The 134,336-nt window shown below is 40.1% G+C and overlaps 2 protein-coding genes across 3 annotated transcripts in view; one reads left to right on the top strand and one right to left on the bottom strand.

Moving 5' to 3' along the window:
- Window positions 1–16,998: 16,998 nt before the first annotated feature.
- LOC118769289 (zinc finger protein ZFPM2-like) lies at window positions 16,999–95,831 on the bottom strand. 2 transcript variants are annotated; one of them, XM_036516338.1, is made up of 8 exons: window positions 95,297–95,831; window positions 73,820–73,969; window positions 66,011–66,112; window positions 54,012–54,139; window positions 43,266–43,377; window positions 20,387–20,596; window positions 19,854–20,078; window positions 16,999–19,515 (listed from the first exon to the last, which is right to left on the bottom strand). In XM_036516338.1, exons 1-8 carry the CDS (start codon window positions 95,334–95,336, stop codon window positions 17,078–17,080), a joined length of 3,405 nt encoding a protein of 1,134 aa, XP_036372231.1. In that variant the 5' UTR covers window positions 95,337–95,831; the 3' UTR covers window positions 16,999–17,077. The 2 variants fall into 2 exon arrangements, with proteins under 2 accessions (XP_036372231.1, XP_036372232.1); XM_036516339.1 differs by having other exon boundaries at window positions 66,074–66,112.
- A 30,879-nt stretch (window positions 95,832–126,710) lies between these two features.
- The window catches only part of LOC118796587 (low-density lipoprotein receptor-related protein 12-like), a 12,638-nt gene continuing 5,012 nt past the window's right edge, over window positions 126,711–134,336 (top strand). The window contains exons 1-4 of the mRNA XM_036555563.1: window positions 126,711–128,041; window positions 132,521–132,577; window positions 133,422–133,557; window positions 134,245–134,336. The exon at window positions 134,245–134,336 is cut by the window's right edge and continues 111 nt beyond it. Of these exons, the coding sequence (XP_036411456.1) occupies window positions 127,966–128,041; window positions 132,521–132,577; window positions 133,422–133,557; window positions 134,245–134,336 (361 nt within the window). The 5' untranslated portion in view covers window positions 126,711–127,965. The remainder of the gene's footprint in view (window positions 128,042–132,520; window positions 132,578–133,421; window positions 133,558–134,244) is intronic.

The following is a 134,336-nucleotide window of genomic DNA, read 5'->3' as shown; positions in this document are numbered from 1 at the left end:
CCCAGCACGACTGGACTGTACCATTGCTTCTGTGCAATTGAAATGAAATTCAACATACAAGTTCTGTAAAGATGCATGCAATTTAAATTATTTCTTCTCAACAATTAATTAATTCAGCCTTTAGCTACATTCAGAAAAAAAAAACATTAAAAAAGGTCAGGTATCTTTTATTAGTTCTGTCGGATCCATGTTGATTTACCATAATCAAAGCTGGTAGATAATGCAAGGAGAGAGTGCTCTGCCAATCAGATGCATTAACAGCACCTGATTCAGTGCCAACCCCCTGGAGGCAACATGACTGTTGGCACATAACATGACTGTTAAACACTGCATGTCTGTGTACATTTTTACTGTGTACTAAAGGAGAAGTTATACTGTGAAAGAAATTAAGTATTTGAAAAATAACATGATGGACTACATACTGTATACTTTTATGCCATTAATACACAGCTATGTAGTATTTCAGTCTATTTTAGGCTTCACTTTGTATTTTTTGGGGGGGGGGGGGGGGTGGTGGGGGGGGGTCAAGAATTGTGAGCTCAGCAGCCTCGATGTCCCATAAGATGGTGGTCAGTGTCTTGGCCACACTGTAATCCCAAAAAGCCTGCAAGCTTTATCCAGCCAGGGCAACCACATTAATAACAGGTTTGTGCTCTTTTCATGGAACACTTCTGAGAAACAATCAGAAGTGTAATTATGCCCCGATTCAGAGCAGATGTAAGAGGACAATTCAAAGGCTCACTATTCAGTTAGCATTAGTCTCAATGTACTCCCCCCAAGTCTTGGCTTCAGTGTTTAAAACTGAATCTGATGCGCAAATACCCTGAAGAAATAGTCAATAAGTGCCATTCATCACTGTTGCTTTATTAAGGGGAGCTAATTACTGAAATAATCTACTTGACTGCAGCTTCATGCTTATTTAAAGTTATTTTTGAAATGTTATTACATGAATAATACATAGTAATATATAATGAATGTGTACCATATGGCATTCTGCCACCCACTGTTCCACCATGTACTGTATATAAATATTGTACTAAACTACCTTTCGTGTAGTACTTCCTTCTTTATTGGATTGTAACCAAAGACAATTTTTCCCTCGAAACTGCATAGATATTCAGAGCTGTGCAATGTGCTGTCAGATTGATGGCTTGTATATTGTTTATGACAGGTTATGCTGTGACCGCATAAAAATGCACACTTTCTTGGCAACCTAACATTGTCTGCCATTTCTGTTCATGCAACTCTAATTCAGTTTGTCTCATTGAAATATTTGTGCCCACCTCAGGGGTATTTGACCATGTCAGCCTTTTAAGTCGTTCTGGATAAGAGTGTATGCAAAATGATTAAATAATATTTGTCTAACACACATGCAACAGTCAGCACTCTTATGTTGACCCCCTCAGCCTCTAAGGCTGATGGAATATTCACTTTGATGACTCACGGAAATGAAGCTGCAGTCATGAAACTTACACCACAGATGGATCTCTTGAAGACCTTGGTTGAGTTCCTCATTGATGACATTGACCTACAGTACCAGTCAAAAGTTCGGACACAACTTTTTTTCTTTATTTTTACTATCTTCCACATTTTAGAATAATAGTAAAGACATCAAAACTATGAAATAACACAAATCTCATCACAAAAAATTATGCAGTGACCAAAAAAGTGTCAAACAGTAGCCAAAAGTATCTTATATTTTATATTCTTCAAAGTAGCCAACAAATATTTTTTGAAAATATTTTTTGGAAAGAAACTTGTACATAGGCATCACCATCACTATTTATATTTGTCTATAAAACAAATTTAAGCATTTAAGCATAAGTCATTAGAAGGTTTAAGAAGGTCTCACACATTCTCTGTTTATCACTTATCTTCATCATACAAAGCCAACTGTGACTCAGTGGTGAGTGCAGCATTTTTCTCCTAGGTGTGATACAGGCCTGCTTAATATAACACCTCATATATAGTAAGAAGACCCTCTATGGGATTGAATACATTCTAATTATCATCAGTTATATAAAGATATATATCGTTTTACTTCCTTAGTTTTATGTGAAACCTTTTCACAAAAGGCTTTTACTTTTTTCCCAGATTTTCCAATTCCTCCTGGAATTCCCTTTTATGTTAAATTAGACGTGCTTCTCTGAAACACCTCTTCCCTCAAGTAGGTGTGGTGAGGTGTGACAAATACAATCCTGCCATCCACTCACCTGCAGCCAATGGCTATTTTCCACAGCACAAGTCCCGCAGTGCACCACAGTGGTGCCAACACCAATTGGAGGATAGGCGTACCTCCACTGACACCATCCAAGTGTCTCACAGGTGCATCTCAAACCATCATAGCGTTCATAGCAGTGGAACTCTGGCCATCAAAACCCACTCTACTGTCACAAAACGAAGCCAATTTAGTTGGACTCTGCCACTGTGGACCCCAGTCATTCTCAAATGGCGAATGAAACAATTCAGATTCAAGCGCCTTGTCAGAACGAGCCACTCAGGGGCTATAAAAGCAGGACAATTTTCCATGTTACAAACATCCAGATTTCAAGCAGCACCAGAGAGGTATAAGCCAACTCTGCTTCAAGAATGCATGGCTCGTCATTAATTCAATTTGTGTAAAACCAATTTGCATCACCAAAACCTTTTTGTCGATAAGCAACACGTAGGCGATGCATGTATAATGAACTCCTAACTGGGCTTTGAAGAATTGCCCTTATTCATCTTGCTAACATTACTCTCCCAAAGGGAATTCTTAGGACATCAGGGTTCTCAGCCATGTGGCTGCGAGATATGCCTGTGTTTGGTCTGTCCTGTATTCACAATGCCTGCAGTTTTACCCTTTACCTTCAAATATCAGTATTACTACTACCAGTATTATTAAGTGATTCTTTTGTTGCAACTATCCAAATAAATATGGAACATTTACTTCCATTAAGGTTGGTCAAATGGGAAATGTGGCACCCAATATTTGCCCTTCTCCTCTGTTATAGACAAGTATGTGCTTCATATAAATATGAGATTTTGTTAATTATGCACATATGTACAAAACTATAAATGTATGCATGACTTTGAATGCATTTATATGACTGTATTTTGAGTTCCTGTTGTGAGGGATTATTTTTAAAAAATTGGTTGTAAAAGCGTTATCTACGGTTATTTGTTATTTAGAGAATGCAGTTTTATAACAGGAACCCACAGTTAATTGGCCCAAAACTACAGTAGAATAAATTGGCCTGTCCTATAGAATGTATTGGGAAAAACTGCTTAAGGCTCTGTAGACTGGTACGGTAGAAAGATGAGATTAAATGTGACACATTTTTTCTCTAGGGTCTTCTACTCTGTTAGTGCATCATTAAAAATAATATCTGCTCAAGGTCAAAGGTGCCTTCTACACACAGGATGTTCTTAGATGTCCCAAACTGGAAAAAATTGTGCAAAAATATCCTTCTGTCTGAATGAGAGCCTTAATGTGCAACTGTGCAATTGTGTTTCTCTGAACCAACAGAAGGACATTGGATCAGTGTATGAGGAGCAAGAGTTGGGCCTTATGGTTGGAATTCTTAACTAAATACCAAAAAGCCTGCACTGAATGGAAAATATTAACAATATAACAGGAAATGTAAATCTAGAGCTAGAGATATTAGATGTTATTTTTGCCTGTTTCATTTATAAAATTCCTCATTAAGAGAAATTCATATCTTAACTCCATTTATGTGATAATCCCAACAGAATTTGCAGCACTGGTGTAGATGAGCCTTTGGGATGTTTTGGCAACTGAGTCAATTCCTCTTACGTGATGTTTTTTCAGTTTTATATTGGCCAATTTTAATAAGACGGGGAAGAACCTACACAGTGTAAACAGGGAACAGCATGTAAACAGTCAACTGTATGGTGAATGATGCAGATTGAATTTCTCTGAATATATAGTGTACATGCATACATACATTCCAAAACTACAGGAAACTTAAACTGAGTAAACAAGGTTCACAGTGGATGAATGAATCTTAATGCCACATATTAGGGAGGAAGTAACAACCCTATGAAGTGTATAAAAAATATGCTCTGAGACTGGCCTGTTATAATATGTACTCCTGAAATTAAAAAGGATTAAGGGCTGTGAAAAGGGTTTTGAAAAGCACATTTCCCAGAAGTAAACAGTTCAGAAATAACTAAATAATACATGAAGATTTGAGTAAGACCCAGAAACAGTCAGATACTTGCCAAATGAAATGGAATTTTGCCAAATGTTCTACATACACTATTGGCAATAAAAATGTAAGGCTTGCATATTTTATGGGGGCACATTCCAGACTCATACAGTTCAAAAACTGCAAACTCAGAGGGTGCATCAATTACACTCTCAGATCATGCACTTGTGGTTTTAAAGAACCATATTGTTTCTTTTATGCAAGGTAATTGACTCGAGTATTAAAATCTTACATAAGACAAATAAGGTGAACCACAGAAGCTCTTGATAATGGGGGATTGTAACTACTGTTACTGTTAAATTGAAAAAAATGTGGCAATGAAATGCATCCATGTATTTAAGATGCAGGGGTTGTCTGTTCTAGATGAGTTTGGAGTTGTGTTAGTTCAACAATTGTAATGTTGCTGTTCATTTTTATAAATTAGCACAAGTGAATGAAGTATGTGTTATATTTGTATTTGTTGTTGGTTTTGACCAGGGTGAAGACTGCATATAAGCAGGTGTAGAGCTATTCAGGGCACTCCACCTTATGTCCTGGCTGCTTGGTGTGCTCAATGACCGCAAGACCACTTTTACCCATGGACAAGCACAGAGCAAGGCAAACACGATGTTTCCATTTTCACTCGTCGCCTGGGGTTAAAAGCAGATCTTTGATGCAGTCTTCACAGTCTGTGTTCACCCACTTGATTGATTTTTTGAAGACCCTCTTGTTGTGATTGCATTAGAAATAACAGTTCTTTCACGGTTAAGTTTTTCTCCTTGATTATCCTGATGATTGACATTGAATGTCCTTGCTTGTTAAGGTGTATATGTGATGCCACTTACTTACAGAATTTAAGGCCAAACACCAGTATTTAGTATGATGCTTATATTTCCTATTGGTTCTCCACCTCAGCCTGATTCTATTCTATGTACACTGCAAGTCTAACGTGTACTACGCAAACACCTTTGGACCTAATGTGGCAGCAATTTAAGCTCACACGTCTTAGGCGCATCTAATTGTCAGTTCTGGGTTTTACACAGTGTTTGTGTGAATCGTGGCCTCGGCTTTTTTATGGATTCCTAGCAACGCTATCCACTCCTGATCCTGGCTATCCACAGTCCTGAGGGTTATAGACATGCTTTTCAAACATCAGCTAATTGAGTCTAGGAATGACGGGGGATTCAAATTTCCACTTTACCAATTGATCCAATAAAATAAGGCATGACTCCTACCTGAGATAGTATCCGGCCTATTGAAAAACAAGGCCACATGGAATTCAACATTTCCGATTATGTATCTGCATCTTGTGTGGCTGTGATGGGGGTGGGGGGGGGGCTTTTTGAAGAACGTTTCTCTGAACATGCTGCACAGACACTGAAATTCTCCCACAAGCCAGGATAAGTAAACAACACTCAGAATTATATCCAGTAATTAACTTCCTCTTTAAAGAGACGCTTGGAGAATGAATGAGGTTTTATTAACACGGTCACGTCAGTCGTTGTCAGTAGCAACTGAGGACGAGCTCTCTCAGAACGTCTATCACCGCCGATCAATAAACAGGAGCCTCGCATCAAGATTTAAGCTGACAGCTTTCCTCTGGCTACTGATCCAAATTGTGAAACTCCTTTTGTAAAAACTACAGTCTCACTGGCTATCTACTTACACAATGCCATCTCTGCTCACAGGAATGCATCCTAGATAACAGAAGTGCAAAAATAACTACTTGGTAAACTAACGCTGAAGTTTTAATATGAAATCTTATTGGGAGGGAGCACTTGAATGTATGCTTTTTATTACAAAACAGCAAGCAGCCTCTAGGCTGACTTGTTTAGCTCTAGGATTGCAGAGTGCATTAGAAAGTGAGAGATTGCTCACCCGGGCAAGTGCTGAAGGGAGCATGGAAAGGGCCAGTTTTCTGACGGCGTTTGCTGAGTGCTCTGGGCATGTGGGATCTCATGCTGGGATTCTGATTCCCTTCCTGCCTGCAGATGAAGGAGCAGGGAGCCTGACAAGGACCAGGACACAAGAGGAAATCAGTACTGCCACCATGTGATCACACTGCAGCTAACTTATTGGAAATTGGTATTGGAAAGTCATTTGCAACCGTGTAACAAGATCTCTGGCCAGTGTCCTGCGGTTAGCATTTGTAACATGAAAGCAAGGTACAATCTGTTCCGTGAGCTGAACAAAACCAGGATACATAAGCATCATTCTGCTGATGCAATATGTCATAACCTATACATATTACATAATTTATTTCCATTAATGATAAACATACATCATGCAATACAAATACCTTGATCATTACTAATGTTCCTACAACAACAACCATCACCTGTGATATTTCTTCTCTAGTTGATACTCCAGTCAAAGTATTTCATCAGACAATTCCTATTGAATGACATCAAATCCAAAAGTCGGTACTGTATAATGGTTCAGTGAAGAAGCTTCCTGATGTTTACTCTCAGGTAAAAGTTTTTTTTTTTAAAGAGTAATATCTGGAGCATATCGCAAGAGTTATTGATTCTAACAAATGAAAAAAAAAATAGCTGCATTTTACCTATACAGAAGGAATGCTAATCAATGCATCACAGAGTGCCCTAAAAGAGTGCCCTTTTGCAAACACGCCTGCTTTTATACTGTGGATGTCAGGAATGCAACTGCTGCTTCCCATGTTGGCCACCAGATGTCCACATAACTGAATGTATTACATCTGTGTTCTCTGTTATTTAAGACCTGCGCTTTGTTCACGTCTTTGCTCAGTCCTGAGTTGCCACGTCTTGTGCATGTGTGTGCAATCTTGCCCAAACCTGTTTTGTATCTCACAGATATCCAGTAAAGGTAAATTTATGTTCTTTGAAGCAAACCTCTTGGGTCTCGAGTTCTCTCTGCATTTGGGTTCACTCTACTCCTTGTCACAGTGGATAACTGAATTGAAGTCAGGTGTGTTACACTAAGGCCAATCACTGAGGTCCTTTGTGTCCTTTAGTTATGGCCTTGTAACATCAGTGTGACCTGTGAACGTGTATGGTGATGTAGTGTTCAATTGTGTTTCCAAGGTGGCTACTGAAAGATTTAAACTGATAAACTGATGGACACTTTATAAAACAATTGCTGTACAAAACAAACCATGTTTTTTAAGGGTCGGAGCACATTCTGGTTTTCAACTGGCAATAGAACCTGTAAATCACACTTCCATTACAACCCCCGCTCCTAAGGCAGGGAACAGAAGCCTCCTACCTGTCTGATTTGCATCATTATCATAATGGTTCATACCTAGTTCAGGGGAACTGAGATTGATTCCCAACATAAGAAAACGGATTTAAATTGTTTTATCTCGTAGCAGACTAAATGTACTGGCATTTCTGCTGCCAATAACTGAGGGCATAAACAAAATGGGTCACTTTTCATTTAATTTTGAATTTGGGGGCTAGATCACCCAGAATCCCCAAACAATGTCTTCCCTTCCAATAAATTCTTTCAAAGGACCGAACTGCCAAGCGGAAAAGGGAGTGGCGTGTGGATGCAAACAACCACTTAAGCTGAGTCGGAAGGGTAAACAGACACGCAAGGATAGAACAGGCAGGTTACAGGAAGGGGCATGAGCCCACTGGTGCAAGCATGGAAAGGCTCATGGGAGTCAAACACATTTTTCACCACGAATCGATGCCCATCGAAGACATCAATGTCATGTTCATATTATTTTTTTAAACTATTATTATTATTATTATTATTATTATTATTGCATTTGCATTCACATATAAACCAGCAATAAGATATGCGTTGAACTGTGATTGACCATTTAACTTGGATAATTTGTAACATTCTAACAGCGTTTCTTCAAGGCTGAAATATCACTTCAAGTTCAAGGAAACGCGTGAGTGATTACGCAATTAGCAACGTGCACCTATGTCTTGCCGTTCGTATCTCGTCTCCAGCTACCGCCTTGCCCGACTGCCTCACAAGCACCGTTATTTGTAATATTGATGCATTCTCTCCATTTGACAGTGCAATCCATTCCGCATCCGTCTGAGTGATGGGACGCGTTGTCCGTGTTGCTGCCTTATCAGCAGTCTAGTTTACTCTGCTGTTGATCCTAAACTGGAAACAGCAGCTGATTCGAATGCGCATGATGCATTTCTCAGAATTTTGTGATGCAGCGCGCTGCCGTTTTGAAAACTGTCTTCAGTGACATCTCTTTGCTGCAGTGAAATGTCTTCATTTAGGCCAGTTCTAAAAGTCAGCTCATGCTTGCTTGCATTCCCGATACTGTGGCACGCTGGGGGCTGGGGTGTTTTATATGCCGGTGTAAGTTTGGAAGCGTCCATTTTTGCTGTTGTCGTCCTCCTTAATAAAATGAACTACCTCTGTTCTTTTTTTACGGGCTTTGCTTCCATGGAACGCCTTCTTTAGAGGTTTCTAAAGTGATATCCTTCAGACTGTGTGTGTTTACTGACCCCATTCTTACCAATATTACGAAGAGTATGACATACAGCAATATTGTCTGTTATCTCAGTCATGTAACACTGAATTTCAAGTATTACTGGCTATAGTGGGCATGTGCAGTAAGTGTTGACACTAATCATAAACACTTCAGTAATATAAGTTGGTGACTCTAGCATACATTGAATGTTACTCTTTCATGTGTAAACAGGTCTAAACTGGAGTATGATGTATGACAGGGAGAATACTATCAGGATGAGCTGACTGTATTCACAAATGGGGTGAGTCTTCAGGTTTCCATATTGGCAGGGTGTCCATTCTGTGTGAAGCTACTGTATAAGTTTTTGCCTTTGAGAATTTTTGAACAGAGCGCATTAAAGTTACCTGTTTGGATAGGGAAAAGATGTAGCATGGTCTTCTGACATTACCTGAAGAACAGACATATTGCATTTTATGACTGACTTGGCTTTTCCCACACGGCAGATTATGCCTTTGGTGTCTGTTGGTACGTTTGTACGGTTCTGTGACGCTTTGAATATGATGATGCTGTGAAAGCAGTCAGAAGGCCCCAGCCTGACTTGGACACTCAGCAAATTGTGTGACATTAATTAAAGGATGAACATCCCCGGAGACCCCGCGATCGCTGCTGCCGTCGCCCCACCTCCCGGGGTGAGAGATGATGGAGTTCCATCACTCGCGATTGGGAGCGGATGAGATAATAGATCCGTCCGTGGCTGACGCTGGGAAAATGAAAGCCTCGCGTTGCGGTGCGGTGCCGCCGGCCTCATTCATCCATCTGTGGTCCGGGCAGGCAGCTGCGTGATGCATCTCGCTGTCATTATCGCCCGGGCGCTGCAGCAGACAGGCGCCAGCAGAGGGGAGTGACGGGTGACGGCAGCATTCCATCACGGGACGTTCGCTTCCCTCCCAGGAGAAGCCTGGGGGTCTAGAGGCAGTGATACTGGTGCGTACGGCAAGCTACACTTGCAGCATATGTGCATACGTGGTCACATGACCTAGAAACATACAATCTATGTGCATCAAAGACTTTTCAAAAACACGGTTTATGCCTTAGGAACATCCCAGGAATCATGTAGTGACATTTTTTCTCCACTGGATTACTCCCATTTAACTGCATCCTAAACTAGATCAAGATAAATAAAACATCACCTAGACAATAAGAAATGAATAGATGTAACTTGACTGAATATCAACCTAATGTCTACGTATATGTACTTAAATATTTCAATGTGTTCCCAACTGTTTTGACAGCTTTCACTGTGATTTGTATGAATAACACATTTCCATTTGTTCTGTTCTGCTGTTACCAACCCCAAGAATCATGATGTTAGAAGTTTGTTCTGACTTCTGTGAGGTGTTCTGTGGTAATTCCTTTGTCAATGGCACTCGAGTATGTTGAGAAAATCTAATTGGATGACTGCTCACTTCTGATTAACTTAATTGGAATGGAGACAGAAGGGTCTTTCAGGATGGTTAATAGCACATGGTACTGGCTGTTTGCATGACAGCAGTATGATAATGAAATGCAATACTCACAGGCATGCTGATATGGCATATCACAATTTCTTAATTTACTTGTTAAATCTACTGTAAGATGTAGTCTCATCATTAATTTCCTAAAGAATGGTATATCCTTGGAATTCTCATATGCTGTTTTTATTCAAGTACTCATTAACAAATTTGATGGTTACACTTGAATAATTTATTTGACATTTTTGTAACGGTTAAAAATACACTTGCCAGTTCCTGTTTTTCTGTGAATGTGTTTCCTGGCTCCATCACTTCCTCTCACCTAAATAATATGTGCTGTGGTTATGTAACGCAAATGAATTATGTGCGAATTGAGAAGTTAATACTTGAAAATAGATTGATGTGTACGTGACTCACAAAGGAGCTGTACTGCTCATCCTGGTTATGTATGTAATTAGCTCTTGATTAACAAGCATTCATAGCTCAGAGCACAGGAGAACAGCGTGTGCACAGAATTTAATGACTCATTAAAGAGAAATAGTTTCAAAAATGATTTGGAAACCTGTAACCCTTAGAGCGGCTTACAGCATTTATATTACATTTATTGTTAGCATCTATGTGTAAATATATCAGTCAAATCATATATATATATATATATATATATATATATATATATATATCAGTTAACAGCAGACATCCATTATACAGAATATAGTACATTCATGACTTTAATTAGGTACATTGTTAATAGTGCCTGTTTAGCATACTCACTAATCCAGGGCAACATTGTTGTTGAGTGGGAGAAACGTTAAGATCGCGCATTATTGCTGTATTTCTAGGGAAACAAGTTAGAGAAACAAATACAAGATAAAGAACATGAAAATTGATCTCAACTTTACTTACGGTACTCTTTCCAACATTCGTGTTTACAGGACACAGGATAATGAAGCCGAACTAAGAGAAAATACAGCTTGACCAGAACTTTAGTAATACCAGAGAATGTTTGGCCTGTACAAAGTCATTTACACTTCAAAGAGCTTCTCATTAAGAGAGGCTCCCAGAAATTAGTTCTGTTACTTTATATTGCACAAAATGAATCACTCACTTCCCCTGGGAACGTTCTGCTTGGACATGAAAGGGAGGGGGTTCGAGTAACTTTCCTGCAGGGACCTTCAATGCAAGAGTATCTCATACGTCACACATTCTGTAATGCACATTGCTGAAACCATGGTTTACAGTACACAGTCAGAGGGAAATAAGTCGGTGGCGTTGGGGAGTAAGTGAAAACCGCAACGGTCCATTTCAGTTCCATTGGAATCATGTGAAAACTCAGTTTAACCTGCGATCGGGGTTTACTATTTTTCTATCAAAACAGAATGTGACTTTGTTGCCTTTGAAAAACATGATGCTCACGACCTGTCATTTTCAATTGACTGTCTATAGTTTTAAAATCTGGAACAATTCAACAAAGCAAGTGAACACTGAACTTAAGATTGTAAATACCCAAATGCTGCAGCATTCAAAACTTGGAACCTTTTATTTTTGTAATTGCGAGCATGGTTGAGAACTGAACAGCTTGTGTTTAAATACTCAATGCCATGTCATCCAAGGACTGTGTTTTTTTTTTATTTCAAAGTAAAAATGCATTATTCTTGACTATTGATGATGGGATAGATGAAACGAGCGCTGCTGCTCTTTTCCTCTAGCTGTTCGGTTCCTGATGATAGCACTTGACTGACCCTCAGTGGTCACATGAAGTATTGTCAAATCTATGTCTAAACAATAATCCTTGCAACGCCTCTGTGTTTGTGGTTATCATTACTCAGGTACTATTTTTGTGGAAACACAGTATGTCTCAGCCTAGAGTGTGGCTTGTGTCCTTCATTCCTCGCCACTGGCCATGACTTTATTCTCTGAACTGATGGATAACAATTAGAGTTTATTATTTATATCTGAGCTTTAGAATCGTGGAGTTGTGTTTTTATTGATAATAAGGTTCTGTGTTGCCTTTTATGAAGTTGTAGGCTCCTTTTTTGCATTGCACTTGCATATTTACCATTTGAATTCTGCTCTGTATTTTTTAATCATTTGTTTGTAGCCAATAATAAAACAATAGAAAATAATGAAAATTTTCATTTTATATGTTGCAATCATAGCTATTCACAGCTTAGATATAAAAAAAATGAATATATCTGTCTGCCGCATTTTGCACTGAGTCCCCCGGCCATCTCTGATCATGGATATTTTTAACTGAATTTTAAGTTGGTGGTTATTGAAAAATGAATTGCACCAGTGTAACATCAGCAACAAAGAAGCTATTCTCTTACTGCTAATCCAGATGGAAAAGTCAAATAGTGGAAAGTTTTCATCGTGTCACTGATTTATTTGCCTGCTTTCCAAAGAGAAGGCTTATGAACAGCAGAGGCACATTCGTCTACTGCATTCCTCATTGGCATGCATGGAACCTGCTTAATTGTTTCATTTACAGTCTTTACCTACAGAATTTCCCATTGTCATACATGGCTTCTAATAAACTTGAATAACAGGCTCACAATTAGAGATGTGGGGAAATTAATAACAGAATTATTATTAAACTTTGGAATGATTTCCATGGCAGGAAAATAGTCAGACAAAAAAAAATCAAGGGATAAGGGAGAAGAGTATGAAATATGATGTGTCATTTGAATTTTTTTTTTTTCAAAATGTCAAAAGTGAAAAATGAAATTCTGCCACAATTAAATTAGCTTTTTTAGAGTTACTTTTCAAGTGCAACTTCAGCGTCTTAGTGTAACATCTGTCTTAACCCTTGCAAGAAATTTAATTCACCAAATTATTCCAATTAACAGTGGAATTAACCAATGTTAATTCACTAATGACTAAACATTTGTAACATTGGATAAGGGGATATGTAGGTCCACGATCTGATTTGATATCAGGACAGTTCTGTAATGGCAAAGCATATTCAGGAAAATGAATATAATGTCAAATTAATATACATATAATGTGAAATTAAACTAATGATTAGAAACAACCAATTAACTTAAACTCATACAAATAATACAAGTGTTGCTACTAATACCACCATTAATAATAACAACCACAAAAACAACACAATTCATGCATGCATGTGCTCAGCCTATAGGGGAGGGATCACCCAGCTGCACTCACCATCACATGCTGTGTAAAGCGGTTATGAGTCACCATTGATTGAACTCTGCAGGCTGAGACCAAACAATTCGGTGCACCAGTGAGCTGGTACCCATCGGAACTAAAACCCTGCAGTTATTTCCCCCACACTCCCAAATCTCCAATTCTTTTCCCATTAAGGGATTTGCCTTTTCCAGTCTCCAGTTATTTGATGCGGAAGCCTCGTGATTGGCTTCAGCTTCTAGTTGTTTTCATTATTATGGCAAAAATTCCTCATCAGATTTTTCATGCTTAGATGATATTTACAACACTAGTACTAGGAGTATCTACTATACATGTATAATCAATATATTAGCACCATTTAGTATCTTCACACAACATGATTCAGGAGATTCTGTGTGGGACTGAACGATTTTGTCTGTGCTGTTTTCAGTTAAATACTAAAATCAATATTGGCATCAATATTCAATCCTCAGTCCAGAAAAGCCAAACTGCAATTCAAACAATAATTACACATGGAACTTATTGTATTTATTTGTATTTATTTTTAACAAATATTGACAAAAAATTGGTTTGAAAACATCCACAAAGATGAGAATGCAAAAATCAATTATCTGTCAGTGACTCTGACAGTCTGATATTATATATCAATATGTAGCTGTACATAGATGTAATATACCGTGCATTACGTCTTCATAACTGCTTTATTACGACTTGAAAAGGGGGTGTTGTTTGCCATGTGAATAAAATGTCTGACAAAGCATTCAGGGTACAGTTATGTTTGTATACCTTACACAAACTGCACTGTCAGAAACATTCCATGTCCTTCCACACCAGCCACCCTTCACTAGAGTCTATAGGAGAAATGACTGACATTTATGCCACCATCTCTTGATCTGATGTGGGCCCTGTCTACAATACATAATATATTCTTCAGAAAAGTGTTGCTGCCTTTGAAAATACTACCTTCATTTCGCTTCTGAACATGAAAAGCTGAAGCCTATACAACATGCATATAATTGTACCCAATACCACCACTTGGTGGCGATAGCTCAGTGTCACAAATGTAACATTTCTATTTATTGAGAGGAATATTTGCTAATTAGGGAAGTTATGTGGTGCTCTTACAGGCATTTTATCTATACAATGGCAATCTGCTTAGCTGGAATGAAACCTCTATGTATAAGAATACGAGCTTTGTAAATATTGGTTCTCCATTTCTCTGGATTTAATAGCTATGAAATGTGATGGATGGGCTTGAAGAATATTAACTGGTTTTTATACGTTCTTCTATTCAATATTTATCCAATGTCTATCGAAGCTGAAGCTAACATTTTTACATCATGTGTCTATTAGCTAAAGAGAATCAGCATTTATCAATATTATAAATATTATAAATAACCCATTAACGTGCATTTTAAATGTTACCCCTGATAGAAATATCTGTTAATGGACGCACCTTCCGTTAACATCATACAATGAGTTTTTGTCAATGATGACACTTCAGCTTGACTGTGCACTGATCTTTTCTTTACAGATCATTCATCCTGACCATAACATTCACTAATGCCCCCATATTAACTGGCTGCTTCATTATGTAGCACATGCTTTCACTCATTTCAGTTGGTTAGATGGCTGGTGGATTTGATATATGGCCTGTGATCTATAAGGTCCCTGATTGCAGACAATGAAACAACAAGTAATTAGATGCATATATCACCATCTCCTGTCTGTAAACTGTCCTTGGATAATTGAGAGAACTGTGCAATTATTGTCCTTTTTTTGATATTGAGAGTTGGAAATGAGCTCTTGGTATGTAGTCTTCTTCCATTGCTGAACAAAACTGATGACTGTTCTGTGTTGAAGCCTGAACTTATCATTAAAATACCTCTTTATTTGGTATTGATGGAGATGAATGTTCTTCAGCTTTTGAGGCATTAGAGTTGTGTCCAGAGAGACAAGGCCATCAATGAAGATATTTTGCTTGAATTTTCAAGATAAAAATAAACACCTAGATGGACTTGGGCTCAAACAAGTCTTTTTTTTTAATCCCACACTCTACTGGCTCCTGTTCACAGGAATCATAATAAATGGAATGAATTTTTCAGTCATTACTGTAGGCATTAACATTTCTATTGCCAGATATCATTTAAATATCTCTTCATACTTAACCCTTTTCTTTAAAGGAAAACTCTTACTAGATGTTGAAATATTTTATGACATGTGTAAATGTGTATGTGTAAATCATATTAACGTGAAGACACCACATAAAAAACTGAAAGCAAACACCTTTTTAAATTAAAGAAGGTGGTCTTTGAGCAGAGTGGGGCTTACATCAGGATTAGATTAGGTTTAATGCATCAAGTTGCAGCTGGGGGAAAAGGATGCCTATTGATGTCTCTTGTCTTCAAATGATCAGGAGGTTTCTAAGATTAGAGGATGTGGTTTGGAATGTTCAATCATGCAGTAGTATATAATGGAACATATCAAATTATACATTTTTGAGCTTTCCTTTAAGTTTCAAACTGTGTGTTTTCAGCCTTTTTGGATAAGTTGCACCTCATTGAATATGTGTATTGTAGTGAATGAATGAGGATTAAAAAAGAATTTGGAATTAGCAAAATGCTGACTGAAAAGCCAAAATGTCTCTGTGTGATCTCTGTATGCCAAAATTACATTTTCCATGGCTTACCATTGGCTTCAAACATGAACTACATAAGCTACATTAGAGAACAGAGCATGCTACCTGCTTTTTGCTAATGCCAATGGTCTATAAAATTAATGATCAGAACCTACGATATATATTTTTTAACTCTATGAAAAAAATGCATAATCCAAACAAGCAAAGGAATCAAGCAAGACATATAGCTACAGTGTAATATTAATATAGTTTAAAAAGGGGAAACATACAGCATCACAACACAAAATCATCCTGAGGATTGCTGTTTAATATGACACCACACCAAAATAAAATGTCCAGCAGATCTGGATTTGTGTTCCACCAATATACATGCATAGCAACAATGTTTTAAGAAATATTTTTATGCCTATAATAAGGACAATAGAATGATCATGTTAACCACTATCTTCCCCAGACACCCCACCCCCCTGGCCCACACACAATTGTTCATCAACCACCAATAATAATATATTTTTACTGGGATACAAATCAAGTCCTCCATTTGTACACAACTGAACCTGCTTTTAGTAATGTTTCCTCTTTAGAAAAGAACTGTATTTTGGAACAAAGATTCAGCAAACATAAATAAGTACTGTACAAGAATGTCTTCATCCACATTGAAACAATTATTTTAGAGCTCAGGAAAAAAGACAGGAGCAAACACCTACATACATACTGTAAAAGCCAAAGCCCAGAAAGAAATGTATGCCGAAATAAAGAGTTTTACACAGGATTGAGACTGATTTTCAGAATAAAAATAAGTATGGACTATCAAGCTACAAATTGTATTTATGCATATACAAAAACATTACAGCGAATAAGAATATGCAAGTGCTTTTTTTAGCTTTTTTCAGGAAACACATCTGAATTGCATTTTGTGTCTGTGGTCAATTAATCAACATTACAATGTAAACAATGGGTGTTGAACAAGAACAATATGAACAATTGATATAAATTGAAATTTAATTTAACATCACTACTCCTATTAATACTGATTTAAAAATAAATAAATATGAAAGTGGCACAAATATTTAATTTTGGGCTGTCTTTAAATGAATGAAAATTGATTGTCCACAAGCAGCATATAAAACAGTGAGATGCACTGAGGCAGAGGGCAAAAACTTCATTTCACGTGTTCTGCCGCGTGAGACAAGCAGTAAAACTTCTTGTGAGTGATAAAGTTTGACAGGCTGCTAAACTGAATATCACACAAGCGGCAGTATTTGCTTCCGCTGACAGCTGGCGCCGGTCCGTTTGTGCCTATTGCTACAGCGGGCACTGCTTCCTCAGTCTGTGATTTTGGGGAGGGAGAAATGTTCTCGTTAGAGTCAGAGGGGTTCTCAGTCCCCCCTGCGGGTAATGGTCGACCGTCTGGTGACTGGGAGTTGCACTGTAGGCTCTCCTGCCGTGAAATAACTGGGCCCAAGGCCCTCTCCTCAGGCTTGTGGCCACCATTTATGCTTCCCATCATGCCTCTGTTATTGGGCAGCAGGGGTAGAAGCTCTTTCCCAGGATGAGGGCAGCCGTTGGGTGTTGGCTGGTCTTTTCCCTCTTCTGTGGCTTCACTTGGACTCTGTTTCTGCTCATCCTGTGCACCCTGCCCAACCAGACTCCCATTAACATAATCAGAGGGTTTAATACCATAATATGGCAAAATTTCCTCAGATCCTTTCAGCTTCTTTAGTACTTGGGGATAAAAGCAATGGGGTAAAGTCTTGTTCTCCTCTTTAAGAGGAAAAGGCTGAGTCTCGTCAGCGGGCTTGAGTCCAGACACGGTCCCTGAATGAGAGGGAAAAAGGCAACCATTTTTTACAATTGCCTTGGAACTTGCATTTTTGTCACACTTCACAGGACCATTATCGTAGGCATCATTAGGATTATTGCATTCAAATTTCATATCTGGAAACACCGTCTGTGCCAGGCCACCACCTTCAGGGTGGGGAGCAGTAACTGGACAAAAGTTCTGTTTGTGGGCAAGGTAGTCCTCCACTTTGTTAAAACCAATCTTGCAGACTGTGCATTCATGATAGTCCAAGAGCCTTGTGGGAGACTGACAGGTTTTGTCAGAATTTGGGGAACATTTTTTACTGAGATCAATGGGGGCATCTAGCTCTTGTTGATCAATTGTATTACACTTGGACATGAGGGCTGATTTCGAAACCGTGAGAGAAGGTTCCACATGTTTTGGAACCATGCCTGGGAAGATGGTGCATTGTGGGTGAAATCGGTTGCCTGGATTGTCAACTGCCTCTTGTGTGGTGCAGGGACTTCCCAAAGTGGGAACTCCAAGGAACCCCAATGGCCCAATCTGGGGTGGTCCCTGCTCTTGACTGGGGACGTACATCTCGTACAGCTTCCTGCGTTTGCGCGTTCGCATCATCCTCTGCATGGACACTTTATTTGCAGCTGTGCGCTTCATAGGGGGATCATGGCGAGTGGCACAGTAATACTGTTTGTGGACTATATAGTTGTCGTACCGACTGAAAGTTATCTTGCAAGCTTCACAGGTTGTTTTGCTTGGATAGCTATCGTTTTCCGTTTGGGAAGTGTTAGGACTGTTCGCGTTTACTTGCACACTGTTCGGCCTCTCCTCTGTGCCAGTGGGTGTGAAGGCTTTTTTGACCTGTCCTGAGAGTTCCTTATCAGGCACTTTGCCACTCCCATTGATCAGATTCAAACATGCAGACTGCATAAGGTGATTGTCACCCTCAGTGAGGTGGCCACCATTCAGGAAGGCTGCCGAACTGTGCCTGCTGTTTGGGCTTACGGTCTCCGTCACCTTGTCCAAACCACCAGAGCAGTCGGGAGACTTGGCCAAGTCCTGCCAACGGCTATTGCAGTAGTGCTTTTTGTGGACAAAGTAGTTGTCCAGGTTATTAAATGTGATATTGCATTCAAAACATGTCGCTCCCTTCGGCATGAGAGGGCTGTAGACCAGAGGAGGGTAGATGTTCATTCCATTTTGTAATCGGCGGTGCACCAGTTCGGACATTTTCGCTAATATTTCCGATGCTTGTGGGACTACAGGAAGGTCCTGTGGAAAAGGGAACTGGGACAGGAAGGGTCCTATAGGAAATGTAGGGCCCACATTGTGCTGGACCGGTGAGGAGGCAAGCCGTGGGCTGGACGGCTCAGACTTGATCCTGGGGTACGAGAAGCTGGCTTTGCCTCCCGGGTTGCCATCTCCCTTCAGGGCAGAGAGCTTGGTCATCTGCTCCGCCCTGTCCTCCTTGGTGGTGGAGTTGACCTCCTTGTTCTGCGCACTCTTGGGACTCTGGAGCACATCTTTGCCATGCGGTGGGTTTTCGTCACTTTGCCTGGGGGACTGCTTGCCGTCTCTGTCTCTGTGAAACGCGCCGCCACCCTGCTTGTGTAGATCCTGATGCTGCACGAGCTCCATCTGGCTCTGGAAGCTGAAATGGCAGTGGTTGCATCTGAAGGCCGTCCGTGACAGGTGAGACAGGATGTGGTGCTGGAATGCAATAATAGAATCTGCCGTGTACGTGCAGATTGTGCATTTCAACCTGGTCCCAGGGGGGAGAGTCTCTTCCATTTTGACACCTTTAAAAAAGATAAAAAGGACTTGTTTAGGGTCTCTGCTACAGTTTTCCCTTCATGTAGAGCACTGTAGCTATCAAAATCAATGGCTGTGACCAACCAATTCTATACCAACACACTGGTACCAAACAATACACAAATCGATGTACGATTGCAATAGCAGAATGTGTATCATGCAGTACATTAATTCATGCAGCCAATATTCTACCATTAATTATTACCCCACTGGGCTCTTTCTTCAGGTATTTTGAAATGACAAATAACAGACATACAAAACCACTCTCAGAATATCAAGGGCCACGCAGAAAAAGCAACACAGGGACTCTGGCCTCTCCACTCACCACTGTGTGTGTTCAAGTGCATTTCCAGAGCTTGTGGCCCTGAGAAGCTCTTGCTGCAATGGGGGAAGGGGCAGATGTTGGCTGTCTGTAGCTGGCTGGTGTCACTCTTTTCCACCGCGGTCTGTGGGTGCATCTGCCGTCCACTGCAGTAGTACATCAGGTGCGCCTGCAAGTTCCTCTCGCTCCGGTACCAGATCCCACATGTCTTGCAGGGGAAGATGTCCTCTGTGAAGTCAGCATAATAGCTACATGTCATGCATTCTAAAATCAAACAATTTTACTTTGATGCTATGAAGCAGGTTTGATTTTGTCATTAGCAAAATTAACAGGAATTTGTACTTAATTTTTACAGGACTTACAGGAATTTCTACAGGTTAAAACACTTAATAAGGCCTTTATTCATACATAACTGACATAACTGAATCATGTTTAGATAGCTAATACAAATGCCTCTACTGTACAGTTTCATAAAAGACTTCATATAGTCTGTCCTTACAGTGACTGTCTTCACAGCTGTAGAGATGTGCACTCACTATTGACAATAGCAGTGGGCAGTATGGACGCCATGGCAGCTTGCTGGGGGAGGAGTGGTATTGTGTCCAGTAGCCGTGCTGGATACATTCCTTCAGTCAAAGAAGACATGTGACCGCCTGCTTGGAGCCGTGCGTCAAAATCCACTGCAAAGGCCACCAACTCTTCACCCTCTGCTATGTTTTTTGTTGTGGTGCACCAAAGCTGCCCACCTGGAAAAAGGGAAAAAGAAGCAAATGCTTTTAAACTGTCAAACCTAACACAGATGCTTCAAATAAATCAGAAAAGGCAGAACGTTGAATTTCATTTAAAGTTTCTCAAAGACAAATCTCCATGGTACATTAAAAACATCTTTCGCTCTTTGACAGGACCTGATGATTTGTCAAACCTGTGTTGCATATACAGTCCAGTATCAAACATTTTGGTTTCTTGCAAGGGCATGTACATATTTGTGTGTGTCAGTTTGTCTGTAAGTGCAAAAATATTTTGAGTTTATGTGTCATTGCTTTATGTGTCATCAGACAATAAAAAATACCAAATGAAAGTTCAGTTATTTATTTAATGTGTATCTTTAAATGGACATCTTGGATGTCCATTTAAAATATATACATTAAATAAAGTACATGTGTTTAATTTAGGAAGATATACATTAAATAAAGTACTGCTATTAATTATAGTGTTCTTGATTAAACAGTCCACTGGAATCTTCACAACACATTCATTAAGCAGGAAAATGAGATATGGAAGGTTTTAAGCTTAGATAATAGTTATCTCACTAAATGACAGGCTTTTCAACTGCACTTCAGCTGCTGCTGAGGGGATTTAAGTTTTTAATATGAGTATTTACAAAATCTGGTGGGTGAGATAACACAAGAAACTATGATCTGCGCGTGCTGAATGGTAGAATTAGGACATTGTTTCAGAGAAAATCTGGACAATTAATTAAACCTAACCACTAGCTTTCACACATGTGCAAACACTTGGTGCAGTATGAATAAAAGGGGGACTTGTGATTCCAGAATAATTCTGTTCAGAAATAAAGGGACTGGTGAGGCAGGTGTAAAAAGGGCAGCATATTATAATATCTATAATAAATTCAACAATGAATGTGTGGAACCAGTGTGTGGCTTTCATGTATTGGCAATGATCATGTAAAGGTGTCCCTGACAACATAAATGCTGCCATTTTGGACAGGAGCAATGTCTCCCCATAACAAACGTTTCTTCTTGGGGGGGTGAGGGTTTCTCTGAGAAGTAGAACAGCATGGATTTGGTCATTTTAAGTTACAGATGCAGTCACCCAGTTTGAGATGTCACTATGACATGCCAGGATGAGTTATGAGATCTGTTAGACAGTAGAAAGAAGAGAAAAAGATGGGTATTTGTTAGTGTAATAATGACTAAATACCCATGAAAAGAAATAATGGAACCAACATATTCTGTGTAAAGGGAGAATGAGAAGGGACCAAGCACTGATCCCTGTAGGACTCCTGTCAACAAATGCAGAGCCCCTCCAGGTCAACTGATAGGAGTGCTCAGAGAGGTACAATGAGATCCAGTTGAGGGCAGTGCTCCAGATCCCCATCTCTGCCACAGTAGATAAGAGGATCTGGTGGTTAAAGCAGCAGACAGATTCAGGAGGATCGGACAGCTGCTTTTAGAGAATGGAATACCTCAGTGACAGTGCTTCCCATTGAGTAGCCAGCCTTAAAGCCAGTTATCAAGCAGATCATTTTGCAAAAGAAAGTAGAACAATTAGTTTAATATGCATGCCCATGACAGGGATTAGAGAAGGGAGACTGAATGGTCATTTTTAACCAAAGCTGCATTACCTGTGTGCTTCTAACCAGTCAAAAGACATCCAAATTCATTAAAACACACATTTGCATTATGATATTTGCTAAAAATGAAAGACAATCTAAAATAATGATACTAGGGGAATGTGGATGTAAGTGAAGGCAGAGAGCTGTTGAAAGGCTTCAAAAAACAATGACAATATATTTGAATTCTGTGATTTTTACTGTAAATTTTTTGTTAAAAAAGCAGAAACAAGCAATGCTTGTGGAAGACTGATGTTTTAGTACAATAATACTTGTTTAATAAACGAGCTGATGACAGGTGAAAAGACAATGTATGCATATGCGTGTATGGATAGTATTGTTCGATATCGATTGTTTGAGATTTGACATTAAATGCATAAGTCTGAATTTAGAAAGTCTGAAAAGTGCACCTTCTGATTTGCACTGTTTGTCTGCTGTGAGCTTCCTTTGTGCAGAGGCCAGAGAGTTTTAACACAGGCTATTGTCTGTATCCTCCTGCAGAGCACCTGATAAAACCACAAAGGACTATGACATATTCTAAAAACAATAGAGGAATTAAGGACACACAATAGGCGTTTCATTAAAGCCACCAAGACAGCATCCAGTCCATAGTCCAGATAGTTAGCCACCTCTGCTTTCGACATTTCCTCAATAAAAACAATACCCATCTCATACTAAGGCTAATAGGGCAAAATGCTCTTCTTCTTTGATTAATGACTCTTAAAGAGCGCACACAATTTACGACGCACACACGAAGGAGTTTAAGAAGCGAAAGTCGGCCGAACACAAAGTAAAATGTGGAAGAGCGCTTTTCCCCCTATCAAATCTTAATGAAAATCCAAACAAAATTCCTCTTGCCAGCACCAACAGAAGGGTGCGGGTAATGCAGCTGCCCTGGAGATATCATTCTGACGTTTGTGTGTTAACAGCAGAACTCTTTAATAGTTTGCTGTGGAACGCACAGTTAAGCATGTCAGCTCTCGCCTTTACCATCTGTCCACACAAATTTCCAGTCATAGAGGCTGCTGGGAGAGGAGACGCTGTTGATCCATCTGGTAAACAACAAATTACCAATCAGTTCCTGAGCAATGATATACACTACACTACATAAACTAACCTGGATTTGATACGAACATATAAGAAACAAATATGAAACAAAGCAGGAACATTATATTTTGCAATTGGCTCAGTCGCTAAAAATCCCTTACAAAACCTCACCACTTATGACCAAAGAGGTCTTGTGTCCATGTTATTCACGCCTTGGCTGTTTAACCAGAAGACACTGGCCCACTACCTACAACGAATGAAGAGCACCCACCCACACTTCCCTCCCTCCAATCTATGCAAATGTTTTGATCGTTTAATGAGGTTCTGACACATCCGAGTTAAAAGGGAAACACAACTCCAGGCATTTCAGTCTTACATGAAAGACAAAGAGAAAAAAGCAGGAGGCTAACTGCAACTCTTAAAACAAAGTGAGTGACAGCTTTGAAAAACACAATCTGGGAAAATAGCTGGCAGTATTTGGCCTGGAGTTTCCTTGTGACATCAAAGCGGTGGTCGACTAGCCCTCCAGTTCAAGTGCAAATCAAAATTCTCTGTCCCATATTTTTTACAGCTTGTGCACGGCCCCTAGGTGGCTCTCTTCTCATGCCTAAAAGAAGAAATGGATCCACAAGTTAAGGACAATGTGTTATTTCAATCTGCAAGCTTCTATTGCCACAAGTCTGACCTCACCAAATATTTAGAGGAGAATCAAAACGCAAGCACAGCTTCCAATACAGGAGGGTTGGGAGCAGGATTGGGAACTCTTGTCATCAGCCTGCCAGTTCTAATCTCAGATCCGACACAGGCATCATGCCCTTGAGCAAGGTACTTAACTTGGATTGCTTCAGCAAACATCCAGATTTATGTACATACGAAGTGTGAAAGGTAAACTATGGTTATGGGTATGGATAATACATATTTCTTTTCTATTTATTCCAGAAGTGTACTAAGAGCTGGCTCAATATTCAGAATGACATTCTGTGTAACTTTAATTTAAGGGTGAGTCACCCATACTCACATTTCATATGTATGCATAGATGAATATCACGCATATCAGAGTATATTACAAAGAAACATGAAATTAAAAAAAAAGCTTCACCAAGGTTTGCCAAGCGTGTTCCAAAACATCAAAATCCTGCAGGCTTTCTAGATCTCTGATTTATGAAACATTGAATCTGGCCACCTACATTCAGATAATAATTTAATAATAATAATCTAATAATTAACCCACTTAAGTAATTAAGGATTCGGACAGAACAAAAACCAGAGGCATTTCTGGCACTCTTAGGCTAGAGCTACTGGTCCAAAGCTCCACCCTCACATTAAATAACTGGGCAACTACAACATTATGAAATCAGCCCAAAATATGTTATCACCTATATACACAGAGAAGCCTTTTGGGAATTCTGCCTGTGCCAAGATTGGCCGTTTATAAAATGAAGGGTCCTGAAATATATATTTGTTCACTCACAGTACACACACACTAAAAGCTCCTGAAGACTGCCATATGCTGACTCCTTTCATCCAGTGGTGTTTTGCAGATGATATACGGAGCTGAAAGCTCATGGATTGCCCACAGCAAATGGCATGCGGGTCAGAAGGCACAAATTAAAGAGGCTTCCCCTGGAGAATTTCTCTCAGAATTCCCCCGCAATGCATCAGACCCAACAAAGCCGTGAAACTGCGAAACTGCCTCAGACAATCACTTCTTTCCCTGTGTCAGAGACGAAAATAAACACTGCTTGATTTTTTTTCTCATTAATCAAACTGCATATTTTTTTCTAAAAGCAAATGAAAATCATTTCACAGAAAGTTAAAAATGTTGCAGGGTTTGTTTTGGTGGTAACTCAGCAGAAGATAAATCTCAATATGGTTTGTTTTTACTGGCCTGAGCAGGCAATTGCTGGGGAAATGAAAGTGTCTTAAATGCTGAAAAGATGCTTAATGACTACATAATAAGAATGCATCTTGTACAAAAGAATCACACAATACCTGAATACGCAATCAATTTTAAAACAAATGTGTACCATGTTACACAGGATCTGTATGTCTACCCTTTATAAAGTACATTTACAAAGTTGAACAGGATCTGACTTTTAAGTTGTGCACAAATCACTTATTGCCAATAAAACACAAAACTCATCATAATATTCAAAGGGCAAAGCAAATATCCTGAACATTTCTTTCTGGAAATTCTGATTTGCAATTTTTCAATGCACAGCTGAAACCACCCCCAATAACTGTTTGTCCATCACCGTGTATGTTTGTCTTGAATTGCCTTTGTAAACAGCCTCAGTTACAGTGAAGCAGCAACAGTAGTGCTGTGCTAATGTAACAGGGGCACCCTTTGATTTACTCTTACAGGGTCAGTGGTCAGTTGCTGAAATGTACCCATCCTTCCTGAGAGCCCCAGAGGGGTTCTCTCACTGTTGAGGGATATTAATAGGACAGAGACTTCCTGCTTTCCATCGCACTGACTCAGTGATGCACTGAGCAGACCAGGGGAAGTGCTCAGGATGAGGGACCATGAGAATGAGAGCGCACTTAATGAGAGAGAGAGAACCATCGCCATGGCGCCAGCCCACACACCACATGTCCGTGCGCGTGAGCCGCCATCCAAAGCAGGGACGGACATCTTGGCAGATGCAGTTATCGAGCCTTGGAAAGTTTACGATTAAGTTGCCACACACAATATACTAATTTGGTGCTCCTTTTTCAAACGTTTGCCATATCTGTCATATGCGCACACTCACACAGCAGGCGCGCATCCCCGCAAACAGCAACATAACCCAGCCCAGAGCTGATCCACTCATACTGCTGATTACATTTGATGTCGGGCTGTTGGAAAACTCTGCTGATAAAGGGCAAATCGTATTTGTCATGTTGCCTTATTGCCTGCCACAACAGGGGGTGCGGCCACTGCCCTTGCTCAATGCCCTTCTGCCATGCTGGCAGGCCCCTGCCTTACCCCAGGTAGTGCCACACGGCCATCTGGTGTCGACATCTGTCTGCCTATTTATCACAGGGGTTTAGTGCTGGACCAAACACGCCAGGACAGGAAATGGCCTTTTTTCCTCCAGCAGAAAAGGACCATCACCTGCGTGCGGATAACAGAGTGGAACCGGGAAACTGCCACCAATGCAGAAGGGAGGGTACAGTAACAGGAGCAGCAGCACGATGTGGCTGTCTCTTGGCAGTGGTTTTCGGCCGGCCCTCTTTTGACACTGAGGTGAATGCCACCAAATGCAGGCTGTTTGCTTACTGAAGAAAGCAGCAGTGTCGTGGTAGAAAGCAAAACCAGGGAGATGGTTTGGTTTGTCTCTGTGGGGGAAGACAATGTTAGTGTACACAACTGGTGTGTCCAACTAATCTCCCACAAACACTGTCTGAGCACATCATTCTGGTGTTGCTCTGTGAGTTTGATTCTGAACACATCTCGCAGATGTTGACAGAGCTGGATGACTGTCAGGAGTTGAATATGCAGCTCTTAAATAGACCAGATGGCTACTGTTTCACTCATTTGGCTGAGGAAAACAAATGCTGAAGAAAACCGCAACTAATGAAAGTCATGGAAAAGCTTTTTATTACTAACTGAAGAACTGCTATTTGAAGTGTCATCCATCTTATTTTCTATGAGTTACCCAGTTCACTTATGACTGCCCCTTGCAAACACACACACGCGCGCGAACACACACACACACACACACACACACACACACACACAAACACAGCATTTACAACCTCTGGCAACACGCATAGGGTACTTTGTCCCTTTTGACATGTAAAAAAATGTTTAGTTCACAGAATAAAGAATCAAACAGAGGGGGGCTTGAGGATGTGCCACACATGATCAGCAAGTGTGTTTTTCCTGTTTGGTTTTTAATCTACATGTAATTAAAATCTTATCAGCTGTGTGCTTACGGCTGCCTTTGAATGAATGGGAGACTGCATTATGAATGGGACAACCGAACCAACATTGTGGGTAACTTAATTAAAACCCAGGACTTAATTCAAAGCATGTACAGACCCTGATATTCATCCTGAAAGAGGAAAGTTAACTAAGACTGGCCGTTAAGCTGCTGCCGTGCCAACAGGAAGGAACAATACTCCTCCTTGAAGAAAATCTTGATCGTTTATACCTACATAAAGAAAGTGAGTTACTCGATTTTCTGTCTCAGATGATGACGGCTTAATTTTACATGACTGCAGTAATTCAGAGGAAGAGATACGCTTTGAGATACGCCTTTGCTTTGCGAGGATGTCTATAGATGAATGGCTGGTATCACACGGGGTCAGGATCACGGAAGATAATCGATCCAACTACAGCTAAGGCCCTCTGGTATTCTCCTTAGAACAGCATCAGAAGTAATGAGTCAAATTTGCCCAAAGCTCATGCAGTTCTCACCTCAGCATTTCCTTCTCTAAATAATTGGTGAGGAAACTGGGATCTCCTCTCGGATTAATTCTACTGTAGTTAAGGATTTTGTTTAGGGACCTAGGGGCATATTGTGAGAATTTATTGTAACGCTCAGGGAAAGCGTTTGCTGCAACATTTGTATCAATTACAATTCCGCCAGGGCTATTGAGCTGGTGTGAGACTGATGCATTCAGCTACACATTTTCTTCATTTCCAAATACATGTTGACTTTTTCCACAAAAAAAGTAAATTAATTACAGTCTTCAATTACATGTTATATGATAACTGTTAGGTAAACAACTGATTATTTTTCAGGGAAAATTCCTAGGTGCCTTCTACTCAGTGATAGTGATATTCAGCAGAAGTATTCATTTCTCTTTCCATGTCAACTGCCTTTTGAATTTCTCCATTCTATAGCTATTGGCTGCATCGCTTGCTCCTTATCATTCACTCTCCTGTTAGTCGCCCTTGAAGTGATGCCAAGGCATCACGTCCCATTTCATATAAGGTCTCTGAACTTCTCATGGTCGATGATGAGGGCTGAAAATTATGCTAACAGCTAATTAACATCATAAAGACAGTTTCAATGGAATGGTGACAACTGCAACCTTAATTTGCACATGCTAAAACAGAATTATCTGTTTTTGTTTTTGAGATAATTATGCAGAAATATAGATTTTCCTAGTATCACATCGACTAGCTACTGTGCCTCTGAGAATGTCAGTTAAATGCAATTACTAATTATTAAACAAAACTGGAACACTGTCAGTAAAAATACCTTTAATGCATAAATGCATAGTTCACATTCCTAAACACTTTAGTCCCTTACAAATAAAATAGGCAAAGGATAATTGTATGTTAGTATTTTCCAGTTTCATGCCCTTAATAGGGAGCAATACAATGCCAAATCTTGCTTAAAAACAATGTCAACAACAACAACAAAAACTCAATGTTCTGTTAGGTCAACTTTTCACAGCAGTTGGTGCTATTAACCAACTTACTCTGTGCCCCTGTGCTAGCTGGCTGAACTAAGATGGTATTGAGTGACATTCCAAAACATTCTCTTGGAAGCCTTGCCACTATTCCTGCTGCAGTCTCACCTAGTTTCCCTGCTTCCCTCAGAGAACATGGCCTCGTCATCAGGCCTGCTCCAGGAGGAAATGAGTGGTCTGCCAACATTAAAAAGATGTTGAACTTACAGATTCCTTCAGGCCAACATGGTAGTCATTTCCCAGAGGGACTAAAATGCTAACTTAAACATACTCCATAACATACTCTTTGAAAATAGCTCAGAAACCCCCAGAACAGCTAAATGTGAGAAGGTTTGATACTGCCCACCCCTTCTGGCCCCTCTTCCCTCACAATTACCAGCTTCTCTTAATAAGAAGCAACAACTCTCATTTAACTCAAGGATCCAGCCTTTACTCACGACAGAGACTTCTGGCTGTTTATTCATAATGGATTTGGAATGTTCGTGTATGGAATGTTATCAGCTCACGCACAATCCAACCAACAATTCTGCCCTGAGCTGAGTTCCTCATTAACAGAGCATATTTAATCCAGAAGTTTCTTATCAAATGTCACACCTGCATCTGTAAATGGCATTTTCACATTCATTGGCATGTGTTTCAGCGACAAGGTGCCAAGGTGGTTTGCAGAGATTAAGAAGGAAGAGAGTGCAAGCTTATTTTATCATTTGGTGGGTCTGGACTGAATCCAAGGAGTTTTTGTCTCGTCGTTGTAATTAGAAAGCCTTTTAAGTGATAATGCCTTGCATGGGAATATGAATATGTTGTGTCCGAGCCAGTGCACCCCCCCCCCCTTTTTTTAATTGTAGAATGCTGATTTTTGTGAAGAACGGATTATCTCCAGGCTTCACAAGTTTAGTGAAAGATTTGAAAACAGGCAAACATTTGCTTCGGGAGCTCCAGCGCTTTTGTTTGCCCCTGTTCTCGATGGCATTTCCTCGGTAAACGGAACAAGAGCTGTGTCACTGTGAAGTACTCAAACTAAGATCCCTGCGGCCTCCTGTTTCTCCTTGAAAAGCAGGCACATACACCTGCTATGACACTTTAACACAGCTTTCGTCCATTTTGGGTGGTGGAGTAGGGGAGGTGGGAGTAGGTTGTTTCTGGTGCTGAGATCAAAATGATTAAAGCATTTGATCACTGTGGTGTCACTACAACACTATTGGTCCACCATTATTAATGCAAGGCAAAGACATAAACCCTCATTTTTAATGGATTCTTATGACATCAAGTGCACCTAAAGGAAGGTGAAATGTCCCAGTACAAAATATTGTGACTGCTTAAACAGTGTTAGAAATATCAATCAGACAAGTGGAAGCTAAATACATTGAAATTTTGTTTGCTGACATATAGGACAGTTAGACTTTGACAATACTCTATACAGTAACAGGAACACCAGTGCATTTCTATTATAATGTAAAGTTTGATGCTTCTTCTTCGGGGCTTTCCTTATTGGTGGCCCTCTTCTTGCTTCTACAAGCAATGAATCAGTGAATCGGATTTAGGTTATTAGTGAATGATTTTTGGAAGGTGCATTTTTGCCCTATCAAATTTCCACCCCATGATCCTGGTTACACAGGAATTCCCATCCATTCAAGTGCACCTTGGGCAGCTCTCTGAAATACAGCTAGAAAGTGTTTGTTATATCCAACCAAATACTTCCATTGAGTTTCGTTTTGAAATGTTTATTGATTTTTTCCAACGAGCTCATGTTTTCTTTGAAGCACAGATCATATAGGCTATGGGGTATGTGGCTGCAATAAGGTAACGTGCTGGAGAACAACAGAGAACAAAGCTTCAAAGCTAGCTGGCTATCTCTTCTAAGATGTCACCCCCCAGTAATGTGCATTGTAAAGCTCTTTTAATTCACTGCACTTTAATGATATTATTTATCTTTAAAAATTAAACTTGCTTTACAGTGCAGTTTAACATACTTTTTGCGTTTTTAATGTGAGAGCTTCTCGTGTAAGAATGCCTCCTGTCAGGGCTCCGCCCCCTTAAGCCGCGGTGTTTTTGTTTTCCCTGTCCTTGTGCTTTTGTTTTCCTTGTGTTCCTGCCCCGCCCTGCTCCCCGCCTGGTCCCCGCCCACCTGATTCCCTCATTGCCTGCACCTGCCTGCCTGCTCACCTGCTTCCCATCTCCTCGTTACCCCAGCCCTATATCTTCCCTGCGTGTCTCTGTCTTGTTGCTAGTTCGTTTCAGTGTGTTTCACCTGTCTCGTCCCTGTGCTTTGTTTTTTGTGATTTACTGCTACATTGCCGATCCTGCCCACGATTCCTGCCTGCCGTTTGGATCTGATCGCTGCCTCTCACCTGCCTGATTCCTGACCCTGTTCTGCCTGACTCCCAACTTTGGATTTGCCCCCGGACTGCTTCTCTGTGTTTCGAACCCTGCCTGTCCCTGGATTTACGAACTGCCTGTCCCTTTCTAATCGCCTGGAACTGGAACATCCTGCGGTCCGCGTTTGTGTCCCGATCACTGGCGCTAACAGCCTCCTTTAGTTGTAGGATGTATAATGCAGCAATCACTCTGTCAATTCAATGCAATCTCTACCTGTATTGTGTGACAAATACAGTTTATCAGGACTTTGCTTCTAGCGGTATGCCCTACACGGCCTTTGCTGAAGGATGATGCCAAACAACCTTATTCTATGCAAATGTGTGTTAATCATCCCCCAGACAGCATGGATACTACCTTGTTTCAGCAAAAACCAAGCAAGGCGTGCACACAAGGGCATCTAATGAGCTCTCAGGGGTTATGGTTAACGGCAGCATTTGGGAATGAAAAGACAAATGTGAAGAGTTCCCCATATTGCCCAGGAGGCCATTGAGATGGCTGTTTGAGATGGCTGTTGCTGTTTGCTTCTGTGAATTCCACTGCTCCCTCCTCAACCACTCTCTTATTTGCGGAGCAGCTAACAAGGTAAACTGAATTTAAATAGCTGCTCCAGCTGTGCTTAAAATAATTCATAATTCCCCTAAGGCGACATGATGGGATTTAAGTGGGTTTTTTTTTTTTTTTTTTTTTTTTTTTTTTTGAGGGAGGGGAGGGGGTTGAACATAAATTATTGTATGGCTGTGTGTGCATGTGTGAAGTCCCTTGCTTTTTTCCCCAGTGTATGGCAGTCATGCAGTGGGGAAAAAAAATTCATGCAATCATAGTCAGTATTCATGCAATCAAGCTAAAGACCTGTGTACTACATGATTCATAGCTTCTTTCTTCATAGCAACATATTATTGTACTAAGGTGTAGTACATATAATATCAACACTATAATTTGAAATGCATAGCCCAAACCAATTGTGCAACCAATATCCTGATTAATTTTTAAAGTATTACAGTTTAATCTTTACATATTTACACAGAACATATTCATATTGTTCACAAATAATACATTTTATTCAACATGACAACATGAGGGTCATTATTATGAAACCCTTTAAATAAATTCCAACAAAAACTAATCTACACCATCATTTTGCGTTTTGGAAAGTTGGAAAGCTTGTAAAACCACATTAGGCATGAATAAGCTCTCCGTTTCTCTAGGGAATGAAAGGAAGTAACACAGAGAAGAATTTCATTAGTAGGATGTATTAAGATTTAGGTCAGAGCTCTCCAAAAAGTACAAACCCCCCAGATGCACAGTGACCTCTGCAAATAGTGAAATTACTATTAAAACATCACAAAAAGCTAAAGCTTATACTTTCTACTGCAGTGTCCAATATTAACATATTTCCCTGCCAGGAAGAGAACACAAGTGTATGTTGCATTCACAAGCTATAAGACAAGAGGCAACCATAGATCCAATGGCACCAGTTGGAGATCTCCAAAAAAAACTTCTACAGGATCCCAAGTGTCAAAAAGTGGGCCTAACCGTTCAGGCTGCATGATTGTGGCATTCATGGTCAGGCTGCAAAAAAAGCTTTTTCTAAAGGCAAACCACAAGAAATGCCTTGAATTTCACAAACTACATCTGAGTCAAAATTCAAAGCATGTCATAGCATTACATGAAATTTAAATGTGACCAGCTTGTCAGTGTTATATTTGATGTAAAAAAGGTGAGGCTTATGTTGAGAAAATAAGCCATGTTCACTATAAAATATGGTGAGAGATCTATTGCTTTTTTTTCACATTTTTGGGATGTTTTGCATCTTTGGGTCCTGAAGCCTTTGTTAAGGTAGTGGGAGGGATGAACTCGTACTAAGAAATTTAGTCCAAAAACTTTGGCTGGTTCCCTCTGCCAAGAAACTCAGCCGTTGCCAAAAATGAACATTCCAGCCTGACAACACTCCAAAGCATCCATCCAAAACTACACAGAAATGGTTAAATGAGCACAAAATTAATGTTCATAACTGTCCATCTCAATTTACAGGCCTAAATCCAATCTATGATTTGCAGTTCAAACCAGAACCTCATAAAACTCAACAGGAAGGATCTTGTAAGTGTCACCCATACCAGTGGAGGAACACTGTGAGTGTATAGGAGTGTGAATAAAGGTGACCCTTGTGTTTTCTGTAGTATAAAATATATTAACTGGAAACAATATCACTTTGCCCCATGCAATGACACTATGATTAATGTATGCTGTTTTGTGTTCTTAAGCAGGAAAAATGATCCATTATGTACATTTTTTGCTTTACAGCATATTTATTATTCCTGTTTAATAAGAGACATGAATAAATATGAAGGGCACTGTAATCAAGTCTAAATGGCTGGCAGCTGACTTGTTCTAATATTCCAATTGCAATATTCAGTACAGATAAAGGTAAGCGTTACTTTTTAATTTTGATGATCACTGAATTTGCCAACCTGTTTATGTCAAGGGAAAAGGAAGATTTGCATTTAATTGTGAGCCAAATTGATGTGCAAACATTGATTTAGGCAATGTTTTTATGAGATCTACTTTTGACCTTAAAAGTGCATAATACATTTTTGAAAATAACTGACTCTTTAACAAGGCAATAAAATTTCTTTCAAGTCAGTGTTTCTTAAATGTTACCCTTCCCCTCTCTTAAGCTTGAAATGAATTAAATAGATATGGATCTCAAACAAGCCATTACTAACAAATGATGTGTTTAATGTAGAGAGATAAGGCTCGCATTCAACAGACTGATGGAGATATTCCTCCGGTTGTACAATGGCAAGAGGAATATGGAAATCAGCTCTAAATATCAGAAGGCAATCATATTATCAGATTTCCCTCGGGTTTTCACTTCCATTCATTCAAATAATCATGGGTCACAAATCACAGGGAAAATACCTATTGTCTAACATTCTTCTGCTTTCAACCTGTTTAAGATAATATCTTGACACTGCCTCAAACTTCCCTGTATATTTACTTTAATTCACAGGCCTGATTCTTAAACTTGAGCAGTTCTGGTGGGTTCTACAGTAGGTACTAACCCACCACACAAATTCCATGTGGATTTGAGACCTAACGCGTTTGTTTATACTGAACATAAGCCATTCACATATTAGTTCCTGCAAATTAATGCAAATGTCTTAGGCTAAATTATACAGTCCAATACAGTCTGCAAAATATGGCTAGAATATTACAGAAAGTGGTTTGGAACAGGATGGGTAAGCCAGGATACTGCATTCTCAAAGCAGAGGGGAAGGAACAGTGAGACTCCACTTGGCTGTGATGTCACCCTACTATGACTCTATCCAAGCTAAGGTGATGACTTGGCCATAGTAAATTAAGCAGATGAGTCTGGTCAGGTGGTGGTCAGGCCTCTCAGAAAAATGTCTTGGGCAGCTGTAATATGAATGACACAAAAAACTGATAAGTTTCATATTGTCATCCATCCATTTTTACATTTATTTATGTAGGAGACACGATTACCCAGTTTGACTTACAGAGTAATCAGAGAAATCAAAGCACAGAATGCAAAAAACAAGTAAGTAAAACAAATAAAATGCAACACACACGTAAATTCCTAAAAGACAACAAATGCTATCACTTCCAGTAAAAAACATCCCCACCAGTAGCTGGCTAGATATGATGTCATACTGTCCCTTTCAGACACACTGTAAAATTAGACAATATTCCCTCCCAAATGACAGCAAACACACTGTAAGCCTTACAGTGTAAGGGCTGACCTCAAGGAGACAGAGCAAAATGTTCTCCAAAGTGCATTGCATATGTAATTAGCAAGGTTAGGAATTACACGGATAATGAAGTTAGGTATCTAATCAAGTTTATATTTTCTCATTAAGAGCCAGAGTGGCTAACACCATCCTTCCCAATTGTTTATTGAGGTCCAACCTCAAAGAAAGCCCTTACTGGACCTTATCTCCTTATTAATCCTCCTAACAAGTCCTTACAGAAAACCCTTTATCTCTGCATTAATCCTCCTTACAATTCCTTGATTGTTTTCCAATCTTTTCTCCTGATAATGCAGTCTTTACCTCTCTGAACCCTATTCATTCGGGCCTAGTTTCTCTGACATCACCAGGGTATTTTACCTGATATCTTGACCTCTGAAACCTCCCCTACTTGGATTAACTTTTTATTCATTTGGGTGTTCCTTTGGTGATGGGACAATGTATGACTTTCATCACGTGACACACCAGTGATAACAGTGTTCAGACGCAGACATAAATAAACATCAAGCAACCACCAAAACTGCTAAAAACACATTCTAATCACAAATATGTTCACATTGCTTTTAACAAGGAGGGGGGGGGGGTTATATTTTATATGTGCATTTTGAAGCTATTTTCAGAGTAAATAGCTTTAAAACACATCATGCAGTGGATAGTCTTAAATCGGGGATGCTACAAAAACCCCAGGGATAGTCAAGATGTACACAAAAAAGATAAAATGGCTGGTAAAATGGTTTGCGGTGCCATGAGGAAACTTTCTAACTGCCAAATATACATGAAACTACACTTACCAAGGTGAGTAAGAAGTCAGTAAATACCCCGGGGACCCCAGGGGAATTAGTGCTGTGTGAAAAGGCCTTTTGTCTGCCTCAGTCCCTGCTCCTCCGTGAGGCCTGCCCGTCTGCCTGCCTGCTTGCCTGCCCCCTCAGTCGCGCATTTAGTTATTCATTTTAATGAAGTTTGGCTCTTTTATGTCTGTATGAGTTCTGCATACAAGTTCTGATCCCTCTAAGGGTTGCCAAATGATTTTATCCATGGATGTATCCTTTCTAAGACTTCCTCGTTTTCTTTTTTCCCTCCCCCCTTAACAAGAGAAAGAACCGCTTCGTCAACAAGCCTCTCAGGAAAAGGAGATTAAAAACCATAACATCTCCAACCTTCCAGCGATACTCCCAACTGGTTTGTGTAAAACTCAATTAAACTGTTCCCCTCAGAATTCCACATTAGTGTATTGAACAGAGGTTCTTCAAGCGTGATGACAAAGCTCCAGCCTAGCTTCACAGCCGCCATCTGAGAGATTTCTTAAATGTCCTCTGGGTGTTGGTTTCTTGCGGATGCAAAACACTGAACAAAGACAAAAAAGGATGTTTCTTGACTAGACAACCAAACTTCTGTATTTAAATTTCTACATCGCTAAAAAGGGTGGAAATATATTCACCTTTAGTCTGATTTTTGGTAAGCAATTCTGCTGTAACCATTGATGGTAAATTTTAATTTAATGTTACTGTAATGGAAAAGAGCCGGTCTTTACGTTAATTAGTGGTGATGAAACAAAGATTAGTGTCTTGAGGGAATTTTAATAATCCTTATTTCAAAGTAAAATAATAAATACACGGACTTTCAAGCAGGTCTATGGTGTTAATGCTGCTTTAAAGAAATTCTTTCAGTCACAGATCAGGTTATATATCAAATAATATACAGAAAACTGCTTTTTTTCCACAGATTTCTTCAACCTGACCATAGAGCACTTGAACTCTACTGTTGATCTACAGCTGGGTCAGGCAGTGTCCCTCCTCATGGGTGGCAAGGTGTGCTAGTTCTAGTTCTACCACATCTCTGAATTGATTAATTGAAGTCCCTATTTAGAAAGGAATCGCTTCACCAGGTGCGCCAGGTGTGAATCAGTTGCTGGATAAAAAGTTAACTATGGCATTCTGTCCACAAAGAACATACCCTCGTTTCTTCTGTAGACGCTGTCTGAGTGTGAGTGAGGGAACATCCACTGCAAGACCATGACACACTTCAAAAAGCAGGGAGGACTTGGCTATGCGATTTATCCAGCTCTGCTTATCAAGAGGGAAGCTGCAGCGCCTCAGCCCTCCCTGCCTGTCAGACCCTCCCTTCTCCCCAGGAATGCTGGGCCCGGCTTTGAACCTCTCCCTGCTGGAGCGGACCTCTCCGGCGGCGTTGTCTGTGGCGTTCTCGCTCATGACGCGGGGCACAGGGAGGGAAGATGTCTGCAACGACCAACCCTTCCTCTCAGATTAGACAAGCGGGTCGCATTCCCTGCGCTGTGCAGAGAGCTATTTACGCCACACATTCCCATCCAGGCTCCTCGGCTGGCTGGCAGATCCAGATTCCTCCTCCTCCTCGTCTCAGTGACTTCCTCTCCAGCTTTTTTGACATAACCCAAAAGTCACAGATCTGCCCTGAGAGTCTGAACTGCACACTAAAACCTGCAAGCACTTTGAAGGACCCGTGGCATGGTGTAACTGGAGGAGTCTGTTTTCTTAATGATCTGCTTTTGATCATGAGATAAGTCCCCCTGAAATAGCCACAGACCATTTCACATGTACCATGAAAGAAATAAAGGCTTTTCACTGTGAAGGGTTGCTGTACACTGGTGAAATGAGGGTTTGTTAACTGTTGTGGTTTATTAACTGTTAAGGTTTATTAATGCCTTGGGTAATCTCAGACCAGAATGACATCTTTAAGAGCATAATATTTAACATTGCTGTTAACAACATCCCAGAGGTATGACACGAGAGACAAATGACAACACCATTAACTCAGACACTGTGACAAAATGCAACATAACTCTAATGTGACAAAAATGCATTTAACATTTTAAAGTACAATTAGCCCTTCCTTGAACCCCATTCAAAGTCAGACTTAAACTGAAGAGTAAACAACACTGAAAATGTGCTTCTGTGAAGATGCTCTGGCTGGAAGGTAAATGGAGAAAAAGGGAGGTGCACTGGCTTAATTCACCACATGAAAGATTGCCTCTACCACTTGACAAAATGGCCCTGTTTGGATCTCAAGGTAGATAGCGTCCATTCTCTTGATACTCCAAATAACCCAACAAACAAACGCCTCATGACCTATCACCCGATACAGGACGTACATACAGATAAGGCAGCACCAATTCCTTTTACCTTTTTTTTCCAAAGCAACATTTTTCTCCCATTGGCCTTAGTTTCACCCTACTGCAGCTGTGCCCTTCAGTTACATGTGGTATTGGCTGCCAGCTTCGCATAGGCTTTTTTAAATATATGTCAGTCATGAAGGGGGTGCGGGTGATAAATCTTATTTAGTAAGCCAAGGCCTTCTACCTCACGAACAAAATAAAATCCTGTTCAAAACATAGCTGTGCACATTTCAAGGTGGTGGATTTAAAGCCTGCTTGCCCTGATCAAACGGGGATTTATGAAGCATCATAACTCCCGACAACATCCAGCAGCGTATAGGTTTCATACGTGTCCCTCCACTCCCTGATAGTCACAGCCCTAACAGTCACTCAAGATAAGACAGAAGCCTTCTCAGAGGATAGAGTGTTAATATGCTCTATGTCCAATGATCTCACATTGGATCTAACAGAGACTTGTGTAGTTCTTGTGATCCCCCCCGCCCCACCACCAAACACACACACACACACACACACACACACACACACACACACACACACTCAAAACAAAACTGCTTTTTGTTAATACAACTGTAATTTTGCTTTTTGTAACAACTATGGTCAAATGGACTAGGTGCTCAAAGCATTTGAGAATTTAACTGAATATGCTAGTTGTTCTCTGATATAAACACACTGCAACTTCACCATGTCAGAGAGAAATTGGAAACAGTAATTTCCCCTAAACATTTGTTCCCTCACACTATAAATAATGCACATGAAACATCTGATCCCCCTCCCCACCACCCTCCGACTCCAACAAACAGAAAAGCAAGAACTCATTTTAAACAGCTGCGTGGCACTGGCACATGGAGTGGGTGTCTGTGCTTTTACCATGCAAGAACAGAAGGTGCAACAGTGCCTACCGCCTGGCACCAGTGTGAGTCGATCACACAGCTAGCCTGCAGAGGAGAAGGATGTAATCTCCGGGAGCAGTTGATGCAGGGAAACACGGGTGGGGGGTTGGGTCAAAGGGATTAAACTGGTGGAGGTGGATATGAGACGAAGGGAACTGTGGGATAGCATCGGCGCAGCGGGCGGGCAAGCCTGACATCAAAGAGAAGCGGGGAGATTACAGGAAATGTGAGGGGGATTCCACCCAGGGAGAGGTATGACTCCAAACAGCATGGAAACCCAGTGTTAGTCCCCCCCATCATTCAGCCATCTCTCAGCCTGGCCGAGTGCTGCTCCTTCGGCATCTGGTGCGGCGCATCTCTATTGGAGAGGGATCTGCGCTTTGTCAAAGGTTGAAGACCTTTGAAGACCTTTGTCCTTCCACACTTTAAACACCAATGCGTTTCAGAGGAGCTGTTCGCATAATATATATCTATAGCGTGCAGGGGAGTTGGTCTCCTTAATAATGACATGGCAGCTTTCATTTCATTCATACTGAGTAAGAACGTAGCAGCGTGCTCGCCTATAGAGTGACTGATCGTTCTTAGAGGCTTTCAGCTGTCGCGGCACAGAGGCCATTTAGCTTTGTGGCAGAAAGCGCGCCAGCAATGTGCAATGGCCCGGGTTCAGTCCCCGGTCAAGGTCTGACTGTCTCCGTCCCCCTCGGATGCATCACTGTGAAAATTCTCCACGGAAGTTAAACATCCACAGAGGAACTTACCAGAATCAGAAGCCCAAGCTGACATTGGTGGGCTACGAAAAGGACATCTGTTATATCTAAACAAAACACTGCTACTCCCCTTCCACATCACTAAACATCTCTCATACACACACACACATACACACACACACAAACACGTGTGTGCACAGACACACACATACCCACAGAATCTTGCACACATCTCAGTCTGTATCAGATCATAACCAGCTGTTGTACTTCAGATACTCGTACTGAGACCATTTTGTCTCATACATTCTACTGGCACATATGTCTCTTTTTTGTATTGATCAGAGTGTTACGGTGTGTGTTATTGTCTCACTGAAGAGCAAGCGTACAACCCATAATAACCCGTGATATCGCTTTCTCAGAGATCAATGTCGACCTCCCCCTGCATTCTGTGCCTGTCACTGCTTCCTGCCTGGGCAGAGAAATGATATCTAGTATCTAATGATACCAAATCACTGCAGTACATCCTTCCCTCAATTTGGAGACACACAGGCGAGGTCAGAACTGTCACACTCCTAGACAGACAGGGAGGTCCGAGCTGTCCTGCTATTTGATACAGACCAGGCAGGGCTAATCGGTCAGACTTTTGCACACACACAGGTGAAGGGCCTGTGAGGGGTGAAGTGTGTCCCACTCAGAAACATGAGTTTTCTCAATTTTCTTGTGAGAGTAAATATATACAGCATGATTATGATCAGCATTTTATCACTCTCCTTTTACATGGCTGGTATGATTACGGCCACAAGCACACTGAGATTGTATTATACTATCAAGGGCAGTTCCACTTTGTTTCCCATCTCACCTGATTCTAGTGTCCTGTCCCACAGAAGACCAAAAACCACATCTGACCATGTGCCAATCCATCACACAGTGCTGTGATAACTAGTGCTAACATTTGTACATAAGTGCTACAATGCCTTTCAGCAACTACACAATAATAACCATCAGCAATATGCAAGAAAAAGAGACTTCAGCTGTGATTAGGCATGAGGTCTCACCAATACCATTCTTCAGTTTGAGGAAATTTAATTTTTTTTTTTTCAAAGTCTGCTGCACAATTAATAAAATGGATCAGGTGCAAGAGTAAATATATAGGCTGTCTTTAAATTTCACACTTTGACTGAATGCTTCACACTGGCTTTGGGATTTTTCCACTTTGGATGTGGCTGCATGCTTGTTCATCACTTCACCTGAACATCCCATCATGCTAATTAAAACTTTTAATTAAAACACAACGGCCATTTTTCCATTTTTCATGTAGTATTGGCAGACAAGAAAGATATTGACTTATTAAACCCAGTGGATGCCCAAACAACATAACTTCGCTGCAACCAACAGTATTACAACAACTATGGAATGGACATTTAATCTAATTTCAATTCATGCATAAAAACTGTGTCTTTACATGTCATCCAAAACAAGAATTACAGGTACTTTGATACAATTATTACAGTTCCTTAAGAGCACAATACTTCCCTATATTTAGTCTCATTCAAACACAATGGTGTCCTAATTAATGGTTACAGAAGGATTTAACAGTGTGAAGAAAATGTGGGCACACTTGAGATTTACGAGACATGAGCTATTAAGTGTGAATGGCATATTCAAAAATCTCCAGCATGAGACCATCCCACACAATTTTTCTCTGTAATCCTTATTAATAATGAGATATCCTCTGTTACATTCATTCAAGCTAAAAGCAATGTTTTATATTCCAGCATTTAAATAATTACATATTCAAATGCCAAGTGACTCTATGAAATGTTGAGCAATTTATAAGATGTCAATGGGATTTTAGATCTGTTTCATATTTGTACTTGACATTTATCTTTTGACATTTCTCTTCAGCCATTCAGTCATAAGAGGTTTACTGCTGAGTGTCTAATTTTAACTATATTATTAATAGAAGAATAGATCATTAATTCCTGAAAGTTAGCATTTCCTCCTTTACTCTATTTATGAGATAAATGGAAAGCATTTCAAATGATTGTGTTCCTATTCATTTTTGTTTATGACAATTGCCATTTGAAATTCTACAGCGTTCTAAGGTACGGCACACCTACAATGCTGTCTAAAGAAACCTACCAGAACCTACATAAATATTTGACATTATACATGTGCCAATGAATGACACATGCAATAACAGCAATAACAAGTGAAGATTTAACTGGAAAATGCAGATGGGTACGTCACCAACACCATTTTTCAGAGTGATGGGTTATCCAGGACATTTAGGCTGAAGACAACAGTGTAATCTAAACTAACTATGAAAAATAAATACTACAGGAGATGAGTCATCATAGTCTTAACAAAACAATTGATAAATCCTATTATTATGCCCTTTTCAGATTAATATAGTCTCTCTTCCAGTTAAAAGATTATATTTTAAAAGAACTGCGTAATCGTCTTTAACAGCTTATCAAAACTTAAATGATTTGGTGATAAAGAGCACAAAGTCAAGTAGCTGGCTAAGAGGATATCTCCCCAGAGCAGTCTAGTGATTAACAGATGAAGGTTGGGAGCTGGAAAATCCCAGTGCTACACTCCCTTCTCTCTCTGGAAGAAGACATTATGTTTCTACTCAGAGTTTAGTCACAGGGCAGTAATTCTGAAACCACAGCTGTCCTTCCAATTCGTGATTTGCGTCACTGTCATTCAGCGTATCCATTACAAGTCAGGACTTGGGCAATTTATCAAAACATAATTATGGCTTTTGACGCAATTCTGAGGTGAAGAAATCATATGGTCTGATTATGAGTTTTTAATGTTTCTCGTTCCCAAAAAGAATCAGTGAGTCAGTGAAGAAGTGAGGGACACTACCAAAGACTAAAATATCACACAGAATGCTCATTATTAATACATGTCGCCTTTTATAAAATCTCTTTGATTCATAGCCAGCTGTCAGGATAGGTGGTACAGGAAAGAAATAAGTCCGTCTGAACTTTGATGTTAAAGACACATGGGCTTTTTCAAAAAATGTTCCTTAAAATAAATTCCCAGGTCATTCATTCATAATACTGTCACATAATGATTGTACCCAGCCAATCTAAACAGTAGCCAGAAACAGCCTGACTATTTCTTGTCCTAATTTCCCTGTTTCTGGACAGTGAAGTGTCTACGGTCTATTACAGCAGAGCCGCAGACCAAACTTGTCACAGTACAACAGGAAAGATTGCCAATTAATAAGCTCTCATTGGTTAAGCTTTAAAGCAACCGATGACAGCATGTCACATCCAAGACAGTGCCCCACAAACTGAATGCTCTATTTATAAGAGCTGCGAAAAGTCCTAATAAGTGAGAAAATACCAACTGATCACCCACAACTCCTGAGATTCATTACAGAAATTACTATCAGACCAATCTGTGTATGTCAAACCCTTCACTTACTGAAACAAACTATTGAGCCAAGATGTACTTCCTGTTTCTGAGAGTTCCAACTTCCACCATCAACACAGAACCAGGAACTGACAGGGTTTTTAGAGGGGCGGTCAGAGAACATACTGTTCTCTGGGCAGGAATGTAAGGCCTGCTGCACACTGCCATCTCGTGAGACTCCAAAGGAGTGTTAATTCACTCGGCTATTTTGGCCTAGTGATGACATATTCTGCAATAGCTCTCTCTCTCTCTCTCTCTCTCTCTCTCACTGCTCGGTGCTTACCTTTGCTGTAGACGACACAGTTGTTCTTGCTGTCCTCTGCTCCGAGCCAAGTCACATCCAGCAGCCACCTGGGCCCTGCGCTCATCACCAGTGGAGCCGCGCACTGCGTCCGCTGCACGGGGAGAGATAAACGCTAATCATCTGCTCATTCCGATGATCAAAGGCACTTCAATAACCCAAATATGCTCCACTGTTCTTCACTGGAAGCCATAAACGGGACATTTCAGACACTGTATGCCACAGAAGTGTCCTTGTGCGCAGTGAGGATTTCAGATGCCCAGTGGTGATGGTGGTAGTGGTGTTGGTGGGGGGAGGGGTTTGGGGTGTTATGGGGGGGCTGCCTTCACCCTGTCTTCAGTCTGAACAGTAGAATCTTTATTTTGGATTTTCGAAACGATATCGGATCAGACGTTTCTGGTGACTGGGAACTGGGAGGAAGATGTAGATCACTTTAAGGCAGGAGGTGGGGTGGGGGGGTGGAGCGGGGTGGGGAGGTCGAAGTGAACTTTAGGTGCATTGTGTGCCGCTATCAGCAGGATCTCACAGTTTCCTGAAATTGGCAGGAAAGAATTTGAAGGGTCAGTATCCATTTCAAAGGGATACACAGGTTATGTTTTATCATACAGTAGCAAATCAGTCCCAATGCACAATGGCATTTCACATTTCATAGTGCTGGTGCTGTTAATTTCACAAAACGAACCAAAAAAAAAAACATGGAGATAAGCTCACCCAAACACACTGAGTGACCATATTATTACACAATAGTTGCTCCTTTCAGTTTCATTACATTTGTTAATCTATTTGTTTTTTCAAAATGCTTTAAGAAAAGGTAATTAAAGCCAGAAATACTGTCTTACTGCAAGACAAGGACACATTTGGTGCTTGTACATTACAGTAGCAGATTACTCCCAGACATAATGCCAGCATTTCAGTGTCATCACAATTTAACCCCACGCCATTTCTTCAATGGGGTGTTACAGAAAAAAGAGAAAATGAGTTGAAGAGCAATATCAGCATTTCATATTTGGCTCTCACTCAAGTCCCCAGTAAATCTTAGAGTACACAAGTTAAAATCCTCAAGGATAAATATGAAATAGCACAACACCAAGAGGACCACAGCGGTGGAGGGTAGCCCCTACCAGCAGGCTACAGTGTGGCCTAAACAATTTTAACATTATTGATTTTCACAAGTGCATAAGAATGGATAAGATTTGGCTAGATATCTATATCATGCATCCTGACAGTGTTAGCAGGAAGGTTCTATTCAAATTCAGTTTTGGATGTTTTTTTTGGGTGCAGATTTTTCCAAGAATGTGCACTCCCTCCACACCCCTCAGATTCAATGTTTCCCCTGAAGGTATACAGGCCTATATATATACATATATATATGTATATATATATATATATATATATATATATATATATATATATATATATATACATATATATATATATATAATCTGGGCAGTGCCACCCGCAGTCAGCAGGAAGTGGTTACAGTGGAACTGATGTTCCAAATTCGCTGTAAAATGAAAATCGATAAGTCCACAAGTTGCAACATAAAAGATAACCCTCATTGATTTTTTTCTGACTTGGGCCTTGGTGATAAGATCGAATATAAACGCTCAACTGCACGGATTTGGGTCAGTGCAGAGCCAGGCTGCAGATAAGTTCTGTACACATCTGGATTTTTTCCTACACCCTATCAGAGACAAGGCTGTGCTATTTATTACTGGTCCTGTGTGACCATAAGTCTCCATCAGGAGTCTGTTCTAATTTTTTATTACTGAGAAGCTAAAGTCTGTTCCGGATAATTTGGAAATTTCTGATAGCGCTGAAGGCACAGCCGGACTGACTCAAGAAAAGAGCTAACCTGTAATAGCCTCTGTGGCTGGGCTGATTAAATGTTGGCATAGATGAAAGACCTTGCTCTCCCTGCAATAAATTAACCAATCACATAAATCCCAGAGTCCTCACTAATCCATGATACCACAATCCTCTGACTGGGTGAAGGAGGTAGAGAAGAAAGCGATTTGTGACACTTGATTCCAATCCTACGAATTCTGGATAAATAACAGGTTAATAACAGGCCATTTCACAACCACTGGCTACTCCTAAACCTTATCTATCAACATGGGTGAAACACTAAGCAATTTGTGTTTGGGGGACGTTACTTACATTTTATCTCTCCAGTTTTATCCTCTCCCCTTGTTTTTATCCTTTATACATCCTTGGACAAGCTTTTTAATAGTTCCACAAATTATAGTCACAAATACAGTACGTTGTGGCCCTTTGCTTTCAAAAGGCCAGCTGCTACAAGTAACACAGCTATGCTGAATTTCTCATTGGGGTTGGAATCTGGTTTCAATCAATATCAACTCCGTATTTTCATCTCCTCTCTCAAGAAACCTCCCTCAACAAAATGTCATGGCCAGCTTGGCTTCATGCAGGGATAACCATGGCACTTTAAAGGGTAGTGCCCTCCGCTTGGGCACACATACCTCCCCTGGCGTGTGGGAGGAGCCAGAAAACAACTCTATAAAACAACCATATAAAAAGGGTATGATTGAGAACGCCACCTTTTCTGTGCTAGCCAAATAGTATGGCGTGGCAAGAACAGCGTTGAAGTCTTTGAAGTTCAACATTTGATGTCACGATTTATAACCTGACAGCCACAAAACATGTGTGCACTAAATATTATGCTATGACGTATTTTCCCAATACATTTCACAGCACAACGATAAAACTCAGTAGTTCCATGCAATAATTCTTACAAAGATATGAAACGCCTTGGCTTTGTCAAAAAGACATCACACCCAAATCAGTGACATTCATATTTATTTAAAACATAAACCAAAAAAATACTCATTGTTGTATATTTACAAATGACATTGAAACAATTAATTTCGTTTTTTTAGTATTATTACATTGGTCTCTCCCACATGAGTGCAAAAAAAAAAAAAAAAAACACCTCCATGTGGCCATTTTTTTCCAACCCAGCATCTGCTGTTAGGTGGCTAAATAACAGAAATATGCAAAAATCGCACCCTAATTCCCTTCAGAGATAGATCTTGGCTGCTGCCCTGTCATAAATCAGAGGGCTCTGATATGAAATGAGGCAAGCTGTTCTAATCATTTCTGCATTTCAAATGGGATCACTGGCTCAATGGCTTGGCTTTTAAATTGCTTGCCTAAGAGCAAATGTGAGGTGGGAGATAATTCCAGAAAAAAAAATCGCTCCCTCTGCAGTACCACAAGCTAGTTTACTGCTTCACTGCAACGCAGTTCCTTTCTCCCTTTACTCATCTCTCTTTTTTTCAACTACATCAAATTTAGTTTTCCTTTGAAACCATCAAATGGCGAATGTCCATCGTGTCACCGGTGTGCCATTAATCAGCAAACCAGCAGCCATTAAACATTCACACGGCATACCTCCTGTCCTTCCTTCACTGAAATCATGGAAAAGGAAAAACAGCCCATAGATTTGAAATGAATACATGTTATTAATATGTCAGTACTTATGGTTCATGCTGTTGTCTTCTGTCAGTAAAATCACACCATAGTATTTCTTGATTTAAGTTATTTGAAATTCATTACATTACATTATTGGCATTTAGCAGTCACTGTTATCCAGAGCAACTTACATTAGTTACAGCTTTTACATGCTACCCATTTATACAGCTGGATATTTACTGATGCAATTCTGGGTTAAGTACCTTTACCCAAAGGTACAACAGCAGTACCCCAGTGGGGAATCGAACCTACAACAGTTACCAGTCCTGGTCCTTACCAGTCTGCTACACCGCCGCCCCTCAAAACAAGACAATTCATGTCATACCCCATATATATCATCTATCATATTCCAATAGACATTGGCAATGTTAAAGATCTACCTTTCTTGCACAAAAATTATGTCTATACAACGCAAAGGTAAGAGAGACTAGGAGACCCGATACCAGAGATGGTCACCCACATGCTGCATGTGACACATGTTCCTCAAGGACCAGACAACAGATGGCACAATCACCAGGAGCCTCACTCAGCCAGCCACTGCAACATGCAATGGCTAGAAGAGGGTGGGACATCTCTGAGGAGCCACCCCTAAAGTGTCAGCACAGTCACAGAGTGTAGACAGTAAGACATTATTTGAATCTGAGTAAGTTGTTGGATTTGTATGTGTTTACAAATATGACTCTCCAGTGGTAGCATTTTTGATGCAGGCAAAAATTCTTTCTAGCTATGTTAATCAAAGACATTGATATTTGCAAAGGCAAATAGTTATATTAATTTTGCAAAGACTAAATGTGAAAGATGATATATACACAGATGTCACTTGATGTGACTTTGGTTTGCTGCATACAGATGTATATGTTTGAATATTACTAACTATCTGACAGTTCAGTGCTAGTGTTCACTTCAGAAAAACATGACTTTGATAAATCTATATTAAGACTGACAATATTTACAGAGACAAAGTACACAAGATATCAATTCTGAACTTGCCCCCACTTAATGCATTAGACGTGAGCTTCCTTATCAAAGCCTAAAGCCTTCTGACGGCTAAAAGACAAATTCGCAGGGCTGGAAACGGTCTTCGTTACCCAATTAGTTTGCCAATGACCCCAGAATACAATATTCCTGTTTGACAGAATGGTACACACAACCTGATGCCTCAGACCACCAAAGGGGAACAGTGGAGAATCTCCAGATGTCTTCTCCCTACTCCTTATCCAGCTTTTTGTACCTGATATTGCAAGAGAGAACTGTGCAGATCTGCATTTTTTTGCTGAATGTTTTCTTTTTTTGAGCTGCTCATCCATCTGGAGTAATCTGACAAGGTTTTGTTTTTGGCCTTGGCAGGAGAGGAGCTGAGAGGCCCGGGGTTGGGAGTGGGGAGGACATATGAAGGCACAGCAGGGTGGGGCTCATCACTCATAAGCACAGCACAAACACTGCTCCCTCAATTGGTACAGCAACAGGACTGAGACGATTCCCTTTGAATCTGTATTACGAGATCCACATGCTATTTAAATGTTCCCAAGTGATTTATTACAAAATTACCACTATTTCAAATCTTAAATGCACAGGGGGCAGAGATATTCTTTTTCCCTGCTTCCCTCTGTTTTACTGATTATTATATTGACTTGTTGCTTATTTATTTAGATTTAGTAAGCAGTACTTCACATGACTGAACAAGCAATGCATGGGTTGTAGTGGTATTGTGAACTGTAAACAGTAGCTTTAGATCACCAGAGAAATATTCCGGCAAAATACAGTAACTGTGTATTGATCAGTTGTCTGCAAAGTGCAGTCATTACATAACACCCTTGTTGAGGTGATGACAAATTAAATCTACAATGTGACCCAAGGAAATATCAGACACAGCTGGCAAAACCACACTACCTGTCACTTTTTTGGATGACATTTGTATCACTTATACAACTTCTCACTGAATCCCCAACAAAAAACAGGTTCACAGGGGCTGGAGTGAACAACCACCTAGAGTGTCTTGTGATATTTGTGATATTTGTGATATTTGTGTCTTAGTGTCTTTTCTCATCACAGCAATGCCACACCTAACCAGTCCCTGGTTGAGATCTCAGTTGCTCCCTTGAAAGATGCAGCTTTAAAGGAAAATGAGCAAGGTTTCATAAAAGATCGTTTCAACAGATTTTCTTCATTTGCTGAACAAACTCAGCGAGACCAATACTGAAAAAATGAAACATATTTACTTTTAGGGCATTTTACATCTAAGTGAGATTGACTGCTTATTTGATAGCCTTATGCAATCAGCTCAACTCAACTGAGAGTAAGGAAAGGGAATGTTTTTTTTGCAGCATTAACAATAGTGATGTATGGCAACAATAAACCCTTCACAGTCTCTTCATTTTGATCTGAAAGGGAGGGGAAAGGATGCTGCCATTATCACACAATATGTTTACTGCAAATCACCTTAAATCACATTAAAATTGTGAATCATACATCTATGTTTGTCTTTACGGGGCAAAAATCAACCCATGTCACTATAAATTCAGTAAAATACAAACACTGAAAACAAATTTTATTACAAAATGCTTATATCTGTAGAGAGGGCTACACAGTGAGATGTTATGAGTGCCAGTCACACAACAGTATCCCCAGCATTGAGATATACCTGCATGACATGGACAGTGGTAAGCAGTTCAGGACTAATGTTATTCCAGATCATAGATTGAGAAAACCAGCATGGCTAGCTGTGTTTACAGTAAAAAAGCTGACATTACTGAAAGGCTTCCAACTGGCTATGTAGGGAAAGGTAATTTATAATTTCTGTAGCGTTATAATTTATTTGGCACCAATCAAAGACTCTTCTTCTGCAAACTACCTCCTCTCCTGCCTCAACACACCTGCAATAAACACAGGTTTAAATAATCATTATTAACAGAGGTTTTGACAGGACAGGTTAACAGCCTTTCACATTCTCACTCTCAAACTGAAATAAGGTGCAATGACAAAGAGACTAAGATAAGGCACATTTATAAATGTGGGGAAATTAAATTCTCAACTCACCTTCAATTCCCTTCGCACGTATGGTTGAACACTTCATGCCAGTTCATTATCAAGAGAAAATTTACATTTTTTTACACAGCTGAAATTGGTGGGATTCAAGCGAAATGGCTCCTTCATCTACTGAGAAAGAACAGTGAATATGCAAGCATTGTCAGTATGTGACCTCCTCTCTGGTTCTGCAGAGGCTGGCCAAAATGCACGCTCACTAAAAGCATTTGTGGAAGGAGGTGACATTCTGTGTTCGTGTTGAAAAGGCAAAAAAAAAAAAAAAAAAAATCCAGTCCTAAACCATAACTTCAAAATAATCTCATCCATTGACATAACATAGACCTTTGATTTCTTGATATTGAATCCCAGTAGAGTAAAATAGGAAAGCTCCTGAAGAAAAAACCAACATCATCAAATGAGAAGATGTGATGATTTGCACTGTGTGGTATTTTACTGTCTGTAAAAATTTAGAGAAATTAATGCACAGTTGCACATTTTCTTGAATTTTATGCATCGAGCCAAAAAGCAAACAACAGATTCTCTTTTCTACCTGCAATATATATCACTGGTTTAATTGAAGTAGACATAGTTATAGATGTGCGTGAATCTACATGTGTGCACACACCCAGCCTCCAGTACCACTGAATCTCCTCAGCCATGTTGAATCCTCTTTGCCTTATCAGGACCGCGCAGGCCTGCGTCAGGCTCTCCCTATTCTGACAGGAGCTGCAACAATAGACCCGCGATACCACTGCTCAGAGCTGCGTTTCACAGGGGAAACCTGCCACAGGCACAGATTAACCACAACACACACACACACACACACACACAAACACACACAAACACACACACACACACACACACACACACACACACACACAAACATACAAACACACACACACACACACACACATGTGATGACAGGGAAGGGAAATATGATACTACTGGCTGTCACAACTTGCTTGAGTAGAGAGAGTTGTAAAAAAACACAGAGGGAGTAGGTTTGTAGGGGGGCATGACTTATTGTGAATTTGAAGAGCAGCGATGGTGATATTCTGAAAGGCCTATTTTATTTTATTTTGGTTTCATGGTCTTATGTCACAATGCTACTTGCTACGGAATAAACCAGCACACTAGAGCTCTGGTAACACAGAGCTCTGTGGAAGTAGAATATTGTACCATTATTATAAAATTACTACAGTATAACACTCACTTACATCATAAAATTACATTCTCTTCACACTAATAAGTCAAAACGCTAGTGTTGTAAATTTTGCAAATTTTGGAACTCCTAATATAAAACCCACACATCAATTGCCACAAAGTCATCAATGTTGATGGAGCTGACTTCATCTGGGCCAAATGCGAGATGGCCGTGATATCATGGAGCAGTGCATGACAGTTCCTACACATGCCAGGAATGTGACCTTGCATGCTGCCATGTCAGACTACACTGCTGTGGGCTGCAGGCGATTGCTTGGGGTGCATGTGATCACATCACACGAGAACAATGTCAGGGTTTGGGTTCCTTGTGCATGGCAGATGGAAGGCATTCACTGCGGTTTAGATGAAATCATGTGGCTGCACATAAATCAGAAGCTGAGTGATCTGGCTCATGCGTTTATGTTTATCTTTCATTAATTTCTTGCATTAAGTTTTGTAACTTGTAATTAAGATCAGTGAATCTGCTCTGACAAATGAAAGATTAGGTTTTTTTTTTTTAGATGTTTAGTTTTTCCTTTTTTCTTTTATTCTAAACTTTTGGTTCAGATGACTTAAAATTGATGCAATTTTCTTTTGTTTCACCATATAAAGTGATGTGAATTTATTGCACTAATGATGTTATTTTTTTATGCAAGAACACTTGGATTCATGGTTTAGGTGTCTTAGAGCCTTTTGAAAATGAGAGTTAGTGATTTGGGCTCCTGCATTAAAAATGCACCAGTGGTTTTAGAAATAGATTTGTTTGAAAAATAAAACGAATCCATCCAATCTAGGGCCAATTTTTTTTCCTATGAAATTTATAAACCATCTGTTCATATCGAGAGCATGCAGAGACCCATTAACATATTAAGATGTGATGTGAGGCATTTTGAAGCCTTCCACTGGTTTAATGCAGTCCTCTCATTCTGTCACAGCGGCTTTGACTGAGCAAATGGAAAGTGCTGGAAATGAAATCCACACAAACAAAGAATGGTCCGGGTGGCATAGCACCAGCCTACAGCAGAGGCTTTCTGGGACCATTTTACCATACAGACCCAGGTAAGGCTATTGACTCTATTGTGCTGTAAATCTATCCATTGGGTGTTGTGAGAAAAAAAAAAACAGGTGTCAACCTGCACTGAAGAATCCTGTCATTCTGCTAATCTGTCTCTGGCAGAATTTACCACTGACCAGCAGAGGATCAGTGATCACTGGCATAGAAGGCATAAACAACATTTCAATGAGGAACCAAACAATTGCAGTAGCCCTTGTAATCCCACTGGCATGCATACAGTTGAGAAAACCAGAAATTACAACCTCAAAAATCACTAATTTTCAGAAAACAGTGAGCCATTTCACGGTGCCAGGCTCTGCTCTATTTAAGTAACTCACAATTTCAAGACTCCTACCACTCAATTGCTTCAAGCCAGACTGGTAATTCAGCCTTGACCTCATGTCTAGGTGTCAACATTAATTCACATTAATTTGGAGACTGAGGCACCGTGGGCCCTGAATGAATAGGATTGTCTCTCACCTGGAATGGACTGTCTGTGTAATTGGATTCTAATGGTCTCTTGGTCAGACGTGGGTGTCAGGATTGCAGCAGGTCCATCACTCAAGGGAAAAAAAAATCCTTTGAAAGACGGTGTGCTGACAGGTCAGCAAATGTCACACTTCACTCTCGATCAGACAAAGCTGTCCTTGTTGTCAGAGCAATAACAAGAGGCCAGGGGTAGGATCAGCATTCTCATCCCACCAGCATATGGTCCCTTTGCAGTGATGGTCCAGTGTGCAGTGTGCTACAGGATTCAAGTCTGGAACTTAAGTCACCAATTATACTGGTCTCATCAGTAGCAAACAATGGCTGGATATGTGGAGAGGTGGTTAGGGTATAGGTCAGAGATTTCAGTTCAGGGCTGTTTCTGGCTCATAGATTCAAGGAATTCCACCCTTGATTCTACATGCCTAGACCCTTGTGACACATCCACTAGCCCAGGCACTGCATCACAGTGTAAAACTGCAGGTGGTATATTCCAAGACAATCACAACTCTGCTTGGCATTAAACTACAGCCACTTTAACGCCCAGCAGCTATAGATCAGATCTGGGACAACTTTAACCTACAGTTCCTAATCAAAGCCCAGAGCACTAGCTATCCCTGATTCTCATTTTGTGTGGTAAACACATTTTACCTTTAGTGTGATTTGAAACACTTGCCATTACATTATTCAGATACCCAGCCATTTATTATATGTTTATTTGAATAAGTATAGACATAGTCCTTGAGCCACTTATAGCAGGTTACAGCAACATTAGCAACATTTTTTTTCTTATTTCACAGCCTAGAATTCAAAATGTGTGACAGCTCGTATGAATGCTGTCCCACACCACCACAAGCAGTTCGCTCCAAATCCATGTCTTTGAAGAATTTAAAACAGTAAAGAAAGCATAACGTTTATATTGAATAGCTCATAGAGGTCATAATAATTCATAAGAACGGCTGAATTCTCTCTTGGGATCAAAGCAGGCCCGCGAAGCAATAAAGGTTTAAATCTTCCTCAAAAGCTTTACAGCACCCACTGACCCTGTGGAGAGATACAGATTGGCCTGACATGCATCAGAAACCAGGCTGCTTTCTCTTTCCCCCTCTGCCCGTTATTACTCACAGTCTCAGCATTTCTTACCTCCCATATGACTGCTAAAGTCATATGTTTTCTAAATGTCATACCCAACCTTGTTCCACGCTGAAAAAAAAACACAAACCATGCCCATCTCGTAGAAATATATGGCCGATCCGCCTTTGCAGCCCAGGTGCAAATGACACTTTGTGACGCTGTCCATCCAGCCGGCTTGAAAGATTTGGGATAATTGCTCAAATAAATCTTCAAACTCGGCTGTATCAGAGGGCCCAGGTGAGTGTGTAGTTTAAAGAGAACGCAATGACAAAATCATCACAGCAAAGACCAGTGAGAGTATAAGTGTGAAGAAAGATGGTTCAGTGACCTACCGGGTCTATGCTTTGGTCCTTGCCCGTCTCGATCTTCCCCTCAAAGGGCCCCCAGGTCGTGCCCACTGCAAGCGGCTGCCGAGACTGAACCCGCCGATCTCTGTCTTTATGGACGACTTCAAGCTCTCCTAAAACACACAACCCATTCTGAGTAGAAATCAATCAAAAACAGAACCAAAGGCTGTTCTATGAAAATAAGCAGTAGTTTACAGACATCACCATTGAACTGCTGTACGTTTTCTGTAAAATGGAAATTAGTTCTTGAAAAAAAAAAACCTGGGTTTAGCCAATTCCCTGGACCTTACAAGGCAGTTATTTAGAAGGCTGTTGTGTCCACCTGAAGACTTTCTCTGGGTTTTATTTAATATTAAAACTAGCCCACCTTGCCTTTTGTTGTTAAACTTGGATTTGAATGGATCATTTCTTGTCATGTCACATGCTTTAATCCAGGACATTCTGCACTGAATTGTGTACCTTGCTGCATAGCTGGGTAACCATTAAAATGAACACAGAAGTCAGAGAGATCACGGCAAATGAACACCACAGAAACACTTCTTTAATGATTTCTTCTTTTCTGTAAACTTTGATTTTACAGTACTGCCTTAATCATTGAGTGAATTATTATTTCTTTTGCTCTGTGAAGGTCCCTTGTTACTGCTTTGCTGACCTCCAGTTAATTAACTGTATTTCAGGTTAGCAGTATTAGTGACCTGCAGCACGAACCATCTTATCTTAAAAGATTCGGTGTACTTTTTCAGGACAGCAATTCATCTGACTCTGGGTCACATCTCTGTATCTGCTGAATGTCATGTAGTTCTCAAGAGCATATTTCCATGTGGTTGCCTTGACAACACTGAATACTTTAGCTCAGACAGATCTATTGCTCCAAAGGACATGAGCCTCAGCCTTAAGAGCTCTGCTCAATACCCACCTGTGTGGAACTTCACTGACTGCACACGCATTCTGACTACACCGCCCTCCATAACACGTCTTGCCTTTTGAGTGACAACACTGAATCAGACCAACAGTGGGGTTTAGGGACTTCTGGGAGGGATTTTATGTTTTTCTTTTCAATTTAGACCTCCTCTTCAAGAGAGTTATATTTTCTTTTCTTTCCCTTTTACGTACGTGGTGTCTGCATGGTGTCATTTTCTTTCAGCCGGTTAGGAGTTGTCTAATTGCATTGTGATAGGGAAGCTATAATTGTTATTTTAAACATGGAACAGTTGTGAAAAACTGTACAGAAGTAAAGTTTTGATTCTCTGACATTAGTGGCTACAAATATCCTCTGTGATGAGTCTGACCCTATGGCACTGTTGTCTTCTGCCTGTGTACCTAAAAAACTCCGCATAATGAAATAAGAACTGAAAGTTACTAAGGCTGTTTTTTGTAAGTGAACACACTGTAAACAGATGACAACTTTAGCATTGCGCAAAACATTTTCAGCATCAAAAGGTATTGCGTTTGGTAGACTAAATACTCTATTTGTGAATCTTTGATTATTTACAATTCAGACGGATTTTCTCACTGGCAGTGACCGTTTTTGTTTCCCCCAAAAGCAGCTCTGTGGTTTGGGGAGCACATAAATATGTGGATTTTGTTTGTCAGACACCAACATGTTTGGAAGCATAGCCGAGCGTTTGTCTGCAAATTAGCGATGAAACGTGTGCTAAACATTTCTCACTCTCAGCCTCTAAAGCATGCCGGGGTCCTTGGTGTGGCATGGCAGGAAGGTGGATAAGCTCATTAAAACCAAGTAATTAAGCATTCAACCGCAGCTGGTATGTAAGCATCAGAGAAAAATCAGTCAGAACACAGACACTGCCAGATGCATTCTGTTCCTCCCCTGATAAGGCTGCGAGCCTTAAACCAATTGGACAGGAAGTTCATGTGTCGCTCGGCTTGACATTTTGGGACGTCTTCTCCGACGGGCAACTTTTGAGGAAAACGGGGAGGGTTGGGGGGGGGGGGGGGGGGGTGCATGGGGGCCGAGGTGTGCGGTGACTTCGGTGCCCTTTCTTTGTGCTCCCCCTCGTGCCCCCTGAAATTCCCCCAGAGGGGCCCCGCGTCCCAGCTGGCTTATTCGTAGCTGTCACCCACGGCAACAAACAGGATCAAAGACAGAAAGAATGCAGAATCGTACGGAATAATTTGCATAGTACCCTCCCGGGCAGGAAGGAATGGCTTAACGAAGGTTCTGATTCAGCGACCTAGGTAACAACCTTGCAGGACACTAAAGCAAACGTATGCATGTGAATAGGTGATACATCAGATCATGATGCATTTGCTCTACTGGATGCTAAAATTAACATAAAATTGTCATGAGAAATTGAAAAAAAAATAAAACTTGACATTGATTATTTTTTCTGGCTCAATTTGCGTTAATGACAATTTGAAAGCAAGTAAATATTTGTATCTTCTTCACATCTTGGCTCTTGCCTGCTCACTGCTCTATTAGTGAAAGCCTATGACTTCTCCCTCCAGCTTCTCTGACCCTTCAGCGAACTCTGCAGCTCTCTGGCTGCATCCGGTCTGTCAAAGGCTGGGGTCATACCCACGGCAGCTGACCTTGACTGGACATGTTTTTGAAACTCACCAGAGGCTTTCAAGAACAGCCATCAACTATATAACTGTCCTTGGGAGAAATGTTTTTTTGTGTTTACTTTTTGCTCTTCTTCTTCTGGACACAGGCCTCAAGTGAATTGGCGATAGCGTACGATGATGACTTACGATGATGAATTTATGTGGTCATCTGGTCAAACTCCCCTTGCATTTTTTTTGCCAGATTCATGCCAGTTGTGCTCCAATTGGAGATTGTGTCACTTCAATGCCACTGGGGACTTAAGGTGTGCATACACTGGTAACCAGGTATATAGTGATTATTGATACCTGTTTATGCTCCAGTCTTGAATGGACAGCTTTGTCCCATGCTGCAACTATCTAATGTCATATTTTATAAGGTAATATTCACTTTTTGTGGATGTGTGAAAATCAAAGGCTAGATAATTCACAGATGAAACTCATTGGTTCTATCAACACTACTGCTATCAACAAAACAGATAACAGAATTATCTAAAGGGGCACAAATTAATACAAAGTGTGAACCATAGAGTAGAACTGAAATATATGGTAAGGTGCTTCAGCTTCAAAAGAGCTAGGCAATATGAAACTTCAAAGCTGATAGAGAACTATCATTGCGCTTTGATAAGACAATAATGTACTTTCCCTCCTCCCTCACACACTGCCATTACCAAGATGAGTGAACAGAACACATAATCTACAACACAGCCTCTGCTTCATCACCTACTGACACACTACATATAAAACACAGATGAAAGCCCTCCACCAAGCCCAAATATCCCCTGTCAATGATGAGAGGAAGTTGAGTATTGTAGGAAAAGATCTCCAGAAGACCACATATATGGCCTCGTATATGTTCTTATTGGTCACATTCAGATGCAGTTAATGATACTACTACTACCATTACTACTACCACTAATAATAATAATAATAATAATAATAATAATATTAATAGTGAACTGCAGTTAAACAATAACTTTGATAGCTTTCAAAGAAACTTAACAGTTGGTGGGTGGGGGTGGGGTCCCTCCACCCACCACCAATGTGTAGTGTCAGCCTGGGTGATGCACTGCGGTCATTTTGTGCAAGAATGCTCACCACTCATCCCCTGAGGTGGAGAGGAAAGGACTTCTTTAGCCAATTAAACTGGAGGATGATAAGATGACCACATTTAGTGAGCCGGATCTGAAACTTGGCTAGGACACTTGGGAACCCCCTGCTCTCTGTGATAAGCACCATGGGATTTTTCAAGACCACGTTGTGTAAGGACCTCAGTTTAACAGCTCACTCGTAGGATGGCCTCACCACAGTATTCCCATGACTGCGCTGGGGGATTACTTCTCTCTTCTGCTTTCTCCACAGGGAATATTCACTTCCAACTGCCCCACCAATAGCACTTCCAGCTGCAAACTAGTTCTCCTAGAAGGACTGCCGTCCAACAAGTAACCAAGCCCAACCCCACTTAGCTGAAGACATACGACAGGGAAAGGTTACAGGGTGATATAGCTGCTGGTAGTTTTACTGTAATGTATTTCTAATTGGGGGGTTTAGTCAAGTTTCCCATATTCATTTGCAGAGCATGATGGGATTGAATCACTGGAGCTGGGTTCCTCCTGCCACAGCTGTCAAGAGAACTGATGTGGGCCTCCTCTCACTCCTGCAGTAATTTACCACATTTCGCACAAATGGAATTCCCCCTTTCCTGGGTGATTTTGCTGTCTTTTGTGATGTGCTTTTACCCAGAGCAGTTTGACAGTCAACAGATGGATGGATTAAGTAATATTTTGTCATGCGGTTTTGATACGAAATGGCAGACTGGGCTGAATCACGCAGTTTCGGGAATATTTTTAAGATGACGGCAGATAAATTGATATTGCAGATAAGCTTCAGTCTCCAGCTGGGAGGGTCAAGGTTGGGTTTGTGATGAACTAGCGGTGCGATGAGGCGAGCAGACTCCTCACGCCTGTCCAACTGCTGCAGTCCTATAAGGAACATGAATGTGTCCTTCATGCCATCACCAAGTAAGCAGTACTGCAGAGCTGTGCACTTCTGTCTGTATCTCTAACCTGCCAGTTTTGCCCACAAATCTCTGACCAAGCACAAGTTACAGTCTGCACATTGAGCAACATTCAGTGAGTGTGTGCGTGTGTATATTGTGCCTTTAATATTTATGTATTTATTCAAGCGTCTCAATAGGAAAAAACAGGATAAATGGAAAAGAATGTGAAAAATATCCCCTTAAGAATGTTTAAAATATTATACTTTAACCTTAAAAGCATTGCAGAGAGGAAAGTCCAGAGAACATAATGATCACATCTATTCACACCATAAAGTAATCTTTTAAACAAAATTCTTGACATACACAAGTCATGAGATGGCTATGCCATAATTTTCATCTTCCACTTTCCACTGTACTGTTATTACCACATTCAAGGCTACTGGTTGTACAGCAATCCTGGCAAGAGATGCACCCATGCCCTCACAGGCCAAAAGTTTCCAGACTTGTTCTTCACTAAAAAAGGTCACAGAAAAAAAGTCCCAGGGAAACTAGTGATACTGTATGCACAACATCCACATAGAAGGGATATTCTCCCATACATCACTGCCTGACTGCAAAATATTTTAGGTTAGTATGAGCATCAGGGACATGTTCAGGGAAAAAAAAAAACACCATCTGGCCCTCTTCTGCTTCCAGTGACAGAGGAAAGCAATCCTATACACAGCAGCTATTGTGAAACGAGAAACCTGCCTCTTTCCCTGCTAGTGACCAGATGCACCTCACCCTCGGTCCTAATCTGTAAACGACTCAAAGGGGCCTTATCTCCAGGCTCTTCTGCTCCATTTCATGCTTGATTTACTTTAATTTGTCTGATAGGGCCCTAGGATTTGGAAATGGCCCATCTCTCCACTGGAAAATGTTCTGATATTTTCTTCCTCTCTCTGGTGTGGTCACGCACATGTTTTTGACATTTTTCTCTTACTTTCTTGCTCAAGCGTGGATCTCCTTCCAGTGGCAGCAGCCTGTTTGAGGGCATTAAGATTTAGGTGAGCACCTCGGCGGTGGAGTCCTGCTCTCATTGGTCACAGTGTAGCCAAGCGCTCTGGACCACAAAGATCTCACATTTGAGTTAAGAGATGGCCGGCCCTTCAGTGTTGGCAATGTGTGGGCTGCTGGCACTGATAACTTCCCCCCCCACAATAAGAACAAAGACAAGCAACATGTCCTCAGATGTATGCAGCTCCGTACTGGCCTACAGACTGAAGTGTGTCCATCACAGTTCTGCTGCTGTTAACAATAGGCTTTGTGGCTTTCCTTTTTTGTGAATGGAAGGGGTAGCAGTGAGCCACAGTGCAGTAAGATTATAGTTGGAGTATCTTCATTCTACTCCTATGACTACACCAAGGGACCTACATTCAAACACACAAAACAGAAAATGACAGAGAAATACCAGGTCCAACCAAATAGTCACAAGTATTTGCAGGATTGGATTTATAACATCACCCTGTTCTGATTTAGAGGCTCAGTAAGAAACTAAGGAAAAGAAAACAATAGCATAAAAATATAAAATAATGACAGGGTTGTCGTAAGCTTTACACCACAAAAATGCAATGAAAAGGAAAGTAGCAATTAAAATATTTTCAAAATGGGTTGTTTCCTGCAATTATGTTTTGTTCTTTAGGCCAGCAACCACAGTTAATTGCTAAAACAAGTACTGATGAGTTTAGTGCTGTAGTGGCCTCTAGGATTTATACTTTCTCTCCCTTACTTAAGTGAATATAAATCCTTTCATTGCAACTGCTGGACCCTTATACTTTGGCATACAGGGCCAGATGAGGCATTTCCCATTCTCACTTTTACTGTTACTGGTAGTAAGACTCATATACATAATGCTGACGTAAAAAGCACAAGGTTTTTTTTTAAGAATAGTTGCATTCAAACCTCAACACACCCAGTCACCCCCACATACTTGTGAAAAAAAAAAAACAGAAGATGAGGGAAAAAATGAGAGCATTGAAATTCATCTCACAGCCAAGAATGTACTGAACTGCAGGTCTGTGTGGGGCGATAAACGGAGTGATGATCCGGCAACACGTCTTTATCCACACTTCGCTTTAATTAATGGAGGCTTGTTTGTTGAAAAGATGATTAATATGCCAATGAAAACAGCATAATTGAATACCGCAACACTCACACAATCAGCGAGGAACATGCCGGAGGTTTTTTCACAGATTAGCCTTTTATCATTATCATTGTTATTATTATTTGGTATTTTAATTCAGCAGACAACAAGATCCCCCCTTCCCCCTACCCTCGGTGGAAAACAAAAGCACGGTCAGCCACTGGTTCTGGGGTTGTGACTACTTCAGTGGATACCCTTATCACTGCCTTTTTGCCATCTAGTGGTAAAACACATTTACTGTCATTACTTTGGGGGAGCTGTTCAAGTGTATTAATATGAGCAAGAGAAGGACACAATTTCTAGTACTGCTTCACCCCCAAAAAATATTTAAATCATTAAAATGGGGCATGTCCTCCATGGCTGAGAAGGACTGTATAAACTCAATGATAAGGGGGCCCTAGTGCTCTGATAATTATACTTCACACAGAGGAAAAGGAGGAGAAAGGAGTGTGTCATGTCAAGTTCAAGTTGTGCCCCCACCCTCCTGTTCTCCCATCTTAAAACAAAGAGGGTGGGAGTGAGGCTCCACCTGTGACCACTGCTTTTCCAGTCTGGGCTGTAATGCTTTGAACATGCAGCTTTGTAAGGCTTATCTTCCATGTATTAGATAATATGTCTAAAGAATTCACTTTCCTATCCCTCAGACCAAGATCCTGCTCCTTTCAAATACAATACAGACCCATTAATGTTTACGATACATCCATTATCACTGGACACTATTATGTGAAATAATTATGACATATTCTTAGTCAAGACACTATTTGATTTTTACATACAGTAATTCTATATGAATGTCTCCTGACCAACACATCATTTTGCTATATGAACCCACCAATAAGTGATTTAGAAAACTCAAGGGACACACATAGCCCTCTCTAACTATCGAATGCCTTATTACAAATGCATTGGCCAGTAAGACATTTTTGGGGCATTTTCAGTATCTGATACATAACCAAGCAATGTTAACATTGCTACTCATCTGAAGGATGACAGGACTGCATGTTTCAAATAACCTCTTAAAATGCGGCCGTAGTGATTAACACTGCAGGCATTTTTTAAAGTTATGATACGTAAACCAAAAATGAGCAAATTACTTATGTTTTGGATAAAAACCAAAAGGTTGTTAATTTCCCCTTATTTAGTTTTACTCAGTAATTAGTCATTAATACACTCTTAATAAAGAGCCCTACATACTGACCCTCAATAAAGTTTCACCATTAACTCCTTTCAAAAAAAAAAAAAAAACATAGCAGTGTTTGTGCCTCGATAAAATAAACAACTTTCAAAGAGGTCCCGTCAGAGTTTGCGCTTTGCATAAATAAACGTCAAATGTGTATCCCTCCCCTTAAAACGCGTAGTTATCAGCAGTGCCTCAGACATGCTCCTCTCATGATTATGTCAAGACGGGGTTATCAGACCTCTCAAACGCATCTCCGGCTACATTTCCAGCAACAAAAGCCAAAAATGAAGAGCTCGTCGCGCACCCTCGTATTTTTCAATCCAATTTGACTTGTGCTGTCAGTATGGTCACAGGACCCAAGTTTACCAGTCTAGCTTTCCAAGACTACGGTGCGAAAGGCTGGAGGGGCTCAATCAATGGCGCTTTGATCTCGGCTGGAACTGTAATTATTTAACATTGTTACAAGGATTTCTCTAATCCGTCCCACCATTAAATCCCTTTTACTCCCCTCATCTTCCGAGGCCCTAATCTGTATCTGCACGCTCCACTCGTCTCTGCCTCGTTTCGACAAACCCCTCCTTTCCCCTACGACACCAGCGTTTTTAATGGACTTCGGGATCAAATTAAAAATTCCCTGTTGTGATTCAGAACTTGGCAGTTGTCAAAGTGTCTCATTAAGTCTATGCAGGAAAGGATTTTTCACCCCCAAAACAATTCTACCCCCCCCCCCCCCTTCCCCCACTACTGACAGTTCTCGGATGCTCAGCCGTGACAAGGTTTAGAGCTGGGGTGTGAAGGGATACATTTGGACCAGTTTATGATTTAATTGTTGATTTTATATATCTATATCTGTATTACATAAAAACAATACAGTTGAAGCACACCCTCTTAACATGGAACTGTTAAGTAGGCTGAACACATTAACATATCAGACTCATAACAAAGTAGGCAGGCATATTGGTCTTTCAAAAACATTTGGAATAATGTTTCTTTTAAACTCTGTGTTTCACTATAATATACCTAGAAAAATTGAAAAAGTCCCCATCTGTTGACTCACAAACAGAAATACCTTGGACATCTGCAAAACAACAGGCTCAGCATAGAATATGGCCTCAAGAGGTGAGAGTGTTCACTGGGGGTTGAGTCGGCCACACACTGATATCCAGTCTGAATTAAAAACAGGCAGACTAAGCACCTAGGATAGCCATGCAGGAAAATATCATATTCCTTCTCTGTCATGAAGGGGTTGACAGGTACATTCCATTCACCATTCTTGACCTTGGGAGCACCCTCCCAACTGAGGACTGACAGCTTGTGCCCAGCTGGCAGAGGGAGGTGGGAGGGACTAAGATGAACAGACCCCAGTGTCACAAAGGCAGAGCTATGGTGCCTACAGTGGCAGGGGTGCTGAGGGTTAGCAAGGGGATAAGGAAACAAGGCACTCGTAACTGACTGCAGGCTCTTTCTCATTCGCCGTGTTTTCTGAATTTCCCACGTAGCTTTGCTGCTTAGGCCATGTGATCTGTGTTGCACAGTGAGACAAACACAAAAACACAAATGCATTTATTTTGTGCTAATGTTACTTCTGAATATGCAAATGAATGTGTTCAGTTTTGTAAAGATGTAAAGTTAGGCTTCTATTCTATTTTTCCTGGCAATTAGATTACAGGCTATGATTGATCGTAAATCAGAGTTAATTACCATAATTACCAGTCACCATTTTCATTTTTAATGATAAAGGCATATTTCCTTAAGTGTGGAAAACGCAAATGGCAGGGGATTGAAATTAATGAAAAGGGTACATACGTTAATGAATGTTAATTATGGAAATCAAATGAGATTAACGTTTCATTCCCAGTTCCATCACACGATGCACTGCCTTGTCAAGCCATATTGCATCTGACTGCTAACTACCAACTCTGGCATACCGTCATAATATGCCATGGAAAGTCTTCAAAGTGGACATTCACTGCTTGTGAAGGCCTTCAATGTTACGTGAACAGATAAAAATGCACCAAAGTTAATTTGTGAAATGTGCATGGTTTTGTGTACCCCCAGCTGGTATTCTGCCAGAGGGCAGCCTTTGAGATGCATTCATCACTGTCATAATTAGGGGAATATCTGCCGACACTGTCAAAGCAGGCAGTGACTGTGAATACCCATGGCATGATATGACTGCGAAATAGCATCTAAGGTAATCATTTTTAAAAACTCTGAAAATGTGATGGTGGTTCTACTGTAAGTCCCTGGAGTGGAATGTAGGCTTTGCACAGTCCTGTTTTCCAGAATGCATAAGTCTTGTGACTGTCCCTGACTGACCATTACCACATCAAGGCTTTATTGCTGAGGACAGGAGAAGTTGAAAATTTCTGAAAAACCTGAGGCTTGGCATTGCTGATATATGAAGAATCACAATATTTGCTTTCCTCTCAATGGTTATCATACCAACTGCATGTTAAACATGTACATGATTTTCATGGATGATATCATATGCCAGCCAAAGCAAACTGTAGCACAGGCATCTCATGCCAGACATCTCTTTAATGCCTGCACAACGTGATTCAATAACCACTGTTACACACTGTTGTCCAATTGCAAATATTATATGCAAACACATGGGCCCTATGAAAGCGCTTAATTGGAAGGGCACTGATGAATTAGAGTTGTTGCTGAGAAGAGATGTTAACAGGGCTTGAGTCTGCTGCAGTGACATCACCCTTGGTAACAGGAGGCATCCTTTTCACCCCGCCAAAGGTGTACTGATAGAGAGGGGTGGTTGGGCTTAAGGGAATACTTACAAAATTACTGGCATGAGGACCAAAGAGAGAGTTCAGAGAAGTAATGATCCATTGTTCCAATTTTAGGAAGAAGCAAATGATTGTATTTTCTTAGCTCTCCCATATTCTGTGCTCATGATGATGGGAAAGGAGAGAGTATGATTAGCCTGTCACCAATCCCAGCTTCCCTCTTTGACTCCCCCCCCCCCCCCCCCCCCCCAAAAAAAAAAAAAGCCTTGAAATGTGATGCCTCTTCTTGTTGCCACCTCACAGTTCTCCGCTGGCCCTTTCAGCCCCGTCTCCAGAGCGATCGCAGACACTGTCTGTTACAGACATCCCAGAGCTCTTATCTGCACCCAGCAATACTCATTTCCTTCCTAAGATTTCCATGCAAATGCGAAACTTAATGATAAATGCATTGTCCGATAAGGGCGATAACACTGATTCACTGTCAGCATAAATACACCCAGGGGGGTGCCTCTAGCACAACTCGCCCTTGAGGGCATTTAGTCTAACTGCTGTGGCACTTTCTCCTTAACGACCAGAAACACATTTCAGCAAGCATTATGGTTTTTTTTTTCAATCCTTGCCCAAAATTTTTCCTCAATTTCTGACAGCTGATGAACTGATGATTTCCTCTCTAAATATCGCAAGACTTTACATTTACTTGTGTGAGTAACTCAGATTTCAAGACAAATAATTTCTGTGGATAAGACAGCATCCAGTCCCAAATCTGAATGAATAATTTAAAGGTGGCAATTAATCAATGTTGATACATTGTATCTGGCCATCCAGTTTGCTGTGGTCTACTGGGAAGCAGTTTTGTCAAATGTTTTTGCTAGGGAGATAATCCATTGTGAGGTATTTAAATTATATATTGTTTAAAAAAAGATTTCAATACTTTCTGCAGCTTCTGACTGCAACTTAGAGTGAAAATGGAAGAGAAGCAGCAATGTCCAATCCTGGAGTTCAACTCTACATCTAGGTACAACTTTAGTTCTGCAACCACTCCAATGCTGTCGCCCTAGATGTGAACAATGAGACAAAACACTTGACTTATTTGTCTTTAAACACAAAATAAAGACAGTGCTGTGAATATGGAGAAGGTGCTGGCTTTGTGTGTTGCATCTCCTGTCCTGCTGGGAATTTTTCAGCAGGCTCACACCCAAACGTGATGTGAAACAGCATACTCCACATCTCCCTCACAACTCACAGATGAAATTAGCAAGGCCGGCAGGACCCATAATCACTTAAGGTCTGAAGGTTAGAGTGTTAGCTTACTCGGTCCATCCCAGACCTCGGGTTCGAGTGGAGGGGGTCTGAATTTCACACTCTGTCCCTCACCGTCCAGCTCCTGTTCCTCTTGAGAGCCATCCTCTTCACCTGGAGGAGAAAGGGTCTGAGTTTAGACAATCTCAATGGCACTGGATAATCACAGAACATCGCCATTATAAGTGAGACTAAAGATAAATATTATTATTCAAAGTAAAATATTCAGCTCATATGAATGAGAGTGAGGGGGAGAGAGAGCAAGAGGGAGAGAGAGAGGAGAGAGAAGGAGAGTGAGTGAGTGAGTGAGAGAGAAAGATTGGTTGTCAACTATAATACTACACCTCTACGCCTCTGCTTCATTCATATTACTATTAAAAGTAAAATATTCTTCTAAGCTGAAAGGGAGAAAGAGAGAGAGTAAGAGGGAGAAGGAGAGAGGGAGAGAGAAGGGGAAAGAGAAAGAGAGGGTGTCACACCCGCTCCCAGTCAGCCAGCTCAGCCATGCCCAGTTCAGCCCGGCTCAACCACACCCACTCATCAAGCGCACCAGTGACTCATTCTTCAATCAAGTCCTGGCTACTTAAAGACTCAGTTTCTGTTGCCTCATTGTGAAGTATTTTTGTTTCAACACTACTGAGCCTGCTCTCTGCCATTCTGTGTTTTGTCTACTGGTTTTGACCCTTGCCTGTTGTTACCGACCAGTTTTGTCCCTGACTACGATTTTGCCTTGCGTCATTAAACCTGGTTGACCGTTGACTCTTGGTTCCCAGTCTGTTTTCATTACAGAGAGGTTGTCAACTAGGACACTAAACCTCTACTCCTCTACTTTATTTCTATGAGAACAACTTATCAGGTATACCTTCACCCTGTCCAGAATTCAAGGCATTCCAAAGTAAGGCTACAGGAGATGAGCATACACTATAGTGACTGCATTTTCTGTCAGATTCATTGAAGCTCCACATTTAAGATGCTAACTCATTTATCCACTGAAGTTGGGAAAGTCAAAGGCAGCAGCAAATACTATCAAAGTGACATGCATTTCTTGTTTGACACAGAAAATGGAAGGAAGTGTGAAACATTGTTCTATGGTGAGTGTATCAGGTGTTTGGAACCAAATTTCTTTCATCCATGTGTCTGTTTGGAATGTATCAAAGAACAGTCTATTAATATGTTTAATATGAATTACAAGTGGTGTTACATCACAACAAGTATAACAAGGAAAAAATGCCAATGTACCAACTGCAAGAACAAGACAGCGAGAGAGAGAGCAAGAGAGAGAGAGAGAGAGCTAGAAAGAAGGCACCAACTTAATATCAGATGTACACATTAAACTCTGTAACTAAAAGCACAGCTAAATGTATTGGCAGTGTTTAATTACAGCGCAGGAAATGAAGCTACAACATGACTCCTTCATTAAACCAAGATTAAGGATTTTCACACAGGGCACAAAGTCACCGGGCCTGAGGAAAATTCCTTTCAGAAAATGCACACGTAAGACACACTGTGGAAGAATGTCAGTGTAGTTAACAGCATTCATTTCATTGTAATTAATATTGTAATTAACAGTCATGTAAGTAACAGTCATTTTCAAGCTTAAATAAAATACACTTAATTGTTGTGCCAGTCTTCAGCGGGAGTGCCATTGAACAAGTCCACGTGAAACATACATTTTAAAGAGCTAAACTGAGAAAAAGAGCGTTGAAATGAAGCGAAACTGACTTATTATTACATATTTTCTGTTCACGTACATTTCAGAGTAATCCCTCCAATGATCATCTACAATATGGCTGAGGAATGTCTAAGAGCTGGATATTTATGTGTGCGTGTGTGTGTGTGTGTGTGTGTGTGTGTATATATATGTGTGTATGTGTGTGTGTGTGTGTGTGTGTATGTGTGCGTGCGTGTGGCATGGGGGGCACATACATCCAAAGAATCAGCCAGCTATTTAAATCATACCTGCTGATGTTCTATACAAGCCAGGAACCCCCTGCTACACTGCAAAACAGCACATGAGTCGCTCATTAAGGTCAACATACACTGGAGAAGTTCTCCAGCCAGATGGGAATACAAAATTGGTCATATTTGTTACCTGTCTTCCTTTAACAATCTATCCATGGCAATAGACATCAAAAATGCCAACCGAGAGTGTATGGCTATCCCCACATGACAAACAAGCAGAAAATTAGGAGGTTCATTTGCTACCTCCACAGAGGAGTAAAGTGTACCATTAGTACCACTGAGTTGCTCATTTTTTCACTATTATGGACTATGTCCTCCTACGTCTTCATATAATCACAGTAATCACAACATTGCATGTTTGAACAAAGCATCTACAGTATTAAAAACTGGTCACAGCTGGTTTTAATATAGAACAATTTAACAGGGCTACCTGCACAATATGTATCATGATATTGCTACAGGGCCTTCACATAAGTTTTTTGCTATGTTAAAATTTTGCTATTTTAACTTTTCCTGTAATTTTTAATCACTGCCTCTTATATGCACCCAGTACATCTAATGAACAAAGGTACAAGAACTCAGGGGCTTCAAAACTGCAGGGGGAAATCTGTATGCAAGACAATGACTTTGAACTAAGTGATCTGTAACTAGCCATTATTACCTTTGAATTTCATCCAGAATGAACCTAAAAATAATTCTGACAGAGGAAACCCCATCTAATATAACAATGAAGTATGACATCAGCGTAACAGCTAAAGTCTTCAGTCCACTGAAACCCCTCATTTTTTAAAATGTGTAATTTATTGTTCAAACAACACTAAGCATAAGCATATACTCAATGTCTTTAATGCCACAGAAAGAAAACCACAGTATAGACACTGAAATAACTGTATGGAGTAACTGCAGGCCTCAAAAACCGAATCCAGGCCTTTCTGTTTGCGGTTGTCCAAGTACTAAACAGACCACAATGCCTGCAGCTCCATAACTGTTGGTACCCGAAAGAGAACAGGGTGGGTACTGCAGAGCATGCCAGAGTTTGAGGCGGTCTCTTTAACGGCGGGAGGACGGCGGGGCCCGTAAATTCCCATCATTACAACATCGGGCAGTTTTCCCGCGGTCTGTGTAGCCCGTTATCTCGCTCGGATTCAGGCTCGGAGCGTTGTAGATCTGGCCCAGTCAGATTGCCATACTTAACAAACATGAATGATTCATTTCCTCCGCGGAGTCAAACGGGGCTAAAGGGATGTCTCAATTTGTCTTATCACTGCGCAAATTAGCATTTCCCATCTTCTCTGGGTCAACTTTGAATTAGAATTCCACGGTGCCGTTTCATGGCGAAATGCTGAGACCTTCTGCTGGTGTGGACTTCTTCCTCTAATGCGAGACTACCATAATCCATTTGCCAACTCTCTGTCTATTTCCTTAACTGTGAATGTCCTCTACAATTTCAGTTATTCATTTGTGAGTGCATTTGAGGACTGTTGTTATGTACTATGGTCTAGCACATTTTGTTCCCTCTGTTAATACTGATAACAGGAAGGGAATGGTTAATAGTTTGACTGTTTGGAACTGTTGTCAGAAAATAACCTCAGGCCTAAGGCTCAAAGGAGTCGTCATTCACAGTCATAACACAATGTTCACAATGCTGAAGTGCTTCTCAGGCTATTCTAATAAAATTAGGTAAGTATGCAAGCAAAAAGAGATGAACTCAAACAGAAAAGTAAGAAACATTTTCTAAATATCAAAAACCTGCTGCTGGTAAGGTCAAGCCAGCTTTATATTTTCAAAATGAACTATGGCCAAATAGCAAGGTGAGAGTTTATTGCTTCTGGCTAGGATTCAATAAAACAAACAAACAAAAAAAAAAACGTTTCTCAAAAAGTGACGATATATGGCAACTATATATGTGACAACTGGAAATGAATCACTGTTCTAAAAATCAGCGTGTAAATTGTGAATGTGGTTTTGGTACTGTTCAAAAACAAAAAACTATAAATAAGAGATTGACCATACAGGCATAGCTGTTTGAGATTTTATTATCCCCAAGGACATGTCAAGGTCACATCTAAAAGAACTGCACAGTACATCCCAGCTACATCCCAGTTCTACAATACTGGTTTTCATCAGCTATCTCTCTTAATGTCTGCTGGTTCAGAGGTGGCAGGAGTGAATATATGTCACATTACAATTGTTACAGCCTAAATTTATAGATATTAGTTCCCAGTGCTCAAATGACAAACTGAGGATAATTATAATTGAACGGTCGGCAGACAAAGACCACAGTGTAACCGATGCCTAACGTGGAACTACTGGGATTTACTATGTAACATCCATACATTTGGATTATCATATATCCTGTAAATACGCGTAATGTGCTAACCCCCATAACCACTTAAAGAATGGTTCGTACTAAATAACTAATGAAATACATTAATTTTTAGTATATAATTGAAACACTCTATTGGAGGTGATCCTGACAGATCTGGACCTCCTTCAGGTAATTATGTTCACAGCAGAATGTCCAGAACATACAGAGAAAGAGATGACCTGACTGCAGGAGACTCTGTGGAGCGAAAGCTAGGAGCTGCCAAGGGGGTATCCAGGCAGCTCTGGTCTACACCCAACAGCAGTCCGTAGCACCATTTCCTCTTCTTATACGAACGTTGGGAGAAAGAGACATTCTGGTGGCACTCAACCTCTTGACCTCTGTGCCTTTAAACTGCTTTGCCACTTCACCGCACTCTGATCAAAGTTAATGAGTGCTTCACATGTTAATGAAAGCGAGCAGTCCTCTTTTGTGCTCCTGCGGCTTTTTAATACCCATTATGGGCTGCAACTTTTAATGGAGGTTTAACTTTGACAAGCCTGTTTCAGTACGTGACTACACAGATACGGTGCTAAGCTGGAACAGAGGAGTTACTCAATGGCTCTGCAGGGGAACTGTACATGCGAGACCATGTTCCAGAGGGGGGAAAAAAGATAAAGCGCACAGGATGAGCAGATGCCTTAAAACCCTATATTCATCTCAGCTGAGCTAATTACACTGCACCATCAAAACTTACAGGGCTTCTTTCACTGAGAGTGTCTTTATCTACCTTTTACCAGATCAAGACTGTCTTCTGTTACTACCACTTTGATGTAAGGGGGACACTTTAAGACAGTTGTACATGCTTACAACTCACATATATTGCCATATTTGAAAACCATATTGAGTAGCTGTATTCACCATTGATCTGTGTTGCTACAAACTAGTAGTACTGAAATCTCTACTCACAATACGGTATTCAGCCCTAAAAAAGAGTCATCAGAGCTAGAGCTAGAGCTGTAAGACTGCGAGATTCATAATGTCACCACACAGACACTTTTGTTCAAAACAGTGTTGTGACTGTATGCCTCTGCGATACCATTATCACTTCCCTTGCAACTCACTACCACTTACAGTAGCCACCTTGATTGTTGAAGTGCTAGTTCATCACATTCAGCATTATATGAATGCACAGCTTACCTGTGTCAGCTACGTGTTCACTGGTGCACACTGCTAAGATGGCTACTAAGTCATCTTAATAGCTGTATTTGATAGTTTTCTACGCAGAAGTAACTTATGTCAGCTGGGATACTACAGTGATTGTGTACAATACTGTGTTAAGGGGCAAAGGGGCATGAAAACACATATTTGTTACAGAAATGTGAGTACAGACAATGTGCTGAAATAGTTTACAAAGAAGGATTAATGTCTACACTCCACAAATGACTACATCTATTTCTTATAAAACATAGCTTTGGAGCTGTGAGTCTGAAAACTTAGAAAAACTAGTTAAAAATATCTCGATATACCTTATATTGTATAAGACAAGAGTAAGATTCCTGGTCTAATATTTGTACCAGATAAGTGATAATCACAAATATCTGTAATGTCAGGCTGTATTAGTTTCTACTAATTCATCAGTCTACAGAGTAATTACTGTGTCATATCAGTGAATCCAGGGAAAGGAATCATTCAACTTTTGAACAGTCTGCCGCTTCCTCAAGCTGATATACCCGTATCTACATATCCAGAACCACACTGGTATTTTTTATTCATAAATTCATTCATATTCATATTTAGCAAAAATGTAGACGTACGTGTCTTTAAAAAGTATGTTTAAAATGTACTTTAAATACAACAGATGAAATGCACACTGCTCATTTCTTCATCAGCTGACTTGATTCCTTGATATAATTTGTCAACATATGAAAGCCATAGCAATATAATACAAAGAGCGGGATAAAGAGCAAACAATATCAACTAAATTGGCACTAAATTTAACATTCTTATAGACTGTGCATTTAGCCTTTTCACAAAGAACAAAGCCGACACCCCTGTTTTGCAGAGCTAAACTGGAACATGAAAAGATTTCTTCTATTGAAGATTTTTCCCCTCAGGGCACTCCAGATAGTTTACAGTTTATAGGTCTAAAAGTGTGAAAATAAGAAGAAAGAAAAGGGAAGAAAACAATCAAGGAGTCAATTCTCCATTTACAAGGGAAATGCATACCGTTATGCAGCTCCTGAGTTTCAGAGCACCTGGGGTGGTGAAAATCAAAGGATTGGGAAGTAAGTGAGGGTTGACAATTCTATCCTCCACACACTCTAACCTGGAGCAGACCCCAACAGCAGCTTCTCGCAATGTTAACGTCTGACCAGGACAAATAAAATGTAATTGATTTTGAGTTCAAAGAGTCTGGAGTTTGATTGTAGCTGGAAGTTGATCCTCCCAGCCATAGCCGGCATTCTTGTTTACTATGGCCTTATGACTAATATATAGATATTCTCCAGCAACACATATTTTATGGTCATGCTGCTAAAGCTATCTGAATTTAATTTAATAGACTTCACAGAAATTGTATGTGCTGTGTGCTGTGGGAGTAGGTGCGAGGGAGGGAGAGAGAAAGAGAGGGAGGGACAGGAGACAAGATATGGGTTGTTCACTCAGCACTTAACCCCTACTTTGTTATCATTAGATTCAAGACAGATATTGACCTCAAAGACAAATGTTCTTGAAGGTGCTGCAAGGCACTTCAGTCTTTCTAGGTCAAATGTGTGAATCTGATGTGAATCATGTGGTTTTAATGAGTTTAAACATGAGAACAGTTATGGTTATGGAGTTATGGTTGTCTGAGACCAGTCTTCCTTTAATGGTAAAGTGTTTTGAATGGTTGCCTCTGCTTCATTTTTATTTAAATTTGAAATGCTCATTGCCTTTTCCCAATAATCAATGCCTTTTCACTGATAATCTGGGAAGGTTTCACAAAAATGTCCAAAACACGTAATGTCAGCCCCCGCGTCCTTATACACTGCAGTCCCCATGCCAAACTTGCACAGACATGAATCGGACGAAGACACTTCATACGCAGCTATAGACAGACTGTGGGTGCACCACTGACCAGCGGGGGTCGCTAATCAGCTAAGGGACAGTCAAGCCCCTGGCCGACCTACAATCAATCTATATCCCCAGTGGAACAAAGCCAATCTTGTTCCACTTCAACAGGCTCCTGGTCATCGGAAAATGACACAGCTAGCACTGAATCCAAGCCATAGGACTCAGTCTGGAACGTGAACAGCACACATGTTTACCAAGTGAGCAGCTCAAAAGCCTTGCTAATCTACAAATCCTTGACAGCTAACAGAACTTACAATTTACCTTTTGTGACTCTCCGAACTGAAGGAAGTGAACACCTTCTTCAAGAGTTCACACTTCAGCGTTACACCATGGATCCAAACCTACATCCTTCTGGTCACAATGCTCCAGTGCACTGCCACCAGCTGCTCATACCTGAGGAAAATATGCAGGCGTGTGAGGCGTGAGTGTAAAAAGCTCACCTTTGTTGCAAGGAGACTCCACGTCTTTGCTGTTTTCAGTGTCAAAGTCTGCTGAGAGGTTCTCCTCCATAGAGAAGTCCTCATTGTGCGGGGGCTCTTTCTCCTCTGAAATGCAGTCATTGTCCTCTTCCAGTCCGTCATCCAGCCGTCCTGAGAAAAGAGAGAGAGAGAGAGAGCAGCTGCAGGTAAGCCAGCGAGGGGCACGTTCAAAAAGTCATACCAGAATTACTGAACTATTCTTAAACTAAACATTCTTAAGCCCATTCTTATAGACATTGAGAGGATAGAACACTAGTCTTTGACCTTAATGATTTTTTATGTAGTCAGCATTTTAGTGCTGACACACACTAATAGGTTTCTCATTTTAAAACACTGGGAAAAAAATGAGACCTTTACTTCCAAAGTATCTTTAATCGCTATAAAATATCAAAGATTCAATAAGGTAAGATGTTCACTTTCTAATAATAAACCTGTTCTACAGTGCTCCCTGCTGTCTGTCTGTAAAGCTCTCCTCTCTACAGTCTAATGCACCCCATCCTGTCCCATCTCCTCTGGAAGAGGTGAGCAGGCGTAAGAGGAGTTGCAGTGTTCAGTGCTAGTGCTTGAACTTCTGTCGCCGACCCTCTCCTTCCACTACCTCAGTCACGACACACACAAGAACACCATCCTCTGTTCAAGATATTTTTCCCTATGAACAAACTTTATTTTGGTAACCAAGACTGCTAAAAACATTCCTACTTTTTTCTGACCAAACCTTATCTGATTGGCTGTTGCCAACATGTATCTCATCCAGAAATGTGCAACTTTCAGCCACAGACAAGGCCTTCAGCAGACATCTCTGAGGGTCAAGTTATCATCTAAAAGGCCACAAATTTCCTGTGAAAAGCATTTTCAACATGACAACCCTTTGGAGCTAGAGCTTTACTGCCTCTGATTGTGACTGCAATACATGTTGTCACTGAGGTTTTGCAGATACCTTTAAATAAACAGAAACCCATCCGTACTTTTATTTGGAAATTGTGAAAATAAATACTCAGAATACATCACACTCAAAAACACATTCAATCCTGAAAATATTTCTTTATTTATTTTTGAAATGTGCAGCAAATTGAACATTGCATTTGTACAGAGGCTTCTAGTTCAGAAGTTTTTATTTTATTTTATTGTGGTTAACAAATGGCCATGCTATTGTTACTAAAAGCAGGGACTTTCACCTTTAATTATAATGTATTGAGAACATATTTGATAAATCTCAGATAATCACACAACTTGCAATGTAAAGTTAAAGCGTGAACATTGCCAGCACCGAATTTGAAATGACATTAAAGGCACTGAGCACATCTCTGACACCTCTACAATACTGACCTTTTGCTGAGCACCTATTTTCAAGAGGCTGCTTTTTTTCAGGCAGGAAACGAATAATACTGTTTCAAAGCATGGCTGCCCCTGAAGCTTCCTTTCACAGGAATTACTTCCTGTAAGGCATGAGTTTCCCTGCAACTGCATGAGGTGCATTTGAGTTCAGACAGAGCATGTGCAGGTGTGGTCGTGCACGTTCTCACGGCTCTCCTCCACAGCAAATGAATTTAACAGAGCCAAGATTTCAGTTCAGAAACTCTGCTATGAATGTGTGCTCTTGTTTTCTTCTGCTGCGCAGAGGTGCTTAAAAGATCCTCAAAAATCATTGGTCACGATTAAATGTTTGTATGAGCCACGTGCATGAAAAGCAGACCTCTGATAGATGGCGTGACGTAACACAGATGCTTTATATTAGGGAATGGTGTAGTGATGTTTATCTGATGCTTTGTGACTGCAGAGGAACAGAGCCAGACCTTTACTGTTCCAGAAAGTTGAGATATGCATTAGATCAGATTGTTGTCACAGTCTTACAGTTTCTGCAGTTAAAATGTCTTAGGACATCACGCATTTTATGGGTACAAGCATGCATACAAAACTCCACATAATATTTTCATAATTACTCCTGTCTCATTTCAAGTGGATTACATCTTTCATTAAATTCAATCAGCTTTATTGATATGCATTTGTGCTGCAAAAAAAAAAACAAAAACAGAGCACATAAGACTATATGCAGACATACATAAAAAGTAACAAAAAGTGAACAGAATATGATTGAATTAGTAAATTTCCAAAGTCTTACTGCATGTTGTAGAGATATTGTAGATAATACTGCATGTTGTAGAGATATGGTAGATAATACGAACATGCAAGCACAATACCTCCAAGACATTTAAGGGGAGAGTATACAAATGTTTTAGTGCTCCTTCACATGTGTGTTCAATAATGTCACATGAAGGAAATCACCAAAATATACACCACCAGTGCCCTTAGACAGCAGCCATGACTTGGTGTGCAAAGAAACATAAATTTCATTGAAAAATTCATGGTATGTTGAGTATACTTGGAGCTTGGTGCTGCTGAGGTCTAGATGACACATAGGGCTCTGGCTTATCCTCATTTTTGTTGAGAGAAGCAGGATGCCATTGCAGGGCCATTACCCCAATCCCTCTTTGTATTGCTGAGTGGCTGACAGGCAATTGGAGGTTTATTTACTGGATTTTGTTGCAGATTGAACCTACAACCTTCCAGCATCAAGGCAGAGACTCTGACCACAGGACAGTTAACCAGTTAATACCAGTTTAGACATATGGTTCAAGTACACAAAATGACAGCACAGATTATGGCGAAGCTAACTCAGAGGCATCAGTCACACAGATGCACACATACACACTGCTACAAACCAAAGCCACCAAATGATCTCCAGAGAGCACAATGACTTCCTGGCCTATTTAAAAGTTATGGAACATGAGAGCAAAATCAGGCTCCTGGCTGCTGTGAACCCTAGCCAGCCTCAACCCTGTCTTCTCGCTGTGTGCCTCAGAAAATATGACCAGTCCTCACCTAACCCTGAACACTCCTCCGTCATGGTGGACATTCTGGCTCTGTCTGCATGTCCACAATTACAGCACCTCCTTCCTACAGCCTCTCAGAAGACTGGTGCTAAATGGAAGTCTCCATGGAATGGGCCAATGCATGGGGCATATATAGGTAATGGTGGATTGACACGCTTACACTGCGTGATGACAGAGTGACATGATGACATGATGACAGATGACACCCCGAAAAGCAGGGCTCCACTAATTAAAGGAAGCTTAAAAATTATTCTCCGAAGGCTCAGCAACACTTCTGAGGCAATTTTTGTGCACGTAAGAATTTGATGTTTTTAAAAAAATGCAATGTATCTAACACGATGCCATTTCAGGACAACATCCTGGCCTCCCAAACCCAGCCAGATATCATCACCTGTCTAAAACACTCTGTTTCAAATCAATAAAAAAAAAAAACGATAGACAAAACACACAAAACAAATAAGCAGGGCCCCAACTCGAGCGACATTTCATTTCACGGCCGGCTCTTCCCCCTGTGTGATGCAGGGAGGCCATGGTTAAACCCTGATAGGGACAGCGAACATTATCAGCTAGCTGCACAGTGTGATTCCCGGATCACAAACTGCGTCCGCTTTATGCTCCCTAATTAGAAGTGAGGTAATTGAATCTGACTGAACAAAGCAACAAATCACGACCAGCATGGAAGTCATTCTGCTCCCAACTGTATGTCATATTTTCTATATGTCACATTTTAATCTGCTTGCTCACTGAATACGCAGCCAGGCTGGCATGGGGGCACAGGGACTGTAGCACCTGAGACTTGATACAGACACACGACATGGGCTCATACCCTATAGCGCAGGGCTTGTCTATTTCAGGGTGCACTCTGTGAAAAAGGTTTGAAAAGTTGCAAGTTTCCGCTTTGAGTGGCTGTTTTTGTCGGGCTATCCAAAGAAAATCACTCCTCTCACTTCTCTGTATAATTCATCTGAATTGGAATGTCGTGACACATTTTATTTTTGAGGTGGAATCTAAACAAATGACCTCATGCTCTGAGTGAGATTTGCGTTTCAGGTACCCACTGCACAGTATGAACTATGCTTACCATTTCATGTGTCACACAGTTTTAACAGAAGGATTTATATGTAGGACACTACAAAAAAGCTCCTGAGGGAGTGTAAGCAGTAATGCCCCAGGGTTATTATTCTCAACGATAGCATTGGCATGGCCAATTCAGAAAGGTATTGACAGCCATAAACAATTAAATAAAGATCTTTTAAATGCATTTCAAGTCTCAGGACTTGAAATGCATTGTACAAAAAAGTCCCCTTCCTTCTATGGATGGTGACACTTAATATCTTTACACTGCATTGCACTGTGGACCCTGAACAGTAGATAACATCTTAATACTACCAACGCCAAAAAGAAGTGTGATGCCTGATGAACATTAAAAAAAACAGTTCTTTATGGATCAGCTCAATCTTTTCTGCTTTTTAATTAAAAGTAAGGAAAATAGAAACTAATTATCTGCTACAGATTAGCTGGTGGGCATCTTTCTGCAAATGAGTTCTAATTAAAAGGAAATTGTCAAATGACATTCAAAGTACTGTCCTTTAAACAGAGACAGGCGCTTTCATTTTTTTTCCACTGTTGACCTGGCCCTGTGTAGGGTGGTGCTCAAAGTGCCCCTTCCACACTGATGCACAGAACAGACCAGTCTCTTCTCTACACACAGACAACAGCAGAAAAGAGGAGAATGCCTGCTTGAAAGAGTAAACTTGCGTGCTGTTCCTTGACTATTTTTTTTTACATACAGCATATACAGCACCCACAGCTTTGATACATACTGGTTAGAAAGGAACACAACATATGGCATATAAAAAGTGGATAATTCTTTCTCATTACTTTTTTTAAATATAAAACTACACACAGGAAAATGAAGTTGTTCACAAATAATTAATTTTGTTCCATTAAATATGTTTTTTATACAACCTATTTAGATCAAAATGTCTTTGAATGCATCTTTCCCATTATCTTAATCAGGTGTGATCAAGCATTTTACTGGTACTTTACTTTGGAATGTCAAATGGAAAGGAAGGAAAATGGAATAAAAACAGAATGTAACAAGGCGTGATTCACCATGTTATTTTACCATGGTCTGTGCAATCTACAGAGAAAAGAGAAAACTCAAACATAAACGTCAACCTTCATTTTAAAGAACTCTTCCATATTACTAAGAAACCTGCAGAGTCTAGCGAAGAAACAACTGTGGACCAAAACTGCAGCCGTAATTACATCTTGGCATGTGCCGTCTGTCCATGGGCACCTTTGTTCCAGATGGCGTTCCTGTGGGGGGCCCCGGCATCAGACTTGTCCAAATTATTTTGTGCTCTGTTACGGAGTAGGATGATTATTATATTTAATAACACAGCATTATGGCAACTGTGCTGTTCACACCTGTCAGGCAGAAGCAGCAGAAGATGCTCTAATTTGGAGACGTGAGCTCTTTCTCCCCCTCTCGCTCCCTTCTGTGCTCAGGAGTGTGACGCGCGCAAATCATATTTGCAGATGAACATGCAGCCCCCCTTAATATTCAGATACTGTACGAGACATGCCTGCGCCCCAAACCACCGCCAACGCTCTGTCCCCGGGGGGAGGGAAACAAAGCCGGCCTCATTAAGGGAACTGGTGCACAGCTGACATTTTCCATATATTTTCCAAAAAGGAGAGACTGTTTAAAAATGTTTTTAATCAGTGGTAAAACCATAAGCTGGAAGGATTCTGTCACAATCCATGGTGTATTGCTGGTTTGATTGTATTTTTAAAAATTGTAGTGTGCTGCTCACTCAGAACAGGCTGAACAAATGCTTGCTAAGGACACGTTCCCCTGCACCAGCCTGCTGTATACCAGATCCTCAGCTGCAGATGCCTGGCTCTCTGGATGAGGGCATCAGAACAGAAAAGGGTTGCCATCCTGCATCACTCTCATCATTCCACCATTCTGTGTGCACCAGTCTCTCCTCAAGCTACTCCCAATGTCCAGCTTCCTTCTTGCAAATGTTTTATAAGTTACTAATTTTATCATCTACAAATATTTCCTGGAGGCTCCTCTGTGAATCAGTCAGTTAAGGTGCTCTTTCTGAGCAGAGGCTAGGCTCTGAAGAGCCAATGTTTGATTTATAGCTGTGGTTGTGGCATTTGCTGAAAATGACCAGGAGGTCACAACAGAGGAACATAATTGGCATTGTTCTATCAGTGTTCAGTGGGTTATGTTCACCAAGGCTGCCTCACCACATTCTTCAACAGCACCTTCTAGTGACCTGTTTGGCCCCTAGGCAGAGTCACTCAGACGCTGTCAGCGAGAGCTGCACCTGTCTTCCACTGAGGACTCACTCTCATGTGGAGCACCATGAGACACACTGTGTGAAAAATAGCTGTTGGATGCACACGAGTGCATCTGAGGATTGCATTGGTCATGCCTCAGCTCTCCTGCATGGGTGCTCAGGACGCTGCGGTGAGGCGAGCTTAAAAGGCATGGTGAAAAGGGGGGGGGGGGGAGGCGTAAAAAAAGAAAATCTGCCGTGAAATACGGGATGACGCCCATGTCCCAAGCCAGGCTGTTTCCACACATCCCATTCCTTCCTGCTCTATCTACGAGCGGAGACCTTTCACTCAAATGACATTAAGCTACTATCCTGTTCATCTACTGCTTCTTCGTTTCCCTTGCCACAGAGCTTCAATCAAATTTATCTTGGGGGCCATTTGTAATACAGCTAAGGGAGTCTAAAGCAGTACCTGCAACAACACTCATATGCCAAAATAATGACACAGTACATGCTGCCTAGGTTTGGTAACTAGGACTGCTATCTAGGTTCGGTATCAGCGATCAGCTGATACTTAACTAAATAATTTAATGTGAAAAGCTAATGGACTAGCATACAGACAATTGCTATTGTGATTATGAAGAAGATCGGAAGCTGCAGATCATAGAAGAGTGCTGGGTTCAGTTTGACATACAAGTGTGGAACTGCAAGTGTTCTGGGGACAGAGATATGATCATGTGGTATGCTGGATGGGTCCAGGGGGTCAGGGGGGAGTCAGACAAATGTGTCAGGCTTTTTGTCTGCGGAGCCAGCTATAGGTCTCGCGCCAGCCACACAGCGTATCCTCCAAGCCTCCTCTGCCTTTCCGGAGCAGTGCGAAGACAATGACTCTGAGACTCTTCCTGTTTCGGGATAGCTGTCAGAGAACGATGGCAGGGGTTCAGCTTCATGGCAGGTTTTTGTTCAAGGCTACCGTCACAAAAGGGAAAACGCTAACACCAGTTTGACTGCCAGCATAATTTTTTTTTGCGGAGACCGTTTGCAGATGTGGCAGAGTTATCAATCCAAGCAGACGCACAATCTGGGTCCAGTGTCACTTCTCCTCATTATGCTGGTGCCTAATACATGCAAATGAAAACATTCTGGCAACTCGATTTCCTTGAAGATTGTTTGCGTATTGTTTTAGCAATAATGACGGTGCACTTCCTCCCTACCCTGTGAGGCCTCCTGGTTCATATTTGTCAGCTCCGAGTTAATTTCTCAGGCTACTGGGGATGCTCTGTTCCCCCTTCAGCTTAGAGTTTAACTCATTAGAATGCAAGTTCCAAAAGCAGCCCCTTCGTGCTTGCAGTGTTTTTCTCATTTACGATACCAGCGAATTCGCTCTTGCCAAGCGGACAGAACGACAGGACGAGGTGCCAAGGGCCAAATGTGTCCTTTGTTAAGTAGAAAGCACTTCATTGTCTAAGGGTTTTTAATGAATCTACCATTTGAATGACTGTCCAGAAAACAAAGAATAAACTACAAGAAATAGACCTGCCCATATGAAAAAGTAATAGACATTAAGATTAAAGACAAATGGTGGGCAACTTGTAGCAAGGCCTTTCACATCTTCACAGTTGAGCAATTATTTCACACTTGTTACTTTTAGATATGGCCAGATTAAATTGAAGATTGACAAGCCCTGAGCAAAACACTGGAAATAATGAATATTTGTTTCCAGTTAGATTTAGATTTTAGGAAGCTCCAATTTGCTCCTGACAGTGCAGAAAATGAGGAGACTCATTAGAGGGGCTGTCAGTGTCGGCCATACCCTGCCTCTGTAGTCTGCAATCCCCTTCACAGTGGAGAGTGGATATCCTCACATGTACCTTGACCTCTTTTGCATGTAACAGGATGCCATCTCAGGGAACACTGCCCCAGGCCCCCTTTTCCTCAGTATGTATTTGGCTTATGTTGTACAAACTCATGCTATACTTGTGTTACACAAGATAATGAACCAGAAGGTGTTCTGTTTGTTTAACTTCCCTTCTGGTCTCCTTTAACTGTCACACAAAATGCTGGACCTAGACAGATAATATTGAGTCATATGGATTATCTTACCTTAGTATTTTTTCCACTTTAACTGCAGTGGATCAGTTGGGAATACACACTGAGCTTCACCACAGCAAAGCAGCACTGTTGCTGTTAGTACCAATCTCTGTGAAACTGAGAGAAACTGTTCTAATACGGAAAACTGTTACAACTCTGGTGATAACACGAAACTGACAGGGACTTTTAGAATCCAGACAGGATTACAGACCACCTCTGCTACATTTTTGAGATATACTGTACAGTATCTTGAGCCAGAAAGCCCTGTCAGTGCTGTCAGTTGAAAATGAATGCCTGCAGAATATCAGACTTTGACGTGAGCTTGACAGAGAAGTTTATGAAGATGAAGCACATACAAGCATGATTCCCCTTTGGCTGTTACTGAAATGTGAGTGAATGTTTATTAGTAGATAATGGAATCTACCTAGTATGAGAAAATCCTAAAGGCAGTTAGCCTCATATTGTTTCATATGCCATGACAGAAAATGTGGCCACTTTGGGACCTGCAGAAACATACCCACAGTGCTGGATATCAGTAACCTGATAGCAGCTAGTTATAAAAAATATTAGAGGACAGTTTATTGGGCTGTTGTAGCTAGGGAATTAGAATATAATGATCAAACAATTGACTAGCTAGGTAGCTAAAGGACTGGGGATCATCATGTCAAAAACAGAGGCGTATGTTTGGTGAATAGCCTTAACATCGTCCAACATGGTGCAGCAGCAGTGTATTCATAATGCACATTGTAGAAAGGTGCTGAACTGAGCAATCACGCAAGCCAAACACAAGACAATTCACACTACTTTGGACCTGTCCCTTTAATGTGAAAATTACAATTCAAATTTGCATGCAAAGGTAGTATGCAATTGTCTTAAGCCAAGGTGAATGTACAGAAATTTGTCCCAGACTGACCAAATATGTTAATCACTATCAAATGACTTCAGCCATTCAAATGTTCTATACTGAATGCCCAATGGTGTTGTCCCTAAACCTGTTGAAATGAAATTCAACAAACTACTCAAGCTCCCACTGACATGACATGAAATGCACAACAATAATGCAAGGCTGAACCAGTGATAATGCTAAAGGTCCTCCTCATAACTACCAGTCTACCAAGTCTCCCAGTTCTCCTGGCGATGACTTGACACTCATATCCCTCTTCATAAAGCAGAAGAGACTGCTACCAAAATGTCCCAGAGGCAGCACAGGTTTCTCGTGGCTGGCTACTGCAGGGTGAGATCACACACCAGCTGGGACATGATGAGCTCTTCTGCCTCTCCCTCATGGCACAATCTGGAGCTGTGCAGGACTGGACGGTCGATCCATTACCCACCCCACATGAACAGGAACTTCTACATCCTCACACGATTCCTTACTGCCTTCTCGATGCTCAAAGGATCTTTGCATTAATTCAGTTATGTCTCAGGCTTCAGCACAGAGAACATATAGCACCTGCTTATGAAGAATACAATTTGCATAATAAAAGACTCTGGAAAGAATGCCTTCCTTTTAATGATGCATGTACAAATCAAGCCAACCCCCCACCCCACAGAGACACAAACACACACACACACACACACACACAAAGAAAACAGAGATCTCAAAGATATCAGTTGGGAAACACGGTGATATTTTGTTATTTTTGCACTTCTACTTCAGCTTTGCACTTGCACTTGCCACATCATAATGGTTAATCCAAGTATTCTTCCTTTTCTGCTCTTAATACCTCCCTGTACACTGCATCCCTCAACACACATGCACACACACAAAGACACACCCAGACACATGCACGCACACACACACACACACACACACACACACACACACACACACACACACACACACACACACACACACACACACTTACACACGACTATTTACTCAGCTCCCCCAGTGCCCGACACTATACCCATAAAACCTTAAACTGTGTTTCTACCCTTACACACTGCTGCAACCCTTCCCCAATTTATGAAGTTGTGTTGCGGCAGCAGGTGCTGATTATCTAAAATCTAGAAAACACAGAGCTGCTCACATTTTTATGTATGTCAAGAATGTATGTCTCATTTGCATTTGTTTTATGTATACCGCATTTGCATGTTGTCAAAAAATTTGCTTTTGAGTATCTCTATACCAGCATACTACTAATTACTCCCTGCTTCACTTTCAACTGTAAATGCATCAATTGCCAGTAATGTTGCATGTGTGTTCATTTCTGTTGACAAAATTATAACAGAGCTTACTAATTAATGCTGGACTTTAAATGAACATTATTGTCTTTTTTTATATATGACTTACACACTGTACAGAATCTTCAATACACATCAAACTAACAATCTTACTGTAGAAGGCTGACTTTTTCAGGGGAAAAATGGTTAATGCTACTCTTTAAAATAAATGGCTTACAAAGATGACTTATCCCTCTCCTGCAATGAACTGTGAGTACGCCTGCAAAGCTCTGAAGCCTGGCACACACAGAATTTCAGACGGACTCAGTGAGTACATCTGAAGCAGTTTCATTGGCTGCGGGGCGGAGGGTCTTTGCAGTCGGCTCTCACTGCAAGCACTTAAGCCGCTGATGTGTTCGGGATGGAATCCACACTGGAGGGGTATCAAAAGGCCCGATCCCTGATGGGTATCGCGGGCTCTGACACAGAGGCAGGCAGCAGAGACACAGGGATTTGCGTGCTGTGTGCAAACACGGCGTGCCCCGCTGCCAGGCCCCAGAAACCCTCTGATCACTTCACAGCGCTCTGTAATCATCTCTGTAATCAAGACGTTATGCAAAAGATCTTCGCTCCGCAAGATGGCAAATTCGACGGAGCACTGAGACCGCAAGTCAGAGCCTGATTATTACAGGTCTGTTCACTTCAGCTGCAGCTGTGAGGACAGTGATACTTTTCACTGAAGTGTCCTTGAGTCTTAGTTTTCAGGAAAAAGCAACACTCAAGACTCCAGACGACTGTCTTTGAAGCACCCATAAAATATAAAATGTGGGGCTCGACATTAACCATTGCCCTGTTGTCCAGGGCAACCAAATTTCACCAATCAAGAGATTTTGGCAAACATTTTACAAAATATTTTAAAAGAACCTCTAAACTAATTTTCCTTTTTAAATAGAACTGTTTCTCCTTTCATTGCTGTACAATGCCAGCCCACATCTACAATATTCTTTCTCACCTTGTGACCTTGATTTGTCTTCTAAAGAATAAATCTGAACTTCAGGAGAGGAATCTACAAGCCTCCAACTTTCTTGCCAATACATGTCTACATGCATTCAGACTTTAAATGTAATTAAGAGAATCCCATGATGAGACCTAGCTAACAAAAAAACATATTTTGAAGGTAGATTGTGAAAATGATGTTGCAAAACAATCACATGTGCTGAGGGGGGAACTGAGAAAATTGATAAGACATTGCACATTCAAGGAAATATCATAATCAATAACACTTAACTCTGAAGCCTATGAAAAGCAAGAACTCATAGAGGAACAGAATGTCCTCCTCGCAGATGTCACCCACCAATAAAATTGATTACTTTTCTTCAACTGTTCCTCTGTTCTTCATTACAAATGCAGAAGGACAAATATAAGCATTAGTGTACCTGGTCCAGATTCAATTTTCCTTACATAACATTATGTTCAGCGGCTGGTGGAAGTAATGAGAAATGTCATGCGAGTAATGCCAAGAACGTAACACTCGCTTAAAGTTTGGAACAAATCGTGTTGCGGTTAGACCGATTCTGGGCCTCTAGCCTTATCTTCAGAAAAAGGGACAGAAGCTCAGCAAAGCCATCCAGTGCATTCCCTACAGCCAAGTGGTGAAGATTTGGACCTGCATGCAGGGATTGCAGATCCCTCGGTCCAAACCGAAGCAGAGGCTTCCAACTGATTCACCCTCAGAGAGCCAGCAGGGCTCCTGCACACATCGTGGGACATCAGTGAGCCCAGGGATTCGTGCCATCCATTAGGAACCGGGTCCCGTTCCAGCCCACGCCGGGAGGGTTTGGATCTGTACCCGACTTAGCACACAGTCTCCAGATTTAAGCAATGGCTCAAAACGTTTTGCGTCACACTGCACACTGCAAAATAGGTGGAGGCCCATACAGAGTATATGCCCATTACTCACTCCTGTTCAAGGGCAGGTAGAATGCTTTTATGACTGATGGTACAAATGACAATGTAATGTAAGAAAAGATAAGATGTAAGATGCACATATAAGATGTGCAATGTATATAAAATAATCGAGTGTTTATGTATTTTTTTTGTTTTTCAATATTATAGACTAATACTTGCACAAGAACCAGGCTTCCTAAACTATCACCATCATTTAATAGTCAGCAAGTATGGTTGGTTAAATATTGGGAAACATTGTTATCAGTGTAGAAGACCTGTATCTGTTCATCCCTACATATACTGGCGTGTAGTCTCCTTAGACCTTTATATCTTTTTTGTTTTAACCCATTGAGAAAATATTTTCCTGCGAGAAGATGTGTGTCCAAGAATTAGAAGTGTTCTGAAGCCAGAGCAAGACAGAGAGATAAAGAAAGAGAGAGAGGAGACAATGACCTTTTTGTCCTTCGGATTTGCATACCATCCCTCCTCCTCAATCTGAGGAGTGGAGTCATCTGATCCTCACTGCCCATCTGTCAGCTGTTTGCGATGGAGGCAAAGCCAGACATCAATCAATCAGCTGTTATCAGAGGCCCCTCTTTTCGCCTGTTCTCCTTCCCTTATCACCTGACCCAGTTGTTACCCTGCTTCAGATGGTGAAGAAACTTGATGACGGTCATGTGCATCTACAAATACCAGGCGCAGGCAATAGAAACAGAATAGCGTGTCTGTTTGGAGCAATTAGTGATTGCAAACTCAGCTACTGTTTTACTGAGAGAGCGGATTCAATTGCCCTCTTTGGAACCAGTTCCAAAATTACTTATGTTAGATAACGCTAAAAAAAATACAACTCAATCATCACGTTTACCTGCTGACATGCAGTCCTTCATTTTCTGGAAATTTTTTCATCAAAAACAACTACTGTGTGAGACAAATTAGTGCTCAATTTACTGAGTATTATGTGGAGAAAAGTGATGAGTGGTTTTAATCTTTAACAATATAACAAGTAGTGAAAAACAATCTCTCTCTGGAGACAGAAGGGACATATATCGTTTGACCCAGGCTGGACATTTGCCAGGAATGCATTAGCAGCTACAACAGCGGGCAGCATTCTGTGCTGTAGGTTGCTTACCGCCTTCTGTGTTTGGTTTTTGTACAGGGTGCTCCATGAAGGCCTCAAACATTCACCTACTCCCAATCTCTGTCACCAGCAGGCTTTGTAATGCATACATTTGGCATAGTGTTCATAAATGCACTTTTTCTGACTTTCGCTGAACTTCTGAACTGCTTTTCACAAACCCATATATGTGTTCCCAGAGCATCAATGGAGATTATAAAGTTAGCCCTGGCTCATCACTCTACAGGGGCTGGTTCTTCTTGGTTAAAAAAAGTTGTCCTAGAGTCCCATTCATTTTGTACCACAGTTATCTCCACTCATGCCAGAACAGTGGCCATTTCTGTTCCCTTGGGACACATCAGCAGATGCCATATGATGGTTGCATTGCTCTTTACCCCTGTAGGTTGTTGCTACTGTATAACACAAAAGCAGTGAGGGGCAGGCAGCAGTCACACCCTCTCATGCAGCATCAAAGTAGTTTGAGAAAGAAACAGAACTAGCTGTACTGCCAGAAAAGTCATACATACTTTTCTACCACTTATATACTTTTCTTTACTGGTAGCAACCTACAGCAGCTAGCTAGGCAGCCCAAATAATAAGTAAAAGTCGACAGTATCTTAACTGCCATGCTAGCTTAATAAGGTCACCTAGAAGCACAGATAGCAAACTACAAAAGTTAGCCAGCTAGCTAGAATTCCTGGGAACTGTTGGGTCAAAAGCAATAATATATTAAATATTTTGATTACATTAAATGATTGGTTTAGCAGACACTGTTATGCAGTATGACTTACATACGTTACATTTTTTTTTACATGTTATCCCTTTATACAGCTGAATATTTTACTGAGGCAATTCTGAGTTAAGTACTTTGCCCAAGTGTACAACAGCAGAGTCCCAGTGGGGAATTTAACCAGCAACCTTTCAGTTACAACCTCTGCTCCTTACCGCTATGCTACACTGCCGTGTGTAGCTTTGTGTAAATATTACATTTTATAAACTACCACTCAAAATCAATGTCTCAAAGTCTCTCCTCTATCTTGCAGAAAAGGGTAGTGTTTGCCTTGGTTCCTTTCACACCTTGTAGCTAGATTTGAGTGTGGAAATGGTTTATTAGTTTCAATGTTTGCACTCTCCAGACATGACAACTTTCCCCTTTGCCACTTCTGCATTTCATCTGTTGTGACCTAAAGATTACTCCTTACTAGCGACACTTTCAAAGACTTAAGTCAGCATTATCTCTCTGTAAAATGATGGAAGACCTTAGAGAGCTATTTCTTGTCTCATCAAATCCAAATTCCCCATCATCCTCTAAACAAACCTCAGTCAACCCTTGCCCACCCTCTTCCACTGGCACACATAACACATTCTCATTCTCCCGGTGCCGCCAATCAAAAGTGAAACAGGAACTGCCCATTAAACTTCCTTCAGCTGTACTGGTTGGGATACTGCACACATCACTCCGTGCCATAGCATTGATATGACTAAATTATTATTAATTTATAAGTAATGACAAGCCATGTAATTAAGTGCAGCTAGGGCTTACATAATTCCCCAAATTTATTTATCAGTTGTACGGATGTGAACATGCGCTTGTTTAAGCATTAACATATTTGGAAGTGAACGCTTCACATTCGTAACAAATTTTACATGAGCCCAGATTATGACTTCATTTCCATTCTGGAGTTCTGTCATCAGTAATTTTCCACTGCCATGCTGTTTGGCCACGGATATGCTGATTTACAAATTGAACTGAAAGGCTTCCTGTTTAATCCCCCGCGTTGCCTTTTACCACCTCTCCTATGGCTACAGTAGTCTAGTGTCTTTCATACAAATCCAGAGGAAATCAAAAGTCCAACTTTGCTCCACTCCTTACATCCACAAATAATCCCTGCTGAGAGCGTAGCGTTGACACTATCAGATCAGCGGAGGCACTCTCAAGCAGCTCTCTTGATCTGCACTAATGCATTAATCACCCCCCCCCCCCCCCTTTTCAGTAAAGTTCACCAGCATCAGGAGGAAACCGAATCAGTGAAAAGCAACATTTTTTATGCCTTCAACAACTCCTTTCCACAGACATTTGAGGTAAGGCTTCTGATGAGCTACTGCCTGAAATAGATAGCATAAGGGTTGAATTGATCATTGGATTTCAGAATTAATAACGCAATACTTTTTTTACTATCGTGAATTGCCTCATAGTCTTATCAGGTGTTTTTTTTTTTTGTATAAATAGGGTGACTCCTCCCTGCTTCTATATTTAGGCCTCTGTTGTGTTCAAGGAAACATGGAAATCTGACGTTTGCTATTTCTGTTGTTATGGGCTGTTCATAATTTGGTTCTTTGTGGAAAACAACTCATTTCTTGAACCTGGCTCTCCTCCATTTCAGTGAGAGGCAAAATGGGGGACACACGAAACTCATAAGTGAAACCAAGAGAAAACAAACATAAGTATGAGGTGTGACGTGATACAAATTATAAACAGAACGTCTAATAAACATTTTAGAATTTTTTTAGTACCCTGTTACCACAAAATAACATGCACAGATGCATAAATACACACACAGTCTACCTTATGTAAGTGTGTAACTAAACTACATCCAAGACCTATGGAAGAGAGGGACTTGACTTTCTGCATTCATGAACACATAATGGATATGCTTTAAAGCGCCTAGACAAAATCATACACTTTCAAGCAAAGTTTGAAAGTTGAAGCGGGAGGCAAAGATTTTTTCAGTCAGAGTTTGAACAACTTCGCAAAGGCCTTTAAAGCATTTCTCTATGCATGGGGAAAGTAATTTTTGTAATCCCCAAACTGAATAGACCAGACCATAAAATTAAGATTCAAAATCTCTATAGGCAAGGAACAAATCAATTCCCCATTCACACAGTGTATCTAAAGACGGAGAAATTAAAATTGCTTTCCTCTGAATCAAATCTTAACATGAAATTTGGCATATTCTTCAAATAAAAATATTGAATTCAATAAATAAAAAATCATTCTTACATTTGCATACTAAAGCCTTGCATAATAATATACTGTACACTTAATCTTGTCATTTATAATAAAAAACCATATATAATTAATCCACCAACGATGTATATACATGACCTAACTATCTACAGTCAACACTTTAATATCATCTTTAAATTTTTCTTTAAGTTTCTGCTTTCACCCTCTCCACATATTGATATTAGGTCACATTTTCCAGAGTGCTGGTAAAAGTACATTCAACCATTGTACAAAATAAAGAAATCATGAACTCTAAAAATAACATAATGTACCCTAAAAAGCCTAGTTTTCTGGATTTTGAGAAAAGGAAATACAAAGAGACAGAGCCAACCCAGGACTGACATCTTGTGCTACTGTCTGGGCAATCAAACAGATTCGGCACAGTCCACAGAGAACAAATCCAAATGTACACCTTGAATAACCTTTTATATAATATATATATAATGTAATATAATGTAATATACATATATTATGTAATACATACTGAACTGTGGCTTGCTCATACTGTCTGCTCTATGTGTAACTGGGAGATGCTAACTTTTCATCGAGAATGCGTGCAATAAATGTACTCAAAAAAATCCGAAATAAATCCGTGGCAATGCCTTCAGTGAATGTGAATAACAAACAACGTATGTCCGGATTGAGTAGGAGGCACCACCTTCTTCAAACGCACTTGTCAAATTTTATAGGTCCAAAAGGAAGGCTTAAGAGAACGTTCCTCAGCTTTAACAAGCCAACCGCACAATCTGTTGCTGGCATGGAAAAGATGTCAGTGAGAAAGCTGGCACGCAATAAACCATTCTTCCCATAACGCAGCTCTGCGAAGCCGACCCGTCTAAGAAACAAGTCCTGTGAGCGTTCGTGAGACATGCATTCAGTACGGGTCTATAAACATGCATTTTCCTTCCATCCTCTACCGCAGCGTTAAATCTGCAGCACAGCCCAGCTGATCTCATTTCATTGTCCTTCAAAGGGGAAGTCTGTCCCACTGCTCAGTAACAGCTACTTATGTGAAAAAACACACAAGCAATGACTAATACAAATCAACAACCCACAGCTAACAATCCAGAATTATGACGAGCTAGGCTCATATTTGAAAAAAAACTGGAATCATCCAACTGGAAATATGACACTGCCACGGCTGAGCCCCCTGAGTCAGCCTAACCACCACAGTGCATTGTCCTTAACTTTGAATGATACATTTGAGCATGTGTTAAACTGCATTCGATGCTTACACATCTTCTCAAGTTTGGAATTGGAATTGACTGAAAGGAATAGCGCTCACACAGTGGGTAATGCTATGACAAAACTTATTTTGTGACAGCGTTTCAAATCTACTGGACCTTTCTGAGGTAAGTTTGAAATGAACAAAACATACTGTGTTAGAATGAAATAACAGAATACTTGATTACACATTTTCCATCAGTTTGATCACATTTTCCATCAATTATGGAAAAAAATACCATGCAAGTGAGACCGAATGTCACATTGGCCCAGCTGAGTGTTGATGCCTCCAGATTTCTGTAGTGGGACCATGTCACAGAGATCACACCGAAAAGCCCGGGGGTCATTTCAGCTGGCTCATTCTGTCCTTCCCCTTAAAATATCGCAACCCCCTTGACCCATAGTGTAAACACAGCAACAAACACCATGCATGAGAGAATTATAAGGGAGGGGAGTGGGGGAAGGAGCGGGAATTTAGAGGAATATACGCACATAACCTTACTCCTGCTAATCACAAATCCACAGAGCATCCGAAATTAATAAGTGAATTACTTCTGATGTGTATTCTGAATGTTGGCCCAGGAATGGCTAAGAAGTCTGGCCAATTTATTGGCGTATTGGCTGGAGGTGATAAAGCGACAGCAATAAAGCTCAGGGAGATGGGCTGATAACATTGATATGTATGCCCACACAGAACACCTCCCCCTCTGTTTAGGCTCTTCCCAAAATCAAACTAAACAAAAAAAAAATTTTTTTTTTTTTGAGTGGTGGTTTTGGGAGAAAATTTTGAACAGTATGTGTCACAAAAGAAAAAAAAACAAGGAGTGAAATTCATAATTTCTTCCCGCATTATCTGAATCTCCAGACTGAGTGATCAGGAAGCACTGGGTGACTATTTTTTGCCTTATCATCCCAACTGGTAGAAACGGGGAGGTGGTGGGGGGAGGGTTATCAGGCCACTGCAGGCTTCTGGGTAGAAACTTTAATGGTAATAAAGTGGGTTTTGACGGTATATCTTCCCTGTTTATCCGTGCCTTTATCTGGCCTTATCTCCCCAGTCATCGTGGCAAATTAATGGTTGCTCTTTCAGCCCCTGCCTTTTCCTCACCACCGTACACAAAACATTCAAATCCAGCATAATTCACAATTCTACACAACAAAGAAAGGTGTGGGGGAAAGGACTTTGTCCAGTGACCTATTAGAACATTTAGTATGACTACCGTTTTCTGTATTGACTCTTGTTACAGACTTCTTATGGTATAAAATACCCAGACTGGTCTTGATCTTTCTCATTGAACATTTCCTCAAACTGGAAATGCAACATATGCACAGTATCCAAAAATGGCAGGGAATCCAATATGCTAACGTTATTATTTCCTTTGTCAAACATTAAATATAGAACACATGGGTATGTGAATATTAATCAAGTAATATTAATATTACTGTGATTATTATGTAGAAAAATTAAACACATGCTCTTCATAGTCTTGTCCCTCTGATACCCTTACCTCAGTGCTGTATCGCAGATTTTTTTTCCCTTTAAATTCTTCAAGAATTTCTACTGACTTTCATTAGAGACCATCTCAAGAAATACAGCATTCCTTACAACCAAAACACAGCTCCTGAGAATGACAGAAACTAATGGTGCTTACTCCTGAAAAATACCAAAATATAATGACAATCAAACTTGTGATTTTTTTACATGATGAAAGTTGTTTTTTTAATTTTTCTTAATAATAGCACATTCAGTCTCCTTCCTTTGTCCACATCATTGGATGTGTATGGTAATGCTTCAGCTCATCCTGCTTCCTGAACATGACTTTCCCAAGTCCAGGTATCATATAAATAACAAATGCAATTTAAGAAAAGCAGCACTGTGGGTATATGATAGAGTAATCTCTCAAAAGCAGCCCAAACACCCTTTCACTTCCTATTAATGGCTTGGGATGAGCTCATCTCCTCTGTAACACTGCTACTGTATAACTTTAAAATGTTCACATGGTCAGCAAAAGTAAAAACATTGAACATACTTCTTGTGCTATTGTATAAATAACAGTACTTAATTTTTTTTCAATAACCAGCAAACTGAACACCTACATTCTTTTGTCATTTGGAGTCTATACTCTGGCACATACTTATTTCAATACGCACACCAGCAACACCATACAATCTCTGCAAATTACTTTTAGCAATACAGCGATCATTGTTCTTTAAGTGCAGTACTATTACTTCTGTTTACTACTACTGTTCCGATGACATATGTGATCATTGCTCTCATCGTTAAAATAAAAGAATGAAAAGAGAGTGAAAAAAGAAAAGCATCTAAAACATTACCATTAATTAACCGTATTCTCCCTCCGCCAACAGTAACTGAAAAATCAATCAACGAGACAGATATACTGTACAAGAGGAGCCCTGGGGACCTTCACATGTCTTGATTGTATTAGCAACAGAGACAACATCTATGTTCTGTTTTAAATCAATACAAGTTTGCACAACACTGGGTCAATAAATGTGCAAGTGCAACTGCTGTACTGGAGTGTAAGTGTAATGAACATGACTGAACTGTAAGCTAATACAGACGTCCAGCTGCAAGGCATGTCTGAGACTAGATACTGCATGGATACATATCTCCTCTAGACAGTCAGAGAAATAAATGACCTATGTTGCACTAAACAGCAGAGGGGAAAAAAAACCCATGTAGACATAAACACTTTGGAAGCATAACTGCTCCTTATTGAACTCATCTGATCCAAAACCGTCTAGTTTCCCTCTTTAGCTATGTGACCCTGATGAAATGCGCTGAATCTTTGCAGCAACAGATCTTAGAGCGACGATGAAAGGTGTCTACAGTGGAATCAGGTCAGAGTAATAAAACATAACACTGAAAATGCCAACACCAGCGGGAGGAAAAATTAAGACAACCAATGAATCGCACAATGGCAGTATTCTGCGAGACATAACTTGGTAATTACTGTCATTTTCAAAGAATTAATCTGCTCTTGACATTCGGAATTACACTGTATAAGTGTGTCAAAAGTCAGCTGTTACAAAAGGATCTGGGACATGACTGCTTTTCCCAAATTAAAACATGTCAACTATTATTATTATTATTATTATTAGTAGTAGTAGTAGTAGTAGTACTAGTAGTAGTAGTAGTAGTATTGGTGGTGGTGGTTGTAATACTAGTTTTGATAGTAGTATTTGACACGTATTACTTCCACCAAAAAAGTAAAATAGGATTTTTCCGTAAAATTTGAAGAACATGAAAGACTCCGTAAATACACTTCTTGATAAGGTTGGCAGTTCCAAGAAATACAGAAATGTATTTGGTTCTTGTACGTCTCAGTAAGATGAAATATATTAACCTAACCTATCTGCAGCCGAACTTTTTATTTACAAATCATTATCGCTACACATCAGCACACACGTAACAGTTAAGTTTCAGAAATATAGCAGCAAGGATATCGATGTACCCCTAAGGATCATAAATGCCAAAGCACCCACACATAATTTTAATCCATCGACAAACAAGTAAAGAAAAGCGGACAAACAAATTGTTTTACTTGGCGGAACTATCCCGTTGTTATAAGCATGCAGAAATATGACTTAGATACCTAAAAGTATTCACCAACGTATTTTATTCTTTCTAACCATCAAAACCAGTTATTAAGCGCCTGGTCAGAATGGAAAACTTACGTTTGATTTGCCTTGGGTTGCTCTGCTTTCTTCGGGACATGACTGCTCCGTGCTGGTCAGTGGATCCAGATGTTGAACTTAATAATAAAAAGAAATCGGTTCATCCAAGCGCCGAACGACGCATTTGGGTTCACGCTTAAAGTTAAATGCGAAACGAATTCTTGTCACACGTCCTCGTTGTCTCTCGCCTGTGCAAATTTCCTCTCTCCCTCTCTTCTCTAGCGCACTCGCGTACCTCCGGTGTTCTCCCAGATGAAGCTGCACTGAGTGGCGATCCGCACAGATTGACGGAAGAGGTGAATGCGTTTCGCGGTTTTGTTTGAAGATAAGGGATGTGCCTCCCCGGGTGCCGTAGCCATAACCACAAACTTGAGTGAGTATGACAGAGATTTCGTACAAGATATTGCACTGTACATATTTCACTGTAAATAATCTGTTCCTGGCACCGAATGTTCCATCACTAGAGCTCACGGTAACCGTAACTCCTTACCTTAAAAACAACCTCGCTAGCTAAATATTAACCAGAACTCATTCAACGAGCAAGGCATGCAAGGTGCGGGGATTGTTTTGTGAACAGTCTATGATCACGATATGCATTTGGCTTCCTATGTGTGTTTTAAAAGACGGTAGCTTAAAATTCCGCCTGTCATTCATGTGAAGGCTGTGCAATGTGCAGCAAGTAGTTCCCTCTCTCCATAGGCTTAATTGTACCAATGTACGGTGCGGCACTGTCATCAATTTGGATAACTTCCCACAGTACATTTAAGAATGACACAGTATCAGCATAAGCATAAACTGAAATGCCTCTTCTGAAAGTCTGTTTTGTGCCACTGTGCAGCAGCACGGGGAAGAACAATAACTTGATGTTGATACATGTAGTTGTATCTTTCTTTAAATATCATATCATATAACTGTTGCGTGGCAGTTTTTTTTTTCTTATCAGAGTGCATCTCTATCTGTACACACGTGCATAGGATTTCTTTGACCTCTCCATGTGCACAATAGTCGTACCCCTTTATCTATTCAAATTACATCTGACTGTCCTGTTTGTCCTGAGTATCTTGTAAGGAACTTAGATTAGCACTGAGTGTTCTCTCCCACTCTGTAATGAGGAATGAATGCCAGTGAAGAGGAGGACTTTAGGCTGGAACACAGGAGAGACATTGGTGAGGCTAAGATGGAAAAAAAAAACCAAACAGCAATGACACTGAAGTCTGATTGGCACTTAATACTCTATGGCTTATCCTTACCTTTCAAATGAGTGTTACAATTTCCATAACTTACAGGTACACTACTGAACTGCTGTATCATCTATGTCCTGGCTCTATAGGTATAATATAATACTAATATGAAACTTGTGTGTGTGAGTTTGAAATACAGACACTGGTTAGTTCCATCTTTGCGGTCTGCCGTTACCACAGTGCTGGGTGGATCGGCACGCTCAGTTCAGCTTGGCCAGCGTTCAGGGGGAAGTGGGGTGTATGCTGTTAGGGGAGACAGCTGGGGAAGTGAGGAGAGTCAAGGCCAGTTCCGCCTGTCCTTCTGCCCTAGTATGGGCTGTGGTGACAATACAGATATATTCAGAGTTCCCTTGGAGTTCAGACAAGCCTGACAGCCTTTAAATCATGGATACCCAATGCAGAATCCCAATACACATGGAATATTAACTTGTAAAGGGCAAATTGGCATTGAGTGCTGTGAGACTCAAGTCAATCAGTTTCACACGCAGAAAGCAGTTTAGTATTTTGGAAGGGCCACAATTGCTCACACTTAATAATGAATGTATGATATGAGTGTGTACATAATATGAGGGTTTGCTTTTCTAATTTGGTGTTATATAGTTTTCAGCTTTAATATGAAGTGTTAATATGAAATGCAAAAATTTTTTTTTTCTCAGAGTATACCTGCACATGCAGATTTTCAGAGTAGCTGTGAGTTTGAGTTCATCTGAGCTGAGAACTGCCGCAGTATTGAATGCATAGCTGTTTGAGGGAGCCCCTGTTCTTCTTACCTGCCTGCCAAAAATACGGCTCACCATGGAGACTGCAAACATCGGGATCCGAAGATGCCCCACATTTCACACCGACTGGGAATTTTCGTGTTTCCCTTAGAGGTTTTACAGGGCTCCAATGGAAGTATTTACTTTAGCTGTTAAAAAGAAAAATTCAGGCAAACCACCAACCCTCTGCAGGGTAAACAGATTTCATTCAAAGGAAGTAGTGAATGTACTCCTGAACATTTCCGCCAGCGTAGTTCTTCACCTTTGAGAGGGAAAGAATTAGAAAATGGAGTTTTGTTTTGGAAAGTAGAAAAGAGAGGCCGTGACGGCCTGTTCTTCTTGAAGATCCCTTGTGCTGTGGTAGTGCAATGGGATGCAACAGCAGCCTCCTTCTGCTACAGAATGTTGAGATGTACACACCAAAGCTTTAAGGTAATGTGTGTCTGACCAACAGCCCCTTTTAATCCAGCAGGTAAGATCATTTGAATCATACTTTATCAGCATCTGATGTAACACGCTCAGTATATGATGTGTACAGGGCCACACTATTTGGAGTTCTCTAAGACAAAAATATTATTATCATCAAACTGATTTACCATTTGGATACAAAATGGAGTCCTGGTTCCAAATGGATTACCCAGAATTATAGCTGCAACTTAGTTATGCAATATCTTATCTGTGCCTGCCAAGAAATATAAATAAATTTAATGGATTGATTTAATATATAATTATTTGATAATAGTGAGTATGCGTAGTCCAAAACAAGCTCATTATTTATATTTTTGCAGTGAGCCCTCCTTAATTTGTCAGATGCAAAGATAAAGGCTCACTGTCCTATTTCTTCCTATTGCTGGCAGTTTGGAATCTACATTTCCCTAGTAAACCAAAGTTTCACAAAAAAGTTTGGGAAAAAAGTATAATGTTCTTTAATTTAATCACATGATTTCAACAGACCATTACTCAACAGTTATTTACTTGTCCATATCATGTTTTGAATTCATATAGTTATCCCCCAGTTTGCACATTTTCAATATCAACAGACATTTTTGAGAAGAGCTGTCACAATAATTACCCTCTTTGCCTCCTATATATTCATATTTAAGCTTAAATACAAAATACATTTACATCTGCCAACCTTTATGCAAACAGCGGCAGCAACCAGCCTTAGTGGGGAAACCATCGATGAAAAAAATATGAAATATTCAAGCTTTCTTTTCACCCAGTATAAAGGGCGTCGTGATGTGGGAAGCTGAAGTTGTTATCATGCAGCCGACGACAGGCATTGAAAGAAATTCCTCAGGATTTTCGACAACACAAAGGTGTTTTATGCAATGCAAATGGATGGTAATTTGACAAAAGAGGACAAAAAATGTGTAAAGGCACACTATCACTTGGGGGGGCTGAAATACCACATAGAGGAGAGTTTTTTAATTTTATTTTGTTCGGCCTCCTGTGTTAGATGCTCTGATATCGGGCTAGATAATTCCAGTTAATAATCAGACTTAATTTCATTATTTTCTGTTTTCTATATCATATCAATAAGGCCCAACAGAAGAGAGGGTTCTTCTGCCATTCAGGTATGCGCGGGCGATAACAGCAGAGCTGGCACGAAGAGAGGCAAAGATGGATTAATTATGCAGCAAACATGGAAATTCAGCTTATCGTCGCCCAGCAAAAGAGCCTGGCTCCCACAATCAGAAAATGAGGATGGGGGGGAAAAAAAAAAATCACCATGCAACTGCACCTTCCAGCCCATCATCTTACAAGTCATATTTTCCCTTTAATTAAGCGACACACATTCATGTTCATATTGCGTATACAGAGTGGGGGTATATTGAATAATTGCGATGGGGATTAAGGGTGGGGCAATAGGGGAAAAAGAAGAGAGAATGAGCTGTTTAATGGCTTGCTGTAAACAGTACATTTTCCCTAGTTTTGGGCCAATGCAGGGTTGCCACAGAATCCTAAGATGAAGCATGAAATTAACCCATGACACTATATGTTAATTTCAGAAAAGTGTTTTCTTTGGAGAAAGAGCAGGTTTTGATGTTGATGCATACAATTGTGATGAAATTCGGAGAGAATTTAACAGGACATGTTTAGTATATGGCAACAGTATAATGTAATTGGCAATATGTTTAAACGGTGGTAACCGTGATTGACTGAGCGACTGCATTTTAAAGCTAGACATATTTGACATTAGGATGTACTGTCTCACAGTCCAAAGAGACGAATTGTCGTGTGTGTCCCTTGCAATGCTCTGGCATCCCCTCCGGGTGTTTGCCATTAGCCTGTTGCGTTTGGCTGTAGCTCACGGCAACGCCTTACAGAACCTTAACCTGTTTACTTAAAATTAATGCACATATATGACATCTGTCAAGTCACAACAATATCACTTGCTTTCCTCCAAATCTTTTGTCTTTCCTGAATAACTAAAATGAGATCCTTGACGCAGTTCTGAATCTCTGATGGATTTGCTATTTTTCTCCTGTAAAAAGGGTGGAGGCGTTGCAGTCCTTCAGTTTACTTTTCTGTGGAAGAACTGCCAACAGAAATCCTGCAGTCCTTTTTTTTATCAGGGCTGAAGCAGTGTTTTCCCTTTGACAGGCTGCTATGTTAATGGCCATTACTGATTTGGCTGGTGCGCGAGCATGGTCAAGGTAACAGGCAGACTACCGGATTAGGGGGATTTGCATATGGGATGAATCTTTAGAAAATTGCCCTGCGATAAAAATAAGGAGTTTCTTTTGTTGGGCACGTGGTTGGAATTATTTTCGTCTAGGGACGTGGGACATTGTAATGGCTTGTTGCGATATAAGTATTACAAGGTAACCCCCCACCTCGAGGGACGTTGCACCCTTTCAGTTGTTCACATTACCAGGATGTTCGGTAAGCTCCAGGATGATGATATTATTCACATATATGGATCCCTGCAATAGCAATGTGCCTAACCCTCTGTCTAATAAGCCCCCCAGACATATTTGTTAAAGATACATTGCAATGAGTGTGCCTGTTTCCTGTGGAGTGAATCAGTGGTCTGAGAATGACATTCCTTTCCTCTGAGGCTTGATGCCTTCATTTGACCTCCAGAAGAATTTCATGTGAAACATATCCCCTGATCTTTAGCTTTCTGTAGAAATATGTTTGAGCTTTTTTTTCAGCCGGAAATGGAACTCAAGTTGAAAAGGAATTGAAACTTTCCTCACTTCATTTGTTCAAGGTTGCTGCAGGTTTTCAAACTGGTCTCAGGTCTGGAAGTCATCTAAAATGTATACAGTGAGGGGAAGTAGAAGAATGTGTCTAGTGAACACATTTTTAACCATTTTGTATGCTGTGTAATTCTTTAGCAGTTGGCTACAGCAGATTATGAAGCCCTGAACAAATCTGTGGATTCCTGATTCTAAATTTACTGAACTTCCCAGGGTCTGTAGAGAGCAGAGATTTTCTCTTGTCAGCTTGTGGAGTATAAGCTTACTGTCTGCGCCATCCTCTTTATAAACCAATGATTGGTCAAAAATTCTTGGAAATTTATAAAGAGAAGACTACAACATCACCAGTGCTGTTACCTTTACACATTGCTGTGAGATAATTCAGATGGTTATTCTGTGAATTTTGAAGGTGATAATAGGAGCATCACTTGCAGACCTGGGACGTGATGTGAAGGGTTGCAGATTTTTAGAGGAATGGAAATGATCTAACCCTGAAGCAAGGTGCATATTTTAGAGACTTATTTAATGTAGTCATGTTTTTAATGACTGTTACTTTTGTTTATGTACTGTCACATAGTAAAACTAAAGCTTTTGCACGTCAGCTTTTTTTCTGACTGCCACAGAGCATCAGTTATTTCAGATCATCATCTTTACCGCAGTTTCATATGTCACACGTCATGGTATGAATCTGAATGCACTGTTTAATTAGGTGGAACCTCAAGCTAATACATAAGGTTTTATAATAAAGAATTTTCGTGGCTAAACTGGATTCTGTATGGTAATTGAAGAAATGTTAAGTAAAATGAGGGGTTTTCCAAAAGTTTTTTTTTTTTTAAAGGATGATCTTTTATTAATGATATTAAGTAGAGCAAAAGGAGGTTTTCTTGTTTTCTTCATGCCTGCAGGGATGCTTGAGGGTGAAGACCTGCAATTAGCAGTTCTGTGTGTGGCCCACTCAAATGACATCAAGACTCATTAGTGCAATGACTGTGCACATATGTGGAATGACCTGCATGCCTGAATTAATTATATGTCACTCTCAGTATTTACTGTAGCTGTCTAGATGGTGAGTCTGGGCTACAGATTTTGTCTGAAAATAAAGACAGTATAATTGGTGAATTTTCCACAGTGCTCTTTATGATACCTTTAATGTCTTTATTGTATTATGCATATATATTTTATATGTTTGATGTATGTATATATTTTAACATTAGGCCTGTAAATACATATTTTTATATGTTAAAACTATCTGGGGAAGTCCAGATTATTTTGTAGTTCAGGGCTACTCAAATTGTAGCCCACCCCCACCAGCCACCCCCACCACCACCAGGTTTCCCTGATTTTATTACATAGCTATCCAGAACCAGTGCAGAATAAATTGGTTCAGTCATGGCCATGATCAGCTGGAATGAAAGCCTGCAGGCACTGCAATGGGAGGGTGTGGCCTCACGAACCCCATAATGGGCGGAGTGACAACGTGCTGTCAAGCACTGACTCCCATGATGCACCAATCAAAACACTTTGCCATCCCCAACAAAACACTCATGATCATTTCAAATCAGTGAGTCACTGATAAACATATGACAGCTCCATCCATTTTGAAGCCTGGTGTTCATGAAGCCTGGTGTTATTTATTTTCTTTACCAATTGTGACCCAGAATTGAGTAGCCTTGCAAGTGAGATTCAATTTTTTTTACAGTAGAAGTATATATACCTACTGTACAACAATTTTTTATAAAATGTATTGTCTTTGTCAAAAATTTTACTACTGTAGTTAAATGCACTGTAGTTTGCCCTGAATAATATCTGCTCAATAATTTATTTCTGCAGGCATATTTTCAGCAGGTAATGACTGTGAGGGAAGGGGAAATTCAGTAAAAATGAAATTGGAGGGCAGAGAGGAAGATGTGGCTTGTAAAACTGACAGCGTGCAGAATCTCGAACCTCTCAAATGCAAGTGAAGACATAACAAGAGCAGAAGAAGAGAGAGGAGGAGACCCCTCGTGCGTTATTTGCACTCACTGCGATCACCGGGCCACTCCACTCCACTTCACTCCGCTCCCCCCGGACCCCAGATTGGCACAGTGAATTCATTTGAGATCCTCTCTGATATGACAGATGAAATCTGCCCTCTTCGGGGCCCGACGTGCTGCCGCAGGTGATGCGTGTTACGCGATAAGGAACCCGAGGGGCCCGGCCCCTGCTGCAGCAATCTCGCTGTCGCAGGTGCCTGTCCTCCTGCATGCAACCCCCCCCCCCCCCCCCCCCCCCAAAAAAAAACTCTCCGCCCCACCCCCACTTACACTGAAAATGGCAGGCATTGTGAGAGAGACACAGAGGACTTTTATCTTCCCCATCTGTGTGGTCTCAGGTGCGATCACCTTGGACCCCTGCCATCTCAACCTTCATGCCACTTCTGGAAAAAAATGCATGGAGGAGAACATGAGCTGCCATGAGTTTGGGGTTTTCCTGCAAAGCAGGCAGCTGTGTGGTGAATCAATGCTCATGTTGTGTTTTTAGTTTCCTACTTGATCCAAGTGCTTTTTGGCACACAATTTAAATTTATCCTGGATAGATTACTATAAAGAAATGACTACTTGTTTTATGTGAATTTAATTTATTCTGATGATATTGAGCCATTGATTGAAGTATATATTGCATTATAAGGATGCAAGTCAAGTATTTGTAAAATAAATTTAATAGCCTATTATTCATAGCTAAATATTGCACCTTGTTACTCTTAAACCTCCCACTTAATTGAATTCTGTTAAATCTGTTTTCTAATCTTAACAGTTAATAGGACCATGCACATAGGACCATCCCTTCTTGAGGATTGCATTGAAAAGATAATTGTTTTAGGCTAAAAAAATGTATTAGGCACTCTGCAGCTTGCAAAGCCTGCTGTCTTGACAACATAGAGTCACCTCATTAACCTTTACTTTGATAATTTACTTAATTACTTTAATGCTGTGTTTAAGCTTTTTTTTAGGGGAGATTACTCTTTTCCTTTTTTGAGATGTAAGGAATAATTTTAGATGTCTCAAAGGTTTTAAACAGGAGGTCAAAGGAGCAGATCAGGATGGAACTGTGGATTGATTTTATGACAATTTCTTCACTGCTGTCAATGAAAACATTTGACGTCCATTTTGATGGAAAAGCATTTGACTGGAGTAACTTTGCCTGAAAAATATTCATTCAATGTGTTCATTACAATAGCCCAGTTTACTATCTTGGAAAATCTCAGTCTCTCATCACCTGCACATTTTAAGGCCCATATAACATACAGTATAAACATAAAATTATGGCATGTGATGCACCCATTTTTCTACAATGAAGTCGAGTCAAACTCTCACCAGATTTACTTAAAATCACAGTAGAGCAGAAACACACTTAATTAAAATTTACTTGATTTAAAAAACAAAACTTTTATATGAAAATATAAGTGGAACTGTAATAAACATGAAAGCTCCTCAAGCTAAGTCAGACCACGACTAGTTCAGTACAAATGTGATCATAACCATGACATATCAACTTCAATATTTAAACATTGGTCTGTTTTATGTCTTAACCCTCTTAACCCCAACAACTGCCTGCCCCCGGCTGTACATTCAGCATATGCACAATCCCCCATCCACACTTCCCATCAGCTTAAGAAAAGGTTATAAGACATATTTAATATAAAAAAATAATAAATCACATTGTTTGTTGTAAATCTTGGCTTTGTAAGAGTGGAAACACAAAAATTAATTAATTTTGTAATTCTAAGTAATTCTGATGTAATCGCTGTTTTCATGTTACAAATTCTCCCACCATGTACCTCATCTGAGAATATAAGACCGTGATGCCGCCCCGAAAGAACAAAATATCACTGTGGATGTCCAGTGTATGTGTTTGCTATTTGCTGTGCTTTTTCACTTGAAGCGATATTGATGACACATGTGACCGTTGTGAAACGACACCTACACACTGCATTAACAGACGCAGTAGTTTATCATGAGGATGTCATAACGTGGGTCTGATGTTCAGTAGCCGGGTATGTTACTGTCTTTTATAAAATGTTCAGCTGAGGTTCGTCTTTTGTTTCCTGTAAGTGCAACCATTTAGTGTGTGAACACTCATGAAATTCAATGAATGCTACACAATCACTCTGATAGGAAAGACCATTTTCCATTTCTGATAGACCCAAAACTGGATTTTTTTTTTTTTTTTTGCTGTTTATGTTTTGAACATGTCCAGATTTTTGCACACAGCCTGCTATATGTTATGCTGTCAGAAGTGCCCGGGCCCCCAGCGAAGGGGAACGGGCTGTGGAAAAGCATGAGAGAGTGTTCTTGTGTTGCACTCGCATTCCTGAGTGCCAGGCTTGAGATGGAAACAGCTGTGAGGGCGGGACTGCCACTCCCCCCCCTTCTGTGAAGCTCATCCTTCTGTGAGTCGCACGCCTATTTGCACAGAACCAGTGGCCAACAGCAAAAAAGCCTTAGCGTGTTGAAATATTCATATCAGAAGTATACCTGCAGGTGCTTTTTGCTCCAGCGGTAATAATTTCATTTTGGTTTGGTTTGGTATGCTATATATATATATATATATATATATATATGTATATATATATATATATATATATATATATATATACTGGAGTGTACATATGTATATATAATTGATATTTTATTTCCTCCTTACAAAAATATTAAATGCAACTAAAATCAAAGCTGATAATGTCCTGTATGTACTGGTGTCTCTTGGAGGAATTCTTCACAGGAAAACAAGCTCCTTGGAAGTGTTTTATGTCATTTGTATGAAAGGATTATAAATGAATGAAATATATAGGATGACCTGATATCCCTCCTTTCACGAACCAACACATTGTGCCTCTGAAAGAGTAGCAAATAGTAATAATAACTCTTCTTTACGGGGTTCTTTTGGCACATATCCTGGGTTTATTTACATATCTGGAGTGATCACTGATTTGCATTGCTTTCCTTTTCCACATTCGTGGTAGCAAGTTTCAAAAGAAGGTGCAATCAGTCTCAGGAGCAGGAGCGGTAGCTACAGAATGGGTGCAATTACATCATGCAGTTTTATTTGATTTTTAAATGGCTTCAATACATTGATATATGTCACAGTGATTTGATTACTTACTATAGATGACTTAGAGCCTGATTCAGTGATCTCACATTGCAGTTTAGTGTCTGACTGTAACTAAGTGTACAGTTTTTGGTGCTTACACACAGCTGTTTTTAATTTCATAACTTTAACAAATAATATTCTACACAAAGATCTGTGGGCCAGATTCAAAATAACTGCAATGCACATTTTAGTTTTTTTTTCCCCACAATGAAGCATATGGTACACTATTGCTTTTCATATTTGTAGCATTTTAGTCCATTTCAGCAGCAATCAGACTCATAGATTTGTACAAAAGTAATAATTTCTTCATTTCATCCCATAGATTGGAATTGTTTATTCAAGATTGAGCACGCATTGTATTTCAGCTCTTGCATTCTGGATTAGCACCTCGCATTGTATCCCTTCCAAAGGAAGCAGAAAACTGGAGCAACAGAGAAATGCTGACGTACATAAGGAAGGCGCACCTTTCGCAAATTATGGACAAGCCGGGAGGAGAAGGCGCCTCACTTCTTGTGTTTGATAAATTAGCCAGTTGGTAAACAGCTGCGGGCTGGGCAAAGTAGGCCATCCTCAGGTTTCAGCGTTTGCAGTGAGCCATGAAATTACTGCACGTCCTCCAAATCGGCAGCCGATGAAAGCCCGAGACCTGGTCCCACTGGCAGAAAGGCAGCTTGCAGCAAAATCCTACACCCAAACATTGCTTCCAGTATACATCTTTGCACCAAACTGCAGAGGTGAGAGAAGCGGTAAGAGGAGATACGACAAACAGCTGTTCCTGCCCACACCCCTCTCTCTCCAGGACACTGCCGAAAGGACGGTCGAGGAGGTGTGAATTAAAAGAAACAATAACCATGTTTTGCATGCTGGCGACATTCCAAATTCTTTGAAGAAATTCTTTGACTGAGCTGTTAAATGCACTTTTTGAATGTTTAACAGCAAATTCAATTTACAAGCAAATAAGTAGACCATCTAGTATCCACAGCAATGTGAGTATGTGAAGACTGACCCTCTGAAGTAGCGACTAGTGGTTTGTAACAGTTTTTTGAGTTTGATTTCCAGTTCAAAATTGAATCAAAGAAGCACACATTACGGAAGTCTCTTTTTAAAGACACACCTATCATTTCTACAGTACCAGTCAAAAGTTTGGACAAACCTTACAAAAAAAAATTATATTAAAAAAAAAAATTGCTACTTTGAAGAATCTAAAATATAAAATAGTTTTGATTTGTTTAACATTTTTTGGTCACTGCATAATTCTGTTTGTGTTATTTCATAGTTTTTATGTCTTCACTTTTATTCAAAAATGTGGAAAATAGTAAAAATAAATAAAAATCCTTCTATGAGTAGGTGTGTCCAAACTTATACGGGAACTGCGTATGGTGATGAATTTGTGTCTTTGAATGGTTTATGACTTTAAATGAGTTATGCCTGCAGAAACACAAGGACTTTATTGTTAGGTCAAATTGCATGTAACACATGGTCTTAATACAAGTAAAGATTTAATGTTCTACAGTCTGATCATGACTCTAATGAATGTTAAGGAGAATTCTTGACTTTCAGGATAATAAATGATGATTTATGACAGCGCCTTTGCAGTTTTCATCAGTCATCCGAGGTGGGAAAATGAGTATGAATGCTCTAACAGCCTCTAGACAATCTGTCATCGCATTTGCGTTAGTCCTCCTTTTGATGCTGTTCTTTAGGACAAGTTTCCAGTCATGTCAATCGAAACAGATGGGTTCCAGAAAACAATGAACTCAATGCGGGATCCAGGGAGGATGTGGTCTCACGGCATCAATGAACACATGAGGGGAAGTAGGTCTTTTCCGCATAGTAACTGAACGGATATTATTTTTAAAATGCTTTGTGATTTGGAGAATTGACTTTGTACCAATATATGATGCTGTCTTCAGAATTTAACTCCCTGAATTTGCAATCCACATTGGTTTGGCTCTCATCTTAATGGTGTATTTTCATGTCTTTAAATGCTAAGTCCTGGCCTCAAAGCGTATTGATATCACTAATGACTGAGTATGTACAGGCTCTCTGTATGAACACTCATGCTCAGCGAACAGCTGTTAGCATCTGTCAAAACCAGACTGCAGTGTCCCAGTTCCATACATCCTTATAGAACGTGGTCACGATGGAGGATGGAGGGGGCAGGGTGCAGTCAAAGGGGGCACTGTAGCCTGGAGAGCTGGGAAGGGAAGTTCCCCTTCATTACCGTTTCCTCCCCTCTTCCTGAAAACTGTAATAATCTGCAAGTACAGACAATTGCACCTAGCCACCGGGAGACAAACTACAGTACCCACTTCCTGTTATTGAACGCAAAACCGTTGTCAGAATACGGACACAGGAAGCAAATTATTTGCACTTTGGGTACTCGCACTGCCCGTGTAGATTAGTTCACAGGTGTGAGATTGTGTTATCAAACAACCAGGAAATGTGCAGTGTTAAAGGTGCCATTTTTCTGGCCTTTTCTGAACCAGCCTTTTGAACCACATAGTTACCTTCTTCATTAGAGACATGGCATGATGTGCTAGAGTGGAGACTGCTGGTTTCATGCACCAGCTAGCTTGTACCTTGCCTGGCCAACTATTCAAACTTCTAATATTGTTGACTCCTTATATGGCTTTTTGTTGTTTGTGTTGTACTCTGCCTCACTTGCAAATTGCTTTGGATAAAAAATGCCAAATGAATAAATGAATAAAAATGACTGAATGCTGAGACTCTCCGGACTTGCAGTCTGAATCTGAGGATTGTTGGTGACTCTTCCTACCCACCACCCTTCACTATAACTGTAAAGCTCTTACAGATCTGTGAAAGACACATTATAAATGCAAGCCATGTAGTGATGATGCAACCCAGCTTGTAATAAGGGGCGCAAGCCCAGGATGCAGAGAGGGGATGTGATACCTTTCCGTTCAGGATTCAGGTACTTTCCCAGAAGCGATCTGAGCACAGATTGAAACACTGGCTGAGGTTTGTGCCTTGCAGTCACGGACCTCTCAGAGTTCAGTGGGAGTCTGTCTCACAGCCGGTGCCTTATGAAAATGTTCTGTCGTGTAAGAGGCTGTGTAATCCCTGTTAGACAGAGCTGCACTGTGCTGCAGTCAAAGGCACTTCTGTGTGATGTATTTACCCCTTTTGCACGGGCAAGAGAGGAAACAGTAAACATCCCGACTAATCTGTCTTGAATTCTGTGGACTGCACTGAATAGCACACAGATACAAGATAATCTGTGGCCGATCCTTAAATAATAATGTTGACTTTTATTTTGAATTATATTACAAAACCAATGCCAACAGCAAAGCTGCTTCTTACAAAGAAACAGCATGAGTGTTTGCTCTTAATACAGAACTGTGCTTCAGGCTTTGTCCACAGTCCCATGCTGTGTGCATTTAAGGGCTATCAAGGTCACTCTGTGTGCACCTTGGTCCCCAGTCAATTGTAATCGAGCCTTTATATAAACAGCACGCATAATGTGCAAATACTGTTTACATACAGCCAGCCATCATATTTGCTGTGGAATTCTACTATGAAAATACATACCAACTACTCAGTGTTACAACACACATGCTTCATTATCATCTGCTGAAATTCAGATGAATGTACCTTGACTTTGAGTTGATATTCAGTTTCTAGTATGTGCACCGGCCTCTTAAAAGCTTGAAAAGGCCTTCAATTTAATGTTCACAGCTGTTAAGAGCATGTGAAAGCCACCTATCTTCAAATGGCATTAAGGAGGGAGTGTATGAGTCAGTAATGAAATTTGAGGCCAGAGCAGGAGAAGACATAAAAGAGAAAGAGAAAGCAGAGGGGGACATTTTAAATACAGTTGGCTGTTTTCATTTACAGATTATGTATATGCTGTGGGAAGACATACCGGTAATATAGGAAGAATGAGTTGCATCCTATGGAATGACCACATACCCAGGACTACAGATTGCCTATGCAGGTGAAATATTGCCAGTTAACATTCAACATTTTTGGTGAATTTCTGTATCATTGAGATAATGTTGTGTGCTAGATAATCAGCTGTTTACAGCATGAGGAATCTATGTGATAGAATGTGAATCAGATTGAGTTTTACTATATTTGACCCCAATACACCTGTTGCATTTATATACAAAATAAAATGACTGAAGTTGCAAACCATATGGTGAAGTAAACTAAGCTATTAGTGCGAATGAATGTCTTTCTTCCATTGCAATGAATTATGTATTATATAGAATATTTCACAGACAAAATGCAGATATTCTATGACACAGATAATTATTGCAACGAATATGCTACAGATAGTAAATCATTTCGGTGGGAAAACATAATAGATCCTTTTTTGCGGGCTTTAAAAGCATCGAATCACAGTTGAATCACATCAAAAAAGTAGACAGTTTCAAGATGAGCCAGCTCCACAAAAAATGACCTCCTCATTTTGGTGATAAAGTTCTTGCAAAAATACGATATCAGCCTGAGACGTGACTCTTTAGAAATATGTGTACTGCGTGCAGCCGCTCTCTGTCTCTATCTATCAGGGAGTGCCTGGTTTGGCCACTGATAAGACCCAAATGCAAATGTCATGATAAGAACTGAATGCAAATATTTATGAAGTGATATTCTCCATGAATCATGTGCGGATGAAACTAATTGTGTTATTTTCGTATATTCCTTTTGCGTTTGCCAAACGCCTTTTTATGTGATTTTGGTATTTGCGTTTTCTTCAAAACTGATTGAGCCTGCATATTATGTTAGTCTATTTGTTTGCTTAGGATGGTAATTAGTTGCTGTAATCATGGCAATGACAGTTGCTAAATTGTTTTTAGAGTGTTACGGTGAGTCTGTACCAGAAGATTGTGGCATTTAATGCCGGATTTAAGCAATTCCTGGCAAATCGCCCATTCAGTTGTACAAAGTTAAGCTTTGTAACTACAAAGCGACCCTTTTCTAAGCAAAGACGTTTTTGAAAATGTCTATTAATGTGTACTAATTGTTAAGTTGGCTATATTTTGCAGTATATTCATTAATTGGAGACGTGTCATATGCTGGGATTCTTGAAGGATCAGAAAAAGCTTGAACGTTTATATGCTGTGATGTCATTAAAACTGTCATGTTGGCATTGCTGGCACATTGCTGATATTACAGAGAAAACATTAAACAATTTTCATATGAATTTATATTGATGTCGCCAGTAAACTTAACTTTATGGCATTCATTAAGTCAGTTAAATCGCATCGCTCACTTTGACCATTTTTTTGACAGTCATATCTGAACAATGTCCAAATGTACCAGAGTTAGCATTAAGCCAGTGTTATAATGTAAATTATTTTGACATTTATTGATGCTATTATGACAGACATATAGTTTGATGAAATCAGGAGAAAGACTTTGATGGCGTAATAAAAATGGGTGAGTTTCCAGTAGAAACACTCCTGAGTGTCACTCTGTGAAGCAACATTTTTTTTTTTTTTTTGGGTTGAACACATTTATCATTCTTCCATTTACCTTATCACTCGATTGTTACCTTACTACAGAATGGTATGCATTTCATTAATTACAGATGGCATCCTCATCAGTCCACACTAATATAGACACAGATAGATATCAATTTGCTTTTATTTAGGTTCAAAATATTAATTTAAAAACTAATAGTACTGTGGAGTCGAGTGATTCAAAGAAAATACATGCTGCTGATTACAAAGCTGCCTCCAAAGCGCTCTGTATCCCCAGAAGTGCAGGGAGAGGACAAAGAAAGGGCCAAATCAGAATCACAGATATTCCCACTCAAGTTTTTTCCTGATATAAAGTTAAATTCCTCACTATTGTACAATTAAAGCACACATACCTTAAGATGATGAAGACAATATTAAATACCGTGCCACACTTTTTTACTGTGATGTATAAGCCTGGCCAGGATCCCACAGTGGTGAGGCAAATTGATATCATTCTGCTGGTGATAGGGGTGAAGATGTTGGCAGGGGTTGGTTGCCTCATCACTCTTAGACACACTACTCTGGTATATAATTGGGTACCCCAAAACAGAGTTGCATAAAGGGTAAAAATCTTATAAAAAAAGAAAATGTAGGTGCAAACACATTTGACTGTGTTTATTTAGACCTCATAAGTGAAGGTAAAACTGACTTACCCTGCATAAGTGAAGGTAACATTTAAATCAATGCCTGATTCATAATGTGTGCAATGGAATGGGGTTATATCAGGAGTTTCACGTGATACACATTACGCAATACTGACACACAACATAAGATCGTTTAACCTTTACAACACGCGTATTGATCTGTTTTGTGGTTATCAGTCTCCAGTCAGTGCTTTGAGCATTGCTTCACTGCTGGCTCCTTGATTTAATTGAACTCTGTAGAGAAGACAAAGACTTTGGTTATCACTGAACACGGTTTTCCCATGGATTTGCTTTTCACTTTAGGGTGCAATAATATAATTATGTAACAATGTCTTTGCTCAGTACATCACAATTCTGCAAGAAAAAATATAATTGAAGGTCTCAGCTAACATCACACGACAGTAGAATGAGCTGATTAAGAAAGACAAGCAGAGCCCTTCATAAAGCCCATTTAATAGCACAAGAAAGGAGGACTTTTGGCATTGTTATATGAAAGAATGAGATATCTAATTAAATTCTAATTCTTTCATGATATCTACTTTGTTTATCCCTTTTCCAGTTCTCTAATGTCGTGAGACATTGACAAGTTTAATTCTAAGAAATACACGCATGTTGGGATGGCAGGTGTGTCATCTGTCAGGGTTTGGGTTGGAAGGTCTTGCCCCATAGGCATACAACACTGAGTTAGACTCTTGTTGGGGTTTCTTTTAAAATACCTTCATCCATTCCTTTGTTGAATCCTTTGTCAATCTCTGTTGAGCTTAAACATTGTGAAAGCCTTGCCAACAGAAGCCAAAACAAGCAGTCATTCTAATATTTACTAAAAGGAGGACAGCCTTACTACTAGCACTACTACTACTAATATCACCATGTGGTATTAAAGCTGTAAATGGTGATAAGTGATTAGCTGAATGACCAGGACAAATACTATTTAATACAATTGGTCACTCTTTAAATAAAATTAGACATACACTCTAATTGAATGTCTGGCGCAAAGAAACTTGGACCATTATAAATCATTCAATATCGTTTTAACAGAACTGCATTCACCCTTGCCCACGTCACAAACACAGAGGAAAGGCTTTTGCAGGCCGTGATAGGCATTAATAAATTACCTGAATTTCAAAAAGTTAATGGCTGCCTGCCTGCTTCTGGGAGATATCATTGTGTGTCATGAATATTTTGATTTTGTGATTAGATCAAAATGCAGTGAATTCCTAAACAGCTGTACCTACGCACATCATAAACTGTTCTGTCTTTTTTAAAAAAAAGATTACACTCCTTGCAAATTTGCTGATAGAGAATAATTATAACGAGTGTGCCTGCATTTTCTCATAATACTTGCACAACTTCAGATCTCAGCCTCGTGAACCTAAAGCAGAGAGGAAAAAGCATGTTTTGTTGGACTTTATAACTGCACCTTGGCTGCAGAGATAATGGCGTGCATTGTGATGTTAAAGAGGTTTGTATTTGCGGAAAGAAACAAAGCAGTGTCAGTTGCCGGTCCTGAGAGACATTGATTAGACCCCGCCTGCCATCTCTATTCACCACGATGTAGGTTTCTCCCTATCTTTACGCAAGATAGGGATCAAGTAGATGCTTGCAGTGCTATTAAAATTGTATTGATTGATTTGACCGGGAAAGAGGTGTAAAGAAGAAATATTGGAAAAGCGAGATTCATGTAGCTTTAATGCGATATGAAGCCCCCTTTTTTGTTAAACTTGCGATCTCTCACTCTGTATGCCTTTTTCCCTCTTCCATTCTCTCTCTTCTGTTCTCTCTCTCCCACCCTCTCTGAGGGTCTCTGTTTTTCACAGCATCACCCACACATTAAGCTATTTAGCATGTGTCTCCATGGGTATCCTGGTGATTTGTGCTTCAAAATCAAATGCAGTAAATTGTGTTGCTGCTCATATTTGGTTAGCAATATTTAAATGGATTTTCTTGCATATGTTTCCATGGTTGCTACTGTAATCATGGGTAAGTTGGTTGCAACACTTTCAAACATAGCAGGATGTCACAGCAGGCAGGAATAGCAGGAACAGTACAGCGGTCATGGGTCCAGACTGTGCTGACTGGGCCACCTTTGTTCATTCTTATTATGTACTGTAGCCAAACATTGCTTGTTGCTTCCCTTCCATAAAATGTAAAATGCCATATCAAAAACATTACATCTCAAAATTTGTTTTCTCATAGCTTTTGTAACTATAGAGCACACATTATTTTCACCCCTCACCAGAAACCATTTTTCAGAGCTGACATGTATTCAGCAGTGTAGGTCTGGTTGTCTGTTCGGTAAACAGAGACAATACCGTTCGGTAAACTGAAAAGGCAACTCCTCATCCATTCTGTTGAAATCACCATTTACTGTCCCTTCTAGAATCTAGAGAGGGGCCATCTAATGGTAGAATTCCAAACTGTGTTTATATGTCCGTTCATATATACATTGCCCAAGTCTGTTAACCTCTCTAGAGGTGCCATAGTGTACACTGCACAGTATTCTTGGAACCATGGATGTTTGGCCATTGGAGATTTTTAGGTTTGAATCCCAGACGTGACACTGTGGCTGTACCATTCAATAATGTATTGCACCTCATTTGTGTCAGTTAAAAATCAAGCCCTTGACATATAGACTGTTTTTATATTCTGTGTTAAACAACATGCTGTACCTCAAATAATTAAATCCCTCGAACATTTGCACAAAAAAGTGCAAAGCAAGTATAACCAAAATAATGCTGTTATCTTCAAAAGTTGTGGCTGATGGTCAGAACCTGATCAATTGTTAATTTGGCTCTGGCAGGTGTTGCATAAAGGAGTTTTAAAAAAATGTCATTGCTCATATTTCCTCTCTTCAATATTACAATATTGAATAAAACAGAAATAAAATACCTTGGATTTCAGAACTGACCTAGAGTAGAACTTTTACTTCAGTTCTTAGCCACAAATGGCAAATAAATTTGATGGACATTACCCTTGCTAAGTATGAAAAGTGTGGTAAATGAACAAGGAAACAATCTGACAAGTAGTCAGCGAGATGTTATCTGTCATAAAACCATAAATCAAGTAGTAGTAATTATTAGTAACACAGAATTTTGGTTCAACTTTCAATTACTAGGCCGGTGTTGTACAAATAAACTAAGTTTCAAAAACCAGGTGCTGAACACTGTTGGTAAATGACTGATCTAAACATTTCCAAGAGACATGACACCAGACTCTACAAGAGGCACAACTGGATCTATAGACTGTGACCTAGCCTATTGACCTCTCTCCAAACGGTTCCTTTCCACATTCATCATGGCAAATTGTGCTAAGAACTCTGTTTCCATGCATAGACTGCACAAAATTAAATGATTTTTTTGTTGTTGTTTTCACAGATTGGGTGATCAGTGGGTAAATGAATTAATCATGCAGCTGCTGTTTTTTAAGCATTTTGATTCTTCACATGTCTTTCTTCAGTAGAGGAAGATCATCTAAGGTGCACCCACTCCCTCCAATTAAATTATGTTGACCCGGGTTAACAGACTTAAAAAGCTTTCTCACAACAAAGATAAGCAGGTTAAGACCCACATCAACATAACAGCTGTACAGTGTAAATATGCTACATTTTGGTTAAAATCAATTAGAAAAGCATCTAAGTTCCAACTGAAGGCCACAGTAATGCTTTGTGTGCCTCACTGAAAGGTTATTAGATTAAGTAGGCTGTAGGGTTGAGAATAAGCTCCAGGTGAAGTTTTGTTTGTTTAAATAACAGTTTTAGCAGTAAGGGAATGATGTCAGATACAATATTTAAATTATTCTTTTTGAAAAACACCAACCGCTGAAAATCTGAAACCCTTTCTGACACCCAAATTGTTTTTGCATGTCTGTGTTTGTGTGTTTGTGTGTGTGTGTGATGTAGTACACATAGATAAATCCCTTTTATTGTTTGCATAGAACTTTCTTGTGATATTTTACTTGTCTTGTTTCATTCAAAACTCAGGGATCTCTAGCATATTTAAAAAATAATGTAGAGGTCCTCTCTCATTGCCCTTTATTAACCTTTCCAAACACTGAGAAATAGGGGGCGGCAATGTAGCATAGTGGTTAAGGAGCAGGACTTGTAACCGAAAGGTTGCTGGTTCATTTTGATTCCCCACTGGGGCACTGCTGATGTACCTTTGTGCAAGGTACTTAACCCAGAATTGCCTCAGTAAATATCCATCTGTCTAAATGGATAACATTGTGAAAAAAACTGTAATCTATGTAAGTTGCTCTAACTAAAAGCATCAGCTAAATGCTAATAATGTAATGTGAAAATAATTCATTAATATTTAATAATTTAAAAATATGCTTTAAGGTCACTACAGGACTTATTAACTGTTCCTCTGACTGAAAACTATGGGTCACAATCGATCATACAGTAAGTGTCAAAGACAGCAGCAGTCAAGTACAAGCTGAATAAATTCTGTAAACACAGACCATAATTGAATTCTAGAAGGGCAAGGGAAATATCAGTAATCTCATGCAAACAGATTCTCAACAATATCTAGATGAAAGATTATAAACACATTCACTTAAAAGCCACCCAAGCATTCAGGTACATCACAGTGATGGTTGCTCTCTTTGACTGTGTGACTATCTAACAGGAAATCTGTTATATCCTCACTGCTGTGCCTGTATCTGTCTATCAGCCTTACTAACTGAGTCAGCAGGCAGATTTATCTGAGCATATAGTTGTAGTTTATGAGGGCAAAAAATGTGTTGCACTAAAAAACTTTTAGAAATGAGATGTATGAAAATGCGTAAGTCACAAAATGTGCTCATTATTAACATTACTATATTATTACATATTATCCTAATTATTATTAGTAATAGGAGTAGCAGGGCTGGCAGTGTAGCATAGTAGTGAGGCTTGTAACTGAAAGATTGCTGGTTTGATTCCCCACTGGGGCACTGTTGCTGTACCCTTGGGCAAGGTACTTAACCCAGAATTGCCTCAGTAAAGATCCAGCTGGATAACATGTAAAAATTGTAACCTATGTAAGTCGCTCTGGATAAGAGCGTCTGCTAAAAATGACAATGATGTATTAATAATGTAGCAGATTTGCACATCATTGTATTTATCCTACTAGTGTTGTTATTTCTGTTGCATCATAATCATAAAATCACACACATAATTATCGCAATCATAAAAAACATGAGAGTTTTTAAGAAAAAAACCATAAATACTATATTTATTTCAATTCTTATTTGTTTACATACTTTTAATATAATTAACAATGTGCCGTTACTGTGTTTGTTTTTAAAAGTGAATGTGAGTAAAAAAAAAAAAAATAAAAATAAAAGTTATAATGCTTACAGAAGGTTATAACATATATTGTGTAAAGTATACACACACACACACACACACACACAAAGAATCAAGACCCATTAATATAAATTAATTTTTTGCACATTGAAATGTGGTCTTTTGAATTTTGTGTGACATGTACAATGCATTGACTGTCATTTTCTCTTTACAAAGGTGTTTTCTCTTTCTAAAACAAGGACTCAATGACATTTGAGAACAAATGACTGTGATCATTTTGTTGCCTCTTGTGAAAAGCAGGCTTTAACGTTATCAGGGAATTTAAGACATCAGTAAATGTCCTCTTTGATCTGCAGATGATAAGTGTAAATATCAAACGTTCTATCCTGAACAAGTCTATTGTTGTGAAGTATATCACACTGTGTATTTCATAGTTTTATTTGTTCTTTAGCTGCGCGTCTGTTGCAGGAAGAAGGGATACGTGAAGATATTGAAGGTTATTCCAATATCTAGTGTCATTTAAATGTTAAATGTGCACAAATATACAGGAACGCTCCTGCAACCAAAAGCAACTCAATTCTTGCTTAAGGCCGCCATCTGCTGGAAGATAGAGAAACGGTAACCGACGACTGAAATGTGTTATCGCTGAAGTTTTTTGCGTATTGCAGTAATCGGTTTTGAATTCAGGAGACTGCTTTCAACATCATTAGATAGAAAAAATATATACCGCAAACAGCAGAATATTTGTTGTTATTTTGAAACCACTGGACGCCAAATGACAGTACGGATTTCATCAGTGATAATTATGTTACACTTGAAAAAATAAAAATGATTAGTTTGTCCAGCGTGGGATAACAGTATTTTAGCTAAACACCAAGTTGAATTCCCTAGTATAGCCATGCAAAGATTCCACGGATTATATAGTTAATTATCTCCCCTCCAGCTCAATGTAAGACTCTCCAAGAGATACATTTTTTTTTGGCCAGGATTTGAGGAACCAGCTGCCATGAAGTTCCCTGAAAGTAAATATCAGAGATATATATTTGTGGGGTGAAGTAGGTGTCCACCTTTTGCAACCTCAGTGAGAAATTTAATCTGCTAGTTTTCACTCTTTAGCACAAAATGAGGAACAAGCTCTGAAGTGAACATAAATGTGAATGGCAGAACGGTTCTGTGTGCATGTCTTCTTCCCTATCTTTCCTCAGGTGTCTTGTGGTACAACGAATGCCCTGACACCTATACTATTTATATCACAGCTCTTCTAAATGGCACACAGAAGAAGTGAAGGTTTGGAGCAATGTAACAAACAGGGTTGTATGGGGACTAGTTACATGTGTGTGTCTTGGTGTGTGTTTATTTGCCCACCAAAACACAAGGATGAGTAAGTGGTGATTAAAAGAAGCTTTATTAACAATTTTATTTATACAGGAAACTTCAACGCTTCATATACTGAGGGATACAAGATGATAATGCTCTCTCCCCTTAAAGTCCCCTTCCGAGGACCTGGACGCTGCTTCCCTGAATCTACTCTCACCAGTAGACCTAGTGCACCCCCTTCAGGCCAAGGTATTACATATGCACAGTAAGTCCAACAGTTAGTTACATGACATACATATTAATATTTATTTATTATATTTATATAATATTGCTAAATTTAATATATTTATTGACTAATAAGGAGTCGGGCCACCCTTTGCCTTCGGAAAGGTTTTAGTCTGTCTTTGAATGGTATTATACAAGTTTTGAAATATTTCTAGTGGCACATTGGACCTTTCTTCAAGAAGGAAAGCCTCCAGTTTTTTAAGAGATGAGGGAGGTCCCATATTACCCTGCATCCTACTTTCCAGAACTTCCCTAAAAAGTTCAATGATGTTTAGATCTGGTGATTGGGGATGCCAAGAAAGATGTTTAACATAATCCTGGTGTCATGAAATGTTTCTTCTTGTACATTCTGTTTAGCAGTGTGTATGAGAGTGGTATCATCTTGGAATATGGAAATATTTTTTGGAAACAATGTTTGCAGTACAGGGTGCAACGGATGGCCTAAAATTGGCTTTGTAGTTCTTGGCTGTAATCCTAGCTTGCAAAGTAACAATCTAACTCCATAAATACCACAAGATGAATGTCCATCCCATAACAGATGCACCACAACAGTTGGAAACAGGCGATGTGGGTTCAAGGCTTCCTTTGGCTTCCTCAAAACATAAACCCGTACAGATTTAGAAGAAGATAAAAGCTGCATATCAGATTACTACAACTTAATCTAGCAACCATATTACCTTATTCCACTGCACAGAAGTCCATGTTTTGTGGGCATGACACCAATTTATGCATTGTTGCACATTGGCCTTGGTTATAAGCATTTTCCAAATAGCAGTCTTACCATAAATATCAGCTTTGTGAAGCTCAACACAACAACAACATTTATTTAAGATACATTTTACAGCCAGAGTTGTCCCAAAGCGCTGGACAGAAGATTTCCAGGGAGAGTCGAAAACAGAAGAAAAACCCAAGGCCAATCTGGGAAAAACTGAAAATTATTCCCTGACAAAGACGTGATTGAATAAAACTACAGGGGAACCTCTTTCTCATTTGTGGGGTGGATTTCAAGATAGCCCAATGGCTTGTGGATGTTGAACGTTTCAGATATGTAATGGTCATCACAGTTGCAGGTTTCATCTCAGCATTGTTGTCTACTAATGGTATGCTAGCAGTTGGACATCTTGGTGCTGTAGCAGATTCAGATCTCAGGACAGGAAGACATATCAAAGCAGACAACCTTCTCTTGAAGCAATGCCATGTGGGGCAAAGCTCAAGACAGTTTTTGTGGAATCTGGATTACTGAGGTGTAGATAAAGTTAGATGAAGTTCTGTGGTCATTTTTAGACCATTGTTTTGTGGTTTTTAGCAACTATTCTGTTATGTGTCAATCTATCCATATGGGTGAGCTTGAACTTGTGACCACTGTTCCACTCTCCTAATGCAGTTTCTTCTCGTTTGGCATACGATGTCATGATTTTCAAAACCATTCCCGTTGACAGATTAAATAATTTTGCCATTGCTGTAACTGATTCATCTGAAATTAGGGCACCAACTATCTGAGCTCTTTCCAAATCCTAGATCGCTCATGTTTCTTTACAATCTCAAATGTTAAAGTGTTGATTTTAAAGCAGATTTTTACAGCAGAAACATATTGATAATTAACATTATGTAACATCTGTGTAGACTTCTTAATTGCTATTAAGTTACTTCAAAGTACGAGTCATTTTTCATTTGGTTTGTCCATTATTTTATCTATCATTATTTTATCCCCCTGTAAGTGAAATGCAAGTGTACTGTGTCATGTCTGGTCAGGATGCGTTCACTCCACAAACCTCCATAATTTTCATCTGTCTCCAAGACAACCAACTATTTATTCCTGCAGAGGTTTCTTCCTGTTAAATGAAGCTCCTGGCTCTTTCACATACTTGGCTGCAAGATTGCATCAATGATCTGCAACTATTGGTCAGTACAGCACAGAGATAATCACTAGAATGCATATGACACATCTGGTCAGGTAGTTCATAACAGGATATATTGCATAGTACAGATCAAAAATAGCAGATTCACTTTGTACCCACAACACCCTCACCCACCCCAAAAAAGAGCAATTTACCCTAATCTGGACCTCTTAAATGTGTTAATGCTACATTTATGATATAATGATTCAAATTTCAATGTAGCAGTCTGATCCTCAATGTATGTTGTTCATTTGTTTTCATGTAAACCCACAGCTCATTTATCAACAAAGAAAAAATCACAATCAAAAAAACATTCACCTTCATTTTGTAGAGTACTACATGAGTAATAATAATTAGCCAGCAATAAGCATGACAGCTATAATCTAAAGCAGCTACACACCATGCTCTCAATTTTCTAGCTCTAACTGAAACGAATCACCCAGGATTACGGCTCCAGAGGTATTCTTTTGCCTACATAATTTCTCACTTCCCTTCACCTGCTGGTCAAGTGGCTGGCTTATCTACTTATCACACTTGAAAATGTGTTTCCTCCCTTTTAATTCCATGACATTACTGTTGCTGAACCTTGTAAAATGAGTATTATTGTTTGTCTCTCACCAGTCCCTTAAGCCTTGTTGTGAACTGGACTTTTTCCGGAGAAGTTCCCTATGAGATGGTACTCTTTTGATCCTTCTTAGTGACTCAGTCTGGTAGCTTTCTCCCACTGCTACATTCCTTCCAGTTTCTCCGTCTGACAGGCCCCTCCCACACACAGAGTTGCTGTAACTTGGCCCTGTGTTCACAAAAAAGACATCTTTATCACTCCCCTTCCCCTGAGCTCCCAGAATCATATTCTGTCTCCTGCTTGCTTCTTCTACCATGTGATTGCCGCACTCCTGTGTCCTCTCCTTTTGGTATTTTCTGTCATATCCTTCCTGTCTTGCCTCCATCCGCCTTTGCCTCTATGGACATTTCCTCCTCCCCTCTCTATTGACTCTGTTAATACATCCACTGTCATCTCTGCTTTATGGTCTGCCCTGCTCTCTCTCTCTCCTCCAGGTCACCACAAACATTCTCCTTCAGTCTACAGCTCCCCACTGCATTGCACAATGACATATTCAAGCTTCAATTAGCAGAGGGGAAGTGGAGGAAGTTAAAAAAAAAGTTGTATTTCTTTCAGCTTCTCTCACTCAAGAATCACAGCCAAGGTTGATAACCTGTGCAAGTCTACTTTCTCCTCCCTTCTCAGCTCTTCTCTTATTCTCCATTCTTCCTCTTTCACTGAAGTTGACTTTGCAAGGTGCCTTGAAGGACATCTCTGTTGACCGTAGTCCTTTAAGTCCCCAGTGGCACACCCTCCCAGCTACCTCACACCGCCCTCACCTAGACTTCCCTCTCCCTCCACCTCCCCTCCACTCACAGCCTCTGGTGTCTCCTCCTAGCGCCTACTTCATGAATCCTAACCCATTCCACTCTTTCAGCAGTCACTTCTGATCTGCTTTCCTTAATCTGTTCCCTCTTTAATGCCTTCTTACCTCTGTCTGTTTCCCCACACCTCACCTCACATTACACCCAGGAAAAAAAAAATATCCTTCATCCTTCATCCTTCTACTGTAAGAGGCCATCTCTCTTTTTCTCTTCTCCCCTTCTTCTCCAAAACACTTGAATGTGTTGTACTTAAAGAAATGTCTGATTTTCTCCTTTAAAACAACCTCCTGGAATCTGACTAGTGTGGGTTCATGGGTAGGCCCTCCACAGAGACAGCTCTTCTCTCAGTGACTCAGGTCCTCCATTCTGCACTGGCATGAGAATTTCAGGCAGCGTCCAAACATACAGTACATTTTGTACAGCTCTGCTGGGCTTTGCTACTGGTGACATGCCAGGGATGACCTGAACACTCCTTTCTCAAGAGTGTTGTCATGTTTGCTATAATAGCACTGTACATATTTCATGAGTCCCAACAGCACTGTTTTTAATCATAGCACTAAATCGCAAAAGGCCTCACTCTTTTTCTGAATGAACAGCTTCCCTTTACAGGGAATATTGCTTTGATGACCCAGTTCTTCAGGTTGTTCCTCAACAACTGCCCCTCCCTCACTACCTACTCATCCCAGGTGCAGGTGTAGGCCCTTGGAATAACTCACTTGGATGATTGCATTTCTCCCTTGGCTGACTCTCACACCACACCACCACACCACTCCAACTTATTCAGAATTCTGCTGCTGCGCTGATTCTCAACCTTTAAAATATGCCCATGTCTCATTACTCCTTGTGTGTCTTCACTGGTTTCCTTTAGTTCAGTGTTTCTCAATCCTACTCCTGGAGGCCCCCTGTCCTGCATATCTTCTATTTATCCTTGCTGCTTGATTAAATCAGGTGTGCTCAGCTAATCAAAAGTGCCACTGATGAGTTCAATCAGGTAGATAGAGCAGGGAAAGATGAAAAACGTGCGGAGCAGGGGGCCTCCAGGAATAGGATTGAGAAACACTGCTTTAGTTGCTGCTAGCATAACCAGATCCTTGTGCTAGTCTATCAAGTAACTGAGAACATAGCTCCTCATACTATTAATCCACAATCTTAACCATTGGTGAATGGGAGACCTTCAGAAGTGCAGAGTCATTCGCTATCACACAACATGTCATATTCTGTTAACTACCATCGTAGGTGCAAGAGGAAGTCTGAAGGGGACCAGTTCCTGGGGGACTCTGTGGTAAGGCTGTGGGACTTTCAGATGAAGACATGGGACTGCTTAAATTCACTAGGGATACAGCCAGTGATTAGGGAGGAAGTGGCTAGCAAGGAGATGTATAGCAGAAGCACAAGGGCAGATGACTGTACTAAGTAAGAGGGCATAGGGTCTGGTGGGAAAGTTGTTGCCTGTTTGCATGTCAAGAGGTGTAGGAGATCAGCGATGGAAATTGTCACACATGCTAGGTAGGCTGGGTAGTGAGGCTTGGTAGGCTGAGAGGCTTGGTAGGCTGGCAGCAGGCGGAGGTGTGGTGGATGAGAGTTGTGGATGTCAGTAACTTTGGCTTCAAAGTAGAAAGCAAAGTTATCAGCTGTTTAGAGTGGGGTGAAGTCAGGGAGGAGGTAGATTGAGTAGATCACCCATTATCTGCCTACTCCAATGTGTTTGATATAGTGTAATATTGCGGTTCAGGTCATTGTTAGTTGCATAGCGTGTGACAATATCATGCATTACTCTTATGGATGATTGTTTAGCACTTTCACCTTCGTACTATGAAATAAGGTAATTATAGATCATGTTTAGGCTCTTAGAGGCAAAAAAAAAAAAAAAATATATATATATATATATATATATATATATATATAAATGTTCAAGCATACATAAAATTCTAAGCAATTATCCTTAAAAGTAACATATATACAGTGTATATATAGAATATGACATTTTTTTGCTGCTTAATGTCTGTTTAATGTGTTACTGGCTGTTTTGTCCCTATGGTGTTCTTGTACCTTGTCATTCTCATTGCTCCTGTGAGATGAGTAATATTTAATGTATTTGCCGTGATAACTTTGTGAGTCACTCTAGATAAGATCGCCTGTCAAATAAATAAATAATGATCATAATAATCCCACTATCATTTAAAATGGTTACGAATACAGACCCAATACTGTGACATGAAATATCTCATTCAGATTTTAATAAAGGCATCATATATTTTTTTTATTATTTAGTGGCATATGATCATTTCTAAATTCTGATATGAAAACATTCAGCCATGCCACAATACTGAACAAGGGACAAACTAAGTACACACCACACTGTCTGTTTTTAATCAGATGAATGGCCACTGTGGGTAGATGCTGCTTGGATCTGATGAGCTGCAGAGTACACTTTTACTTGAGATAACAGGTATGCTAAAATAAAAGAAATGTCACTGTGCAATAAGAAATTCAGATGTGTGTAGAAGTAATGTTTCAGTATGGTATGGTTTTCTGAATATTCCCATGTTAATAAATAACTGAGGAAGCCTGTCTGATATGTCCCCCTGGATGGTGAAATATTGTGCACAGTATGATTCCATTTGAAAAATATTCTGATGATTCCTTTTTTCAGATGACACATGCATAACATTTAGAATATGAACTCTACAATGAGGGAATACTTCTGCCAATTTAACCAATAAGAAATAAAAACCATGAACAGTCAGATGCATTAAGATAAAAAAAAAAAAACAATTTACATCCATCAAAAAAATTTACAAGGCTTTCAGGCTGCAGTACTCCCATCCACTTCTCTTAAAGTTTTTCAGACAAGATCCATTTTATATTCTCAAAAAGAAGATTGTAGATTGTGCAACTGAAATGTAGGGCTACATGAAACTAGCTAATGATGTTTCAGATTAAATTAGTCCCAGCAGCAGACTGATCAAAATCCTCATAAAGGAAATTAACTTCAATGTAGATCTCTAATTAAATTCACATACTGACCTAAGAACAGACACTTAGAATGCCTATGGCAATCTTGTCTCATGTTTAAAAATGCAATGACTGGGTCCGTTCTGTGATATTTCAGTAAGTATCTGATTTATGAAAAGCATACACATTCAACAACTAGGTTTAAACTAAACTAGTGAAAGTAGTTACAGTACAGTTGTTTTTACATAACTTCATATTTTCATTAATTGGCATCTGTGGGGAACAAAAAACTTTTTGGAATGTTGGAGCTTACAAATGTTTAAAATATTTAACAGCATTAACATGAATTTTTTTACAAAACAAATAAAGACAAATTAAAGGAGAGACAATTGATCAAGATGAATCATGTATCAACCGTGATACTCAAATGATACTAATTGATTCACTCATCAGCCACTATTCTGTATAAAAAGTTATCTCATGAAATAGCAGTCATGGGACATATATCATGGCACATAAAGTGCAGTACAGCTGTGTATTTGCACAATGCAGAATTTGTATGTTGGATTGGGCCATTGCAATGCATGACAGCAGAGTAAATATTAGGGCACTTAATGACTACTTAAATAAGAACAGATGGAGCAGCTGCTTTTAGGTAACTTATTCACAGGCACCATAAATATTCAAGCTTTGACATTAATGACAATAAGTCATAATTGTGTTGATGCTGCAATAAAATTGGTCACATCTACAACCATCCCACTTATGCATTACACAGAACTATATTTCTCCCCAGTCAATATGTCAATATAATGTTGATAATTAACAAGCTTCTCACTGGAGTCTTTTGAACATTCAAGTTTTTATTGGAGGCTTTTTAATATTTATTTATCTAGGCAATAAGGTGCAAGTGCACAACAGGGTTGAAAAGGGAATAACAGCTTCGGTTTGCAATAAGAGCTTATCCTATTATAAATCCTAAATCCTTTTACCATTTAATCCTTCAATCATGTATAATGGGAAATACCACAATAAAACAACTCATTTAACAAGGCTGTATAATTGCAAGCCACACTTAAATATTGACTTGGGTGAGCCTACTCATTCCCTTTTCGCTGACCTTGTTAAAAAGTTAGTCTAAGTAATCATGAGTAATATATTTAGCACTTTTTAAACTATGTATGAATATGAGAGATGATCATTTCTGGAGATAAGATATTGTACAAAATATGGCATTCCAAAGACAGACAATAATATTTATGTATTTTTTTAAACTATGGCAGCTTCCTTTTTTTTTTTTTTTTATGTTTTATTTTGACTCTTCTCACTCAAAATATTAGATCATATCCCCATTATTAATGCTTTTTCATTTTCCACCTTTCACTTTTTCTTGATCCGATTATCTTCAAATTATTTTTGCACTGAGATAGTCTGTTATGTAAAAGATCATGCAAAAATGTTACATAACCCTTGTTAAAGCTTTTGCGGACAAAAGGACGGCTCAAATAGGTGATGGGCCTTCACCGTCCTTAAAATTCCGTTTTGTAGTGTTCACATCATGTCTTAAAATCATAATAAAACGTGGTTTGATACTTGTGCTGAGGTATATTTAGAACCGCAGATCTCATTACCCAGCAGCAAGCCCAAAAGAGGCATATCCATGTGCGTCTGACGTGGAGGACCTATCACCTCCAGTGTATGAGAGGGGGAGGAGAAACAAAGACAGCGGGGGCTGGAGATACCCGGCTGTGACAACACACATCCACACATAGTTGTGGCCACTGCACCGTGGGCCTGGGATATCATGAGCTGCTAGTCGGATTTTTCAAGAAAACAGCGAGGTTTTTCAACAGCTTTTATTATGAATGTGATGTACTGACATAAGAAAAAAACGCGGCAGTGTTTTGCCACGAATACGTTAAAGGAGCGTTTCTTTTCGATCCGTCTTAATGTGAGGTTGCGATTACTAACGCTGGCTAGCTAACGTTAGCTACATGTAGCTAGTCGGAGGCTGTAGGCGTTGCAGAAAAAGGATTCAGTTGGCTTTCTCGTCAGCTAATTTTATTCGTGAATTTGTGAGAGTTTTTTTTACGATTAGCTAGCAAACAGGCTAGCTGTGTGTCTGCGAAGAGATTTTTGAGAAACAATGATGTTAGCCGTCATGACAAAGCCTATCTAGCTAGATATCGCTCACTAGCTAACACAAAGTACATAGCTAGCTAACGTTACCTAGCTAACGTTAGCTACCTACTACAAAGGCAATGCCTTTGTCTTTTTTGCTCTGCTTGGAGCTGCTAGAATGAATGACACCGCGGATAAACATTTGAAATGTTATGTAGGCGAGGTATTTATTTTATGATCGAGAGATAGTAATACAATGTGTAGGACGTCAATAATATTTGGCCATCTTACAATAGGTATAGACTAGGTGTTAGATATTAGTTGTCAGTAGGTCTGATCTTTTGTTTTGTGCATTAGCTAGCTAGCACTACCAGCTTGCTTGCTGCAACATTTAACATTAGTGAGCAAGCACAGTTGGACTGCAAACTTGACAACGCTAGCTGGCTCAGCTTAACGTCGGTGCAGATGTTATCCATGGAAGGAAAGAGAAAAAACATAACACCTTGTCGTTATTAGATGGCTGGTTTGTTCACCAGATATCATTTTCTCTGCTAGCAGGGGTTAGACATTGGCTAACGTATAACTTAAACTTTACCGTCAATACAACTTGAAGAGGTCTTGAAGTCGTCTTTGGCAATTCTGATACCAAATGTCTGGTTGGTTCACTAATTTCGTTTTTGGGGTAAACGCATCCAGAAGGCAAACATTTGTCCCTGGTGTTGTCTTGAAGGGTCTTCTCTAGTTTATTTTACTGGTCTAAAGTGATTGCGTGTGCTAATAGCCTGGCTATCTAGTTTAAGCGTTTGTGCTGGATACGTCGCCACTCGTCTCTCTGGCAGGCACAATTGGTAACGTTAGCTAGCTAGCTGGTAAAGTAAGAAATACAATTGCACCATCTGTTGCTACTATGGCCTACGGCTTGGGCTCAAATGGGATCTTTTTCTGGACATTTTTGCACCTCATCGCCAGTTTCAACATTATCGGTAAGTATGCGGTTATAGCGTTATATGTAGTGTATATAATTTTATTTGATACTAAGTGTTTGATATTTGCCAACTCAGCTGTCCAACTAGCTAGTCAGCTAAGATGTGTTTATGCTGTTTTAAATTAAGACATTCTAAATAAAAACATAATTGCCGTCACTGTCAGCTGTATGATGGCGCTGTGAGAGGATAGCTGTCTGATAAAGTAGCTAGCTAAAAGTTACCCAACTAGCTAGACTATATCTTTTTGTTGATAATAACTGAGGTTACCTGAATATGTCGATAGATTCCACGTATATTGCCATATTGTCTAGCTAGTATTAGCTACTGTTGCCCCCAAGCGTAACGTAATCAGGAAACATTCTCCTATTTTTGCATTATTTTATTTGTTTTATTTTTTCATAATACTGTGTGACGTAGTTTTTATCATTACTGGTCATTCCCAACTCTGCACAACCTAGTTAATTTAGGGACGCCTATTTCTGTCACCGTAAAAATGTGCCAGTATAACCCTTTTATGACCAATATGACAATGTGTTTAGTTGATAGTTGTTTACATTCAGAAAATGTTATATGGGGGTGAAAGTCTGGCTATCTCCTAATTGTAGCAAACTACTTTCCAATCAGTGTAGCAAGGCTCTTCAACGACTTTTTCACGTGAACTGGATGAAAAAATGCAGTCCTGCCCAGTGTTTTCCACTTTCTATTTATAAAATGATGTACAAATAAGTCTGTAAACAGTGCCGTCACGCTCTTAAAATATTTATAGCCATTTCTCACTTTAAGCAAAAAGAATCACCATTAGCGCGGATTTGTTTATTATATAATGGAAATGATCAATTTACTATGGACTTTACTCATTACGCAGTTACAACAGTGCTGAAAAATGGTACTAGTCCGCAATCAACAATAGTTTAGAAACATTAACAAGAGTAATATGAATTAAAAAAAACATAGCGGAATAGCGGAAAAATTACATTTATGCATGGTGCCACAATAACACTGAAGTAGTCAAAAAGTGTTGTATTTGGTCCCTGAACCACAAGCTGACCAGCTATTGTATAGATATTGTATAGTATAGATATCACAAACTTTATGTTGACCTGACCTTAAAAACCTTAAATACCTTTATTGAATGCCTGGATAAATCTGACAATCACAATAAATGTTCAGACAGGATTGTGACAGTACAGCCTGTCAGGTTATAGGCCTGTATTGAATGTTGGCTGGTCGCTTGAAAAATAACGCCCATTTCATCTGCGTATGGATAGGACTTTCAGAGATTGTACAGGTTCAGCGTGAACATAAAGTAATGTGAAGTAATTGCGAGTGGAATCCTATGGTGTGCGGCGCTAGCAGGCTAGCAACCGTCCTGGTCGCTGTTTTCTGTTTGCAGCGTTTATGTCGCAATTGCATCAGATGTGAGGCTTCCCTTAATCCTTCTAACCTTGCGTCATGGTACTTGGAAATTTATGACTTGGAGGGGCCTAGAAAATCTGCCACAGAACAGCACTGGATTCCCCCCCCACCCCCCCCACCTGTCTCACTTTGCATTTGCATTTTCACCTTTGTACAGATCACCATCCATACCCCTCCACCTCCTTCCTCTGTGTTACAGAGGTCAATGTACAAGTTCCTGCAAGAAAGTTCAGCGGCAAGCTTGTCAAAGGGACACATTTCTAGCCCTAATTACTTGGTAATTTCAAAAGATAGAACAGAAAATAGCTTTTAAAATTAAAAGGTTAGACCGTCACAGATTGCGTAAAATTGCTTAAGGGGGAAATGACTTGCTCATGGAATTATCTGTCCGACTGAGAACAATTTCTTGGTTCATTTAAAAAAATCTGTTTATATTTTCCAGGTGTTTTTAACAATGTGATGTATCAGTGAATCTGTCCCAGCCCAACACCCAGCTGAGCAGCAGGCATTAAAAGACTGTTTGACTGGGTTGTATTTTGGATGAGCTGTGTCAGTCATCTCTATCCAATTTCAAAGACCTGCCACCAAGTGGTCTGATTTTTAGACCTCTTATTGTCGTACTCCTGCATTTTCAGGGGCCCTCTGTGGTCCCCAACTTTTATTTTTTTTAAATCTTTTTCCAATAAATAGCCTTTTATACTCACAAAAATGTCCATGCAGACGAGGCTGCTGCTGACAAATGTGCCACACAACGCTATTTCTGTTAGCTCTGTGCTGGACTAATAACCATGGCAAGCGGAGCATGGTGTTCACGCTGAGCGACTGTCCCCCGACCAGCCTCCCACCATGCATAATTTACAGTCAGCTGCTACCAGCCAGCAAACGAGCAAACAGCAAAGGGACGGGGCACAGCTGAGCCCTGCGCACAAACAGACTTGCATCTGTGGAATTTCAACACTGCCTCTTGTCTGGGCTGGGACATGTCGGAGGGAAGCCGATCTCTTCAAGTGCAGTGTCTCCGCTGCTGTAAAAAAAAAAAAAAAAAAAATCAAAACAGAGTATTGACTGTCGTGGGAGGGTTGGGGGTGGGGTTGTAGCTGAAATTACACCCTGTTCTCTGGGAGATTTGTGACAGTTGGCTAGAACACGGTTTGCAGGACTCTGATGAATACGAACGGTTTGAGTTATTGTTTGAATACAGGAATTACTTTGGTAAATCAATGATTTCACACATTCTGGTCTGATTGTCAGATAAATTGTAGTTCAGAGTTTCTGACAATGTTTGACTGCTGATCAGTATGTTCAGGTTCTCAGTCAATGGGTTTATATTTTTGAGAGTAATTTTGCATTTGCCTTAGGTAGTTCATGGTAGGTAATTAGGTTCTCCCCCTTCCATTCTGAAGGTTATTTTTTTCTGCTCCCTCGGGTAATTCAATGTGAGATGATCTAATCTGGGTGAAACGTCCCATTGGGCATACTGTCTAGATGCACATACAACCTTTTTTTCAGAGCAAGTAGCCTTGGGTCACTCTCAAGTATGGGCAGAGATGCCACCGATGCATTAGAATTGGCAATCAGGTCTGCTATGTATCTTTGCAGTTATTTTGCCTATGGTGCATACTCGTTGACAGCTATTTTTCGTCATTTTTTACTTGTACAGCTTTAAAATCATTTGTGTAGTGTCATATACCAGCATTTCTTTGATATGTCAGTTCAAAAAAGCTCACTCGCATGGTGCACTGATTATATTGTGTCCAGGGAGATTTCTCCCTCTCATAATCCACATTAATATTGGCAAAGCCCATTCTTTGGTTTATTTACTACATAAAATCCTTCCTAATATCTCTAGCATACATCTGAGCCTGGAAACCTGCAGGTTTTTATTATATCTGTTTCATTCCAACCGGTCCATTTTGTTGTAGTTTTTCCACAGTTGTTATCTGAATTTTATCTTGCTAGCTGTTGAGAAATGAACACTTTGTCTTTCCTATAGGCTACTTTATTATGTAAGTCAGCCCACCTACAGTTCTCCCAGATGACTGTGCTGCGTTCAGTTGTTTTCTTTGGGAAGACTGCTGCTGGTCAGCTAATCACAGAACACAACTTTACTCTGTGTATTTTGATCATATTTTGTCATACATTAAATGAATTAAGAAAGTAGATCAGCATGATTTTGTCCAGTGAGCCCTTGTCTTGCCTGTGATTTCCTTGTATGATAGATAGATATGATAGTTTTCCATGGTGCCTAATATTCAGGTAATAGAACGGGTTGGTGCTGTGATGTATGCTGCTAGGATTTCAGCTAGTTGAAACACGCAGAAGGGTTTCGTGTGGGAAATCTGTTCTCCCCTTCTGCTGTTCCCAGAACCACTAACCCAGCAAAATTACTGTGAAAAACACTGTTCGGAGTCAGTTAATTACACAGCATCAGTGATAATAAGCTGCCTTTCATGCTGCATGCTGAAGAATTTTTGCATGACAGAGAATTAAGCTTAACTCTTTCAATCTTTGACTTTTTTTTAAATTTGTTAAGAGAGATATGAATCCTGTATTGTGCCTTCCAAAGGGGGCTGAATATTAGGTTTAGAACAAAAAATTGGAGAAACAGTGATGACAGTGTCTAAGAGAGGCTTATCAAAAATTATTATGGGTCAATATGTTTACATAGCTGTTCTGAATACCACTATTCACAAATAAGTACGTTGCCTATTCAAAAATACACTAGCAGGCATAAAATGTCAACTCCTTTTTAAGAACAAAGAGATTATTGTGACCAGTATGTTTTCAGTTGTCCAAATAGTGTTAACCTATATTTTTTTTAAAAGGTCAGTTTTTGGTTTCTTAAGACATAGATAATATATGGTATAGGGTGATGATTGCCTCATTGCCAAAAGCAAAGTGCAACCTTAGCATTGAATAGCTAAGGTGTAGTGCCTAAAGTCTACTGAGTCTACTGACACTGATAAAAAGGGTACGTTAACCTCCAACGAGTCTGTTAGGCTATTTGAAAAAAAATGCTGAAACATGGTTACATTTATTTTTGTTTTGTTCCCCTTACAGGAAATGTGGTTTGTGCCCAACATAACGAAAATGTATACGTGTCAGGGATGTCAAATGGTAAGTTGGTCTTGCCTGCATTGCTCAGGCTTGTAAATGAAAAGCACTGTCCCACATAGCAAGTGTCCAGTTCCAACGGTTATTACATAAATGTGTTCCGTTCGAGGCGCATCTGTTTCTCCACAGACGTCCCCCAGGAACAGAGTCCGTTCACACAGATAGCTATTGTGTTTCCGTAGGTTTCCTTGCGATTTCTGCATTCAAAGTGACCAGTGTCAAAGTTTTCTTCAAGCTGCTCTGTCTTCAGTTAAAACAAAATTTAATCAAGTTTAATTAACGACTCAGACTTGACATGTGCAGTATTTGGGAGGGAGGTGTCCTTTGCATTGTTTACATCGGGATAGTGACAGAATGCTTTGCAGTTTCACATGGATGGTCGGAGAGACTCGTCAAAGGGATGTAGAACTGATTGGTCCTAGAGAAACTGGACTTGAGATGGTAGATTTGCACCAATCCCTGCCATCTTTTACATGAAATAAAGGATAAATAAAGAAGATTAACAGAAGCAATTTTGATTTCCCTGTCCATTTTGAAATGGAGGATGCACTCATAGTAATGAATGGCGCTTTGGTCTTGTAGTCCATTTTTGTTTCAAACATATGTATTGGTTTAATAAGAGTTACCATCAATCAGCTCAGTTTTGCAGACCTCGAGAGCTGCTAGCCCGGGAGGGTGCCTCATGCAGCAGTGTTTCAGTGGCGTTTTCCTGAATTTGCTGAATCTGTGGAAAAGAGAGAGGAGAGTAGTGTGTACAGGAATGTGACTTGTGCTCTTTTTTTAGGATAGTAGTGTACTTTACTGGTTATGTTCATATACTGATGGAGGCTAACAGTGTTGTCTGCAGCATGCGGGGACGTCGCCGAACAGATCAGGGCATCGAGCGGGGTGATCACAAGCCCAGGCTGGCCGTTTGAGTACCCGGCTAGAATTAACTGCAGCTGGAACATCAGGGCCAACCCGGGAGAAATCATCACCATCAGGTGGGCATGCGCTTCTCTCAGCCACTGATGCATACCCGTCTTCTCAGAACCCTCCATGTTATTTATCCCATGTAGGTGAGGTGAGTCATTTGACACTCTGATTGGGCAGGAAACTATATACCACTGGCTCGAATTGAGACATATACACTGTAATTCCAGTCATTTAGATCTGTTTTGTTAGGCCCTCTACTTAAACAGGATCTATTTTTATTTGAGGATGTGCGTCAGATACTTCATTGTGCTGGGGCCTTGTGTGTTTGTGCACTTTAGGCTTGAGTGTTTTGCTGCCTGCACGGCACTGTGGCCATTGGTATTCTTCTCCGTCCGCATGTGGTGTCCATGGTTACCAGTGCAGGAATAGTTTCTCAGTCTTACACAGGATGTGATTCTTTGTGGTGTGTGTTTAAAAACATAACTACAGCTGGAGTGATGGATGCTTTCATTGAAACAATTAACTATACTGTGTTTGAGAATGATCTCATTTAACAAGCACCCACAAAAAAGAAATTCAAGGCATTAAAGACCTTGATTGATTGGCTAAATGTGTCATTGATTATACCAGCTTTGACATGTTTTATGTTTAGATGGTCCAGTGCAGTGAAATGCAGTGAAAGGGCATGCCTACAGTTGTCTCCCTCAATTTACCTCCAAAGCATCTTGGGTAATCTTCTGAATCTCTGCCCTCAGCTTTCAGGATTTTGAGATCCAGAGTTCCCACAGATGCGGGTCAGACTGGATCTCCATCGGCACCTACAAGAACCTGGACGGCTACCGGGCCT

This window comes from Megalops cyprinoides, chromosome 21 (genome assembly GCF_013368585.1).
Source record: "Megalops cyprinoides isolate fMegCyp1 chromosome 21, fMegCyp1.pri, whole genome shotgun sequence".
Lineage (NCBI taxonomy): Eukaryota > Metazoa > Chordata > Actinopteri > Elopiformes > Megalopidae > Megalops > Megalops cyprinoides.
This window is presented reverse-complemented; position numbering and strand designations above follow the sequence as displayed.

Excerpts from the sequence above, each read along its gene's own strand:
- LOC118769289 (XM_036516338.1), bottom strand. The coding sequence starts at position 95,336 with ATGTCCCGAAGAAAGCAGAGCAACCCAAGGCAAATCAAAC. Across the intron at positions 66,113-73,819 it reads GGAGTCTCCTTGCAACAAAG|GTGAAGAGGATGGCTCTCAA; the intron begins GTGAGCTTTTTA and ends TTTCTCCTCCAG. Across the intron at positions 20,079-20,386 it reads GCCCACTGCTATTGTCAATA|AGGACATCTTCCCCTGCAAG; the intron begins GTGAGTGCACAT and ends CTGACTTCACAG.